The 121,970-nt window shown below is 33.1% G+C and overlaps 6 protein-coding genes, 1 long non-coding RNA gene, 1 other non-coding gene and 2 pseudogenes across 8 annotated transcripts; 7 read left to right on the forward strand and 3 right to left on the reverse strand.

The window, feature by feature from the left end:
• Window positions 1-8,875: 8,875 nt before the first annotated feature.
• On the forward strand, window positions 8,876-11,860 carry LOC112497162 (zinc finger BED domain-containing protein RICESLEEPER 2-like). The gene is made up of 3 exons (XM_052435322.1): window positions 8,876-8,973; window positions 9,459-11,544; window positions 11,650-11,860. Exons 2-3 carry the CDS (start codon window positions 9,459-9,461, stop codon window positions 11,691-11,693), a joined length of 2,130 nt encoding a protein of 709 aa, XP_052291282.1. The 5' UTR covers window positions 8,876-8,973; the 3' UTR covers window positions 11,694-11,860.
• A 5,079-nt stretch (window positions 11,861-16,939) lies between these two features.
• Window positions 16,940-22,197, forward strand: LOC102620123 (UDP-glycosyltransferase 74E2-like; annotated as a pseudogene).
• Window positions 20,213-22,197, forward strand: LOC102619847 (UDP-glycosyltransferase 74G1-like; annotated as a pseudogene).
• A 3,341-nt stretch (window positions 22,198-25,538) lies between these two features.
• LOC107176765 (ammonium transporter 2 member 5-like) lies at window positions 25,539-26,057 on the reverse strand. The gene has a single exon (XM_052434908.1). It carries the CDS (start codon window positions 26,055-26,057, stop codon window positions 25,539-25,541), a length of 519 nt encoding a protein of 172 aa, XP_052290868.1.
• A 5,156-nt stretch (window positions 26,058-31,213) lies between these two features.
• On the reverse strand, window positions 31,214-32,008 carry LOC127900288 (cytokinin riboside 5'-monophosphate phosphoribohydrolase LOG7-like). The gene is made up of 4 exons (XM_052434909.1): window positions 31,726-32,008; window positions 31,591-31,665; window positions 31,369-31,506; window positions 31,214-31,260 (listed from the first exon to the last, which is right to left on the reverse strand). Exons 1-4 carry the CDS (start codon window positions 32,006-32,008, stop codon window positions 31,214-31,216), a joined length of 543 nt encoding a protein of 180 aa, XP_052290869.1.
• A 7,322-nt stretch (window positions 32,009-39,330) lies between these two features.
• LOC107175826 (uncharacterized) lies at window positions 39,331-41,461 on the forward strand. Its single transcript, XM_015527604.1, has 2 exons — window positions 39,331-39,732; window positions 40,970-41,461. Exons 1-2 carry the CDS (start codon window positions 39,331-39,333, stop codon window positions 41,459-41,461), a joined length of 894 nt encoding a protein of 297 aa, XP_015383090.1.
• A 15,278-nt stretch (window positions 41,462-56,739) lies between these two features.
• Window positions 56,740-58,423, forward strand: LOC102610847 (UDP-glycosyltransferase 74G1-like). Its single transcript, XM_006469840.4, has 2 exons — window positions 56,740-57,468; window positions 57,640-58,423. Exons 1-2 carry the CDS (start codon window positions 56,794-56,796, stop codon window positions 58,369-58,371), a joined length of 1,407 nt encoding a protein of 468 aa, XP_006469903.1. The 5' UTR covers window positions 56,740-56,793; the 3' UTR covers window positions 58,372-58,423.
• Window positions 58,424-64,049: 5,626 nt separating this feature from the next.
• LOC102619270 (probable aminotransferase TAT2) lies at window positions 64,050-81,944 on the forward strand. Its single transcript, XM_052434910.1, is given in 13 exon segments — window positions 64,050-64,088; window positions 64,422-64,556; window positions 64,700-64,799; window positions 64,964-65,097; window positions 65,153-65,208; window positions 70,893-70,992; window positions 70,994-71,222; window positions 78,969-78,985; window positions 80,072-80,290; window positions 80,422-80,481; window positions 81,057-81,212; window positions 81,306-81,399; window positions 81,703-81,944. Coding segments are annotated over 13 exon segments (1,458 nt in total). The 3' UTR covers window positions 81,822-81,944.
• Window positions 72,634-73,640, reverse strand: LOC102607942 (uncharacterized). Its single transcript, XR_008051887.1, has 2 exons — window positions 73,414-73,640; window positions 72,634-72,970 (listed from the first exon to the last, which is right to left on the reverse strand). It is a non-coding gene; the product is annotated as an uncharacterized LOC102607942 (long non-coding RNA).
• A 16,224-nt stretch (window positions 81,945-98,168) lies between the features above and the next one.
• LOC112497424 (small nucleolar RNA R71) lies at window positions 98,169-98,276 on the forward strand. The gene has a single exon (XR_003064220.1). It is a non-coding gene; the product is annotated as a small nucleolar RNA R71 (small nucleolar RNA).
• The last annotated feature ends 23,694 nt before the right edge of the window (window positions 98,277-121,970 follow it).

Raw genomic sequence — 121,970 nt, forward strand, 5'->3', positions numbered from 1 at the left:
TCTTATCGTATTTATAAATGACCCTTTAAGATACATGTACCTCTATTTTCTTAAACATAAAGAAGAAGTACATGATGCCTTTAAGATTTATAAGCTATAAGTAAAGAGATAAAAAGAAAGAAAAATGAAAATTGTAAGATCTGATATAAGGTGGAGAATACTATGGAAGGGACACAGAAAAAGGACCAATGCCTAGTCCTTTTACAAAATTTCTCGAAGAAGAAGGCATTATTGCACCATATACAATGCTTGGCACATCATTTGTGAAGCCAAGAGTTAGTTACATTCTGTTTAGTTACTGATGAGGTGGCACAGTGAGTCAGCTTATGTGGGCCAACATGTGGTAAATTCGTTATGACTAAGAGTTGTATAAATCACAGAGTAGAGGCTGATCACTGGCATTCTTTTCGATTAAGTTTAGTGGCTAATACTAAGAGTTAGGATTCTTGGTTGAAAGAGATTTGTTCTCTGTCACTTGTAGTCACGTTGTAATCAGTCTTAAGCAATAAAGCTTCACACCCTTTAGGGTTCTTCAGCCGTGGATGTAGGTACCTTGGTACCGAACCACGTAAAATCTTCTTCATAGTTTTTTCTCCTGTTGATTGGTTTATTTATGTTCTTGTTTTGTTTGGCCAAATCTTGGTTATTAATCAAGCGCCATTTTCATCTTTTACTTAACAATAACAGAATATTGTTGTGGAAAAGAGAAACATAACACATATGGACATGGTAAGAAGTATTATTAGTAATTCAAGTCTTCCTTTAAAATTCTAGAGCAAAACCTTAAAAACCACTATGTATATTTTAAACAAAGTTCCATTCAAGACTGTTTCTAAAACCCTTTTTTAAACTTGGAATGGATGGAGACCTCGTTTGAGACATTTACGCATTTGGGGTTGTTCTGTTAAGGTAATGATCTATAATCATCAATTAAAGAAATTGGACCTAAGAATAGTTAGTCATTATTCTATAGGCTATCCAGCAAAATCCAAGGGTTATAGGTTTTATTGTCCTTTGCACACTATAAAGATTGTTCAAGCTAAAAATGCAAAATTTCTTAAAACTTTCAACTAAGTGGAAATGAATTTCTTAGAAATATTGAATTTCAGGAAATTAGAGAATCTATTGGTATGCTTCCTACCACTGCAAGAAAAACACACTATTGGCTACAAATTCTGCCACAACAAACCTTACTTTATTGCTTCAAGTGATGTTTCACAAGAAAAAAAATAGTTTATATCATTATAGTTAAATAGATTTTTCATTTTTAATGATTTGGAATAGACGAGAAGATTAGATTACATAGCAACAAAATATTTTTTTTCGCGTCTGCTATCTTTTGCGAGAAAAGTATTCTTGTCGCCCAACAAGATTAATGAAAGCAAAATCTGGTTTTGTTGTTATAGTTTTTCCACAATAAACGCTCGCAAAAAATGAAAATATTATAGAAAGTTGTGACTAGTGAGAAAAATGTTTTTGTGCTCCTTCAAAGTTTTTTTGCAGCAAGATTAATTCTATTGTACAAAGAAATATTAACTTTTTTTATATTGATAATAGCGAACCATTAGGAACATTAAATTTTTCAACTTGTTGTCAATATGCTTGCATTTGTATCTTATTTTCTACTATTATATATTTTCTTTCTAATGTAGACTCAATCTACCAAAATCAAAGCTAATCGTGGGAGATCAAGACCTTTTGTTAATTATCTTGAGGATGACTTAGTTGATGGTGAAATAGAGTGACATGATATCACTCATTTCAGCAAGAAAAAAGGTTGGGTGAATGAGGTGGCACACTTAAAACATTTAAGATGGTTTATTGGTAATAAAATATTTAATTTATTATTTCTTGTCACCTACATAATATCAATGAAAGTTTATCCATTGTGTTTTTTTTCCCCTTAATTGTTCCTTCATGCTTTAGTTAAGTTTATCATCTGAAATACCAAATGATAAGATTTATACGTATAACAACGAAGTTTTGTTTATTTATTTTTATTTATGTGTTAATAGAGTTCAATTGCATGACTAGTAGATTAAATTTTAGCAGTTTAGTTAATAAAATTCTTTTTTTTTCTTCCTTCATTTGTTAACAAAACTTTAGGTATCAAATGGTAGAGCTACAATAACAGCAACAAAATGATCATGAAAGAGCAGAACCACTAACCCAAAGGGAAATATATATTGAACTATTTGGAAAGAAATTAGGATTTTTTCAAGGACTTCGCAATAGACCATGCCCAACTTCAAGTCATGGTGTGGATACTTCTGAGGCTGACAATTGGCATGTTATCATATCTTTACAAAAAAGTAGATTGGATTCACCAGATATTGAGTTTTAAGAGGAAAAATGACTATTGATCAATTAGAGTTCAGATTGTCCCAATTGGAGGTTATGATGCATTAAATTTTATCCTCTGAAAGAGTACCTTTGTGCTTTACAAATTCAGTTACTCAATGATTACTCATTTCGATAATGTGTTCAGAATATCTTGAACTTGTTAATCTTTCAAATTGGTTATTACTTGATCTTTTTGGCTACTGCTGGTGCATGTCATATCACAGGTACTTGGTGTATGGACTAGGTGTTATTATAGATCTTCAAGAATTTTCACTCATTAGATTTTTGGGATAGACGACAATTCACTTTTATATTTGGCTATCACATGTGAGTCTTAAAGTTGGTGACATATATTATATATATATATATTAATTGGGCCTTTAACTTTTAAATTATTTGAATAACATTGATGATTTTTTATTAGATTTCCTAACATATATTTCTAATTTATCATTGTCATGTTGGGAAAAAAATTGGTATTTTCCTAATGAACTTGATTTGTTTTCCTTTTCATACTATGATATTATTCCCAAAATAAAAATTGCAGTATTTTAATGACTAAATTGATATGTTTTTGAAAATATTTAAATATTTATTGTAAAATCGTAAAATGTTCAACATGAAGAAATAAAGTAGTTTTCTTGCCAAAATTTATCTTGGCAAACAAACGCTTTTGCTAGTATATATTTTTATGAAATGTACTTTTATTCTTATCAACAAAATACTTTTATTTTTGTTGCCAAATAATTTTTAAACGGGTTGGACACTCCTTCACAATGAATCTATTTTGTTGCAAAAGGGAGTTTATAGCTAGAAAACCTTTGATTTATTGTTGAATATAGAGCACAATGCTAGGCTGACGACTTGGTCGACAAACTTGTTCCTGTAGTAATAAGCCATTTCTCTTGAAGTTCAATCACTTCATGAAGATTTTATCATTCAAAATTCACAAAATAAAAGTGACTCAATAAGATTAAAAGAGTCTTCAAGAATAAAGAAATCTATAACATTTAATTTTTGTGAAGCATACCCTCGAAAGTTTGAGTTTAATCATGAACTCAATCAAGATCCAAATTCGTTTTTCACAAGCCATGAATGGAGAGAATTCTAAACTATATCATGATGCAATGATAGAAGAAATGGAATATATGGCTAAAATCAAAGTCTTGGTTCTCGTTCAATTACCTTTTGGCCATTCAACTGTAGATTATAAATGGATTTACAAAACCAAAGGAAATACCTATGGTAAAATAGAATGACAAGAAGCTAGACTTGTAACTAAGAGATTTACTAAAAAATAAGGTATAGATTATCAAGAAACATTTTCTCCAGTTTCAAAAAAGGATTCATTTAGAGTTATCATGGTTTTAGCAGCTCATTTTGGGCTAGAAATACATCAAGCGGATGTGAAAACCACTTTCTTAAATGGGGATCTTAAAGAAGAAGTAAATATAAAGCAGCCTAAAAGTTTTTGTATTGGCAAAGAAAGCCATTTGGTTTGCATATTAAATAAATCTATATATGGACTAAAATAGGTTTCTAGCCAATGGTATTTAAAGTTTCACAATGTTGTTACTTTATATGGTTTCACAGAAAACATTGTTAATCAATGTATATACCTTAAGGATAGTGGGAGCAAACTATTGTCTTTAGTCTTATATGATATCTTGCTTGCTTGGAATGACTTAGGTTTGCCGCATGTGACTAAACATTTTATTGGCCAAAACTTTGTCATGAAGCATATGAGTGAGGCCTCATATGTATCCTTGGTATAGAAATCCAAAGAGATAGGATGAAAATGACATTAGGATTATCTCAAAAGGCATATGTTGAAAAAGTTAAATGAAAGATTGTGCTTCTACTATAGCACCTATTGTTAAAGGGGAAACATTCTGTTAGAAACAATGGCCACAAAATAATTTGGAGAAAAACAAATGAAGAATATTTCTTATGCTTCTGTTGTTGGTGGCCTAATGTATGCATAAGTGTGTACTAGGCTTAACCTTGCCTATGAAGTAGCCATGCTCGGTAGATATCAAAGTAATTCAGGATTGGTACACTAAAAGGATGTTGAAAAATGATGTGGTATCTACAAGGACTGAGGATTGCGAAGGCACATACTACAAGAAAAATGACCTACCATGACAGTCCTCTGTGTGACAGTTTTGGTCTGCAGAACTACTACGATAGATGGATGATAAATTTTTTTTCTGTCATTCATTTATGACATACTTGTGCTAGAAATTTCATCTATCAAGCACTTATGATAGACTGATGATAAATTATTTGGTTATCAAGAAGTAATGACAAGTTTGTGATATAATTTTGATCATCAAATAGCTTTTTTATTTTGACTTTATTTCACAAGGTTGACTGAAAATTTTAAAATGAATAAAAAAATAAATAAAGAATAAACAGTACCGTTTGGATTAAAAGTTTCTCTTTGGACAAGAAACGACACCGTTTAAATTGAAACTAAATAAAAACAAAACCCTCTTCAGTTTTCACTAATCCAATTTTCTTTCCCTAAGTGTCGGCACTCTCACTCACTCTCGTCTCTCGCTCAGTCACTCTCGTCAATCTCACACTCACAAAGCCCTTTTCACCCGAAATCCTTGCATGGGCACTGAACCACTGCGGCCATTCTCTTGTATTTCACTATCAGTTTTGGCTCTCACCGAGAACTATATGGAATACCCACCAAACGCATGTGCTACTACTATTGAATTTCAATACGCTAACTGAGAACCCACGCTCACCCACTATTGTAACCGTTCGATCAATACAGGTAAATAATATTTCTAGTGTTGTGTTCCATTTCAATTTTAATGTTCTTGTCAAACTCGAACCCTATATATGTAAATTTAAAAACCCTAGATGTGTTCTTGTCAAATTCGAACCCTACACACCTAAATCTTGTAAAACCTAGATGTTTTCTTGTCAAATTTGAACCCTGTACGTGTAAAACTTGAAAATCCTAGGTGTGCTCTTGTTAAATTTGGATCTATTTGATTGGTCTTCTATGTTTCTTTATTTATGGAATTTTAAACATTTATTTGATTTTTTTGGAATTTAATTATTATAGTTTTATTGTTAAATTAATTTGATTTAGACTGTAAAGATCCCTGCCAATTTAATCGTGATGGGTGTTGGGATATTGTCTAGGCTGCTTTATCATTGGGGTTTTCTAATAACTAATTTTTTTTTCACTTTTTGTGGATGCATGGAACTATATATATAGATAATTCTCAAATTCGTTCACTGTGATGCAAAGTCTTTTTTTTTCAATTTCATTGGTTAAATTCACTAATTCGTTGAAATTAGTGGTGATTGTGGGCCGAGTCGCATGTGGAGGAAGTGGTGTCAGGTCTGGGCGCACATTGAGTCATGCACTTGGTGGGCAATTGGTATTGTTTCTATTGTGTGTGTTGGAAATAATGTCAATATCATCCAACCAATGTGTGTTTCCAGTGGCTGTTTTTGCACCGAGCAAAGAATTTATTATTACATCAGAGTTTCTCTTTTGGGTAATGCAGGTATTGACTAGTTCATTTCCATTTTCATTTGTCTTGAGGGAACGTTATCAATTTTTCGATCTTACAAGATATTGATTGATACATATGTGTACAATACATTAAAAACCGTTAAACATTTTGCTCTTAGTTACAATTTTGAACGAATGTCACATGGAAAGAACTTCTAAGAATATCAATAGTATTGTGGTTTCTACTCAATTTCCACTCTCCGCACTCATATGAGCATGGTTTGAATCTCAGGCCTTTTGTACCATTCAAAAATTTATACCAATTAACAACATAGCTTGCTAGCACCACAAATTGTTTCAACTCCAAGGCAGAGAATTCCTAGAAGATATATACATATTGATATATACTTGCATGTAGCCGTATGCTCACTACCTTCGAATTGGGGATATAGTCATTATTTTTGTATTCCCTCCAAGTGTTTGATAAAAAGCATGAATGAATCTTGGCTCTTTAATTGTTGCAGGCCATTTCTACCTATGAGGAGCGAAGGAATATGAAGCTTATTATATTCATTCACAAAGCAAAGCTGATACAATTCATGGCAAAGCTTGATGAGGTGTTGTATTTAATCTTGCTCATGAGATCAATTACCTATCTTGTTGGACTTTATTCTTGTAATTAAGGTCCATCCAAAGTTGATGGCTTGTTTGTCAGAAAGATAATCTGAAGGCTATGATTGATTACTTGCGGGCCAATGGAAATGTCTCCATGATTGGTTTATGAGGTTGTTAAATTACTAAATAGGTATATTTACTTTTCATGAGCTTTATCTTCGTTTTTCCATTACGGAAAGGTCTCTATGATTGTAACTTTTAACACATGGAACTCTTGAACCCTTTGTTTAGTTATATACTTATATTGGGACTTGTATAAATTAATATGATGGTTTTATTATTATTATTATTATTAGTAGTAGTAGTAGTAATAGTAGCAGCAGCTACAAAAGATCAAAAGAACTTAAAGGTGTGGCTTGTGGCTTTCTTGTTGTTTGGGCTTTAACTGCTGCCTCACTTGTCATTGTTGCTAATCTGGTGTGCCACGTCCATTTCAGTGTAATTACATAAGTTAGTTTGCTTGATTAATTAATTAATTAGTTAGTGGATTGAATAGCCAGAGTACTACATTTTGCATAGGTCTGATGCTGGATGAATTTTCATGTCTTGGCTTTAGGGCTGCTGGATTTTGCTGCTGGAAGACTAGATTTTGTAATTTTGTTGCTAGAAGACTACATTTTGTGTAGGTTTGTTGCTGGATGTTGCTGAATGCAGAGTACTTTGCTTGGTTTTGGATTGACCTTTGTTGTCTATTGGCTTGACTTTGGAATATGGATTAACTAATGTAATGTACTTTGGATATTTTTATGGTTAATAAAGTTCACTAATTTAGTTCATTGGTTTTGGATTTAATTGCATTTAGTAATTTATTTTCTTTCATATAATTTTAATAATTTTAAATTTTAAATTTCATAACTTTTATTTTAAATTAATAAATAAAATAAATAATCAATTTTTTCAAAAAAATGTGATAGAAAATACTAGTCATACACACAATTGATATCCCAAAAAAAAAAATACAATCCAAAAATTTCTAAAAAAATGAAAATATAAAATAAAAAATAATTTCCCTCTTCTAAGTAGTATGACATAATTATGATAAGTAAAATCTATCACAACTTGTGACGCGATTTTATCTGTCATCTTTTCTTGACGCTGGCTATAATGACAGTAAGGATAACCGTCATCTACCCCCTAAGATGACAGTTTTTACCTATCATAATAGGTCATTTTTCTTGTAGTGACATATCAGTACTCTGATAATCTTGAGGTAATTGGGTATTCAAATTTAGATTTTGCTGGATATGCGGATGTTAGAAAATTTACTTTAGGATATATTTTCCTACTCACATTTTTATGACTAGATAATGATAAGAATAATTGTTCTATATTTCTAAAAGATTAAGTAAAGGGTAATTTAATCACTTTTTTGTGGAGGTTGGTAAATGAAATCCATTATATATACTAAAGTCTTGAGCCTTGCCAAAATAATTACTTTTGCTTGTTAATGACCCATCAACTTAAAGGCTATATAGAAAAGATTATGAATAGGCTAAAAGATTCCAAATAATTTTTATATATAACTTGAAAGTACTCTTTAAAGCTTATAACCGATAATATATTTAAATAGATATTATTATTAAGCCAACACTGTTGACTTTTGTTCAAAGTCTCCTGTTACTGATAGCTCCTTTTATCGGCTCATGCCCTATTGTATAATGTCAACCACTCGATGTTTCCAACAACAATGCTGAAACTCTACTTTATAAACTGTTGTTACAATATTGGAAGTATTCTCTAAAGCTTCTCCGAATGGAGAAAAAGAACCCACAAATATTTGATCTGAAGAGTGGTTTCAACTCAGCAAGGAAAACATTTCACAGCTTGAGACCTCCCATTGATCTTCCTTCTGAAGACGCGCCAATCTCAGCTGTTGATCACGTTTTCTCACTCAGAGCTACCTTGACAACTTTGTAGCCTTGATCAAGTCAGTCACTGGTCTATGCATTTCTTTCTCGAACTTCAATCGCCGAGCCAACTCATTAGCTTTTTATCTCCAGAACGTAACCAAACTCTCCAAAAAGGACACCGTTTTTCTGCTCTCTATAAAATCCATCGAAATATTGATTCTCTACTTCTTTCTACTCTCACTCAGTGTTATAATTTCTCCAGGGAATCTGGTAGGGGTGGGCACCAACCCGCCCAACCCGTGAACCCGACCCAACCCGTATGAATTTTTGCGGGTTGGGTTGGGTTGATAAAATTTACGGGTCGGGTTGGGTTGTTAAATTTTCAACCCGCACTGTTTGCGGGTTGGGTCGGGTTGTAAATTTTTAACCCAACCCGACCCGTCAACCCGTATATATGAATATATATTTAGCAACTTCTCTGAACCCTAAACTCAAATTTTCTTGTTTAAAGAACAACTGCAGCTGCTCATCTGCTCGCGCATAGAACACAACAACATCACAACTCAACGTTTCTTGAAAAGCTGCTCAAATTGCTCAAACTACACATCGTCACATGCTTAGGTTCTTTCTTCTTTCTATTTTACTAATTTATTATTATTTTGAAACAAGTTGGTCATTTGATTTCATGATTTGGTGCTTTATAATATTTTTTTATTGATAAAAGTTGGTCAAATTTTGGTTGTTATGATGGTGTCAAGCTTAATCAACAATCGGATTAACATAAATAAAATAATTGTTATTATTACAATCTTAGGGAAAAAGCTTTTCGACAAACATCTCCTGGGCATTGTTCTGCAGAAATATATTCAGTATTACTATTAACTAGTCATGCTCTCAAATTCACATATGTATTCTATCTCCGATGGATTTTTTTTTCATAAAATTATTTTAATCATATTTATTTATTGTAGTATCCAAACATGGTTAAATGTATTAATAAAAGAGCTTTAAGCTTGCTGTGACCACTATTTGTTATTTTTTTGATTATTTGTTAATTATTAATAGGATAATAACAATATTCTTGGCCTGGAATTTTTTCCTTGTAGATGGAAGCAAATTCATCCAGTAATCCAGGAGTTAATATCTCTACACCTTCAACAACTCAAAGTACAACTGATAGTGCTATTAATACAAATGCAGGCAATGGAAAAGGTGGAAAAGCGTCAAAAGTATGGGAACATTACACAAAATTAGAGAATGATACAAAATGTAAGTGTAACTACTGTTCTAAAGTGTATGCGTATCATTCTAGATTTATTGGGACCCGTACTTTATGGAATCACTTGGCAGCATGCACAGCCTATGCTGATAGGAAAGTTGATTTAAAACAAAAAACCTTGGTGTTTGAGGATAACACAACTGGTGGTGGCAGTAATCTTGTGGCAATATCTTGTAGCAAAGAGGACATTAGAAAAGCATGCATTGAGATGATAATTATTGATGAATTGTCCTTTAGTTTTGTTGAAAAAGAAGGGTTTCGGAAATTTATGAGCAAAGCTTGTCCAAAACTTGATCGTTTTTCTAGGAGAACTGTTGCTAGAGATGTGTATCAGTTGTACTTAAATGAGAAGAATAATTTGAAAAAAGTGTTTGCTCGTAATAAGTATAGGGTTTGTATAACAACTGATTGTTGGACTTCAATACAAAATTTGAATTACATGGTTATTACAGCCCATTTTATTGATGATGAGTGGCAACTTCATAAAAGGATATTAAACTTTTGCCAGATCGATGATCATAAAGGAGATACAATTGGAAAATTGATTGAGTCTTGCTTGCTTGAATGGGGTATTGATAGAGTGTTTACAATTACTGTTGATAATGCAAGTTCGAATGATTTGGTCATTTCTTATTTAAAAAAGAAGCTAAATAATTGGGGTGGGCTTGTGTTGAATGGTGATTACCTTCATGTTAGATGTTGTGCACATATTATAAATTTGATTGTGACTGAGGGGTTGAAAGAGATGAATAATTCTGTTTCTAGCATTCGCAATGCTGTGAAATATGTAAGATCATCACCGGCTAGATTAGTAAGGTTTAGAAAATGTGTTGAGCATGAAAAACTTGATTCTAAACGTATTGTTGTGATGGATGTTCCTACTAGGTGGAATTCCACCTATTTGATGTTAGAGAGTGCTCTTGTATATCAAAAAGCTTTTGAACGATTGGAGGATGATGATGGATTTTATAGATCCTATTTTGAAGAGAAAGAGGGTGGAAAAAAAAGGATTGGGCCACCGGAACATATAGATTGGGTGAATGCAAGTGTGTTGAATAATTTTTTGGAGAATTTCTATGAAATTACAAAAAAATTTAGTGCTTCTTTGTCTGTTACATCACATTTGTATTTTCATGAGATGCATTCTATAGAGTCAAATTTAAAAGGATTGATAGTAAGTGATGATTCTTATTTCAGTGCAATGGCCAAGAAGATGAAAGAGAAGTATGACAAATATTGGGGTTCCCTCAACACTCTAAATAAGTTGTTAATTGTTGCTGTTGTGCTTGATCCGCGTTATAAATTGAGTTTTGTGAAATTTTGTTTTGAGGAGTTGTATGATGAAAATGTTGTGTGTGAGCTCATAAAAGTGATTAAGGGCTTATTATCTTCTTTGTATGATTTTTACACAAATAATAACTCTAGATGTGATAGTGGTAGCCAAAACCAATCTGTTAATGCTGTCATTTGTCCATCCGAGTTAGAGAAAAAAAGTGATATTATTGATTATAGACTAGCCAAGGTAGCAAAACTTTCAAAATGGAAAAAGAAGCAGCTGGAAGAGGATGGTGTAGAGTTGAAAAATGAAGTGGACAAATATTTATTAGATGATTGTGAAAATTGCTTTGATGATTCATTTGATTTGTTGAACTGGTGGAAGGTAAATGGTGGGAAGTATAAAGTTTTGTCTAATATAGCCAAAGACATTCTTTCAATCCCAATATCTACAGTTGCTTCTGAGTCTGCATTCAGTACAGGAGGACGCATTCTTGATCCATTTCGAGCTTCTTTGAGTCCTAAAATGGTAGAGAGCTTAATATGTGGGCAAAATTGGCTTTGTTCTTCTCGTATTGCCGTAGAAGAGGATACATCTTCGGTTGAAGATATGGCATTTTATGAATCAATTACATCAGGTAAATATTTATATTATGATTTTTATTTTTATTCTATTTATATTTTCCTTGTATTTATTTGTTATATCATATATGCCTAATATTTTTATTTTTATTGTTATATAGATTCAAGATTGGCATCAGATTTTGATGTCATTAATTTGGATTGATCTGGATTTTGATGTCATTGGACTGATCTTCATTACACTCCTATTGGTTGGTGTAGCAATGGTTTCGGGAAAACTCTCTTCCTATGTATGGAAGACTTATAATTTCACTCTTTGGACTTTAATGTTTTGTATTAAACAAGATTTTAAATTTATGTACTTTTTTTTCATTAGTTATGTACTAATAATTTGATTGCTAAATTTTGAAATATTGGATTTGTTGTAAGAATTTTAGTATTTGTGTTTCTTTTAATTTTTTTTAATTATTTTTTTATTTTTATTTAGACAATAAAAATGGGTTTTTTCAAAAGCCCAACCCAATCAACCCAACCCGACCCAACCCGCAGAGTTGCGGGTTGGGTCGGGTTGGGTTGAAAAATGTAATGGGTTGGGTTGGGTTGAATTTTTTCAACCCGTTCTATATGCGGGTTGGGTCGGGTTGGCTATCAACCCGACCCAACCCGACCCGTGCCCACCCCTAGAATCTGGTTAGCATTGAGTCAGAGATTTCCCATCAGATTCAGTTATCTAATCCAGTTATTGTGTTCGCCACATCATCAACCATTCAAAAGCTGCCCAAAATTTAAAAAAAAAGACATCTTAATCGACTCCACCGAGTTTGACTCAATGAGCATGAGTTCGAATCTGAAACACGAGCTCTAATGTGTCAATCTGACGTGGCGGAAATCACGTAATCATCTGGATGAAGGACAACATTTGTCCATGAGGTTCGTGAAAACGCAACTTTTGCGCAATAAAATTAAAACGAATGGTGGAAGCTTTTGAAACCTCGGATCGACTTCATTCAAAAACAAAAATCAAGAGGAAAGATTGAAGTTTATTTACCTCACTTGTCGTTTCAGAAACGACTTTGTGAGGTAGAAGAAAATGACTAAAAACAGCAAGGTACAAACACTATCCAGGAAATAGATCACTGCACGAATATAGCTTATGTTTTTGCATAATTTGAGATCCTTAAAGCACCCCAATTGTGATGCCTCAAATCAGTCAACACTTGGAACATGTTCCAAGAGTTCATAGGATTTGGAATCACCACATTTTATTTTGGAATGGGAGAAATAATGAAGAAACATGAATGCTAGTTCATGATCATTCATTCCACAAAATAAAGCCACCATTATCTTTTTCAACAATGACACCAAACATTATCATAAGCTAGACCCACTCACTGAGCCATTCTTTATTGGACATGATCTTATCACTCCAATAATTTATTTAATAAAATTAATTTTGAATGAATAAATAGCCAAATTAATTAATTTTGTCTTTAATTAATTAAGCCTATTTTGATCAAATCAAATGGTTAATTGTGAGCTTCTTTTGTGACATGTTCTCATGTTTTTTCCTAATGCATATTAGGTCCAATAAAAGCCCAAAATTCTAAACCCAAAATTGGTCTAGAAGTCAATAATCATTTATGAACCGAAATATGTCCGATATGGTCATTTTACGTGCTCAATCTTATACCTAATGTTTGATTGAGGATTTATGAAATTTATTTTATTCCTTAAACCATTTATGGAACATCAAAATTTCTATCTTAAATCATATTTAAGATCTATAGACTCATTCTTAATGAATTACAATATAAATACCGATTTTCCTAAAATTAGGAAATTTAACTTTTCATTTTCTAGTAACTCCTTTTTCATTTCTATTAGGTGTGTGACCTTTTAGGGTCATTGTTATAAGGTAGTATAACTATTTTAATGATAACTCTATATTTATTAAATGATTCCAAACTCTTTAGTCATCAATTAGAAGTTTTCTAATGACTTAAGATGCATTGCTAATACGTTTTACCAATAATGCTCTTACGGTTTCTACAAGTCATGAGTGACGCCTAACAGTATTTCAAAACCACCCAAATAACAAGAATTGTTAGATCTATAGAACCTATTCCATTGTTTCTCTATGTCCTAGTCTCTTCATTATCCATGTCCAGAGAAAAGCATAGCTTATGGTTTAGTGTGTTAAGTATTTATGCTTTTTGTAAAAAATAAATCTAAATGAACTTGGCATAAAAAATATAATTTGAACTCCTTCAACTAAATTTCACCTTAGCCAAGGATTTCTCATGCCAATTCATATTATCTTAAAGGGACATCCTTTTTGTTTGTTACAAAATGATGAATTCCATATTGGCAATACATTTGTCTCCATACATAGCCAATCATAATAGCTATTGCTAAATCTCTTCCTTGATTAGGAATCAATCCTTATGCTTTCACATATCATAGGTGTCTATGTACAAGACATTTGTGATGCCTCAGGTCTAAAGACTATTACTAAACATAGATGCTTTTTACACAAGATCCTTAACAGAAGGGATAAGAGGATTAGCGGAACTAACTCATTTGTTCGACAGACGAGTAATTGATGGAATTACGAATGGGGTTGGTATTACAAGTTTTTTTGTAGGGGAAGGTATAAAATATTTAGGGGGAAGTCGCATCTCTTTTTATCTCTTATTATATTTATTTTCGTTATTATTCTTTTTAATATTTCTCTTCTTTTTTTTCTTTAAATAATTGAAATATTTCGAATTTCGAATTTTCTTGATTCCCATCCAGATGTCTATCACAATGTATAATAAGCCTTTAACACTCAAAACCATATGGTTTATTATTATTTGGTCAAGTTCAGTAAACTTGTTCTTGCAACAAGTATCTATGTGTTTGACTTGACATCTCATGTCAATTATATGAAACTCACCATCCATTTTAGTATCATATACCATAAAGAGTCATAACACATACTAGTGTTTATAGGAATTTTCGACGTCCAATCATAAATCTACCACTAGGAACTATTTTAGAAGTATAGTACAAAGGATACATAAATCTACCACTAGGAACTATTTTAGAAGTATAGTACAAATGATACATATTTCATATCCATACACATTTCATATTCTCAACAAACTCGAGAATTTGTTCCTTTACTATTTTACTTCTTGGACTATATTCATTAAATTAATTTATAAATGTTGATAATTTTGCCATTTTATAAATATCAAAATGCTAATCAAATACAATAATTCCCTAAAATCAAACACCATTCTATTGGCCTTTAGGACATATCACTAACACTAAAAATGATTGGAAGGGTCAAAAGAATAATGTTGACTAATAGGAACTCAACGGCTGCTACTGCACCCTCGTTCATTTTTTCACCAAACTGAGAATCTCCTTTCTAAAAACTCTTATATAATTATGTAGTCTCATTCACATTATAATTTAATAATTTGTTAGATTACAAATATAATGGACTATGCTGTTTTATTTAATAAAATATGAGCTATTGTTACCTATTTTCTCTAAATTATAATGTAAATAATACTTTTTTTTTTCTAAAAACTCTTATATAATTTTGTAGTCTCATTCACATTATAATTTAATAATTTGTTAGATTACAAATATAATGGACTATGCTGTTTTATTTAATAAAATATGAGCTATTGTTGCCTATTTTTCTCTAAATTCATCTCTAATAATTTTTCTTAATGCATCTATAAATTTTTGAATTGAACTCTTGAATCACAGTAAAAAATTATGAAGTATTGTTGTCGATTTGAGTGCTTCCTTGCACATAATTGGCTCCAAAATAAAGCTGTTGTATCATCCTCAAATTCATCATCATAGGATTTTCAACGATGTTAGCAATCATTTCTTCTAAATTAGAAACCTCGAAGTAGATAAGTACAATATTTTTATTTTTTTAGTCTACTTGATGTATATTTAGTGGGCTAGTTCTTATTCATATGATTAGATTGGTAAAATAAAATAAATTTTTGGTTAATTATATGTATGTTAATAGAATTGTAAATACACCATATAAATTAATAGATTTTATATGATCTCAGTACTATTAATTTATAGAGTTTATATTGTATCTTGGGACCATAGACTTGAAAATAATTTTATGGAGCGTTTGGTATGTTGGAAGGTATTGAACTATGATATATAGTATTAGAGAGGGTAGTACAATTCATAAAGTACCATGTGTTATATGAACTATACTACATAAATTGATATTTGATATTATAATTTATATTATTTTGATTTATTAATTAAAAAATAAACAACCACTGGCAGCCACCACTAGCCACCACCGACAATTTAAATATGTTATTCGTTAACGTCTTAATTGGCGCCGCTAGAATCCACACCGAGGGCTCTATGCAATGTTACAAATATGTACAGTTAAAATTTTAGATTTCAAAGATTTAACTACGTGCTAACAGCAAATGAAAGCTTTGTTACTAGAGATATTAGTAAGGTTGTGTAGACCTATTGACGAGGATTCCATTGGTACAAACTTTAACGCAAAAAATTATGAGAAAATTGTAGCGACCGGTGGTCAACGGTGGTTTGCAGTGGTTTAGGCCAACCATTATTCAAATATTTATATTTAATAAATAATTAAAATAAATTAAATAACTGAATTAAAAATTAAAAAACATAAATAAACAAATATTATTTTATTCTTAAAATAAATATATCGGTATTTGTCATTATAACATACCTATATGCAAGTCATCCTTTGTTCTTATATTAATTAATACATATTAAATATTTTTGTTAATAAAATGTCACATTTGATGACAAAGGTTGTGGCCCCATTTAAGCATGCAAGGACAAGAAACAAAACTCCATTTCCGTTGATTAAACTTGAAGAATGGAAGCAACCCATTCTCCTTGTATTTATTTTATAGCTCAAAAACGCATGCCAAACGCCTTTTTCATTTTTGTTTTTTTGTAAAACGTAAAATGATCCGTGGAAAATGGTACCACAAATAATGTCTTGTTTATGTCATCTTCCAAAAAATTAGCAACATTTTGCCTTGTTTGTCTGTGTTGTCCACCTAAAGATCGGCTGTAGCTTATGATGCCGCCTAACGAATGGCGGAATTAACATTGATAATTAAGTTTAGGCAACATCGTCAACATGATTCGTGTAAATAAAAATTTATGTCTTTGTTATCTTTGGCCCCCATGCAGAACCTGCATACGTATTCAATGACTGCAAATTAATTAATACAATGATAAGAAAACAAGCATGCTTGCATCACGACTCCTAAGCTTTGGACCTGTCTGTTTTACCCATGTAAATTTATTATTTTAAGATGTGCAATAGCCAATAGAAGTGAAATTTTACTCCAAAATTTTAATTTTTAAAAGTTTTTTTAATTATTATTATTAATATGGCTCAATTTTTTGGAATTACTCCAAAAAATCTATTGTGTGTGCGCATATATATATATATATATAATTAACCAGCAGATCACTGGAAGCGAGCTCAAGTTCATTGTTTTGGGAACGAAAAAATGGAGAATAATGAAAAGAAGGCATCTGCCTCTAGCAAATTAGCTCACTGTTTGGTCTTATCCTATCCAGCACAAGGTCATATAAACCCCCTGCTTCAATTCTACAAGCGCTTGGAACGCAAAAGAAATAAAAGTAACCCTAGTCACTACTTATTTTATCTCCAAATCCTTACACCGAGATCCATCAAGCTCCATTTCCATTCCACTAGAGACAATCTCCGATGGCTACGATGAAGGCCGTTCTGCACAGGCAGAAACGGACCAAGCTTACGTGGATCGGTTCTGGCAAATTGGCCTGCAGACTCTTACTGAGCTTGTTGAGAGGCTGAATGATGTGGATTGCATTGTGTATGATTCATTTTTGCCTTGGGCTCTTGATGTTGCCAAGAAGTTTGGCTTGATTGGAGCTGCGTTTCTCACTCAATCTTGTGCTGTTGCTGGCATATACCACCACATGAATAAAGGGTTGATTAAACTTCCCCTCACTGGTGATCAGGTTTTGGTGCCTGGATTGCGTCCACTTGATCCTCAAGATACGCCTTCTTTCATTAACGATTCGGCATCATATCCTGCTTTCTTCGATATGATTATTACTCGCCAATTTTCTAATATTGACAAAGCTGATTGGATTCTTTGCAATACCTTCTATGAGTTAGAGAAAGAGGTAATTAATAATTTTTCTTCAATTCAAATTTTTTTCTAGCACATGATTCGAATCTAGTGATGATCAGAACTGTGTTGATTTTTAAGTAACGTATTGAATATGTGAATTCGTTGCAGGTTAAGATTTAATTATGTTAAAGCTGATGCATATTCCGCATAATAATCAACAGAAGGCCACGTAGAGCTTTGCTGATTATTTTCTAAAAATCTTGAAACACATGTATATCACTAATTATATATAATTAATTTTAGATGCATCATTTAGTTTATAGTTTTGTTATTGTTATTTTTATTATTTTTAATCGACCAACAATCTATAGATTAAAAAAAAGCTAGTCTACAGCGAAATGAGTTGAGAAATTTATTAAAGAGAGCATCATAACCAAGGCTCATATTTTGATCAAATAAGGAGATAAAAATTTCGTTTTCCAAATTTATTGTCTTAATAGTAATTATTTCACTGTTTTATTATCACTTTGTGCTTAATTCTGTTTGTTACGGGAACAAACATATTACGTAAATATTTTTACTGAATAAACAATAATTATGCCTGATCACTTTGTGAAAAAAATCTATATAAAGAGATCAGATCAAATTAAATCTAAATCTTATGTACCCTCGTATAAGTGGGATTTAAACTAACAAACCTTATCCCATAGGATTTTACTAGTTGAATCAACTGTGAATGATAATTTTTCTTTTGACGTTATTTGATATCTAAGATTTTACAATTTGTAGTGGAATAATTTCTTATAGGTAACCGAATGGCTGGGGAAGCACTGGCTATTGAGGACAATTGGACCAACGCTACCGTCCATATACTTGGATAAGCAAATTGAAGATGATAAAGAATATGGATTCAGCATCTTTGAGCCAGATATTGAATCTTCCATGAAATGGTTAAATGATCGAGCAAACGGGTCTGTTGTTTACGTATCATTTGGAAGTATGGCAACACTGAAAATAGAGGAAATGGAGGAATTGCCTTGCGGTCTAAAAGCAAGTGATAAGTATTTCTTGTGGGTTGTCAGGGAATCAGAACAATCTAAGCTTCCGGAAAACTTTTCGGATGAAACATCCCAGAAAGGCTTGGTTGTGAATTGGTGTCCGCAATTAGGAGTTTTGGCACATGAAGCAACAGGATGTTTTTTGACACATTGTGGCTGGAACTCTACATTGGAGGCCCTGAGCTTGGGAGTGCCAATGGTGGCAATGCCACTATGGACTGATCAGAGCACTAATTCCAAGTACGTTATGGATGTTTGGAAGATGGGACTTAAAGTTCCAGCGGATGAGAAAGGAATTGTCAGAAGAGAAGCAATTGCACATTGCATTAGTGAAATATTGGAGGGTAAGAGAGACAAAGAGATAAAACAGAATGCTGATAAATGGAGAAATTTTGCCAAAGAAGCCGTGGCTAAAGGTGGAAGTTCAGACAAAAATATTGATGACTTTGTTGCCAATTTGATTTCCTCCAAAAGCTTGTAATATCTTTAATTTTGTTGAATTTTTGTAATATCTTTGACTTGTAACACCTTTTTACCAAAGCAAGGACAAAAAAAAAAAAAAATTATAATGCTAGCGGGTCCTACTTTCCACTTATTTCAAATATACATCGCAATTTAATTTTCTTTTATGATCGTGTCAAAAAATACGAAAATTAGGGTAAATAATTTCAGCAATTTAGGACATGTTTGGAATTGTCATAAATACGAAAATTAGGGTAAATAATTTCAGTAATTTAGGACATGTTTGGAATTGTCATGTTGTAATTAGTTTTTTTTTTTTTAAAAAAAAAGAGAGACTATAGTTATTATTGAGTGTTTGATAAATCATTAATTATGGGGTAAAAATTTATGAAATTTGTGAATAGAATTTATTAAAATTAAAATTGATTGTTTTTATCAATTTAGTTTAAATCCAACTGCTTGCGAACAATTCAAAATAGGGCCTTAATTAGAATTGGTATGTGACCATATTTCTTGTAATATATAATTTCTCAATAATATTGATTATGATATCATTGAACTTTTGTTACTTTGAGCTTCTGATGTCCGACTTATTTATTTAGAACAATAATGATAGATGCACAAAAATTAGCACAAAATGGTATACCATCACTATAAGAAAAATATCTTTTAACATCATTATTCTATAGACAAATTTTTTTCTTCTAATTTTTCCCTTTGTTGTTTATTTTCATAGATTTGATTATTTATTTATTAGTTTGTCCACTTATTAAAAATTTTGTTATCTCCAAGCCTCCAAGAGCTCTAAGAAAAATTTCGTATGAGCTATGATGTATGATTCAAATGAGAAGAAGGAGCAAAGTTGTATATACGACTGGAATGTGACATAATTTGATGGATCACCACCTTCAGTTTTTGAATTTATGAGCAAATGCGTGAATTCACCTTCGCAGACGTATGCAATGACTTCAAATAATTTATGATGCAAGATATAGATTATGTCTTGAACTTTCCTATCAATCAATATATAATTAAGCGACGGAAATAGAGAGAGAGAGCAAAAAATAAACGGCGAAGAATGAAAAGAAAGCTTCCTCCAGCAAATTGGCTCACTGTTTGGTCTTAACCTATCCAGGACAAGGCCATATAAATCCCATGCTCCAATTTTCCAAGCGCTTACAACACAAAGGAATCAAAGTCACTTTCGTTACTACTCATTTCCTTTACAAATCCTTGCATAGAAATTCATCACCCATCCCCATTGCTCTCGAGGCAATCTCCAACGGCTACGATGAAGGAGGTATTGCACAAGCAGAGAGTATTGACGCTTACTTGGGGAGATTTTGGCAACTTGGCCCCCAAACTCTTACCGAGCTAGTCGAGAAGATGAATGCCTCAAGTGTTCCTGTTGATTGCATTGTATATGATTCAATTTTGCCTTGGACTCTTGATGTTGCTAAGAAGTTTGGCTTGCTTGGAGCTACTTTTCTCACTCAATCTTGTGCTGTTTGTTGCATATATTACCATGTGAATAGGGGCTTGCTCAAACTTCCACTTACAGGCAATGATATTTTGCTGCCCGGAATGCCCCCACTTGAGCCTCAAGACATGCCTTCATTCGTTTACGATTTGGGCCATATACTGCTATCTCTGATTTGGTGCTGAAAAATCAATTTGATAATATTGACAAAGCTGATTGGGTTCTTTGCAACACATTTTATGAGTTGGAGGAAGAGGTAAAATCTATTACAAGTTTTTCAATAATTTTCCTTTTACTTTAGTGTGTGTATATATATGGAGCTTTCAATTAAGAATTTCTGACCATATAAAAGTTAATAATAAGATAAAATGAATAAAAAAATATGTAAATTTTAATATATTATAAGATAAAATGTACTGGATTTGAAATTTATATTTTTTCATCTTTATTTATTTATGTCTTTAAAATAATTAAGGATCCCTTATATATATTTATGTGTGTGTGTGTTTGTGTGTATAAAAAAGCTGGATTAAATGGTTAAATGATCGGGCAAAAAGTAGTCTAAGCACATATATCACATGATTTTACCCATGGAACCAAAAAGTAGTCAAGCAACATGCTTTCTGACATTAATAAACTTTAAATCTATTTTGTCCAGGTAGCTGAATGGCTGGGGAGGCATTGGCCATTGAGGACAATTGGACCAACCGTACCCTCCCATGTACTTGGATAAGCAACTTGAAGATGACAAAGACTATGGTTTCAGCATGTTTAAGCAAAATAATGAATCTTGCATTAAATGGTTGAACGACCAGGCAAAAGGGTCAGTTGTTTATGTATCATTTGGGAGTATGGCAACACTAAAAATAGAGGAAATGGAAGAATTGGCTTGGGGTCTGAAAGCAAGTGACAAGTATTTCTTGTAGGTTGTCAGGGAATCTGAACAATCTAAACTTCCGGAAAACTTTTCAGATGAAACATCCCAAAAAGGCTTGGTGGTGAATTGGTGTCCACAATTAGGAGTTTTGGCACATGAAGCAACAGGATGTTTTTTGACACACTGTGGCTGGAACTCTACGTTGGAGGCTCTGAGCTTGGGAGTTCCAATGGTGGCAATGCCACAATGGGCTGATCAGAGCACTAATTCCAAGTACATTATGGATGTTTGGAAAATGGGACTTAAAGCTCCAGCGGATGAGAAAGGAATTGTCAGAAGAGAAGCAATTGCACATTGCATTAGTGAAATATTGGAGGGTGAGCGAGGCAAGGAGATAAAACAGAATGCTGGTAAATGGAGAAATTTTGCCGAAGAAGCCGTGGCTAAAGGCGGAAGTTCAGACAAAAATATTGATGAATTTGTTGCCAATTTGGTTTGCTCCAAATGCTTGTAATTCTTTGTGTGGTTGTTGACATAAAATAGAGAATGGTTACGGAACTTTTAGCTTCATTGCAACAACACTTTCAGATTTAGGATAATGAATCCGAGTTTGTTAGGATTTTGTAATAAATTGGATAAATGTTAATTTAGTCCCTGGGTTCGAGCTAGTTAGCTTCAATAGTTTGTTTTCATTAAAATATATTCAATTATTTTTTATTTTTACCTGTTGCATTATATCAAGTAAATATATTGTTCGAATCTTGAAAAATTTTAAAGTTACAAAAGTAATGGCTGAGACATTTTGTGTAGTTTTTTTTTTTAATTTTAAATATAAAGCCTAGCTAGAAAATTAGCTCAAACCTGAAGATTATATACAAAGGGTTATCTATCTAATAAATTTGTAAAATTTCAATTCCAATGTGAAAATATTTTCATTGATCTAAATCTATGATAATTTTGTTTCATGGATATCTGATACTTTTGTTTTATCGAGATCTGGATATCTAATAATTATTACCGATATTCTTTTTGCTGTTGCTGTATGTTTGTGATTTACTGCATTTTCGTATGTTACAATGCTATTTTATTTTAGTCCCTGTATTTTAAGATTAGTATCCATTTAGTTCCTATATTTTTAAAAACGTCTTGAAACATCCCTGCCGTTAAAGTATTGATACCCTACCGTTACTTTTTATTTCTTTTGGCTTACTTTTACAATATTACCCTTTTATAATAATTTTTTTTTGGACATTAATAAAAAATAATTAAATTATCAATTTAACCCTAAAAAATTATATTAATTTTTAATTGTCAAAAATTGTATGCAAACTTCCAAGTGTGCAAATGGTGCTTGCAAAAAAATTAATATATATATATATATTTTATTTTTCAGGGTTACATTGGTAATTTAATTATTATTTTTTATTAATGTTCAAACAAAAAAATTATTATAAAAGGGTAATATTGTAAAAGTAAACCAAAATAAATAAAAGTAATGGTAGGGGTATCAATACTTTAACAGCAGAGATGTTTCGAGGTATTTTTAAAAATATAGGGACTAAATGGACACTAATCTTAAAATACAAAGACTAAATGAGCTTTTACCCTTTTATTTTATTTTTTTAATACCTATAAAGCTCATACTTGTGAAATATTCTATGCTTTTAAAAGAAAAATATATGCAAAAAGTCTAATTTACACTATGTTAGGCAGGGGTGTTCAGAATCCAATCTGATTCGCTCAATCCGTCTGATCCGTAGAAATCTGATCTATAAAAATTCAATCCGTGAATTAGTGGATTGGATTGGATTAAAAATTTGATAATCCACAATCAATGGATTGAATATGGATCTACTTATGTAAATCGGTAAAAATCCGTGAATCTGCAAAAAAATAAAAAGTATTTATTTAATTAAAAAATAAAACTTGTAAATATGACATTAGTATTTACTAGTAAATAAATAAGTTAAAATGTAGTTATATTAACATTATATTATATCTTATCCGATAATAATATAAAATAAAAATAACTAAATAAACAAATATAGCTTCATAAATAGTTAATTTTCATGTACTAATCTAAACGAATGAGATTTTTTTCATTTTGATGTGTTATATTTTGAAACTTTAAATTTATTTTCTAGCTTTATTTAAACAATTAATTTATTTAAATCTTATTTAATTTTAAATTTGATCGGTAGTAAAATTATTTTTATATTAAATAATTTTTTTATTTAGTTAGTTCGTGGATTAGATAGAATTAAAAATTTTCAGTCCGCAAATTAATCCGTAAAATGGTGGTTTAGATATAGATTGGGTCAAATTCGCATCCAATCTGCAGATGTATGGATTGAATTTGAATTGAATTTCACCAATCTATGGATTAAATTTGATTAAAAATTTATAATCCACAAAATCATGGATCGAATATAGATGGATGTCCAATCCGTAATATTCGATCTGCAAACACCCCTACTGTTAGGTGTTATGACTTTTAAGTCAAAGCTGTTATAAAATAAAAGGTACAATTTTGAAATAAAAATTGATAGTATTTAATAAATATAGTATTCAACAATAATTTTAACAAAAGAGAAGATATTATAAGTTTTTTTCATTAAATGACTATGAGTTTGTAATATAAAATCACTTTAATTTTCGTACCACAAATGTGAATGTTTATTAAATAATTTAGGACGGTGACTTTTTAAGCTATAGTTGCTCTTGCACTTTCTTTATTAAAAAGATATTCTTTAGTAAAAAATAACTTTAATACGGTTGTTAATCACTCAAGTATCTAACGTGAAAATACAATCGTTTGATCGATTATTTACTGTAATTAATAGAAGTCCGAAAATTCATCTTTGATGTAAAAAGTAGAGATATACTGTTATCTGTATATATTTAAATTGAATCAATAAAGATTTCACGTTAAAAGAAATAGACATTAATGGAACATGTAGTTAAAGGAGAACTGCAGGAGTTTGCATGTGCTGCCACGTGCTGCACTAAAAAAGCAATGAGACAATTTTTTTTATAAAGATTTTAGCAATTTCATTTCATCACGTAAAAAATTTATTGAATTGATGGCCTAAGCCGGTTCGCCCTGATGCAGTCAGCGTTCACATACGTATGCAATGACTCCAAACAAATAAAGTACAAAAGTTATGAAAGATTCTTAAGATACGTTTTATACACCTTACATTCACTCACATGACGTGAGATTTATTCATTATTTATGTAAATGGATGTAAGATGCATAAAATATATCTTACATAAATTTTATTATGTTATATTTTATATAACATACACAATTTACAAGAACCACATAATTATACGAGTTTTATATTTATATGGTTATTATGAATTGTGTATGTTACATGAAATGTAACATAAGGACTCGCATCTTAGGGTTTACTAAACTCTAAAAGATTTGTAATGGCAGCCACCTGACTTTCAACTTTTTGAGCTTTCGTGGCTTGTCCATGCAAATTATTTTTTAAGATATGCTGGCTCTTGGCTCCTTATTAATTTGGGAAATTTATGAAAATAATTATAAAATTTTTGTTATTTTCATAATTAACCCTCTCAACTTTTTTCTATCAACATTAATCAAATACATGCTTTTCTCCCCAAATTACCCTTCTTTACAAACCAAAAATAACTTTATTTCTCCCCTTTCGTCAAACCAAAGGCAGCTTTCCACTCATGAATCATCAACCAACGGCGACGATAAAAGACAACGATAAAAGTAAAATCCGATCATAATCTATCCGGATCCAACACTAATCGGCATCACATAGTGGTATGAGTTATTTTCTGAACTTGCTCGAGAGTTTCAGTGAACTGCGAGTCGGGGTGAATATGGCGACAGGCTGCCTGTCGCACGAAACTTGGTGCGACAGGCACCTGTCGCACCAAGGCTGCCTGTCGCACCAAGGCCATTTGGTGACCACTTGGTGCGACATGCCATTTCTTCTTCTTACTTTCACGTGCAATATATTCTCCCATTCTAAGCCATTTCAAGCTCACCCTTTGAGACAGCTGGAGGGAAGTCTTCAGCACCATAAGCTGAATTAATCCTAGACTCGTACTTCTCCCCATCCCCCCACAATGCATAAGCTTCCTCTCCATGAATGGCGTCGTCTCCAGTTTGCAACTCTTCATCTGTCAATCTAAGCGGAACTACAATCCTTATCAACACGCATATGACACTGGTGGTGAAAATGTTGAGAGCAATGACAAACGAAATTCCTAGCAACTGAACTCCCATTTGCCTGAATCTTGTAGAGGCGCGGCCGCTCTGGAAGCCATAGGCAAGGCCAATGTAGTGTTCCCAGTCATCAACCAAGTAGAATATGCGGTTAAGTTTTGGGTTCGCAAAGAATCCAGCAAGGATGCCGCCTAGGCTGCCGGCGACGGCGTGCGTGTGGAACACTGCCATGGTGTCATCAACTCGCTTTAGCATTGGGATTTTCTTGTGAAGAACCATCATTGTGTACCATGGAATGCTGCCAGACAACATTCCCATCAGTATCGTTGCCCACCCTTGCACCACTCCTGAATTTACGAGTCCCAAGTTATATTAATATTACTAATACTACACTAAGGTAGCGTTTACTTTTTGGATTGAATTGGGAATCCTGGGGAGTGGGAATCCTAGGATTAGGAGTGTGGAATGGGAGTGAGAGTAGGTTGTTTACTTATACTGGAATGGAAGCATGGAATGGAGATCAGAATCCAATTTATGTGTTTACTTTGTCTTGGATTGGGAGTAAATAGTTTCAAATTACAATTTTATCATTATTTAAAGAATTATAATTTTTAATTACAAAACTAATAAAAAATATATTTAATGAATAATATTTATTTTATTATATTTGTAAATTTATTATAATTATTAATATTCTTAATTATGAACAATAAATTATTAATTGTAATTTTAATATAAAATGAAATGTTATTTTATTTTATTTAATATAATTATATTAAATTTATTATTATATAAAATAATAATATAATATTATTTAGTACAAAATTAATATTTTCTTAGAATAAAGTATTTATTATTATTATTAAATAAATATAGTACTATTACTTTTAAAATAAATATAATAATATTATATTTATTAATTCTCTATTAATATAATAATATTATTTTAAAATAATTTTAACTTAGAATCAATGTAAATTATTATTTAGTTAAATATAATATTATTATTTAAATAAATATAATATTATTTATTTTATTTTATTAATTATATAACATAAAATAAAAAAAGGGTAGAAATGGGAGAGGTGGGAGTGGATTCCCACTCCCACTCCCCACTCCAAAAATGAGTGGGGCCCACGGAGTGAGACTCCCAATCCCTCCCCATTTTAAGTAAGTAAACGCTGGAGTGGGAGGAATCCACACTCCTCACTCCCACTCCAGCAAGTAAACACAACATAAGAGAACAAACCCCTGGTGATTGCTTGTGTTTAGGATGCTTCCTGCACTTGATCACCGTAGTATCATGCTTTGATTTTGATGATGGGCTCATGTTAAAAATTTGAAGTGGTGTTGAGAGATATAAGCAATTCTAAGAAAAAAAATTGGGGTGTAATCGTATGAGATATAAGCAGTGTGGAAACTATAATATGGACATTTAACGACTTACATCACCTTTTACAATTTGTTAAGAAGATTGAATTCAGAACGCAAAAGCAACCCTGGTAAAAGCAATAATAATGACAATGATGGGAGTTTGTTCGGTTTGGTAGAGATGTGTGAAAGAGAGTGTTGGGGGAGAGATGAGAAAGAGGGATATTTTGGTCGCAAAGGTTCTTTTATGGCTAATGTTGATAGAAATTTGTTTGGGGGGCTAAGATGGAAAAAGCTAAAATTTTTATGGCTATTGGTGTAAATTTCCCTATTAATTTTGCCGCCCATTACCTCTTTTTTTATTTTTTCTTTTTTACAGTTTTTCTGATAGGGCCCATTACCTGTTTAGACAGCAAAGAGACGAACCATCCAGCTCAGCTGATAGAAGTTTGAATCTGATTTCTACGACTTGTGTCGAAATTTTAAATTAAAAAATTAAATTAAATTAATTTTACTTATATATGGTTAATTTAAATTCATCATTTTGTTTATTTGTTTTTATTTTTTATTAACCAATAATATATGGATGTCAAAAATACAAGCCTAAGATAAAATGAGTAGAGCAATCAACTACGAGAAAGCTAGCTTTGTAACCAAGCCTCATATTTTTATCATTAAATTTTCAATTCTGTTGTCTTAATGATAATTTCTTCACTGTTTTATTATTACTTTGTGCTTAATTCTGTTTATTGCAGGAACAAACAAATTACATAAATATTTTTATTCAATAAATAACAATTATCTGTGATTTTGTTAAAAAAAAATTATGTACAAAGATGAGAACAAATTAATCTAAATCCAATGTGTACCATCGTATGACCAGAATTAAAGCTAAAAAATTTTGTACCATAAAATTTTACTTGTTGAAACAACTACGGAGGTTATATATATATATAATTTTAGCAACTTAGAGCTTGTTTGGGATGAAGATGATTGGGTATTTGATAAGTCTTTAGTTGTGGGGTAAAGTTTATGAAATTTATAAACATAGTTATTAGAATTGAATAAATTTGTGTTAAAATTAAATTATTTCTAATGCATTCATTTTAAAAATTAATTAATTAAAGTATAAAATATTTTTTTTGAAAAGATATATTAAATAATAAAAACTAAAGTCCAACTGATCCATTTTGTTAAATTCAACTGCTTAGCAGCAACCCCAAACGAGATCTTTGTATTGGTGTGACCATTTTTATTGTGGCAATATCTCGACAATATTGATTATGATATCGTTGGATTGCTGTTACTTGAGCTTCTGTTGCCTCGTTTCTGTAATTTTTTTGGAGACACCTTCTATTTCCCATTGTCGCTCATTAGGTTGGATTATTTGTTTATTAGTCGACATATACAAAATGGTTAGCTTTAATACCTCTAATAAAAAATTTGTATGATTTGATGCAAGATTCATCCAATGAGAAAGAAAAAGAAAAGTTGTATACAGCAGTAGTTGACACGACTCAAAAGTGTATTACTCTTAAGTATAAGAGTATTTTATTATAATATAACCCGGTGAGACCGGGGTTGAACCACATGGAGTTTTAAATATAGTAAAACTAAGAAAATTAATTGTGGGAAAAGAAATTATTTGAAATCAATTTAAAAATATGCTAAGGTTTAGAATCTGATTGCCACACTATATTAATGTGTCGATATTATGTCAAAATACCATACAGATCCAAAGAGATTTATAAATTAACATGATATAAAAATAATTAGAAAAGAATTAAATAAACTTAAAAACTCATTTGAGAAAATAATAATAATTAATAGTTTGAAACGTTGAGCTTCACCCTTCACATCAGCTTAATAAAATTAGCCACTCATATTGAAAGAAAACACAACACTCTTTTTATTTGATAAATTTTTTGAAATATATTACAAAGAAAATTGATACAAACAGAAACAAGAAAAGAAAAGAAACAAAGAAAGAAAAAAACTCTTCAGCTAAACTCTCTCTCGGCTTTTCAAAAATAAGCTCTCCTAGCTTCTGGCCTTCTGCTCTGGCTTGAATCCCCTTGCCTTTTATAGGCAAGGGAATCGTCTTCTTTTCTTTTATTTTATTAATATTAATATTTTATTTTATTTTTATATTATATACATATTGAATTGTGTGATGGTCAGGAGTGGCCTCCTGACCATCACCAACATGCTTTTGTTTTTTTGTTCTTTTGTTCTTTTTTAATTTTAATTTTATTTTATTTATTATTTATTATTACATTTCTTCAATTGTGTTCCAATAGTTTTTCTTTGTTCCCGCTTTCAATTCTAATTCTATCTTTATTCCTGAAAAATATTTACAAGATAAAAATTAACAAATTACGAATTAATTTAACATAAAAAATATTTGGGGAGTATTAAAATAATTTAGAAATAATGAACGCATTAATCGACACAATAAGTGAAAAACTAATAATTTTATCCTTATTAAATGTACACTTTTTAGTGTCAATCACACCCCCCAACCAGCTTATTGCTAGGCTCTAGCAACTTAAGCGATAAACATTTAGAGAAATTTCAAAACCAAATTGAAAATCTTGTTTTTTGATTTTGAAAAATTGTGTTTACTTCTTTCATCATATTAATGACAACAATCAAATAAAAGTATAAGCATTATCTTTAGCCTAAAGAAAATCACACCCGCACAAAAAATTCAGTAAAATCCTGTAAAATGATCAATTATCAGAACTGCATTAATCAAGCCACTTTTAAGAATGATACATCAAACCCCAAAATCTCACGATTAAGAGTAACTTTCTCAAAAGAAGATATACCCCAAATTAATTTGTCACTCTAAAAAATGGTAAATTTGAGAGAATAATAAAATAATATCACACGCTCTCACCAAGATGAAAAAAATAATGCCCACAGCTTAGAAATAAAATGATCTCAAGTCCAATGAATTACTAGCAAAATTTATTTTTATTTTTATTTTTATGCATCACCACAGCATATCTTTTAGTCCATATTACCAGCTTTTACTTCATACTATAGTTCCCAAAAATCGAGAAGGACTTTCATTAGGACGCAACGTAGGCTAGGGTCATGGCTAACAAAAAGGTAATAGGAAAAACAAAAATATATGTTTGAAAAATAGGGGACTTTTGGAGATTACAAGGTGCCTTTTTTTTTTCTTTTTGCTTGGATTTTTTTTTTTGCTCTTTTTTATTTTATTTATTCATATATACATATCATCCTTTTTTTTTATAGCACCATTATTAGGAATACATAATCATCCTTATTTTCAAACATAATTGGGTGATGGAAAACATAAAACATAAGGTAATACTCTTCATTCGAGTAAGAAAATATGATAGGTTACTAAAGAAATTTTTTTTTTTAAAGGCTCAAAGGGGTTAACTATGGATTCTTTATAATAAGGTTGGCTAGAAAGGCTCAAACAGATCAAAGATGGTATTCTGTCATCTTTTAGGGCTCTATATAATCTTTCATATCCACTAGTTCAATAGACTTTTAGATGCGGCTGCACAAACTTTCTTTTCTTTTTTTTAAAGAAAATAGTGAGATTTTGTACAATAAATTGTGAAGCTGTATAGGCAAACAAGGTCACTCTCCAAGGATAATAGGCTCAAAAACTTGCTTGGTCTTTTCATAACATGTACATTCCTCCAAATGGCTCAATCAATTTCACTCATCCAATTTCTCAATTTACGTTTCAACATGCAAAAGGGAAAACATAGTGTAACATAACTCAAGGCCAAAGATAATACAAATACCAAAATTTAAAAATCGTCATGTTATCCAATGTTAAAATATCACAGCAAAAAACAAAACTCTTTTTTTTTTTTGGTTAAAGAAACACTAAAAGAAATTGGGACTGATTGCAGAAACTTAAGGGAGATGATTAAGAGAAAAAAAGAAAAAAGACAAAAAATAAAACGTTAGAAGACATTTTTTTTTTTGGAAACAAAACACTAAACTTAAGAAGATGCATTTCTAGAGACACTACATTCTATATTCTGCCATCTTCGACTCAAATTTTTATCCAAAGTTAGTTTTTACAACAAAAATTAGTAAAAACATCACTATGACTGAGACATTCCACAATTATCAACTATTCCCTCCCCCCAACCTGAAAAAAAACATTGTCCTTAATGTCTATAGAAAGGAGTAGAGTTTAGAAGATATCACCTGGCCACTGTTGAAAATAGTTACAAACGGAGAGTTAAATCTAATTTACACTTTTTGCGAGAGTTACTGCCATCATCATTAGTTGCCCAATCCAACGCTAAAGTCATGGGATCTGGCTCTGGTTTGTAAGCTTGCAAAAGATCAAGTAACTCATTAGCAGTAGGAGCACTAATGAAGAGTTTTTTCGCTGAGGATGGAATGAAGTAATTTTTTATTGCATGATTAAGAAATGTTGTTAAGATATCATAAAAGTTATTAACATTTAACACACCGATGAGTTTTTTATGGATATTCAAATGGGCCCAAGAAGCAAATGTAATTAGCGTCTCCAAAGTTGCAAGGTCTCCTGGCAAGAAAATGAAAGCGTCAGCATGATTTAACATTTCAGATATTCTTTCTTGCATACCTGAGACAACTAACTCTTCTCTAGTTGATGAGTCTGGTAGACATCCTAAAGGTTTTAAGGCTTTTGGAATGATGCCTAGCACTTGGCTTCCTTGAACGAAAGCAGCTTTAGAGACAAGCTTTGATAACCCTTGGTCACCTCCTCCATATACAAGATGTAGTTTCCTCTCTGCTATAGCACAACCAAGATCTATGGTTGGCTGAACGAACTCCTTATACTTTCCATAGTGAAATCCAGAAAGCACACAAATGTTCTTTAGTTGTCTGCTTGAAGTTGCTGCCATTAGAACAATTCTAAAAAGAAACAATTTGTGAGTACTTGAAAAGAAGTTCCTATTTAAGGATCTTGGTGACGGACATAATGATATACATCTGTAAATGGGGTGGTGTGTTTGTCAAATGACGCGTGAAGCTTTTAGCTTAATAATTCAAAGGAAAACAATGAAAAGAAAAAAAATAGTGATTAGATATAAAAAGACACACAATAATAATAATGCAAAAGATAAAAGAATAATAAAATAAAATGATATTTACTGGTAGTTGTGATTGTGGCTCAAATCTTCCTCTGGTTTTATGTCCAGTAACGGTTTGAACGCCCTCTATGGGTCGAGGATAGGTTTCCCATCCAGTTTTCTTATAAACTGACAAACAGTGTCTTTTAGAGTCAGATTCCCAAGGCTAAACTGTGCACTTTCTTTTTGGAACAGCTTCCACAAATTTTGAATTTCACATTGAACATATCCGCTCAGATGCGTCTCAAGAGATCGTAAGATATCATCCAACGATTCTTTACTCATGCCATCCTTAACGAATTTGATTTTATCTTCACGATTTACAGAAACCATTCCTAAAGTTTTACAAAGTGGCTTTTTGCAAGCAAGTCTTACACAGTGAGAACATTCAGAGCCAAGTCGTTTAGCTCTTCTTTTCTTAGCAAATGTACTTTTATCAAAACCAGAAATGTAGGAAATGAATGGATCAGAAAACTCACCTGCCAATCAGACATTTGCTTCAATTAACTAGCGAATGTCAGCAGGAATCCCATTGATCATTAACAAATGCAGTCGTTCACAACGAGCTTTGTAAATCTTCTTAAGAGCATTTTGAGGAAGATAAGGAAAACGTTGATGCAATTTTCGTTGTATGTCTTCCATGCTTGACATTGAGGTTTCAGTTATTGTGGGAAACTCAGAATACCGACTTAAAAAGTCACGGAATACCGTTATCCACCATTTATACGGGAGAGTGAATCAAAACAAAACGAATCAAATTTGTAAAATCAAATCAAAAGTGAAGAAGAACAACAAAATAAAACAAAAACACACAAGGAATATAACTCACCTTCATCCTTTTATTGAGTTTACCTCCAATTCCAATTGCAGGTTATAAATACCATCCTCTGTTTCCTTGAGTTGTCTTTCTAGATCATTCGCGTGGGATACTAACTCTGGTGGTTGTAGATCCCAAATGGGATGTAATTTACAAAATCAGAGCAATTTCCTCAGGTGAAATTTTACATGAAAAAGCGTTTTAAGATGATCGAAAAGGAAATTTCTCATGGAGGTACTCATGACAAGTATAAAAATTTAGTGAGCTAAATCACAATTGTCAAACAACACACAATTAAAACAATGCAATGCACTCCATTCAAGACATAAGAAAAAGGAAAAAGAAAAAAAATCAAACAATTCAAACGATAAAGTAACAGTAAATCAAATTCACAAAACGTTAAAATGAAAATGCTTAATCAAAATTTGGTGGGTCACTCAAATTGATTTCGGTATCTGCTTCACGTGGTTGGTATTCCAAATATGGTTTCAATCTTTGCCCGTTAACTTTAAATGTGATACCATCCTTTGGATTCTCAATTTCTACGGCTCCATATGGATACACATTTTTTACAACAAATGGACCATTCCACTTTAACTTTAACTTCCTTGGAAATAAATGAATACGAGAATTATAAAGCAACACTTTTTGACCAATTTCAAATGTTTTTCGAAAAATTCTTTTGTCATGAAAAAATTTGGTTCTTGCCGTAATAATTATGGAATTCTCATATGCATAATTCCTTAATTCCTCAAGTTGATTTATTTGCAATTTACGCACATTACCAGCATCATCAAGATTTGAATTAAAAGCTTTAATGACCCAAAATTATTTATGTTCAAGTTCAACTGGTAAGTGGCAAGATTTTCCATAAACAAGTCGATAGGGTGACATTCCTAAAGATGTTTTAAAAGCAGTACGATATGCCCAAAGTGCATCAGTTAGTCGAATAGACCAATCTTTACGGTTTGGATTAACTGTCTTTTCTAAAAAAAATTTTATCTCCCTATTTGCTAATTCAACTTGACCACTTGTTTGAGGGTGATAATGGGTAGCAACTTTATGTGTAATTCCATATTTCTTCATTAAGGACTCAAATGACTTATTACAAAAATGCTTACCTTCATCACTGATAATGGCTCGAGGTATTCCAAATCTGCTCAAAATATTTTCTTTTAAAAAGTGGATCACAATCTTGTGATTATTGTGCCGACAAGGAATCGCCTCGATCCATTTTGAAATATAATTAACAGCAACCAAAATGTATACAAATCCAAATGATGATGGAAAAAGGGCCCATAAAATCAATTCCCCAACAATCAAATATTTCAATGACAAGGATGAGGTTTAAAGGCATCATGTTTTGCTTTGAATAGACCCTACCATTTGACAATTCTTACACATTTTACAAAATGTATGTGAATCTTTAAATAATGTAGGCCAATAATGATGGCCTCTTGACCATCACCAACGTGCTTTTGTTTTTTGTTCTTTATTTATTTATTATTTTATTTTATTTATTATTTATTATTACATCTCTTCAATTGTGTTCCAATAGTTCTTCTTTGTTCCCGCTTTCAATTCCAATTTCATCTTTATTCCTGAAAATATTTACAAGATAAAAATTAACAAATTACGAATTAATTTAACATAAAATATATTTGGGGTGTATTAAAATAATTTAGAAATAATGAACGCATTAATCAACACAATAAGTGAAAAACTAATAATTTTATCCTTATTAAATGTACACTTTTTAGTGTCAATCAGCAGTCTTCATGATTGGATGTGTTATCCCCGCTACATATGGCATTACGTAAGCAAATAATATAGTTCCAATAATGTTGTCTTGTTAGTTGTTACGTTACATTTTTATGAAAAGTAAGGATTAAAGTTTATTTGAAAAGATTTGCAGCCGGACTCGAAAATTATTTTAATTTTGTAGCCTGGCCTGTAAATTGAAGTTATTAGTTTTTTTTATTAATTACGGAAAAGAACTTAGGGGTAGACGACCAGCAAAAACAAATAGTAATAAGATTTCAAATCCTCGTTAGAACAACATATCTCAAAACAGTCAAAGAGAAAGTGAAATCAGGTGGGTTAGATTTGAAAGTGTTAAGGCTTGGTGTTAGAGCTCGGTCATGGGGTGACACTAGCTAGTGGAATAACGTCCAATGGGATGGTAAATTCTTATGTCCCTTCTTCATATACAGTTGTGAATTGAATTCTTGGGTTATTTTTACATACCTCCCCTGAGGTTTCACGTAATAACAGTTTAATAGAAAGTATCTTGGTATTTTTACATCCCTTCCCTGCAGTTAGTATAAAGTTAGGTATAGCATCAGTATACAAGGCTAGAATCATAAAAGCTCATTTAAAATTCAAAAAAACTTAAAAAGTTAATTTTACTAGTATGGGTAAGCGCAAAAAACTTGCTGCATCACTTCATTATCCGGTCCAAATCATTAAACAAAACAAGCCCTAAGAGCCACATCCTTTCTCATCCAGTCATTCCTTTCGATTCGGTGGTTCCACGCCTCTCCACCTCTGCACAGCTCGATGTCGTTGCAAATGGCTTCAGCTCCTGACTCTGTGTCTCTGTGTCTCTGTGTGTGTGTCAATCAAATCCTCGCCGCGTTATCACAAGCACAACTTTTAGTTTTGCCCTAAGTCTTGAAGCCGAGTAATCTTGCGAGCACGACCAGCAACCCTAGTGGTTTGGATTTGTTTTATTTGAAAAAAACTATTTTTTTAGTATGTATTTTTATTTTTAGAAAATTGTTGCTAACTTTATTGAAAATGGAATTGAGTGATGATATTATGCTGGCCTATTTTCATTTTATTAAAATTTCTCGCTTGATTTTCCATATCACTTTACTAAATCATTTTTTGTGCAATAACTATCTAATAAATTATGAGGAAGAGTAGTATCAGTTAGAGTTTTTCCAATTGAAACTCATCCTTGTTTCTATTTGTTGTATTGCTTATTTCCGCATTTAAACACAAATTTAGTTACTGTTTTGGGTGCTTGAAAATTCTTGTTTAGCTCTTTTATGTCCCATTGATTCGTGTACTTGATATTTGACTAACATTAGACATGCAAAATTTTAGCAATTCTTTAGTCAGTTTTGGTTCTTATCCTCGCTTTGACTTTAAAAGTGACAAGAAGTTTGAATCCACTAAATTTGTGTAGAATTTTTAGGTAGAAAGTATATTATGGCTGGATTATAATGGGTTTCGCTTTTTCTTATTAATCTTCTACGATAAGATTTAAATAATATTAGGTAGTCTAGCTAATCTAATGTCTCTTACAATTTAAATACAATCTTTTGGTTTTGCTTTGCATTGCTTGTATTTAAGAATAAACAAAAAAGTTGTTGGGTTGTTTAGTTTTAATCTTATATAAGATATAAGTTGTGTAATATCATGAATGCACCTATGATATCAATAAATGTAATTTTTTAAAATACTTGATTTGATTGTGTTAATTGTAAATAGATGTTTATGTAAATTTTTTTTTTGCAGCTCTGTATACATGGATATAGAGGCTGTTGTAGGAGGTGACTTGCTCACCGTTGCATTAATGATACCAGAGCAGTACAGCTTAAATAAGTTGTGGGCTAATATCAGGGATTTATTCTTTGATCAGCCTATTAAGCATGCCACTGAAGTTAGATTTCAAGTTATGTTACCTTGGGAGACATGTTATGCCACCTTGAAGACAGAATCTGATTGGCAAGATGCATTCAACAAGTTAATGGAGAAGAAATATAGTTGGGCCATCTTCATTATCAAAACCGAATTAGAGAAGTTGAAAAAAGATAGAGGCAACTCAACTTTGCCTAAAGATAGAAATGATGATGATGAAAGCCCATATGCACAGTTCAATGTTATATTGGCACCTGAACCAGATGTGGAGTGGGTTGACTTTGCTGAGGAGAAGGAGTCTACTCTCCCTGATTTAAATGATGAAAGCAACACTGTTGATTTTGCAGCTACAACCCTCATAGTGCAAGATTTATATGAAAGCATGGTAACAGTGGGGCTTGATGACAACACACATGTTGAAGAACTTAAACCTGAAAAAAAATATATATGATATGGACGTTGGCAGTGAAGGAGACCTAAATCAGTTTGAAGTTGATGAGCTTGATGATGCCTTAGATGACGATCAATCTGGAGATGATAGTGGTACTGAATCGGATCACAATAATAGTGAGGATGCTCAAGAAGCTTGCCGTAAATATGAGCAAAACTCAAGGGGTTTTGAGTTTGCAGCTGACGATGAGAAAATTATACTTAAGCCTGGTCAACTGTTTAAGAATGTGGATGAATTCAGGAAGGTTGTTAAGGTATTTGCGATAAAAAATGGCTTTAGACTTAAAAGAGTAAAGAATGAGAAGTCAATAGTTACACTTTGTTGTGCTGTTGAGGGCTGTAAATGGAGGATACATGCAAGTCCAAACTAGAATAAGAGGCATTTTTAGATCAAGAGACACTGTTCAGAACACAGCTATGCAAGAAATAGTGAAAACTATGAGGTAACCTCAACCTGGATAGGTATTACCTTTCTTCATTTATTTAGAGCTAACACCACTACAAGAAAACTGGCAATAGATGACACACGCTTGTTGACGGATTCTGCGTGGGTCATAGTTGTGATATATTTTTGGCTATCATATATTCATGACCGATTTGTGATGGACTCGTGATAGAAAAAGAGTCTGTCAAGAATATATGATGTCTTTGTGATACAAATTTAAACGTCAATAAGTCTTGATAGAAATTTAACGTTGACTTAATTTTGGCGCGTTTTTGACCGAAACTTTTGGTGTTATTTAAAATAAAATAGTACACGAAGGAAGAGATGTCGTCGTTTTAGCGAAGTTCGAACCACGACGTTTTGTACATAAATATAAAATATTATATTTTAAAACTTTTTATTATAAAATAAAATTAAAAAACATGAAACGCACCGTTTTGGTGCTGAGTTTCACTTCTTCAATCCTTAATTTTTTCTAAGTATCAACACATACAATTCACAAACATACAGAGAGTATAGGGTAAGGCTAAAATCTCGGTCGTCGTCATCTTGCCATCATCTTACCCTCTTATATTGACTTCCTTTTTGCTATCATCTTACCAAAATCTTGGCCGTCGTCATCTTGCCATCGTCTTCCTAACGTATTGGTTACCGATTGCGTTGAGAAATTGAGTGGGTGAATGTGCATTTTGTGTTATCACCATCGTCTTCTTCTCCATCGTGTTCCTCGCCATTGTTTTCTGTCCTCATCTTGCTATCTTCCTCACCGTCATTTTTTGAAAGCCCTTGGTATGATTTCTATTCTGTCTTTATTTTGCATGTTGTTTGTTTTGCACAGATCTAAGTTAAATAAATTAATTCTAAAAATAATGTAACGAGAAAACCTAATTAAAAAAATTGATTAGTTAATTTATTGAAAGAGAGCAAAGAATGTAGGTTGTTAGTGTTAGCAGTAGTAGAAGCAACAGTAGCGTAGCAGGAGTGAAGTAGATTTTAGAGATGAATGATTAGAGAAAAGGGATAATTATTTTGCAGCAGTAGTACTACTAGTAGCAGGAGCAAGAGCCAAATAATTTGCCTATTGTAGTAAATTTGCATGTCTAGGGTTAATTTTTCATTAAAGTTTGGGGTTATTAGGAAATGAGTGAAGTAGCAGTACTTTTTTTTTTGCAACAAATTTATACTTAGAACCTAATTTACCTTCTGATGCAAAATTGTATTTTATTTTATTGAAAAGGGTATCTGTGTTTTTGTTGACTCTGTGTTTTTATTGAAGGAGCTTGCTGCCACCTCTTTTGTTGCAGAGTTTGCTGTATCTCTTTTGCTGGAACAGTCTGCTATAGAGGAATTAATTTGACCTGGTAAATAAATTGCACTTCTTTATTTTAGAGTTTTGAGTTCGTTAGTTAATTTATAGATGTATGAAATATGTTTAATATTATGGTCCTTTATATGATAGCATGACCTGAAGTTGTATTAGGCTTGATTTTAATGTTGTATTTATTTACTGCTGTAATGATTTTGAATACTACAATGTGTTTAAGTACTTGTATTTTGTGTTGTGACTATTATAATGTGTGGGGTCAAAATTTGTTATTTTGTTTATGTTGCAATAAGGGTATTTAAAGTGGTGTGAATTTGTACTTTGCTTAGATGAATTGGTAATATATTCTGATATTTTATTTATTTGTAACCTGCTTGATGTGTCAGGATCGGAACTAATTGAAACTGAAAATGGATAAGTCTTGGGTTCATTGTAGTAAAATGTCAAGTGAGTATGAAGATGGGGTTGAAGAATTTATGAAGTTTGCTGTTGGTAATTCTGAAGGCAGTAGCGTCATTAAATGTTCGTGTACTAAATGTATGAATTTATCCTTCCGTACACATAAGGTTGTTCGTGAACATTTGTATTTTCATGGATTTGATGTTTTTTTCACAACCTGGAGTTGGCATGGAGAAGATGCCAATGACACACCACTTCCTAATGTAGATGTAGATGTTCCATTTGAGTTTATAGACCATGATGACGGTAACACAGTAGATATGGTTAACGATGCTTATAGGGATTATGCTGTAGATCCTAAAGTATTTAAAGAACTTCTAGAACAAGCTGAGAAGCCTTTGTACCCAGTAGGGGTGGGCATTTTCCACTTCAGTTCTAAAAAACTCAAACCAAATTGAACCGAATTTTAGAACCAAACCAAAATATTTCGATTCGGTTCGGTTCGGTTCTAAATTTCGGTTCGGTTTGGTTCGGTTCGCACATTGAAGTAACCAATTCCAGTGGCATGAGCAACAATGCAGTATGCATATGAATTATGATGCTTAAACTGTGAGAAGAGAAAATCTAAAAGAAATTGAAAAACTAGTCTACAAATTTTTAAAGCCACAACCACTAACATAGAATCTCATCGTTTTCTCATAACTTATACAATTCCACACTGCCAGCAATTCCACACTATTTTACTTGTACAATTTGACACATATACAATTATACAATTCCACACTGCCAATTAATAATCTTCTCTGTGTGAAAACTAAAAAATCTTGGCCTCACTGTCACTGGCAACATCATCAACAACAACAACAAAGTGCCAACAACCGATATACACCAACACCTCCACAAATTTAACCCCACATAAACTTCAATTCAAACACAGAGGCCACAACATGGATTAACAAAAAAAGATAACCTGCAGCAGTGAAGATTAAAGACTCGGGTTGATGGCAGGAGGTTTGGACCTGGGAGCATATGTACCTTTCAGATGCTGCAGCAACCAAGATAAGGGTTACCGACGGCGTCACTGTGCTTGAGGGGAGGGGCTGTGCTAGGCATTGACCGTGGTGTGAGGCGAGGGAGAGACGCGATGAAGAGACCGAGAGGGGCTGAGCCGAACCGCACCATGCACGCACAGAGGGGGAAGATACAGCTAAGGGGTGGTGCCGCCGTTGAGGAGCTCCGCTGTTGAGGAGCAGCGCCGTGAGGAGAGAGAGATGCGAGGGAGAGGCGCGAGGGAGAGAGGCAAGGGCAACAGTATGCAATCGTGATTTAGGGATTTGAATTTTTGTGATTGGAATTTGATTTTAAATTTATTATTTCACTTTAAAGTTTAAATATTTTGTAATTAAATTGAACCGAACCGATCGGTTTTTCGATTTAGTTCGGTTTTGAACCGAACCGAATTAAAACCAATCGGTTCAGTATTTTTTAAACCATTCGGTTTTTGCTCATAGAACCGAACCGAACCGAACCAAATTTTTCGGTTCGGTTCAGTTCGGTTTGGCAAAAACCGAACCGTTTGCCCACCCCTAGTACCCAGGATGCATAAATTTCACTAAGTTAGACACTTTGGTTAGCTTGTTCAATATAAAGGGTAAATTTGGGTGGTCCGACACAAGTTTTACTGAGTTATTAAGTCTTCTAGCCAAGTTGCTGCCTGAAAGTAATGAAATTCTCGTGTCTATGTACAAGGCCAAAAAGACAATGTCCACTTTAGGCTTAGAATATCTGAAAATACATGCTTGCCCAAATAATTGCATACTTTACAGAAAAGAGTATGAAGGGCTGTCTGACTGTCCTAATTGTGGTTTATCTAGATGGAAAAAAAAGGATGGTAGTGTTGACCAATATAGGAAAGGGGTTCCTGTGAAGGTTTTATGGTATTTTCCACCCATACCTAGATTTAAACGCATGTTTCAGTCTTCAGAAACTGCCAAGGACTTGACTTGGAATGCAAATGAGAGAGTCGATGATGGTAAGCTCCAACATCCGGCAGACTCGCCATCATGGAAATTAGTAGATAACAAATGGCCTACATTTGCATTAGATCCTAGAAATCTTCATCTTGCATTAGCAGCTGATTGAATAAATCCACATAGCTCTCTTAGTAGTACATATAGTTGTTGGCCAATTATTCTTATAACTTATAATCTTCCTCTGTGGTTGTTTATGAAACGAAAATTCATGATGTTGTCCCTACTGATTTCTGGTCCTTAACAACCGGGCAACAACATCGATGTGTACTTGGCACCTTTGATAGAAGATTTACAAACTTTGTGGGCAGTTGGGGTAGATGCTTATGATGCCTACAGGAAGGAGTTCTTTAATTTGCGGGCTATGTTATTATGGACTATAAATGACTTTCCAGCATATGGAAATCTAGCTGGTTGCACTGTTAAAGGATATAATGCTTGTCCATATTGTGGAGTAGGCACTACTAAATGTAGACTTAAACACAGTGGCAAAAATGCATACATGGTCATGAATTTCGAGACCAAGAGAAAGCCTTTGACAACACAATAAAGACAGAGTTTGCCCCGAAACCGTTGGATGGGGAGAGTGTTTTGCGACTGGTTGAGTCTATTAATTATAAATGGGGGAAGAACAACTTTAAAAAATGCAAAAGTTCTGACAATGATGACCGCATTTGGTGGGAAAAAAAATCCATATTCTATAATTTAAAGTATTGGAAGCATTTACTTGTACGTCATCAATTAGATGTTATGCACATTGAAAAGAATGTGTGTGAGAGCATATACGGAACACTACTGCATATTCCGGGAAAGACCAAAGATGGTCTTAAGTCAAGGAATGATCTTGTGAAAATGGGAATTATGGATGAATTAGCACCAACTTTAAAAAATAACAAGCGCACATTCCTTCCGGCAACTTCTTACACATTAACTAGAGATGAAAAAAAAAATGTTCTGCAAAGCTTTAAAAAGTATTAAGGTTCCAGCTGGATATTCCTTAAACATAAAAAATCTTGTGTCAATGAAGGACCTTAAACTTCAGGGCTTTAAGTCACATGACTGCCATGTTCTTATGCAACAACTTTTGCCTATTGCCATTCGGTGTGTCCTGCCAAAGCATGTTAAAGAAGCTGTGATCAGGATGTGTTTCTTCTTTAACTTACTGTGTTCCAGTGTGGTTAATGTGTCAACATTGGAAAAATTACAGGCAGAGCATATGGTGACTTTGTGCTTGTTAGAAAAATATTTTCCTCCCTCTTTCTTTGACATAATGATACACTTGACTGTGCATTTAGTCAATGAAGTTAGACTATATGGCCCAGTTTACATTCGATGGATGTATCATTTCGAGAGATACATGAAAACTCTTTAAAGTTATATCCGGAACCGCAATTGTCTTGAGGGTTGTATAGCGGAGAGTTATATTGCGGAAGAAGCATTAAAGTTTTGTGCAGAATACATGTCAAACATGAATACAGTTGGGGTTCAACTTGGACATGTGCAAAACCTATCAAAAGATATGCCATTATCTGGTGGGAAAGTGGTACAAATTCCTCCACAATCACTAGATCAAGCTCACATGTACATCTTGCATAACAGGCAAGAGGTGGTACCATACATTAGGTAATTTGGTGCATTTCTTCTAATTAATTCTATATACTTTATTTCTATAATTTACAGTCTAATGTTTTCATGTTCTGGATGTCTAGTGACCATATGCAGTGGCTTAAAAGGGTGATCACAACTGTACCTTTGTCGATTGGCTAACTGATAAGGTTCCAGCATGTATATAATTAATTTTCACAAAGAAATCTCAACTTTGTTTTTCACTTAGTAAAGATGTTTACTTTTCTTCCTTGTCTTGTTAGGTATATGACTTGATTGAAAAGGGTGATCACGTATCGGATACTTTGCGATGGTCATCGCATGGGCCTCTTCCTTTTGTAACTAAACATAATGGTTATGACATTAATGGTTTCCATTTTATTACACGAGATCGAGACTCAAGTCGAGTAACTCAAAATAGTGGAGTTAGTGTAGGTGATTCTGAAATATCTGATATGACATATTATGGAGTTATAGATGAAATTTGGGTACTTAACTATCATTTGTTGAAAGTCCCTGTGTTGAAGTGTGATTGGGTTCAAAGTAGTTGCGTCAAGAATGATGAGCTTGGATTCATCTTAGTAGACTTAAACCGATTAGGATATAAATCTGATCCATTTATATTGGCTTCTCAAGCCAAACAAGTATTTTATGTAAACGATCAGATTCAAACAAAGCGGTCTATTGTCTGTCATATGCCTAGTAGAAGTAATCCTAATCAAATAAATAAATATAAGGTCAATAATGTAACAGAATATCCTCCCTTCACTAGAGAATTTCCAACTAATGATTTGTTACGTTCCGCAAATGGCGACCGAGCAATCTATGCACGAAATAGCAAAGAGGGAATTTGGGTTACCAATTGATTAATATTTTTCCAGTAAGTGTTTATTCAACTATTCAGTCTATGTTACAAACTAATATGATAATGAATTATTGTAGCTACTTTATTCTTGCAGCTGATTGAATGTTATATAGTTTTATATTATCAGTTAACTAATACAATTTAATTTACTTATTTCAGGTGCAGTAACATGGCTAAGGGAAAACATGTAATGGTTGATGTTGCTTCTGATCAGGAAGCTTACTTGGAAGACAAATATGACGACTTATTTGCCGAGGTAGATAATTTAGCAGATGCAGAAAATGAGGCTCATTTCGATGGTGTTGAGATGGATGGTGTTGAGTTTGATGGAGGTGATAATGATGGTGCTGATTTGGATATAGGTGATTTTTATGGTGCTGAGATGGATGGGGTTAATTTCGTTCCTCCTGATGTTGATGTTCCTGAAAGCAGTAACTCTAGGAGAGGTGTAAATATGGGAGCTAGGCAAAATAAAAGACTTCAAACAAAGAAGGGAAAGATTGTGGTACAATACAATGAAATATGCGTTCCAGCAGGCGATGAAGCCACTGAGTTGGCTTCGTTTATTGGGGTATTAGCTCGTACATCAGTTTCAATTCTCTATTCTGACTGGCGTAAGATTCCGCTGGAGACAAAAGAGCGTTTGTGGAAATCTGTTCTGGTGATTCTTAAAAATCCACTGCATTCTACTTAATCCTTTTGCTGTCATTTTTCAATTATGTACTTTAATGTAACAGAATTTTTATTAACTGTCACTTAAACAATCTTCCTCTTATCTAGGGTCGTTTCATTGTTCATCCTAGAAGTAAGAAGCAGGTGATATAATCAATTGGAACATCATTTCGGAACTTCAAGTATATGTTAGCAAAAGACTATATCTAGAATTGCAGAAATGATAAAAAGAAATTGTATGCACCCCCAATTGAGTACCCTCAAATAAAACGTCCTATTTGGATAAAGTTTGTCGACCAACGTTTGTCGGAATCTTTTGAAGTGAGTGTTTTCAAGTTAGGACGAGTAATATGTTAGTACTTACATTATATTTACCTTGTGTTATAACTAATCTAATTACGTAGAAAATCAGTCGTGTCAATAAGAATAGGAGAGCTTTGAGCAAGTGCAATCACCACCTTAGTCGAAAAAGATACGTTGGATTAATGAAAGAAATTGTAAGTGTGTTAAATATTTAAATTGTTAATGAAATAATTTATATATCAGTTAAGCACGTCAATTTTTTGCTTTGTTAAATATTTATTAAAGGTTTAGTTAACTATTAAATTTTGTAACAGTTAACTAATCTAATTTCTTTATCGAAGTAGTGTGTAAAATCAGAGCTTTCTGAAGAGTTAATTAACAGGAGTGAACTATGGAAGAGAGCTCGGATGCTAAAGAATGGAGGATACAACTTTGAAACCGAACAAATCATTAAGAAAATGGTAATCAAGTTTAAATAGAACAAACAAAGTTTTTGAAGTCTGATATATGCTCATTTAATAATATTAGTTTCTTTATGGTGGGCTATTAGGAAATGCTAGAGAAGGAGGACAAAAAATACTCATACAATTCAGATGCAAGAAATGATTTACTCGCACAAGCATTGGGAAAGCTTCCTCGAACTGGTCATATGCAAGGCTTGGGCAAATTTATTTATGCTTCTATGTACTTTCACTACATGCGTGGACCCATCCGCAATGAGAGAGAGAGCGAGCTAGATGCTTGGAAAAAATCAGTAGATGAACAGTTGCGAGAAATTTGCAAAGCATTGAAGAGGACACCTCGCCATTCAGATGTTGGAAGTTCCATTTTCCCACATAATATTGTCGATGATGACAGTGAGGGAGATATACATAAGGTACTTTCGTTATCTGCGTTACCCAAATTTTTCCTGGTTTAAGTATTTTCCCTTATATATCTTCCACTCATTAGAGTTTAAATTATTTAGTATTTGTTAATAATGCTGAAAGGAGCTGGATAATTTAGGGAAGTCAGCTGTGAAGAAGAGGAAATGGATGTTTGGTCAAAGGGACGAACATCCTAAAGCATCAACACTAAGAAAGAAGAAAGAAGTTCAGAAGAAAGAAGAGCCACCAAAAAACACAATTGCTGCCATATCGATGAAGTCAGCCAAAAATGATGACAGTGAAAATGACAATGAAGGTGATACACATAAGGTTAGTTCAATCATAATAAATGCCACTGCTGCCATTACGGTGAAGTCAACAAAAAATAAAGGCAGTGAAGGAGAAGTGCATAAGGTTAGTTAATAAATTAAACTGTATTTAAGTTGTTTTTGTCTTTGTATGTGTGATTTCTTTTTTTGTTGGCTAATTGTTTACTAACAATTTGATATCATTAACATCCACAGGAGCCAGATGATTTGGGCAAGCCACCAAAAAATACTACTACTGCCATTTTGAGGAAAAGTCCAAGAGTCAATCCTCCAATCCCAAAGGATTATGCAAATGATGAGAGGAAAATAATTGGAAGCAGTAAAAAGCAATTGGATTTTGACTGTGTTGATGGTACAGCTGATGGTATACAAGAGAGGCATCCTGATAGCCTAACAAAAAAGCCACTTTTCAAAAAGGATAGAGCCAAAAAAGTTGTAGTGCAGCCTATGAGGAACACAAGGAGTGCAATATTCAAGCACCAAAACAGTCATCCTATGCTGCAACTATTTGGTAAATTGTGTGAGAAATACCTGCCTGATGAAAATGATGGTGTTATAACATATATGATTGATGATAATGTATTCCAAAGACATGCATGTGCTTATATTGGGAAGAAAGATTGCAATGAACTATTGTCAATGCAAGCACTAGGAGTAAATGCTATTCAAGTATATATGGCGTAAGTGGTTTAATGAATTTTCTTTAAACTAGTTTTATTTAAAATTAGTATACTTTTTTTTATTGATGCACTGATTTTCTATTCAGGATGTTGGATTCCACTATTCTGCCAACCAGAAAAGGAATAAAACCATTTGGATTCATGTGTCCAAGTTTAGTTTGCCCAACAAATCCAAAGGCTGCAGAAAAATTTTGAGCATATCCACGACCACTTGAAAAAAGCCAAAAATGGACAACTCATTCTCATGCCATATAATCCTTCGTAAGTTTTAATTTTCATTTAAACTTTTACAGTTGTTTCTGAATTTATATTACTTTTACAATTGTTTTTAATTCACGGTTTTGTTTTCTGCTTTTTTTCCAACTGCCTTCTCCTATTGGAGCTACTATTGGGTTTTGGTTGTGTTTGACGTGGTGAAAAAGGAAGTGTTTTATGTAGATCCTGTGCAGTCCAGTCCTGATACTGATTTAGAACAGCTCCTTAAAATGTATGTATGCCAATCCATTTCATGCAATTGATATTTTAAGTTTTTTCAATATAATTAAGAGATAACACTTTGTTTTTTTTTTTTTTATAGCACCATGACACTCTTCACAGCAGAGGAAAGTAGGAAAAAATGGAATTATAATTCTAAGATGAGAATTGTGAAGGTAAAAAAAAAAGTAACCCTATAGAAACTATATGTGCCTATCGATTACATAACTAAAATGAATGAGATTTTGTAAGTTTTTTTTTTGTTTGTGCCATGAACAGGCTCCGAGACAAAATATCGCAAAATTGGAGTGTGGCTATTATGTGTAAAGATACATGAAGGAAATAATAGTAGATGTTAGTTTGTTAATGAACAATGTAAATTGATTATGACATTTCACTAACTTTCTTTTATTCCATATATGTGACATTATTTTTTAAGTTTGACCTCTTAATAATCTTGTGATTAACAGTTTAATGGAAAGAAAGTATACACTCAAGACGAATTAGATGAGGTTCGTTTGGAGTGGGCTAACCATTTTTCCGACATCCTTGTTGCATCAGCAAAATGGTTAGTATTAGTATGAAACTATAAATATTAGTTGTAAAAATTTATTGAAATTAAAGCTACAGTGTCAAATTATAATGGTTACTATTAACAATTATAGTGTACGTGTTTTGCATTCAATAACATTGGGTATTTTGATTGATTCCGAATAGATTGGTATTGGTTTGCTGGGTTTCAATTGGAGGGTTGCTGGGTATGTGGCTGGAATACCAGTGGTGTGGACAGATGTTGGGTTGGAAGATGTTGGGTTGCTGCTGAATGTGTGTTGGGAGTGTTGTTGGGTAAGTGGCTAGAATAGCAGTGGAGTGTAGTTAGAAGATGTATTGCTGCTGGAGGTTTTTGTTGGTGTGGAAAGATGTATTGGCTTGCTGCCGTTATGCCAGTGGTGTGGAATGATGCATGTATTGGCTTGGTGGTTGGAATTTGGAAATCTATTCTTGTAGTTTAACTGGATGAATTTTTTTTTAATTTCGGATGTTGCTTATATATGTATTGGTAGTGATGACAATATTAGATACTAGATGTATTTATTTTGAAATTAACTTGTTGGAATGAGTGGATGTTAATTAATATTAATTGTTAATTAATATTAATTATTTTTTTTTATTTTTTTATGATACTCATTTTTATTAATTAACTACATTTGTAAACATGAATACAAAAATTAATTGTAATCTTTTTTTTTTAAATTAACTTTATGACGGGAAATTCCCATCATATGGTCTGTCATAAACAATTTCCCACCAAAACTGAATAAAAAATTTACCAATTACAATAAAATTTCTCGCCAAAATTCAAACATTTGGTGCGAAATTTTAAATTAATTCAAATTTTAAGTTAATTATTTTTTCACATTAAAATATTATGTGACAGATATATGACTATAAAATACCATCGTTAATATATGATGGCAAATAATCTGTCATACATTAATAACAATGACATAGATGACAGATGAAGTGTCTGTCATGCACCACCTTTTATGACGGTTATTTCCCGTCATCTATTGCATGTTTTCTTGAAGTGCACTGAGCTATCAATTGATGTGCTTAGATCGGAGTTGTTTATAAAATATGGGATAACATGTTGTAATCAGCGACTGTATAGAGAGAAGAGAAAGGCTTTAGAGCTTTTGGGCCAAGATCATAAAGCAAGCTATACGAAATTGTTCAAGTATATGCATGCAATTATTGTTTCAAATCCTGGTTCTACAATAACCTTAGATAAAGATTGGATGGGGGGTGGGGTTAGTCCTCATTTTAAGAGATTTTTTTGTGTTTTTTTATGCTAATAAAAGGGGTTTTTTGGGGGTTGTTAGCAGTTCGTAGGACTAGATGGTTATTTTTTAAAAGGGTTGTATAAGGGAGTACTATTATCTGCAATTAGCATTGATGCCAATTATGGCATTTATCCTTTGGCTGATTGTGTAGTAAAAAATGGGAATACCGAGTCGTGGGTGTGTTTTATAGAGAGATTGTATGAGCAAATAGGCTGCAATGATGGAGAGGGCTTATGTTTTATGAGCAATAGACAAAAAGGAAAATTGAATGCATTAGAGAGAGTGTTCCCGCAAGCTTTGAAGATATATTGTTGTAGGCACATCTATGTTAATTTTAAACAAAAGTTTCCAGGTGTTTTGCTTAGGAAAGAGTTTTGGCAAGCCTGTAGAAGTGCAAATGCTACTCAGTTCAAGTACCATATGTCTAAACTATATAAAATCAGCCCTGCTGCCCATGATTGGTTTATGGGAATACCAGTGGTTTGTTGGACTAAACACTGTTTTCCCACACACACCAAGTGCAGTCACGTCACCAACAACATGACTGAGTCATTCAATAATTGGATCACAAATTTCAGAGTAATGCCAATCTTGAGAATGCTTGAAGTGATAAGAAGGAAAATGATGACATTAATCTATAAGAGACAACAACAAGTTCTGCTTTGGAAGGATGAACTGCCTCCGATTGTAAGGAGAAGGATTATGGCAGTTAGGGAGAAGTCTAGGTCATTGCAAATGATCTTTGGACACAACCAAACTTTTAAGGTGTTGGAAGATGTTTCTAAGAGAACTACAGTTGATTTGTTGGGCAAACATTGTGATTGTAGGGAGTGGGATGTGTCAGGATTGCCTTGAAAGCATGCAATATGTTGCATTGATGCCATGAGGTTCAATGTGGATGATTATGTTCACCCTTTACTTAAGAAGACCTCATTCAAGAACACATACTCCCACAAACTTTATCCAGTACCTGATGAAAGTAACTGGCCATTACTTTTACATGACAATCTTCTACCACCAGTGATCATTAGAACTGCTGGCAGACATCAAACCAAGAGAATGAAGGAAGCTGGTGAAGCGAAGACCTTTAAAAGGAGTTCAAGTGTGAAATGCTCTAGATGCGATCAATGGGGCCACAACAAGAGGGGTTGCAAAAAGCCTATGAGATCTTTGAATATCAACAAATCTGAAATGAAGAGAAGATCGTCCAAGGTCAGCATTTATGTTGTTTCATATATTTATTTTATCATTATCAAGTTATTATGTATATAATACAAACTAATTAGTTGTGTGTGTGTGTGTGTGTGTGTGTGTGTGTGTGTGTGTGTGTAGAAAAGCAAGGAATGCTCTGGCTCAGTACATTGTGATGATGGATCTGCTTCAAGGGCTGCATTTACTAGGAATATAATCTTAACTCAGTCCAGTGTTGTTGGACCTGGTATTTTCTTTAACCTCTTTTTATTTTTTAAAATAATTTATCAAATAGTCGTAAATAAGAAGAAAATGAAGGTCTTATTGGGTTCTTTACTTGATGAAGGACAAGTTATTCTAGAGTAAGCATTATCAAGTTAATGCATTCAGCAACATGTCAAGATTATATATATATATTTGCATGAGGACAACAGAACCAAAGCTAATCCCGTACAACACATTCTTTTGAGGGATTAGATTATACTATATCTCTTTCACTATAAGCTTTCCTATCAAGATGTTGTATCATCTTTTGTTACTCAACCTCGTACATAGGATTGAGTTTTTGTATATTTTTGTAGAATTGTGATACCGACAAACTCACAATATTTTGACAAGGGCAAGCATGCCTTATAACTTATCTGATTATGGCACACTAAGCAAACAGTTGCCTTTTTTTTTGTAAATATGGGTTGTTGTTGGTTGTAGAAGCTGATGAAATGCAGCCATTTGTAATTGTCACAAACTATTATTGCTGAAATGCATATAATTAATTATTATAATTCAAACTCTCGTGAGTTAATTTGTTAGAGTACTAGTTCCATATGTGGTTTATACTTGATGATGTTGGTTTGAAGTTGATTTCACCTTACACTTAAATTTAATCTTGCTACTTTAGTTTTCAATGAGACATATGGTATATAAATAAGCTTGCTGGTTTGGTACTGAGTTTTGAACTATTATTTATGGTTGACCTTGTTAGGTTAGTGTTAATTTCATGTATACTTCTTAAATCTGAGCTTGCTGGTTTGGTATTCATTTTATGTATACTACTTAAGGCTTTAGCCTGTTGTTTTATCTATTTCATGAACAATGATATGCTGTCGAGTGACCCCTCTTTAAAGTTGAGTTTATTGGCTTAATGTTCAATTGATATGTACATGATATTTGTAGGCTATTTGTTCATTTATTTAATGATCTTTTTGTTTGTTTTTTGTTGTTTTATATGCATTAGAAATTAACTACTTAATTTTTTATTACTCCATTACTAAATCGGTGTACAAGCAACTAGATTCTACAACTTTAGGCTTTATACATCTTAAGCATCATAATATTTATTGACAGTAAGACTACATGACAATACATCATTGTTTTTAATACATCTTTATAGGGCCTAGGTTTCAATAACTTATTCACAATGCTCATCACCTCTTTTACATTAGTATCAATCGTATTTATGACATGAGAATCCACCATGGCAGCTGCATTCCCTTCAAAAACAGCACCATTGTTGAAGTCGATTATGTCTGGTACCCACCACTTGAAGTACAACATTTTGGTTTGTTCATGCATGTGTAATAAAGCTTGTGAGGAATATCATCAGATTCTGATATCTTCACTTCAGCTCTGGTTTGGCATCTACATATACGATTTGAGAATCTGATTAGCCTGCCATTAACCCAATTTCTCCAAGCTGGTTCATATTCTACTTGCATGTTTGATCTTCATGATGTGTTTGAGCTTTAGGAGTCCATGTGTTTATTGGTACGTTTTCTGTTTTTGGCTTGTATACTGGCTGAATATAATGATTCACAAGAATGTATGGCATGAGCTTCCTGAGCTCATGTAATGCCTTTTTTTTTTTTTGAAGTATTTATAGGCAAAGTTGCTGCCACTATTACCGTTGATTCCAACGGTAATATTAGTAGGGAGAAGAAATTTTTCTTGAACCCAAATCTCCAACTTCTGAGCAATGTGAAATTTTTGTTTGATGTGGGTGTTTTAGACTTTTGAATTTGCTTACACTGCCAAATTTGCCGGGAAATTGTACTTGTCAGCCTTGAAAGGGTATTTTCGTCATCTTATTGGTCCACAAACGGTCAACTAACGAAAATACTAACTGCAGGGGAGGGATGTAAAAATACCGAGATATTTTCAATTGAACTGTTATTACGTGAAACCTCAGGGGAGGTATGTAAAAATAACCCTTGAATTATTTATAAATTAGATTCATCCCAAGACCTAATTCTATCTTCAAGATACAAGATTAACAAATTAAGAAATTCAAATCGTACAATATCGATCAAGAACAGAATAAAAACAGAGACCAACACACATGAATTAAGTGGTTCCACACCTGATTATGATGCTTGCATCCACTGAGGAAATAAGTTTCAAGCTTTCACTGTACAAAATTCAAGAGTTAAAAAGAACTTGAGAAGTATACAAAGAATACAAGCAACAAATTTTCTCTCTCTAGCTCTCTATTTTCTCGATTAGGACCAAGAAGATTGCCCGAGAACCAGTCGTATAATGTTTATAGTTTCTGGGTTTGCTAGCCACCAACTGGTTCTCGCTAAAAAGTAACAACTAGGGGTGGGCAAATCGGATTTCGGTTCGGGTTGTTCGGGTTTCGGTTCGGGTTTCAACCCATTCGGGTTGGAGAATTGAACCCAATCGGGTTCAAAACGCCAACCCGAACCAAACCGAACCGAATTTAATTCGGTTCGGTTCGGTTTAGGTTGACAATTCGGATCGGATTGGGTTGATAATTCGGGTTATAATTTCGGTTCGGGTTAATTCGGGTTAGTTCGGGTTAGAATAATTCGGGTTAGTTCGGGTTAGTTCGGATTGAAACAATTTAATCTAAAAATTCTAAGTTTCTAACCACTTAAAATCTAAAAATTTAAATTCCAAACATTCTTAACAACAAATATCTAGTACAATCAAACTACAAAAATTACAAATCTAATTAATAACAATCTCCATTTATTCAATTATCAATCAACAACAACAAACCCACTTCAAATAATTGAATAATTATCAATCAATTAATTAAAAATTTACAATTTAATTAATATCAATAGGCTGTTAAAAACTTAAAATTTGAATCGGGTTGTTGCCATCAGCTGCGTGCAAGTCAGCAAGTTATAGCGTCGCCGTCGGCAAGGTAAGACAAACCTTGATCTCGGAGGTCGGAGTAGCTACAACGTCGGCAGATCGAGGCTTGCTGGGCTGAGTGGGACGCGAGCTGAACGGCGAACGCACAGCGCAGTTGCGGGCAAGGCGTGCTGGCTGACGTGAGTGGGCTGCGGTGAACGGAGATGCTGGCTGCTGCTGTGAGTGTTCTTGTCGTGGGAGGGAGTGAGACGGTGAATGGGGCTGTTGGCCGCTGCTGCTGGCTGCTGCTGCTGCTGCTGGTGGCTGCTGGTGGCTGCTGCTGCTGCTGCTGGTGGCTGCTGCTGCTGGCTGAGCTACTGCTGCTGGCGGCTGCGAGCTGCTGCTGCTGGCTGCTGCGAGCTGCTGTTGTTGGTGTCTGTTGGAGCTGAACGGGGCTGCTGTGGCTGCTGCTAAGGGGCTGCTGTGACTACTGCAGAAGTCGTCGGCCACAGTTCACAGAAAATGAGAAGAGGAAGCAAGGAGGGGAGGCCGAGAGGGAGAGCTTTTTGTTTAGGGTTAGGGATTTTTTAGTTTAATTAATGTTTATAACTATATATATTTTTAATTTAAAAGTTAAATGTTAAAAAAAATAACTTCAACCCGAACAGGTTGAAAATTCGGTTCGGGTTCAACCCGAACCAAAATGTAACCCGAACGGATTGAAACTTTGAACCCGTTCGGATTTCACGGGTTAATCCGAACCGAACACCCACCCCTAGTAACAACCATAGCTACCAAACACACGTGACCCACATGTGCAAGCTTAAGTGATTTCAAGACGGCAGCAAGCCAGCAACATTGCATCGTTTTAAAGTGTTTTAATTCTGTTTAATCACACGTGTCACACGTATGTAACTTAATGGCCTTGAAAGACATTATCGCCATTGTCGGTTTGGGTTTATCGACAACTTATATGAACATTATTCCTCAAAACGACTTGTCGGTTGAATGAGTTTGAGTTCGTGCACAACATATATACTGTTTGATATAAATCAACCCCAAAATTTTGAAATCTTTTTACTTTTATACACTTTGTCAAAGATCAAAGGTGATGCGTTAGTTTTTTATGAACTAAACCCTAAAACTTTGGAATAAAATAAAATTGGGTCGATTAAGTTAGATCAGCTCAATAGTAAAACACTGATGATGACAATACGATTATAGAGATAAATATTAAATTTGTACTTACTTGTATAATCTGACGGGCATCATTAGCACTCTACCATGGAGCTTATCCAACTTAGCGACTGCCAATAAAATTATGTTCAGGGTTATTTTCTCATGTTTTTAAAATTATAAAAGTTGACAAAAAAGTACTCATTTTATATTTTTTTGAATTATTTATTAAGACAAATATTAATAGTTCGCACATCAACTAGTTAGTCAATTAACAAACTCAACGAAAAAGTAATAAACATTTATTTTTTCATTGACGTATAATTATGTCACGATTCAATAATTTTGTTCGAGTTAGATTGCTTTTTATTTGACTTTTTCAATTAAAAGCACGTGTTTTCTTCACTTGCATTATTTCTTTTGGAATCTTTCATGTTAGAGAAGAGTTAAACAAATGCATGCATGCTTGATGGCCACTCAATTCGTATTCGTTTGAACCTTTCGAAAAAAGAAAAAAATTTACTTGTTTGGCAAGGTTGTGATCACCAACTTTGACGTGTAGAAATTTTGAACTTTCCTATCAGTAAAGCAACATGAATATATAAACAGGCAAGCTAGTTCAAGTGATTTGAAAAGAGAAAAGTTACAAAAATAAAAATAAAAATGCAGAACATGAAAAAGAAAGTTACCTGAAGAAACCTACAATTTGGGGTCAATCTTGCTTTCTCTGACGTGGTGATGAAATATCAACTTGAGAACATTCACAAAGTTGATTGAGTTATTTCCAACACATTTTGATGAGCTGGAGAAAGAGGTAATTATATTATAAGTGTTTCAAAAATCTTAAATGTGCGTCTATATATAAATAGATTCGAACTCTAAACATATTATATTAAAAGATTTTATTAATCGAACAAACTAGTCGTAATATGTTTTGTTAAATTCACAAATTGTGGTTGGACATATATAAATAAATTATAATGGAGGCTTTCTTAATTGATTGATATTGTTGTTGTATGAGTCTTTCGTTGAGGGGGCCAATGATGACGTATTTTGCCGACATTGCCTGATTGTTAATTCGATGACGTCAGAACTGGATATTTACGTACTGAGGCCTACCTTGCAGACTTTTATGAATTAATTGATTAAACACGTTTTTTTCGTTTTCTCTAACGCAATTTAATTCTCAATTCCTTATTTCAACTGGCAGATATTAGGCATACGTGCTCAGTGACGAAGCCACTTGAGGACTTGCAACTTTGCATATCAATAATTTTGGGAAAATTTCAAATAGATCATTTTATATAGATTTATTTGTAGTGGTATTATTAATATTTTTAATAATATTTCAATTTTTCTTTATACTTTTTATTTTATTCATGCCAATCTCAATTCATTTCTCTGTATCCAAACCTCTCTTACTCTTTACCCTCTGACTTTGATTTTTTTTTTTAAATAAAAAAGCATAGTATTAACTCCTTAACTTTTTTATCCTAGAATTATAAGAATTTGAATTGAGGTATAATTATTTCAAGTTCAATTTCAATTTAATGGTATGAATTCAACATGATTCATTGGAGTACTTTATGAGTATTTTTTTCATAATTTTCTTAATCAAATATTGTCTTGCAAATTGTGAGCCAACTCAATATCTATTTTTGAATTTTTTGAAATATAATCATAGATAAATTCTTTTTCCCTCTTATTTTATCTCCATTGAATCAATGGTTGTTAAATAAGAGAACTGAAAAAAAAATCACTATCATTAATTTAACGCTCAACAATGCTTAACCAAAACTCTACTCGACATTAAATTTTAATTACAAAAAAATAATACATATTAGAATTCTTATAAAAAATAATTTTAATATGGCCCACACTAAAAGTAATCGGTAATGAAGAGAAAATTATTTTAGCCCACCGGCCCACACTGAAAAAATCTAGCTTCGCCCCTAAGTGTGCTGCTCATTACTTGTACATAAGACAATTCTAGACAACAAGTAGACAACACAATCCAGCTAACCTGACAGAAGTTTTGCGTTTGATTTTTACTTACTTCAAATGATAAAGCATGTGTCTTCGTCACATTCATTTAGGCAGAGTACGAGGACAAATTAATTTTAATGTTGAAGTTTTGGAGAAATTGTTCCTCACGTTACTCTTTCATGTTACAAAAGATTTCAATTGTAATTGATTAATTGATACAAAATTACTTGTTTTAATCGGCACTAGCCATAAACTCCGTCGTGTATATAAACACTGCACTTCCTATAAATCAATCAATTGTATAAACAACTAGAAGAGAGCTATACCTCAAGTAATTGTGTGAGGAGAAGAAAAATGGAGAATATTGAAAAGAAAGCTGCCTCCTGCAAACGGGTTCACTGTTTGGTCTTATCTTATCCAGCACAAGGCCATATAAACCCTCTGCTGCAGTTCGCCAAGCGCTTAGAACACAAAGGCCTCAAAGTCACTCTAGTTACCACTCATTTCATATCCAAATCCTTACATAGAGATTCATCGTCCCCGTCCACATCCATTGCTCTCGAGGCAATCTCTGATGGCTACGACGAAGGAGGGTCTGCACAAGCAGAGGGCGTTGAAGCTTACTTGGAGAGGTTTTGGCAAATTGGCCCTCGAAGCCTTTGTGAACTTGTTGAGAATATGAATGGCTCAGGTGTCCCTGTCGACTGCATTGTGTACGATTCATTTTTGCCTTGGGCTCTCGATGTCGCTAAGAAGTTTGGGCTGGTTGGAGCCGCATTCCTCACTCAATCTTGTGTTGTTGATTGCATATATTACCATGTGAACAAGGGCTTGCTCAAGCTTCCACTTCTAGACAGTCAATTATTGTTGCCTGGAATGCCTCCACTTGAGCCTCAAGACATGCCTTCATTCGTTTACGATTTGGGGTCATATCCTGCTGTTTCTGATATGGTGGTAAAATATCAATTTGATAATATTGACAAAGCTGATTGGGTTCTTTGCAACACATTTTATGAGCTGGAGAAAGAGGTAATTATAAGTTTTTCAAAAATTTCACTTTGTCCTAGTTTACACGTATGAGCCTGGATTCAAATTCCAAGCTTTTAATTATGTCACAAGATTTTAATTACCAATTGATCTAACGAAAAGTCTCGTAAAATGCTTGTTGACATTAATTGACTTTTAATCTATTTTGTGCAGGTAGCTCAATGGCTGGGTAAACATTGGTCATTGAAGACAATTGGACCAACAAAACCATCTATGTACCTCGGTAAGCAAATTGAAGAGGACAAAGACTATGGTTTCAGCATCTTTAAGCCAAATAATGAATCTTGCATCAAATGGTTAAACGATCGGGCAAACGGGTGTGTTGTTTATGTATCATTTGGGAGTATGGCAACACTAAAAATAGAGGAAATGGAAGAATTGGCTTGGGGTCTGAAAGCAAGTGACAAGTATTTCTTGTGGGTTGTAAGGGAATCCGAACAATCTAAGCTTCCGGAAAACTTTTCAGAAGAAACATCCCAGAAAGGCTTGGTAGTGAATTGGTGCCCGCAATTAGAAGTTTTGGCACATGAAGCAACAGGATGTTTTTTGACACATTGTGGCTGGAACTCTACAATGGAGGCCCGGAGCTTGGGAGTGCCAATGGTGGCAATGCCACAATGGACTGATCAGAGCACTAATTCCAAGTGCGTGATGGATGTCTGGAAAACGGGACTTAAAGTTCCAGCGGATGACAAAGGAATTGTCAGAAGAGAAGCAATTGCACATTGCATTCGTGAAATATTAGAGGGTGAGAGATGCAAAGAGATAAGACAGAATGCTGGTAAATGGAGCAATTTTGCCAAAGAAGCCGTGACTAAAGGTGGAAGTTCGGACAAAAATATTGATGACTTTGTTGCCAACTCGATTTCCTCCAAAAGCTTTTAATATCTTTAATTTTGTTGGATTTTTGTAATATCTTTAATATGTAATACTTTTTCTGATACAATCATGTCAGTAATTTTTGAATAATAATGATAATAATAATAATATAAAATATTTAATTCCAGGTATTGATGACATAAGTAATGATGACATAAGCAATGGTATAAGTGATGATGTAAGAGAAGTTTGTACATATAATTAAGAATTATAGAATTTAGTAAGATATTTATAAAGAATAATCTCAATCATTGATCAAGAGTTATAGTGGCAAAATTCTAGCCATCAATTAGCCTTAAAAAATCCTATAAATACCTCATAGCCCCTTTGATTTTCAATGTAACCTAGAAATTTCACCCTCTTCTATTTTAAGACATAACATCAAGAGTAGAGAAACCTTCAATTTAAAAAGGTTTAGAGAGGTCAAGGTCAAGAGGTAAGTAACACTCCAACTGCAATGTAAGGACAAAATTCTTTTCATACTTAACTTCAATTTTAACTAATCCTTTATCTTGTATCTCTATTTTCTAATTCATAAGGAAGAAGCATTTGATGCTTTTAAGATTTGTAAAACAAAAGTAAAGAGATAAATAGACAAAAAAAAATTGTAAGATTTGATATAGGGTGGACAATATTGTGGAAGGTACACATAAAAGGGACAAATGCCTAGTCCTTTTACAAAATTTCTCAAAGAAGAAGGCATTATTGCATAATGTACAATGCCTGGCACACCATAAAAGAATGGTGTTAAGAAAAGGGGAAATAGAACAAATATAGACATGGTAAGAAGTATGATCAGTAATTCAAGTCTTCGCTTAAAATTCTAAAGTGAAACCACTGTATATGTTTTAAACAAATTTTCATCCAAGACTTCTTCTAAAACATTTTTTGAAATTTGGAATGGATGGAGACCTAGTGTGAGACATTTACACATTTAGATTTGTCTTGTTAAGGTAATTAATCAAAGAATAGTTAGGCGTTATTTTATAAGCTATCTAGAAAACTCCAAGGGCTTGTATTGTCCTTTCCACATTACAAGGATTGTTAAAGATAGAAATGCAAAACTTCTTGAAGACTTTGAACTATGTGGAAATGAATTTCCTAGAAATATTGAATTTCAGAAAATAAAAGAATCTGTTGGTATACTTCCTACCACTATAGGAAAAACACACTATTGCCTACGAATTTTATTACAACAAAACTTACTTTATTGCTAAAATTGATGTTTCGTAACAAAAAAATTAGTTTTTATCATTATAGTTGAATATATTTTGCTCTTTTTTATGATGTGAAATAGGAGAGAAGATTAGATTATATAGCAACAAAATGTTTGTTGCCATATGCTACATTTCGTGAGAAAGGTGATCTTGTTGCCTAGCAAGTTTAATGAAAGTAAAATACACTTTCATTACTATAGTTTTCCCACAATAAATGCCTGCAAAAAATAAAAAATTACAAAAGTTCTGACTAGCGAATACATTAGATGTCAGTTTAGATAGAGTATCTTTTGATAATGTGTATCATAATGTATATACTAAAATATCTAACTTTAAAATCTAAAAAAAAGCGAAGGGTAATGCAAGGTTGCTTTTTGATATGTTAATCTTTAATAGGATGGGTAAAAAAACCCGATTGGCCCATCTAGGCTTAAGGGCTTTTGGCCGAACCCTCCACGTGAGAATACTTGAATCAAAGAATCAAATATTAAAAAAAATCAAAATTTTAAATTTTTATTTGTTTTATTTATTATTTTATTAAAAAATATTTATTTTTAATTTAAATATTTATTTTCTTTAATTCATTATTGATTGTAACAACCTATTGATTATTTGTTCATTTCAAGTTTACAATAATTAAAAAATTTAAAAATAAATGTTCGAACTCAGCCCAAGTCAGCAGTCGGTCCGACCCAAATTCTACCCTTAAACTTAAGCCCGTACGAACCATTTTGCCATCCGTCTTTAAACATCAATTAATAATTATAAATATAACAAATGGAAACTTCATAAAATCTAAGAAAATAAAATAAAATAAACTTAGCTATTTGTGTCTGCTAAACCTAATTTTCCCCTAAAGTCCTCAAAACCCTAACATCTGCAGCATGGCAAATCCAAACCAAATCGATATACCCCTAGCCACTGCACGCCTAGCCACTCATCCTAATTAATTTCCAGCTAAACCAAACCACTGAACTGCACGCCTTACGCGTCACGCGTAGCCTCTTGCCGCCGACAACAACCAGCCGCTCACCGCCAATAACAATTAATCGTTGAAAGAGAGGGGATGGCGATTTCAGGTACTTATCCAACAAGATGGCGAGATCATTATCCAACTTAATCTTCAAGAGAATCGCTAGTTTTCCATCTGCGCGCTCCTCTAGAAGTGGAAGAATCTTGACGCCTTAGCTCTTTCAGGATTAGGGTTTTACTAAAAATGTATAAATAAAATGTTACGGATAGGACTTAGTTTACCTAATGAAAGAAATTGTGTTTCCTAGTTGAAACTTCCATTTGATTATTTTGATGATGTCTTGTCGGAGCTTTTGATACTTTTGTATTGTTTGATGTGTTGGATCATAAACTTGATCCAAGATGAATAAATCAAGCCCAACTCATGGAAGGTTCCATGAGTAGGTATGGTTGGTGAGGTTTGAATTATTTGTGTTAGGTGTGTTAGGTGTGGTTGGTGAAGTTGGTGAGTGGTAGGTTTTAATGGATGGTGAGGATTTGTTTATTAGTTGAATAAATGAATGGTTATGATTAGTTTGTTTCATGTATAAATACCCCCTCTCCCCTTTGGTTTAAACATCAAGTGAAGCAGCAAAATCTCTAAGGTGTAGAGAGTGAAAAATAAGAGTTGTAATTGGTGAGGAGTGTTGTTGAAGAAATAAAATAGTGTGTTTTTTGTGTGTTTTAATTGTTAATCCTCCAACATGATGGTGTTGGAGCTGAAATGTAAATGTGGGATTGAGTGATATCTGAACGAAACAACGTCCCTCAAAAGGATTTTTCTCCTTTATGTTTCTGGACTGCATATGTGTTTTATTTTTTGAAATCAGAAATTATATGGATGTGGCTGAACTGTGAGTTTGGGACTGCCAAAAGTGCTTTCAAATAATTTTAGCTGATATTGCTTCTATTTTGGAGTAATTCAATAGAGTAGAGTTTGCTTAAATGAGAAAACATGGATTTCTGTTGGAAAGAATTTGATTGGTGCTATTTTTTTTTTTTTTTGATACAATGGAGCCTAGTAAAGATTAGGACAAAACAGAGCGGGGAAATAGTATTCCCATACATATCATTACATAACCAATATCCAATACTCTCTTGGTGGGTTATCAAAATCATGAAAACCGAGAGGTAAAGATGCTGCCAACTTGGCCATGAAATCAACAGCAAAATTAGCTTCCCGATATATATGCTTTATTGTAATTTGCCAATCTCTATTCATCAACTCCTTGATGGCATTGATAAGTGAAAGATGTGCATTAGGCTCTATTCTTGTGGAAGAGATAAGTTGAAAGATACATTGGTTGTCCACCTCTACCACCAAGTAACGGATACCCCGATCCCACGGAAGATGAAGACCTTGAAACAAACCCCATAATTCAGCAGAAGTCACCGAACAAAGACCAATGTTCATGCCAAATCCAAACTGCCACTTGCCAGAGCAGTCCCTCACCAATCCTCCAGCACTTGCCAAACCATTTTTTAATCGAGAACCATCTGTATTCAATTTGAAAAAGGATTTCGAGGGAGCTTGCCAGCCAATTTCTTTGATGATTTTACTGGTACGAACAACATTGAGACATGCTCTTGCAATATGGATATCATGAACCCACGATCTAATTTCCATGACCATCTAAGTGCAGCAAAGGGCATTGTGTGTGAAGATAAATTGGTTGCGCCAGAACCAAATTTTCCAAACAGCAATGCCAAATAAGCAGGCCCATTCATCCACAACTTTATTGATACCAGCCTTGCCCAAGTTGAAGCATAACCAGTCACGGAGACCAAGAGAGAAAAAGGATTGCTTGAGCATATCTGGAACCAAATGATTCCAAATTCTTTATGCCACAACACAATCACGAAGAGCATGGATTACATCTTCTTTTTCTTGTCCAAAATATTCACAATCCATAGAAATTTGGATGTGCCTCTTAAATAGCTCCTCTTTTGTTTTAATTCTTCTATGCATTACCAACCACAAGAAAATGCGAATCCTCTGGGTTCCTTTCCAATGCCAAATCAATTTCCATATATGGGGCATCATTATTGGAGATTGGATTAATAAGGGAGATATAAGTTGACTTAGATGTGAACTTGCCTGATTTTGAGTGAGCCCAAAAAGGTTGATCCTCGTTGTTGTCATCCGAAGGTGGTTTGATTGCTGCAATCTGGAGAAGAATCTGATTGGGAAAAAAATGACCAAACATGCTCCAATTCCAATTTCCCTCAATATCCACAAAATCCGCCACACATTTATTCTTCAATTCATCCGGTAATTGAGTTATAGTATGATTAGCAATGAGAAGCTCTTCCGAAACCCAACTTTGATGCCAAAAATTTACCTCATTCCTTTTTCCAATCGACCATCTCGTGCCCTGCAACACATACTCCCATATTCTGCTTATGCCTTTCCAGAGATAAGAGCTGCGTTTATTCTCAAGCTTGGAGGGAATAAAATCTGAATCAAGCCCATATTTTGATCTCAAAACCCAAATCCAGTGACTGTGACTAGAGGTTAGCACATTCCATCCAATTTTCATGAGGAGAGCATTGTTCATGTTTATAAGATTTTTAAAACCTAGACCACCTTAAGCTTTTGGAGAACAGATCATTTTCCAATTAATCAAACTGAGTTTACGGCTTCCATTCTTGATCCCCTAAATAAATCTTCGAGAAATCCGATCAATTTTATCCAAAATTCCATGAGGGATCCTTGTTGTTTGCATGGCAAAAATGGGGATCGCCTGAATTACGGATTGAGCTAGAGTAATTCTCCCAGCAAGGGAGAGAAGCATTGCATTCCATCCAGACAGTTTTTTATCAACATTATCCACAATTTCTTGATAAGTGGCTTTTGTCACTCTGTTGTGAAGTAAAGGCATTCCAAGATATTTGCCAAGATTATCTGTGGCGGCAAATCCCAATGAATCACTGATTTTCCTTGCCTTGTCTGCAATAACATTCTTTGAGAAATAAACCCGAGTCTTCTGTTTGCTAATCAACTCTCCCGAACAACTACAAAAAATATTCAGCACATTATTGATCACATGGGCTTGGTTGCAAGAAGCCTCGGCGACAAGAAGTAGGTTCTCCGCAAAAAAGAGGTGAGTAAGAGGAACACCATTTCTCGAGAGACGTATAGGACACCAACTTCCATTTCTTACTGTCAAATTAATTGCATGACTGAGTCGCTCGATACATAGAACAAAAATATAAGGAGAAAGAGGGTCACCCTGTCGGATTCCCCTAGACGGAGTGAATTCTTCAGTGATCTCCCCTTCCCATAAAATTTGCATTCTAGCTGTAGTAATGCACTCCATTGTAATCCGAATAAACTCTTTAGGCAGTCCAACATCCTTAAAAGTATCATGAATGAAATCCCACCTAAGCCGATCATAAGCTTTCTCAAGGTCCACTTTGATAGCCATCTGCCCGATTTTTCCTCTTTTGTTTCTCATGGTGTGGATAATTTCTTGCGCCATCACAATATTCTCTGTAATTTGATGAGTACTTTATGAGAAAATGATTTCTACAAAAAGATTCTCAATGTGCACGAAATCAGATTTCTTTTTAAAATTTTCTCTTGTTCCTAGACCGAATTAATTACATTATTTTTTTGTGAGGGTTAGTGTGTTCAGTAACTTTTTATTCACTTTAGGCTGAGCTACAAGTTGCATGAGTGTCAAATGAGCTAAGCGATAGACATCTTTACGAAGTCGTAGTATTATCATATCTGTCACTGCCAAAATATGAAATATTTTCCTTAATGAGTTTGTTATTATCAGAACAGGAACAATAGCTCATGGTTTCGCATTTTATTGTTAGTAGGTATCTGGATCATTGCACCACAATGGGATAAAATACTCTACTGATGTGCTAAACGATCCTTGCACACGTGAAGAGTTTAGAGCTACTAGCAAGGTCGATGCTTCTGGCCTTTCTTTAGAGGAAGTTGTTGAGCAGGTAAAGATGTCTTGTCAATCATCGACACTATTTTATGATGGAAATTTTGAATTTCATGTTTTGCTTTGTTTTCATTATTTTTTTTTTCTTTTCAATTTTTTTGAGTTCTATGTTCATTAATTGGTGATTAAATTCTGCTGTAGGTTGTCAAAGAAAACCATGTGATGCTTTACATGAAAGGGCTTCCTGAATTTCCTCAATGTGGTTTCAGTTCACTGGCAGTGCTTGTACCGGGGGCATATAGTAAGTTTTCTTATTTCTGTTCTATGGACTCCGAATTTTAGGATGTAAGATGACCCCTTCTTACTTGATTTTATTGTGAATTTGTGATGAATAAGCCAAGTTTAAATCCATACTTGTTATTATCTATCTATATGCAAAGTGTTATATTGTATTTATGTCAATAGAACAGAGAAAACTATCACAGGTCTCCATGATTTGGAGTCAGAAGCAGCCACTGCAGCCCGAAATTAAAAAAGAAGCAAGAAACGAGCGGCATCTGATCCTGATCTTCAAACTACAAGAGATCTTATCGATACTGGTGAGCGTTTTACGTTCAAAGCCAATGTAATTACTTAGTTGTATAATTTCTCCAGATAGATCTGCATCAGTCTTGGTATTTGAAGGAGAATTCAAACCAATCAGAAATGCTGTTTGTGTGAAGCATAACAAGACAAAGGCTAAAGCCAGTGTTTGCTTGATTTACAACTACTTTTTTGCATTATTTGTTTGATGATATAGTTTGAAAATAGGCTAAATACTTAAATTTCACAAAAATCACTTTATACTGTGTATTTCTTGATCAAGATATAAGAACCGTAAAGGGACATTATTAACACTAACATTAGTAATGTTCCTTTCGCAAATTGAGATGTCTGCTCACCGGATAAGAAGACAAACATAGTCCTGCATGTTCTTGCTATTCACAGCCATACTTTTGCCACCCGGGCAAGGCTCTACAACGTTTTGGGATCCTAACGCCTCCACTTCTCTAATAAATGTCAGTCCCAAGCCATCTGAATCAATGAACTCAGCGTGCATCTCCAAATCTGCTTGCAGCTACTAGACAAGCTTGGATCCTGATCCCGTATATCTTCCGGTGAAATATACTTTCTAGCCAATTTCAAGTAAAACATATGATCAGAGACCACACCCACTTGCACTCTATGCATCAAAGCTAAAGCGATAACCCGACCAGAGAAGCAGAAATAGTCAAGGTGCAAGGATGTACCTTAGATGCAGAACATGAAAGAAAACCCCGTGAGTGGCAAATCTAGTGTTTTTTTTTTTTGGGGGGGGGGGGGGGGGGGGGTGGGGGGGGGGAGGTCCTTCAGTCACATGGTGTAAGCCAAACACAAATAATGCAAACAGTCTCTATATAGAAATTAGACAAAAACAGGTTAATTATGAAATTCGTAATTGTACTAGCTGTCTATGAAAGGACTAGTGTATTCAGAGTCAATGTTGGTCCTCGAATATAACAAATAATAGCACATGAAAAAAAAAAGAATTTACACCTTTTATTTCACTCTTATTTATTAGTAGCACATTAATTTTTTTAAGCAAAATCAAAGTTACTAAAATGAAATGCAAGGTAAGCCATTCATGGTTAAAAAGAAAATATTAAAATTAAAATGACTAAAATATGCTAAAGAGAAGCAAATAAACTCTACTTCAAAGTTTCCATTTTTTATTCTTGAATTATCCATTCCAATATCATTTATTAATGTTACACTCTTCTTTTGAAACAGACTTTCCCCCGATCATCAAAGGAAAAATATACGATAGCTTTCTTTGCTGAGTAAACTTCTTAATCGGAGGCACAATGCGTCCCATATAGCATGAGCATACTTCTTGACCAATCACAAGATTAAAGCTCGAACTATTCCAAGATATACTATGATAAGCCTCAAACTCTTTAATTAGTTCACCAAGAGATCACAATGCAAAGGTTCCTACGCATAATTCTCTGCCCATAGCAGAAAGCATTACGCTTGCAATTTTGATTCGAAGGCTCTTGTATAGCAATTTTAAAAAACAAATACTAAATATATCTTTGCCATTAGACAGTGACAAATCTATCCTCAAATATATGCAATTTGATACGCCGCGGAGGTCATCAAGGATTCCGAAGCCTAGCAACAAGTATGCTGGGTACGTTTGAATTATGCATGGATGCTTGGAAGTCGAACGGTCACATGGCTCGAGACTTATGCATACGTTGCATGCAACATGCAGCACGTTGGAAGAATGGTCGTTGGAGCAGTCTACAGGGATCATGGGGGGATTCGGTCAACATGGGATCACTTGCTGATTGAATGGAGATTTATCATTTGGTTTAATTTATTTTCGGTTGTTTAGTTAAGCTAAAAGAATAAGTCAAGTTGAGTCAAGTTGTTAGCTTAGGACCTGCCTACAATCTCGAGTGATAGTTAGATTGTTTGGCTAAGTTGTTTTAAGTATAAATAAGCTCCAACGGACTTGAATAAAGGCATTGACTATTATCCAAAAATCAAATATCTTGTGGTCTTATTTCTCACCCTAAGTAGAAATATATTCAATCACTTACGCTTTGACTGGGACCGCTATCACAATTTCATCAAGAGCCATTCTCTCTTGATGGTATTTACGTAGCTTCACGGTCCACAGGCTATAGCGAAGATATAGGTAGCTGGCCTCCATGATCGAGCACAAAATCCATGGTCTTTTTCTCACAAAATCTATCAAAAACAGCACAGTTTCTGATCGAGTTTTCAGCACTTAAAATGCATTCCACTATCAAACACACACATACGCACGCACACAATTTTACACAAATCCCTGGAAAAGGAACGAGTACACATATGTGTAACATGGAACGAATTGGAGGGGACATGGAAAGTTAAAGCTTACTGATATATTGCTTCTTTCTTTTCTTCTTCTATCTCAGTTTCATTTCTTGAATACAAATTCTCCAATGCCGCACACGTAGGTCCCCACCCTTTTGGGCGCAAGGGTCGACAAGCGGGACGAACAGCAGGCCAGATAATTCTCCAAGCCATAGTATTTAAAAACTCGATAGACGTTCTCTTTTTCTGCGTCATCAGCTATATACCCCGACCCCGACCCGACGATGAATTGTTGTCTGGTTCGCAAGATTGAGGATAGTGTTTAGCTGCTTTTTGTGTTCAAACCCATCCAATGCCCATGAGAATTTTACAAAATAGACTATTCATTGTTTGAAGAAAAATCCACGACAAAAGTATTAAGGGATTGCAATATATTGAGAAAGCAACCTGATGCCTTTTTTTTTTTTCCCAATAAATTTAGCATCACTGGACAAGGAAATATGTGTAAGCCAAGAGATTTGACATTTCCATTGCTTGTTAATAGCTCGTTATGTACTTGGGATTCGACATGTGTGTTTTTTATTTGGGAAATTATCTCTCCACCACTTTTATTTTGTTATTTATATAATATATATCTAACTATTACAAAATTTTGACATTTTTTTGTATCACGTTTATTTCTAAACTTGTATCAATCAACTATTTTGACACAAAAAAAAAAAAAAAATTTACTCCTAAATGAATTAAAAGATTATTTTACAAAATTTTGAAAAATAAAAAATTATAATTACTAGAATATCCCTAAATTCAATAAAAAAGTAAATCTCAAAATCTAAGATGATAATTTTTAAAGGAAATTATAATTATAACAAAATAACTTCTTATAATTATAATTTCATTTAATTTTTGTAATTATACTAAGTATAGGAAAGTTTACAAAAATTAACCTGAAGAAAAAAGTTCCCCATAAATATTATAAACTTCCCTATAATTAATATTAAGAAACTTCCTTATACAGATAAAATGAAATTATAATTACAAAAAATTAAAATGATAATCTTTAAATGAAATTATAATTATAAAAAATTAACATATTAGATTTGACATTTATTTATTTTATTAAATTTAGGGGTATTCTAGTAATTATAATTTTTTATTTTTAAAAATTTTATACAATGAAATAGTCTTTTAATTTATTTAGGGATAAAATAGTTATTTTTTATTGTCAAAGTGGTTTATTGATACAAACTTGAAAACAAATGTTGTGCAGAAAATATGTCAAAATTTTGAAGTGATTAAATGTACATATGATGAAGCAGAAGTGGTGAAGTGATAATTTCCTTTATTTATTTCCGATCTAGATGGGTAAATTACTTAAAATATCTATTGCAAATGAAGAGAAAACAAAACTTTGACAATTTGTACAATTAAGTCCCTTAAGAGTTACGATCCAAATTTGTTTACAAAAATCGTTTTCGCTTGGTTAGATCTTAAAGGTATAAGGGCGTTGTTTTCTTGCACCTAAAGAGCTTAGAAGCCAAAAAAAAATCCAATCTCTTAAATTAACTGTATTACTGTACAATTTGTATAACTAAGTCCAGAATTTATTAAATTTACTTTAAAAAATTTAAAAGAATTTTAATTTTTAAAATACACACGAAAGAACTTGAATCATCAAATTTCAAGAGTCCACCATTTTAGACTGGCTTGCTATATACCCTTCAATTATTTACTCAGAACTTTATCTATGTTATCACCAATGGGCAGATGGCGCGCCATTCAAAGGACGTATTTCAGTAAAATTGAAATATAAGTGATTTAATTGATAAATTGAAAAGTTTTTGTGATTAAGCCACACCGCAGCACAGCGGCAGGAACTTGGGGGGTTAATTTAATTAGTTGGCTTCTAGACCACAACAGTAAAGCCAGAGCAGATAAGATTGCATATTTCACAGAAATTGATGACTTTGGAATCTTGTTTTCCACCTTATCCTTCTAGAAGTTGGATTTGTTCATTATTTATATAAAAATTAAAACTAAATCCCTCTAAATTCTAATTACTACTACAGTTGGTTGCAACAGTTGTGCAGGAGATATTTATCATCGGATTCTTATTACTACAGGTAACTGTCCCATCTTTCGCTTTTTAATTGCTTTCATGCGTTCTTATGTTTTTCATGTTCATATTATCTTATTTGTCTAGACCGCAGGTCTTTTTCATGTTCTTCCTATACATTCCTCTGCAGTCTACTGTATTTTGTCTTAGATCTTAAGTCCAATGTGTCGGAAATATTATGGTTTTGTATTTGATTGTTTGTTTCTCCTCGTCTACCAGTTGTTACTCGTCTCTTTATATTCAATATTGTGGCCGAGGCTAAGCATAAACAAAAAATCAGCTGACAAGAAATTTAGTTTACTTTTACATTCGGTTGTTTAAATTTGATGCGAAATATATGTATGAATATAAATGTTATTACAGAGTTGTTGATGATGGATGAGACTGTGGATGGAATCTCGGATCTTCCTCCTTTTCTCATTCATCATGTTATGTCCTTCATCCCTGCCAAAGAAGCTGCTTGAACTAGTATCTTGTCAAAGAGATGGAAGCAGTTTTACTCCTCATTCCCTATCTTGGATTTTGATCAACATAACCCTCGTAGGCTAGAAGATACATCTCGGTATACTTTGCGCTTTTTGAGGAAAAACGAAAAATTTCATAGAAGTCTTAAGAGAATTATCAAACTTGTGGATCGCTCCCCGTCTGGCTTCTCTAACCTTAACTTATCTATACAAAAACCGAGAATCTTCGTAAGTTTTTTGGATCTTGAACATTCGCCTCCACTATTTGATAAATGGATAAGACTGGCCTTAGAGAATGGGATCAAAGATTAGAATTTTCTCTTTGAATTGGTTTTGCTTTTGGTTCATTTGTATCAACTTAATAGAATAATAGTGCACCATAAACTGTACTCTTTTATGTCTTTCTTTCTTATATTTATTTGGTCTTTTTTGTTTTTACGACTGATTTGCTATGGTGTAGTTGGTACTTGATAGCTTAGTAAATATGATTTCTAAATAATGACTATGACAAATATAATACTAAATTTTTTATCAAATAAATGTGGGAGTAAGTCACCTTAACTTTCAAACTACAATTTCAATTGTTTACTAAACACACTAGAGTTATAGTTTAAAAAAGCCACAATTATTAGATAATAATATTAAATAGAGATTGAGTCAGTTTCTGGAAAAGTGAAGTGATTTAAAGTTTGTAAAACGTCGAGCATTTTGTAGTTATCTTTGAATGCTGAACAATGAGATGGGGAACCAGAATGTCAACTTTGTAACATTGAAGATGTAAAAAGATTCATATTAGAAGGAAAGATTTATATCAAAGGGGTTTTTGAATTATCTCATAGATAACTGCAATCTTGGTGGTTAATCTCACTATTATCGGAACAGAAAGTGGACTAAAATGTACAACCTGTTCACTTTTGTGGAATTTCAGGGCTATCGCAGATTATCTTAATCGTGACCTCTCATACAAGTTATCACCCGATGCTGTTTATCTTACAGTTGGCTGCACATAGGCAATTGAAGTCATATTAACAGTTCCAAGCTCGGCCTGGTGCCAACATTTTGCTTCCAAGACCTGGCTTCCCATACTATGAGGCTCGTGCAACACATAGCCATCTTGAGGTTTGCCATTTTGATCTTCTTCCAGAAAAAGGTTGGGAATGGGAGGTTGATCTCGATGCAGTGGAAGCTCTTGCGGATGAGAATACTGTGGCCTTGGTTATCATAAATCCTGGAAATCCTTGTGGAAATGTGTATACTTATTGTAAACAGAGGAAAAGAATAAAATCTTTTCTTATTTTTCAAGTACCTAAAACAACCAATACAATATGGTTAATTTATAGTATTACACATTCCTAATTTAACTTCTTAATTTTTGGAAATATACAAATTAGTAATAGTTAACTAATCCTAGAAATCAGGAATGTTAACTAATCTAATCTTTCTATATTTTCTACACCCCCTCAAGTTGGTGCATAGATATTAATCATGCCCAACTTGTTAATGAAAGATTCAAACTTTGGCCTAAAGTGTCCCTTGGTAAGAACATTTGCTGTTTGTTGCTCTGAAGGGATGAACAACATACAAATAACTCCATTCTCCAACTTTTCTTTAATAAAATGCCTATCAATCTCAATGTACTTCGTACGATCATGCAAAACTAGATTATTTGCAATGCTTATTGCTGATTTATTATCACAGAACAGTCTCATAGGTGCTTCAATATCTAATTTCAGTTGTCTAAGGACTTTTTTAATCTATAACACCTCGCAAACTCCATTTGTCATGGCCCTAAACTCAGCTTCAATACTACTCTTAACAACCACGTTTTGTTTTTTGCTTCACCAAGTAATTAAATTTCCCCATAAGAATGTATAGTAACCCTATGTTGATCTTCTATATAAAACTGAACCTGCCCAGTCTGCATCTATGAAATCTTCTACACTCCTTTGATCACTCTTCTTAAATAATAACCCTCTTCTAGGTGTACTCTTTAAATACTTGAGAATCTTGTGAACTGCCTCCAAATTTTCCACATAAGGTGAGTGCATATATTGACTTACAACACTAACTGCAAAGGCAATATCAAGTCTTGTGTGAGATAAATAAATGAGTTTCTCTACAAGACATTCTCCATCGGAAACCTCTCCTAACTTCTAATTAGGATCCATGGGCGTATCACTTGGTCTGCAACCACTCATTCCTGTCTCCTCTAGCAAGTTCAGAACATACTTTCTTTTTGACACAGAAATTCCCATTCTAGATCTTGCAACTCCCATACCCAAGAAATAGCATACGGGACCCAAATCCTTAATTTCAAATTCCGATGCAGGTGTTTCTTCAGCCTACACTACTAGAAAAATGGTCTTTACTGACATTAGAACAGTGTCACTAATTACTTTCAGTGACACTTGTTAATTGTGTCAGTAATCTGGCAGTCAGAAAAATAGTGATACTTGTAAGTGGTGTCAATAATTATTGTTACTATAGTATTACCAAAATCATGACACCATAGTATCAGAATATTATAATACTATATCAGTGTTTGTGATTACTGTTACTATGGTATCAATATTTGATTTACTATTTAAAAAAATATATAAAATGACATGTTACCCATTGATTTGTTGATAAAATTAAAAGGTAGTACGAAATAACAAAAACAAACTCAATTTATATTGAAAATCTTTAATTATATATTCAAATATTATTAGTACATATAACACATTCTAAAGACTTCAATAAACAAGACATTTTGTTCATAATAGAACAATCTATACATGAAAATTTCTATCATCCAATTAAATTCTTTTTATTTGTAGCTGAATTTAAGGGCTAAATTTAACAAATCTGGAAGCTAAATTGAGAAGTATTATTGCCTTTCACTCTCCTAAACATATGTAGTGCGATTGTACATTATCACACCAACGACATCTTCATTCAGCGGACTAGATAGATTAAGATACATGGAAAGTTGAGGAAGAAACTCTTTAAGCACATTATCGATGTCTGCAAAGGAATGCAAGGAAAATTAAAGAAAATGGTTCCCAATTTCCAACCGCAACAATAATTAACAAGCATTAAAAAACAACAATTAACCAAAAAAGAAAAATTTTTTTTCCAAAGGATAAATATTCAATCTAACATTTAGTTTCAACACAAGCATGTTGCTCTATCTACATATACCAATTGACTTTATTGGCTAATTAAAAGCTATCACAAATGCTCTGTTATAAACTAATCAACAATCACTTCCTTAATCTAATCTATTCAATCTTAAAGCTTTGTTAACAAGAAGGCAAAAATATAGCAGACCTTATTGCACATTCAATTTGTATAATAGACAACATTGCACTTCTCTAAGACATTGACTATAATGATGATAAATGAAATAATAAGAGCACATGAGTGACAGTTGACATATAAAAAAAATAACAAAAGGTACTACATACCTTTTATAAAGGAAGCCAAGTTCAGAAAGTCAACAAATGAACTGATCAAAATCAAAGCCCGTCCTTTGAAATACAAATAGCATAAAAGTGCCCTCCTATCAAGTTCTCATGTCATGAAATAAATAATGATTAGGAGATTCTCAAACATTTATCTAAAAATAGAGTAAAACATAAACAAATCAATCACAATCAACAGTTGCATTTAGTAATAAAATTGACTATATAAAAGAAAATACGTTTTTTCTTCAAAATTAGTCTTTGTTTCTTATTGCTTCTTGCCATAGATAATCTTTCTCAAGAAGAAATTTCCAACCATTTTGCCAAAAGAGCCTGATTTGTTTTATCCAAATTACTAATTCCTAACCCTTACCACTCGCCCCCCCTTTTCTTTTGCCAAAGTAACAGTGGCCACTTATCTAGGTAAGAACCATTAACATCATCGAACCATTCCCACAAATAGTCTCTCTTCAATCTTTCTAGTCTTTTAGCTACCCACAAAGAATTTTGAATAACAGAAACAGATCTTCAAGCATATAAACATGCAGAAATAATAGTTAACAAGCAACACACATATGCAATTGATAACTCAAAGGAAATAATTTCTAAATAACTATTTGTGAAAAATGTAAACTTATGTTGCTCTAAAAGATTACATGTTTTGTACCATTTCTTGAACTGTTGAAGGTACACGATGCAATTGCCCTGTATTGTAATAAGAAAGGAAGCAAGTAAAGGACAAGGATGAGTTATATGGCTGATAACTTTACACACACATTGCTACTAAATCTTAAGAGTCACAAATCTCCAAGCATGGAACTACATTGTGATAATACTATAGAGAGAGGCCTAATTCATACCTAAATACTCAATAAATAAATAAAGAAATGAATTCCATCCCCTGCAGATGCTAGGGAAATATGTATAAGTCTACCAATGACAATTGTTGCCAGTTGAAAGCTAACGAGATCCAACCAATCAAAGCATAGGTTCTCCATTAGAGATAAAATTTATGTTAGCTAGTCACGCCCATGGGTAGCACAGTGGGACATGTAGTTCAATGTTGCCTTCTTACCCAACTGATAGACACAAAACATAAGAAAAATAACCACACACAATAGCCAAACAACACAACAATGGTTCTCAGTTTCCATAGAAATCCATTAGATAAAAATTAAAATGAACAACTTTCCCAAACAATACTAAAAGTTATAGGTGAATGAAGTAAAATGGAAAAAAATGACTACATCTAGAACAACAACACCAGGTAGTATGACTGCAGCTAGTGGTGCCATATCAAAGCCACTGCTCCGCTTGCTGCAGATAAAATAGAAAAGGTAAAAAAAATAATGAACAAAGACATAAACGCCATACTTATCCTAATTTTATCTGTTTACAGAATGAAGATAACATATCTCAAAAGTTGAATATGTAAAGCCTTTCCCCATATAATAATTAACAAGGAACTTTCACAGTTTCACCACCTCAATGACCACATTTAAATTAATTTGTTCTATACCTTTTGGAAAGAGCACGGGAAGGAGAGAGTGATTTTGGTCGATTCATCAATCTATCACTTGAATGGGAACACGATCTATGTCTACGCCTTCTTTCTTTGTCTCTATTATACTCACGAGACCTACAAAAAAAAATTGATTAATTTCAATTATTGAGCATCAAAGATGCATTTCACACTTGTAAATAAAGTTTAGGGTTTTTGTTTTCTAATTTATTTGGTCCTTTCATCAATCATTTAATCAATTTTCTATAGATCTGATCTAAAAATATAAAAATCAAGAAATTAATCACTTTTTTTTTTATAAAAAAATTAAATTACAACCTAATACCCTCATTTTCTAAAATTCACGAAATAAAGAGATAACACATGTCAAAAATTTTCAAATCTAATATGAAAATAGCCATCTATCGCACATACCTCGCTTCTTATCTTTTATCTTTATTATGAATGAAAAGAACAGCAGCTGATGGTCACCTGGACGATGATGACGAGCAACGATAAGAGCCGAAGCGAAATGACTGCGACAAATAAGAGGCGATACTGCCATGACAAATGAGAGACAATGATCATGAAGACTAGATGACAATCGCAAGGGGAGGCAAAGCGACGACCACGAAGACTAGATGACGGCAGTTTGGGCAAGGCAGTGAGATAGGAGATCGTGTTTTGAGAGTTAGAAAATTAGGGTTATTTCATTTCTACTTACAAGTTCTTTTTCTAATTGGTTTTTTGTGTTTATATAAATGTTTTTTTGGCTAATACCTTAAAAAACAGTTACAATGGTTTTTTTCTTAAATTTAAAAGCTTGACTGTTGGAAGTCTTGGGTTCGAGTTGTATGTGGAACAAGATTAGAATTATTATATTTTTTCAACTGAGACTTTGGTGTCAGAGATCTCTAATGTCTAACTTACAGACACCATCGTATCAGTAATTTGTGATACTTAAATGTTAAACACGGAAAATGGTCCATATGTATGTAAATACTGATACTTTTTAAAAAAGTGTCACGAGTTAAGTATTAGTAAAGACCATTTTTCTAGTAGTGCTACTCATCTCATCACCATCGCTCTTAGTAAGTATTATGTCGTCTACGTATACAATCAGGACAACCATCTTTCCACCATATGTGTGTTTCACAAACATTGTATGATCAGATTGTCCTTGACTATATCCTTCTTTTCTAACAAACCTGGTAAATCTATCGAACCAAGCACGAGGAGACTGCTTCAGTCCATAAAGGGATTTCTTCAATTTACACACCTTTCCTCCAAACTTGTCTTCAAAACTAGGGGGCGCACCCATATATACTTCTTCTTCCAAATCTCCATTGAGAAATCCATTTTTGAGATCCAATTGAAACAACGACCACTCCAAATTAATAGTTACAGAGACTAGTATTCGAATGGTATTTAGTTTGGCTATGGGAGCAAATGTCTCTTGATAATCAACTCCATAGGTATGTGTGAATCCTTTTGCTACTAACCTTGCTTTATAGCGTTCTAATGATCCATCTGAGTTGTATTTCACAGTGAAAATCCACTTGCAACCAACAATCAATTTTCCTTCAAGCAAATAAACCATCTCCCACGTTCCATTTTTTTCTAGATCCTCTATTTCTTCATGAACAGCGTCCTTCCATTTAGGAACCTTTAGCGCTTCTTATATAGACTTAGGTATATCCACACTTGACAATTGTGAGACAAAAGTATGATAAGATGATGACAGGTTCTTATAAGACAAGAAATTCGAAAGGGATGTTGAGTAAATGATCTAATTCCTTTCCTAAGAGCAATGGGAAGATCTAGAGGGTCAAAATGTACTTGTGGGATAAATAAAGACTCAGACTCTATAACTTTAGAGATCGTACCTGGATTTTTAGAATCAGTGTTTTTCGGATTTGGGATTGGATCAGATTCATGGTGTTGAGGAAGTATCGCTGCGTCTTTCTTACTTTGAATCTGTTTCTCCCTAGTGTAAGTTTTCCTGAACAATCTCTCATTATTGAAGCGTGTCACGTCTATTATCCTAGTGCCAGTTTTATGTTCAGGCACTAAGGGAGTCCTCCTATCCTCTTTATTCAAGGTATTAGGATTAAAAATTTCAGTTTCAATATTTGTCTTCCCATTATTACTCATGTCAAGCTCAAACACCGAGTCTTCATTTCCTTTCCCCCCTTGAAGAGGAGGATTAAAAAAACTTTGAGACTCAAAGAATGTAACATCCATCGTGACAAAATATTTTTGTTTGTTAGGATCAAAACATTTATACCTTTTTTGAGTAGGAGAATAGCCTAGAAAAACACATTTTATAGCTCTTGGATCTAGATTATCCCTATTATAATTGTGCATATGTACAAAGACAACACATCCAAAGATCTTTAAAGGTAAATCTAAAGTCAAACGTGTCATTGGAAAGATTTTTTAAAAACTATCAATGGTGTCTTAAAGTTCAAAACTCTTTATGGCATCCTATTAATAAGATATGTAGCAGTAAGAATTGCTTCCCCCCCCCCCCCATAAGTACTTTAGTGGTGAACATTAAAGACCTAGCTACTTTTAGGAGGTGCTTATTTTTTCGTTCTGCTATCCCGTTTTGTTGAGGAGTGTCATTACAAGAGTTGGGAAGAACAATTCCTTTTTCTAAGAAAAATGACCCCAATATTTAATTAAAGTATTCCTTCTCATTGTCACTTCGAAACAATTGAATGTTTATTTGAAATTGTGTTTCAACCATATTATAAAAGTTTTAAAAAATATGTTCTGTTGCAGATTTTTCTTTGAGTTAATAGACCCAACTTAGGCGAGTATGATCATCAATAAATGTTATAAGCCATCTTTTTCCAAAATTAGTTAATTTCCTAGAGGGACCCCACACATCACTATGAGTAAGGGTAAAAGGCTTGGATGCTTTATATGGTTGAATAGGAAAAGATGCACGATGGTGTTTAGCTAACTGACAAATATCGCATTGAAAAGACAATAGAAGTTTATTACGAAATAAGTTTGGAAACAAATGTTTTAAATATAAAAAGCTAGGATAGCCTAACTTACGATGCCACGGCATTATTTTATAATCAGTAGAACTAAAGCATGCTCCGAGATTTGAAATTTTCTGTTTCTGACACATAAAGTTCCCATCATCAAAGTAATAGAGACCGCTATACTCTCTAGCATTGCCAATCATCCTCCCTGTTTCTAGTTCCTGAAATTCACAACAATTTGGAAGAAATTTAGCACAACACTTTAAATCATGAGTTATTTTACTTACAGAAAAAAGATTACAAGAGAGATTTGGAACATGAAGGACATCGTGAAGAACGAGAGTATTAGAGATAACAATTGACCCTTTCCCAGCAATTGCCGAGAGGGAGCCATCAGCAATCTTAATTTTTTGATTGCCTGCACAAGGACTATAGAAAGAAAATAATTTAGAGCATCCAGTCATATGATCGGTGGCACTTGAATCTATTATCCATGGACAAAGAGGAATAGTGGACACATTAAAGATAATAGATTGAAGATAATTACCTTTCTGGGCCAAGGAACAAGAAGAAGATACTGGATTAGTCGCTTGTGTGGACTGAAAAAGTTTATACATTTGTTCTAATTGTTCCTTACTGAATGAAGGTGTCGTAGCTGTAGTTGCAGTGTTTCCATTCTCCTCAATGGCTGAGTGGAAGGCCTTTGAGTCACTGTTTGACTAACTAAAATTTCATGGCTTCCAATTAGGAGGTTTTTCGTGTAAATCCCAACAAGTCTCCCTAATGTGACGTGGTTTATGGCAGCGATCACACCACACTTTTTCTCCTTTCTTGTTATGCCATGCTTGGGATGGGAAATTATTGTGATTAGTCCCTGTCATTAGAGCTGAAACTTCTGGAGTGGATATAGTTTTTTCTCTTAACATCACTTTGCGTCGACCTTCCTCTCGTTGTACTTTTGAAAATACTTCCCGAATTGATGGCAAATGAATTCTGCCAAGAATCCGACCTCGCACTTCATCAAGGTTCTTATTCAAACCTACCAAAAATTCATAAACACGATCATCTTCAATTCGTTTTAAATAACGAACACTATCTGTCATACAGGCCCAATCGAGCTCCTTCCTTAAGGCCTTCATCTTGTTGTAATACTCAGAAACCGCACGATCACCTTGCCTAGTCTGCCATAGTCTTGTTTTCAATTCGAAAATCTGTGATGAATTTTTTAGATCATAATACGTTTCTCAGACCGCATCCCATACATCCTCTGCGGTAGAAAGAAACAAATACATCCTCCCAATTGAAATCTCCATGGAATTGATCAACCAGGACATAACTAGGGAATTTTCTGACTTCCAAGTCTTCCATGTTGGATCAGGTTTTTCGGGCTCCTTCGTCTCACCGGTGATGTAGCCAAGTCTACCCTTGCCATCGACCACCAACTAAATGGATTGCGCCCATTCTAGATAGTTCTTGCCGTTCAATTTGTGACCGGTTAATTGCATGGGAAACTCTCACTTCCGTTCAAGTTTCCAGATCTCGACGGTAGAAACTCCCCTACACCAATTCTAGTAGATGTAGCAGTGAAATTGGTATCACAAGTTACTGTAACCCCATGCATGGTGTTTTGCGCCATTACAACAAGACAATGAACAAATCCGTATGGGAGTCAAGCCAGGCTTAATTCTGCCATAGCTTTGATACCATGTAAACAGAGGAGAAGAACAAAGTCTTTTCTTATTTTTTTAAGTACCTCTAATAGCCAGTACAATGGGATAATTTATAGGACTACGCATTCCTAATTTAACTTCCTAATTTTTGAAAATATACAAATTAGTAATAACTGTACAAATCAAATAGATTAGACAACTAATCCTAAAAATCAGAAATGTCAACTAATCTACTCTTTCCATATTTTCTGCACTTATCAACATTTACACAAGGTGAGCAAACTGATATTTGGACTCTTAGGTTAGAAAAAGGAAAAAAATGGGACGAAATTAAAAGGGAAACGAAAATGTTAATGGCTATTGAGTCTTATTTTATTTAATGACTGACACTGCAATACTTAGCCTTATTATTTAAAATTTTCAAACCCATAAATTAATGGCTCTAAAGCTTCTGTAAGAATATTGGTGTTTGTTAATCCATTGAATATTAGATTGCAGAGACAGCAAAAAAACTTGGGATCATGGTGATTGCAAATGAAGTTTATGGCCATCTTGCATTTGGGAATACTCCTTTTGTATCAATGGGAGTGTTTGGGTCAATTGTGCCTCTCCTTACACTTGGATCCATATCAAAGAGAGGAATAGTTCCTGGCTTGCGGCTGGGTTGGCTTGTGACAAGTGATCCCAATGGCATCCTTCAAGACTCAGGGGTAGCTTTCTTTCACTCTATCTCTCTCAATACGAGGATGGATGATTATCTTCTTTTAAGTGAAAGCGTCTATACTACTGTTGTAAGCCTACAACAATGATCATGATCTTTTTTGGTTTTGTACTTTCTCAGATTGTTGATTCCATTAAGATCTTTCTCAATATCTCCTCTGATCCTGCAACATTCATTCAGGTTTGTGTTTATGATGCTTTTATCAAAGAACATGGTTATATTGAAATAGAGTTACAAAGATTCATCCTGAACTTCTATAAAAGTTTGCCATAAATAATTAAGATAGTGAGTAACAATTATCTTTCACACGCTTAAGTCTCAACTTTATATTTTTGTTAAATTAATTCTCATATTTTATGACATGCATTAAGTTAAGAGTTTCTTGAAAATGTCATGCAGCGGTACTAATGAATTCCATCACAGTAAATCATAAGTTCATAAATTAGATAGTGACAACTAATTTCTTAGTGTGTGTGACGGGTAAAAATAATTAAGCACTCTAGACTTTTATTTTTACGTTTTTTGTAAATAATGCATCAATGGATACCCCTCTCCGCTCATGTGAGCAGGGTTTGAAGTTTGAACCCCAGACTTCTTGTACCACCCAAGGGAATTTTCTAGTTGAACCAACTGGCACCGATAAGCACTCAGATTTCACATCTTGTTTTTCTTGATTTTCTCACATTTTGTTCTTCTCACATCTTGTTTTTCTTGATTTTCCTTCTGAAAATATAACAATGTGCTTTATGCATCAGGGAGCAGTTCCTCAAATCCTTGAGAAAACTGAAGAGGAATTCTTTTCTAAGATCATTGACATTCTAAGAGAGACTGCAGATAAATGCTGTGATCGACTTAAGGAGATCCCTTGCATAACTTGCCCTAAGAAACCAGAAGGGTCCATGTTTGTAATGGTAAGACTTAAGAGCATCATATATATATGATTGTACTATTGTGGTTCCGAAGATAAATGTTTATGTCCTGAATAGTATTTACTGCTTTTGTAGGTGAAACTGAACTATTCACTGTTGGAAGGCATTAACAGCGACATGGAATTTGCTCTCAAGCTGGCTAAAGAGGAATCAGTCATTGTTTTACCAGGCAAGATACATAAAATCTATATTTACCAATCAGCATAATACTTTTCTTTATCTATGCACCTTCGAAATTTTTTGCCTCCGAAGCTTGTTGCTTCATGAAAATAGATATTATGAGGAAATTGGTGTTTATTTATCCCCCACTAGTTTCAGACATTTTCAGTATTTGGTTTAATAACAAATAAAACATGAGATTTGTGGCCTGGAAAGAAAGTCACAAAATAACAGAAACTCTAAACTTAATTGTGCTTACAGCAAGTGCTAAAGAGATTTTTGCTAACTAACCCTTTGATTCTGGAAATAACAGGGATTACTGTGGGTTTGAAAGACTGGCTACGCATAACTTTTGCCGTTGAGCCTTCAGCTCTTGAAAATGGCCTTGGGAGGATGAAAGCCTTTTATGACAGGCATGCCGAGAAGCAGTAAGATTATTAATTTATATGAAGCTATCAAGTCTTAGTATGGGGATCAACCATGGCTCGTTGATCTCGTGTTCCTTTTCAGTCTCTGTTTCTCTGACATTGTCCGAGTTACTGCTGACATGTGAAATAAAATCCCATCTTCTTCTGTGGAAAATAAATCAAAGACCTAAGAAGGGATGTGATCCGCAACTTCTCGTTGCATCATCACCACGAGGTGTTATAAATTATTGTGTTTGACTCTGTTCAATTAAAGACTTTATCATCTTACTGGCATTATTACATATGAATGCAAGGGTATATTTCTTAGCTCCATTTACGAAGATTTTTTACTCAGCAACTTTTATATATGCACACTCAATGAAGAAAAAAGGTGCCACAGTAAGGGGGGGAAAAGGTTAGATTGACTTCAAATGCTTGCACACTTCAGTAAAAGCCCTTGTGAATACAAGGCTATCAACAGCGAAAAGAAGATGGGAAATAGTGACGTCTCTAGAAGATCTCAACCAATGAATCTGGCATTGCCTTTCTCCCTGCAACAAAAGAGTTGGAAACACCTCTGTACATATAATGAACAGGTATAGGGGTAGGGGAATCCCTGTCGAAGGCCTTTTCCAGCCTGAGTTAATAACAGAGAAGGTGGGGATTAGTAACACAGTTCATGATCAAAGCCACCCATTTATCCGAAAAGCCCAACCTCTCCATAGCTTGCTTCAAGAAAGACAACTCTATCATAAGCCTTGCTTATGTCAAGCTTTATAACTACGAAAGCCATTCTTCTTTCCCTTTGCTAATTCTAATTTCGTGCAAACATTCATATCTAATAATATTGTTGTTAGTGATTAGCCGATTTGATATGAATAGACTTTGAGTTGGGGAAATAATTTGATGGAGAATTTGTTTTAATCTATTAGATATGGTTTATAGGTAACATTACAAAGGCTAATATGTTAGAATTTATTAGTCTTTATACGCTTAGCAGTCTTGGGAATTAGAGCAATATATGCATGATTTAGAGGAGCTGTAATATCCGGGATTTTTTTTGGAAAAAGAAGAATTATTAGAGGAGAAGAATTTTTACGTCGTCCGACTAGAATGACAATTCTTAATTTAACTTAAAAATGTGTGAAAACTTCAATTTATCCTTATTTTTATTTAAAAGATGAGAGAAAATGAGAGGCATGTTAATTATATTTCATTTTTGTCTTCTTAATAATAAACGAGTATAATTAAATTGATATTTTCACACTTTTAGGAGATAAATTAAAGATTATCATCTCCATAAAACAATGTTTATCATCAATCCAAGTATGCATTTCAAAATTAATATATGTTAATACTAAGGTCCTTCTATAGTGTTGGGCTAAAACTTCAATATCAATAATGGGTTAAAAGTTAATTGTTGGATGAGATCCAATAGTTCTCTGTAGTTAATTAAAACTAAGTAAAATCAATATCAATAACGGGATAAAAGTAAACATTGGATGAGAACCAATGGTTCATTATAGTTAATTAAAATTAAATAAAATATCAAAATTTATTCGATAAAAAGAATTTTGCCAATTAAAATAGATTAGATTGAGATGTTTTACTAATTAAAGAAGGTTATATTAATCTAATAAATCACAACTCTTTTAATTTTTTCTATTAAAATATAAACAAAATAAGTTATACTAATATACTGCAATATTATATTTGTATTAGAGATTACATGCATAAACCTATTCTCATATGTCAATTCTTCATAATTTTATTTCAAATGCATTAACTTAGTGTTCTATTTTTAAATTATAATATCTAAAAATAAAATCTATTAAGTATTCATATAATTGACATTAAAAAGAAAACGTACAAGAAAAAAATGAAAAAACAATTTAAGTTAAATAATATTATATTTCAATTTATATAAATTATCTTCACAAAATTAGTATATCCTCAAAAAAAAAATACAAAAAATTAAAGAAATAATTTTCTTTCAAAAGACAAAAACGATAAGGCAGTTACCAATTATTCATATAACTAGTAAATTTCAATTAATTAAAGGGAAAAGGACACTTGCACTCTAAAAGTATGGAGACATGGTCACAAAAACTCTCAAATTTTCAAAAAACAACACCAAAACCCATTTTTAATTATAGTACCCTTTGAATACAGTGATTAAAAAAATACTTTAAAGTTTTTAATTAATAAAAATTTAATATAAATAATATAATCTATCTAATGGACTAATAAATTAAATTATTTTTAACATTTAAAATAATATTAAAATTTTCAGTTATTATATTTATTTTAATATCATATTCGTATTTATTATAAAGATTTTAAATAAATCTTTGAGTTAAATAGATTTACAATTAACAAAATATCTCTCTACTGATGATATTAAAAATATTTTTTACATAATATTCAAAGTAATTTTAATTTTTATTTATTTATTTTAATATTATGTTTCTATTTATTATTAAATATTACTTTGATATAATAAATTCGTCTAATAGATTGTAAAATATAAAAAATTAAATATTAAAATTATTTGTAAAATGAATATATTATTGCATTTATTTTAATGTCATATTTCTATTTATTATAAAATTTTGAGGTCAATTTTTTGAGTTTATAGAGTCCAAGCACATTATGGTCAAAAAGGGAGTTTTGGGTGTCCCTTATTGAAAACTTGGGGGTTTTTGTTACTATTTCCCCAAACTTTGGAGAGTAGGTGTTCTTTTTTCTTAATTGAAATTAAGGTGGAGGTCATCACCCTTAAATCCAATGAATAATTAAAAAACTCATTATCAATATTGTGAAAATTCATGCAATATATATATATAGGGATATTATCATTTTCCCACCAAAGGTATTCTGACACATCATGTCAGTACCATGGTTTGGTAAAACTATCATTTTACCACCAAACGTTTAAATTGTTAGCATTTTCCCACCATTCCGTTAAAACTCAGTTAATATTTAACGGAAAATTCTTAAAAGGTCAATTTTACCTCTGGAGCATAAAAGACGATTTTGCCCTTTCAGAATGAACAGCAGCAAGTGATGATTAAATTACAAAAATAACCCCAAAAGTAGCCGTTACATTCAAATAATCGCTACTTTTATGCTTATAAGAGCTGCTACTGGTTGCCATTTCAACCAGCAACCAGCAACCCCAAATCAAAGGCCAGCAACCCCATTTGAGCACCAACAACCCAGCTGAAAAAGAAAGAAAATGGCAACCCAGCAACTCAATTTTTAACGCACAACTACAAGCCACAGTAAACATTTTAATACCACTGCACCAACAAGCCCAAGCCATTTTTAAACACCAGCAAGCTCATTTTATTACTAGCAATCAGGCCATTTCAACCCCAACTAGCAACCCCATTTGAGCCCCAGCAACCCAGAAAATGACATGCCCAGCTTAAAGACAGCAAAACCAAACATACTTTATCATTCAAAGACAGCAACAATAAGCCACTGTAAACACTACATTTCATCCAAGCTCAAAAAATCCAGCTCTTCTTAATCTCCACTCAAAACTAAACATAGTTTCAGCCTTCTTACACATAAATTCAAACAAAACAATGGCCTCCAGTGGTAACTTAAGTGTTAATACCAGGGTTCGAGCTAAGAAATATGCTGAAGTTACCTGCTACCCTAAATACTGCAATTGTGGAGTGCAGGCATGTGCGATGGTATCTACAACCTCGGAAAACCCTAATAAGCTCTTTTGGACATGCAAGTTTAAAAAGTGTGATTTTTGGCAATGGGCAGCAAAAGAAGATATGGAAATGTGTAACATTACATCCGGTCATGGCATGAACCTAAATGAAGATGTGATGAAGATAAGTGAACGACTACGATGCATTGAAGTGAAATTGAAATTGATCATAGTTTTTATTTGTGGCATTGTGATAGGCTTATTTATGAGGAAGTAATGTAATAAATATGAAAAAATATTGTAGCAATCAATCATTGCAACTGGAAAGTAATCAAAACAGTTTGTGGATTCCAAAAACATAACAGCAACTTAATGCACTAATATAAAGTTTGTGCATCCAAAATACATAACAGCAACTTAATGCACTAATATAAAGTTTGTGCATCTAAAATACATAACAGCAACTTAATGCACTAATATAAAGTTTTGTGCATCTAAAATACATAACAGCACCTTAATGGTAATATTTCATACAACATCTAATATCTGTGAAGCTTGTGAGCCTTGAGTTGGATTCGGGGAAACATTATTAGCTTCATATTGGCCTGGACAAAAAAATTATTACCTCATTATCTAAGACCAGCAATAGCTACTTGTAGACATCAAACATTATTTTGAAACAATAACATACCTCTGTTACGTCCTCTTACTCCATCACCTCTTGCTCTTGCTCTATTACCCCCTTGGCCCCTTCGGCCTCTATTCCCTCCTCTTCCTCTATTACCAGTACCTCCTCTTCCTCTATGAGCAATAAAGCTCTCTTGTAAACCACCTACAGCCTATTTAAATTGAAATATATAAATAATCAAATCATCAATATTTATAACAAACTAAAAATTACTCAATGAATAACAATAAACGAATTACCACTTTCTTTGTCCTCTTTGAAGTACGTGCTGCATTAGAACTTTCTCCCGGCCCACTAACTCCCTATTTAAAATTACATAGATAACAATAAAAAATTAATTTCAATACACATAAAAACAATTAAAACATTAGGTTCAGTGGCTGTTACCTGCGGGGCTCTTAATTCTCTTGCTATTGATGGCCTTAATGGACATTTCCTGACATTGTGGTTCATCCCACCACAAAAGGAGCAGCAGATATAAAATGATCTGTTTTTTTTTATTGGCTCAGTGGCTGCCCTTTTCCTTGACTTTTTTGGTCTTCCAGTCTTCTTGGTAATCTCATGTGGAAAGAGCTTGGGCCTATCACAAGGGTCCCATGTAACTTTATCAGGGATTTGGCTTGAACATCATTGCATATGTGTTCAAGTACGCCTCTTTGCTGATGTATTTTGGTAGATACTCTGTTACCGTGTGTCTAGCATGACTAATTGCAGCCATAGCATGAGTATAGGGGATTCCAGCTAGGTCCCAATAACCACAATCACAGGACCTGCTCATGAGATCGACTATGAACCTCCTTGCTGGATAATAACCCTTGTCTTTAACTTAACAAAAATTACATAATGATTAAATAATAATTATAAGGTTGAGGAAAAAAAATTGATTAACCTAACAAACATTCGGGTTCAGGAAAAAAATAATTATAAGGAACATAAGTTAGAATTATACTTGAAAGTGAAGATCCCCAGAAGCCATTATATTCATTTTGCTTCCACATTCATATGTAGCATCCAATTCTTTTTTCACTCTAGGTGGAATGTTGGTCCAAGATTGTGCTTCTTTTTTCCTTTCTGTGAAGAGTGTCATGAACATGCATCTAATTTCTTTAAGCATGGTCAAGCAAGGCTTCTCTCTATGGGGTAATATCCAATTATTAAAATACCTTGAAGTGTTGTTAGTTGTACGGTCTACCTTACAATTCTTGTCATACTCATGTCTTGACCAAGTAAACCCAGCAAGCTCAGTCTCCAGCCACTGCCATGCCTCTAACTTCTCTTTTTTGAGCTTTTCCATTGCAATAGCGTAATCAAACTTGTTAGTGCTACTGATAGCCCTCCAAAACAGATTTCTCAAACTAACACCAGGATGTTCTTTGCAGAAGTTAGCATATATGTGCCTAGCACATGGTTTGTGATATGCAGTAGGCCATGTTATCTCAATGGCCCCTAACAAACCCTTTTGCCTATCTGAGCAAAATGTAATTTGCTCTAAGCCATTATCAAAATACGAATGCAGAATTTCTAAAAACCACGACCAGGTTTCAGTATTCTCTATCTCACACACTGCTAATGCTAATGGGACCATTCCATTATTAGCATCCATACCCACAGCGGCTAATAGAACTCCACCATATTTTGATTTTTAGCCCGATATATGGCCTACAGCCATTATTAAGGGCATTTTTTTGAGCTGGAAATGCTATAAAGAATCTCTGAAAGAGCACTCTCTCAAGCCTAGTTACAACATCACAAAGAACTTTACAAATTGCACCAGGATCATACTTGTGAATCACTGCAGCATATTGAAACAAATCTTCGTATCCCATCGCATGATCTCCATTAATGTCTTTTCTTGCCCTCTCTCTAGCCCTATATAGTTTTAAATCCCCTATCCGCACACCATAAGTCTCCAGCATAAACTTACAAAGAACAGAAATCTTCACATGAGGATCTACAGCAACTTTACTCTTAATTTTCTTTGCTATCCATTTACTGTTCACAGCCACTGACTTTCTAGTCTGTCTACATTCATGCTTCTTTTGCAACTCTTTGATTGCAAATCCACCCTTGCCCCTTATTTTACCTCCCATCACATACCATGGACACTCACTAATCTTGCATTTTTTGTAAAATCTCCTAGGTTCATTGTACACCTTTGTAATTTCAAAGCCTTTATCCACCATCACTTTACCTAACACATATCTAAAATGCTCAACATCATTAAATACATCTCTTAACATCAGCCTATGTTTACCATTACGCCCTGGCTTATATACATGCACTTCAATATAATCCTTCAACTGAGTGGTACCCAAATCATAATATGAATTTGATGTGTCTGCTAACAACTAAGGATCTACTTCAGCTGTTTCATCGTCAGAACTAGAACCCTTAGCATCATCCATAATATCTGCACCATTATCTTCACTTTGGTCATCGTCATCAGCATCATCATCATCAGTGTCATCTATACGACTCCCATAAGTTGAATATACTACATCATCATCATCATTCTCATGTCCATCATTCTCGTTCAGCTCTGTTGGTGGCCCCTGTATGCCTCTAGTCCTAGGTGGTGGTTCATTTCCACCATCATTCACCCATGTAATTTGCTCTGCAGATAACTGCACTCCACAATTATGTAGCATCGCTTGTAATACCCCCACAAAGTGGTAAATCAAGACGTAGGGTTGGCAAAATTGTGGCTTCAAACACTGCCACTTCCATTGAATCATGTGCAGCGAACTGAGCCTGCAAGACTGCCTCATAATCTACAATAATCGAAAGCTTGTTCCTTGGGTTGGTAACCGATAACTGCACACTTTCAGGAGTCGTCAACCCATTCTCCCTGGTAATCTTCAATGCTTCATTCTTCATCTACTGCAGGGTATATTCTTCAGGTTCAATCAACCCTATACGATGTCTTTCACCTTTGTAAAGTAAATGTAGTTGTAATGGTAACATCATCTACAAGATTAAAAACGAGGAAACATTTTGAATAATTGAAATTACAGGATAACTCAAAGCAATTTAATTAGGTAAAAAGTAATGAAAAATAACTAAAATTATGGCCAATAACCAAAATTTCAGCAAAACGGCAAATGCATGTAAGCTTGATGGTTACAAATAAAAAATTAATTAACAGTAAGCAAAAATTAATTAACAGTAGGCAACTAATAATCCTAATCTATTAAATTCAAGTGCTAATCACAACTCAAACCAATTTAATTCGGTAAAAAGTAACGAACAATAACCAAAATTATGCCTAATAACCAAAATTACAGCAAAACGGCAAATGCATGTAAGCTTGATGATTACAAATAAAATGGTAAAACTTCATTAACAATAACCAAGTAGTAATCCTACTTACAATGGACAGAGTAGAAGACAGTAGAGATGGAAGAACACTGCTACGAGAGTGAGAGAGATATGCGTCAGTTACAATGAGCGAGAGAGGGCAGAGATGGAAGAAGAATCGAGAGAGAGGGGGGTTGATTTCGATTTCTAGGGCTCCATGTCCAAATTGCCCGCTTTCTTTACAATTGCAAAACGCAACGTTTTCACCTCACGTGATATGTCCAAAATACCCTTATGACCTCAGCATAATTTTTATTCAGTTAACGGAATGGTGGAAAAATGTTAACAGTTTAAACATTTAGTGGTAAAATCATAGTTTTACCAAACCATGGTACTAACATGATGTGTCAGAATACCTTTGGTGGGAAAATGATAATATCCTATATATATATATATATATATATATATATATATATATATATATATATATATATATATGTTGTTCTAGTCCGAGAATCTCAAATTGGAACAGTATCCCGGAACTATTTATTGGCTGCACATGGTGGAGCCCACCATGTGCAACCAACCAGAAAAAAGAAAAAGAATTTTGGGGGCCATTAGATTTTAATCCAACAACCCTAAATGATTCTCGAGCACTGTTCCAATCCGAGAATCCCAGATATATATATATATATATACACATATTTTTTGGTTCAGGATCTTAAAGTGTGGAAAAAGTCGTGGAAAGCTTTAAAACAATGGGGTTTAAAAGTTTAAAACTTAAAGTGCTCAAATTGCACGATTTATGCATTTTCTCAGACTTTTCTGTATTTTAAAATTTCTGATTGAAACACACACACACATGTTATTAAATCATATGGTTTAATAGAGTTAATGCATATGCACTATTAAACCATATGATTTAATGGTATGTTCGCATGAAAAAAAAATAATTTTGACGCCCTGCATCTGAGAATTTCTATATATGTGTGTGTTTGTGCCTTGCACTCTATCTCTCTCTCACTCTTATATCGGGGGTCCTATTAAATATATAGGGTGGGATTATTACTTATTAGCACAATAAAATTAGAAGCAATTTAGTTATGGTTTTAATAATCCCCCCCTAGAGAACCATCAATCATGATAATTAATAAACATGTTAAATAAAAGAAGAGTACAAAGTTACCAATATTTTAAAAACTAAATCAGACTTGTTGCGGGGCAATTAGCATGGAGGTTAACTTCATCTGAATGAGATTTAACAGATTGAAGAAAGTCAGTAATATTTGAGGCACTTTTGGTTTAATTTTTTAGAATATTTTTTACTTGCTTAATCCTTCCACGAGAGGGTGTGGCATAGGTATTGGCAAGTATGGACCATGCTTCCTGTGAAGTCTTGGCTCTGGCAGCAAAAGGAATAATTGTGGGAGAGAGAAAGCCAACAAGGGCATTTAGGATGAGCTGATCTTGACGAATCCAAATATTGTAGGCTGGAGTTAGGTGTTGTTGCATTTTGCTGGAAATTGTGAAGTATTTCAAAATACAAAAATTAATAATGCACATATAGCTTTCACGGGCTTGGGCCATTTCCTAGCCACTGGATGAAAGCTTATATATTCATTACTTTGGATTGAAAAATTAGTTTTAAACTGTTTTGAATTGTTCAAACTAAGCATATCTACATGTCAGAGGGCGTGGCTTTGTTTTAACACCTTAGTTGCTTGATATCCGGTTTTTAAATCAGTTCATGCACTGGTTCATGCCAAAAATCAAGGAGATGACTGTTGTAATTCAAGGCTATTAAAAGCCAGCTGCTGTGACTGATTTGAGTGTGCAAGGAAAAAAATAATTCTTATCATCCTCTTCATCTTCATTAAAGCTACACACTTTACCTAGAAAATCAAATTAAATCAGCTGTTAGAATTAATTGTAATTTGGAGTGCGCCATTACCACTGGAATGCCATTGAATCCTGAAAGATCAGACTGTCTTCAACTCTTTTACACACCCAGAAAATTATCCGAGAAGGGGCATAATTTGTTCTTTAAGGACAATGCTTTATTGGCACGCCTTGGCTTTCTAATTTCATCACTTTCTGTGTTTGTGTCTATTAACTATTGTTTTGTAGCGTCTACATTTATTAATTGGATTGTTCAAAGAGTTGTTGAACTAAGGAAAAGTGAAGCTACTGAGGAAAAGTAAAGCTACTAGACAATTGAATTAAATCCATTAGAGTTTTAATTGCACTTGCTGAAATTTATAATTTATATATTCATCAAATGGATGTTAAAACTGCCTTTTTAAAGGGAGTTCTCGATGAAGAAATCTACACGAGTCAACCTGAGGGTTGTATAGTATCAGCCGCTGAGCATAAGGTATGTAAGTTAGTTAAGTCATTATATGGCTTAAAATAGGCACCAAAACAATGACATGAGAAATTTGATCAAGTATTAGTATCAAATGGATATGTGATTAATGATTCATATAAATGTATCTATTTTAAATCCATTGACACTACTACTTATGTGGTCATTTGTCTCTATATTGACGACATGCTCATCCTAAGTCTCAATTTAGGAACGATAAATGAGACTAAAAGGATGCTTGCTTCTAACTTCGATATGAAGGATATGGGAGAAGCAGATGTTATATTAAGCATAAAAATCACTAAGACTAGTTGTTGAGTGTTAGAAAGTGTATATTTATAAATGAAAAAATCGTCATTTTACATTTCAAGTCTTACTAACACTCTTTCTTTTATGTATTTAAGTCTCGTATGATTTAATTATGTGTGTTTTATTTTAATTAAGTATTTTATGTATTTTAGGGGCATCATGGTCATTTGACAATAAACGAGAGATCAGACAACAAAACGGACATCACTTTTAAACTTAGGACAGTCGAAAACCTTAGGAGGAGCATAAAAGGAAAAATGACATTGTTCATATGTACGGTACTGTCCATGTTCTATGTTTGGGATGTGTATCCTTCCATGATTGAAACTCCCAGGGCCAGGACTACTTTACAAATAGGACGTGCTTGCATCCTAAAGCTTTTTAGCCTATATTGGTACTAGCGTGGTCACTTTCTGCGTGCACTGCTTCTTCATCAGCAGGTAGGTAATTCGATACTCCGGCCTCACCCGACCTTGGCTGGCCTATGACCACTGATTGGGTGCAAGCGGCGCTCCTTCCTTTGTTCATCCTTGTTGTTTCGGTCGGTGAGCCTATGTCCTTTATTAAGGGAAGTTTACTGTTCATGACACTGTTCACATATACGGAACGATAACGTGGTATTGACCGATGATGTGACATTGACTGATGAGGTGTCACGATCCTATTGGACTAAAATTCTTATGTACTGTTGATCGGTGACGTGGCAGCATGTCAGTGGACCAAAAATTGTGTGTACATATTCACGGGATTATTTACAACCAAACTGCGTCGCTATTTAAGCCGCTTGACTGTTTAAACCGCGTGGTCAAACCGTATTACTATTCAAACCGCGTAATCAAACCGTGTATTGTTGACTGATGACATGGCGCAATCCTGAGCGTTCAAATGTTTTTAATTCGATGACCATGATTTACTCAGTACATCTATAAAAAGGGGGCTCTCCCCCTTAATTTGGCATCCCTGAATTTATGTTTTAGTTCAATTTTCTATAATTCCTTCTCCATCTTGTATTTTCTATGTATTTTAATAAATTTTCATTTTGCCCCTAATTCAATTATGAGTAGCTAATTTTCTTTCAAGCTTGGGTTGAAGGTGAAGTCTCAACATGTTTCATGGGCTTTATTTGGTACATTTACTTTCTCTTCACCTCTAATTATTGTGAATGTTATGACTTTTCGTCGACAAATAGTAATAATCTTGTCTAGATACGGCCATGGTTTCACCGACTCCCTAGTACAAGGTTATTATTATTTGGCACGATAAGCCCTTAACACCATATTGATTAGAGTGTGGTTCATGAAATGTGGAAATCCCCCTCATAATTTAATTAGCATTAATAAGAAATGTTTCGCCCATGGTGCATGTTGATGCAGATCCAGATATCCAAGTACGTCATTTTAATAGATTTTCACTTCGATTTATTCCCGTCATTTTAATTTGAATTTTAGGATAATCTAAATCACTTCCACCATAAATCCAACCACCCTCATAGAAAATTAATTCTCCATATAATTAAAATCCACCTTCTCGTGAGATCGACACTCGTCACCATTAATCTATTCTACAATAGATTCGTGCACTTACGAGTTCACTAGTGATGGTCTTAAGTTATCACAGGAACACTATGTTGAGAAAATGTTGAAAAGGTTTGGGTATTATAATGGAAAATCAGTCTCTACACCCTACGATGCAAATACCCACCTTAAGAAAAATCTAGATCATAGTATTAATCAATTAAGATAGCCCAAATCATTGGTAGCCTAATGAACTTAATGAATAGTACAAGACCTAACATTACTTATGCTGTAGGCAGATTGAGTAGATATACTCAAAATTCGAGTAAGGATCATTGGGCTGCCATAGATAGACTTGCAAGGCATTTGAGAGACAACATTGATTATGGACTTAATTATGACAATGCTCCATCAGTGTTAGAAGGGTATAGCGATGCAAATTGGATTTTAGGGTCCGATGAAATCAAATCCACTAGTGGTTATATATTTACTTTAGGTGGAGGCGTTGTGTCTTGGAAATCCTCCAAGCAAACATGTATAGCTCGTTCTACCATGAAGTCTGAGCTAATTGCCTTAAAAAAGGCATGTATTGAGCCTGAGTGGTTAAGAAACCTTTTGGCAGATCTTCTCATTTTTGCTCACCCTCTTACTTCAGTGTCTATACACTGTGATTGTCATGCGCCTATTGTTAAGGCAAAAAGTAAGGTTTATAATGGGAAAAGCAAACACATACGTCTAAAACACAATATTGTAAAACAACTGTTAGAATCTAAGGTAGTGAGTGTTGTGCAAATTTTATTGAACTCGCAAGTGCACGAATCTATTATAGAATAAATCAATAGTGATGAGTGTCGATCCCACGAGGAGGTGGATTTTAATTATGTGTAGAATTAATTTTCTAAGTGGGTGATTGGATTTGTGGTGTAAGTGATTTAGATTATCTTAAAATTAAAATTAAAATTGCAGGAATAAATTGAAGTGAAATCTATTAATATGAAATGCTTAGATATCTGGATCTGCATCAACATGCACCATGGGCTTAATATTCTTTATTAGTGCCAATTAATCATGAGGGGAGTTTCCACTCCTTATGAACCACACTCTAATCAATATGGTGCTAAGGGCTTATCGTGCCAAATAGTGACCACAACATGTTCCGTGTCTTTCTTATCTTTGAATTCCAAGTTAAATTATGCAAAAGTAACAACCAACGAATTAGTCTAGCTTTTGCATCTTTCTTTGTGAGAAGATATTTAAGAACAATATGATCTGTAGATACAATTATTTTACAACCAATGAGATAAGATCGAAATTTCTCTAATGTAAACACTACTGCTAGCATTTCTTTTTCAGTGGTTGAATAGTTCAACTATACATCATTCAATGTCATACTAGCATAGTAAATAAAATAGGGAATTCGATCAACTCTTTGTCTTAATATTGCTCCTACTACATAATCAGATGCATCACATATGAGCTCAAATGGTAAGTTCCAGTTTGAGGGCTAAATGATGGGTGATGATGTCAACAACTGTTTTAGTTTTTTAAATGCCACAAGACATGAATCATTAAAGACAAAAGGTACATCCTTAGCAAGTAGATTGCATAAGAGTCTAAAAACTTTGCTAAAATCTTTAATGAAACGTCTATGAAAATCAGCATGCCCAAGGAAAAATCTTACTTCTCTGACTGTTTTAGGTGAAGGAAGATTGGAAATGAGATCCACCTAGGCCTTATTAACCTCAGTACCTTTGCTCGAAATGATGTGATCAAGAACAATACCTTATTTTACCATAAAATGACACTTCTCTCAATTTAAGATCAAGTTCTTCTCTATACATCTTTACAGAACTAGTATTAGATGATGTAAACATTGATCGAATGAATCACTAAAAATAGAAAAGTCATCCATAAAGACTTCAAGGAATCATTTAACCATATTAGAAAAAATGTTTAACATGCATCGTTGAAATGTAGCAGGTGCATTACATAATCCAAATAGCATTCTCCTATATGCAAAAGTGCCAAAAGGACAAGTGAAAGTGGTATTCTCTTGATCTTTTAGTGCTATGGGAATCTGATTATATCCTGAGTAACCATCTAGAAAGTAAAAAAAATTATGACCTGCTAATCTATCAAGTATTTGATCGATAAATGGTAAAGGAAAATAGTCTTTACATGTGACAAAATTCAACTTTCTATAATCAATGCATACACTCCACCCTGTAGTCACTCTAATGGGTATCAATTCATTATCAGCATTGGTAACTACTGTGACTCCTGACGTTTTGGGGACAACTTGCATAGGACTGAATGATGCCTGCGTCTAATAGTTTTAGGACTTCAATTCTAACAACTTGTTTCTTGTTAGGTTTTAACCGATGTTGCATTTTCCTAGTAGGTTTAGAATTTTCATCAAGGTGAATGTAATGCAGCAGTCTATTGGGTTTATATATTTTATGTCGCCTATGTTCCATCCTAATGCTGCTTTGTGCTCTTTTAAAACTTCCAACAACTTACTTTTTTGTTCATCATTTAGGGATGATGAGATGATTACTGGCAGAGTGCTTTCTTCATCCAAGAATGCATATTCTAAAGTGTTAGGTAATGCTTTGAGCTCAAATTTTAGTGGTGATTATGATGATGGGCTGAGTTTCTTCTCTGATAGTGCTAGTTGTTCAACTCTTGACTTCTATTTATTAGTGTCCATGGATGGTGTTGAATCAAGTAAGGCGTTGACTTCATCGACTGATCTATCAATATCAAAATTCAAATCAAAATGAGTTAAACATGTTTATAAAGGGTCATCACTAAGGTTTGAAAGAAAAGTATTATTAATTATTTCTTCTACTAAATCCACATCAACAATTCCATCATCTGTATTGTGAGATTGTTTGGTAATGTTGAAGATATTTAGCTCCATAGTTATGTTGCCAAAGGACAACTGCATATTTCCAGTCCTACATTGAATGTGAGCATCGATAGTTGCTAAGAAAAGTCGACTTAGGATAATGGGGATGTGCTTCCTTGAATCCTAGTCTAGTTGAGTGTCAATTACAATGAAATCAACAGGAAAATAAAACTTATCTATCTGAATAAGCACGTCCTCCACAATATCATGAGGTATTTTCGTGGACCGATTTGCAAGTTGTAACACTACTGGAGTTGTTTGTAATTCTCTTAGTCTAAATTTTACAAATACTGAGTAGAGTAACAAATTTACACTAGCTCCTAAATCCAACAAAGCATTATCAATTATGTGGTTCCCTATACTACATAAGATAATGGGGGAGCCTAGGTCTTTGTATTTTAGAGGAATTTTGTGTTGGAGTATAGAACTAACGTTTTCTGTTGAAAAGACCTTCTTTTGAACGTGAATGTTTTTTTTTTTAGTACAAAGGTCTTTAAGAAACTTAGCATAAAATAACACTTGTTTTATAGCATCAAGTAAAGAAATGTTAACACTTACTTATTTGAAGATCTAAAAAATCTCACCTGTGGATTTTTCATTCTTTCCGTTAGCTAACCTTTGAGGAAATGGAGCTTTAGGAACATCTTCTCGTGGGTTGATTTCTTCTTTCTCCTCCGATAGTGAGTCCTTAGCATTCATATGTACAATTTGAGTTGTTTTTGTCACTGGCATCTCCACTTTGTTGTCGACTTCTTTTCCTTTTTGCAAGGTCATGATGGCTTTGACCTCTCCATGCTATTGTGGTGAACTGGTACTTGGTTCATGCACTCTTTCAGGATTAGGCACTAGCTGACTTGGGAATTTACCTTTCTCAACAGTCATTGCCAAAGTTTGAACTGAAGAGGCAAGTTGTCCCACCATCTTCTCGAGGTTTGAAACTGATTGGGCTTGTGAGCTAAAGCCTGCACTCATCTCATTTCGTAGTTCATCAATAGTGCGGTTCTGGTACTTGATTGTGGAGTGAGTAAGATTCTTGAAATTTTGGAATGCATCCTTCCATGGTTTGGGTTGAGAGTAATTCGGGTTCTGATTGTATGGTCTAAATGGTGGCTGAGAGGCTTGAGGAACTTGAGGAATTAGTTGCATTGGTGGAGCTGGAGCTGCTGGTCTATTCTATTGGAATCCTTTAGACCATAAAAAATTGGGATGGTCTCTCCATCCATGATTATATGTGTTGGAGTAAAGGTTGTAGTTTGATGGCTTTCTCATTACACCTATGACAATAGCTTGATCTGAGTATGAGTCATGGTCATGTGGTTTTGTTGATTTAACAGTCATTACCGATGCTATTTGTCAAGAAAGACCTTCAACTAGCTTTTTGACTTCTTTAATTTTCGAACTTGACTCGCCAATGTAAACCTCATTCACTCCCTGAATTCTTTTAGTATTCTTGAGTAATCGACTCCGTTGTTGATAATTATCTGCTTGTCGTAGGAACAAATCCCAAATCTCTAATGTACTTTTTGACATTAGCTCTCCTCCACTTGTTGCCATTAGCCATTCTTACACATGCGGTAATAATCCCTCCAAAAAATATTGGCATTGGTGCCATTTCTCATACCTATGATGTGGACACTTTAAGAGTAGCCCATTGAATCGCTCCCATGCTTAGAAAAACTGTTCGTCTTCTCTCTGGGTAAAATCTGAGATTTCCTTGCGAATAGCATTGATTTTATGCACTGCGAAGTATTTATTCAAAAATTTTGTTACCATTTATTCCCATAATGTAATGTTATTCGCAGGTAATGTATTGAATCATGAATGAATTCTATCCTTTAAAGAAAATGGGAATAATATAAGTTTAACATCATCATCTAAAAAATTCTCATATTTAAAAGTTTGACAAACAGCATGAAAATCATTCAGATGATTATATGAGTCTTCATTTTCTAGGCTATAGAATGTTGGGAGACAATTTAGCATACTAGGTTTTAACTCAAAACTCTTAGCAACTATATTTGGGTATATTTTACATGATGTGCTCAAATTAGAAAAAGGACTAAAATAATCCTTAAATGGCCTCTCTTGTGGTTGTTGTTGTTGTTGTTGTTATTGCAAATCCATTTCAATTTTATTTTTTTATTGCAACTTGTTTGTGTGTGCGAAGTATTTTTTCGAGTTCAAAGTCTATGAGGTCAAGATTAGGTAATTGTGACCTTCGACCATGAATGTAAAGAACACAAAAAATGAGAACAAAATAAATAAAAATAAAGAAGAAGGAGAAATTATGATACTAACCTGATCATGCTGTTATAACCTTACTTTGAAAACACACTTAAAAAAATACGTGAAATAAATTAACTAAAATTAAAATAAATTCATAAGATAAACGAAAAATTACGAAGAAAAATAACTTTAAAATTAAATTACAGAAATCTAAAGAGAAGAAAAATAAAAGAAATTCTTACCTCAAAATGCAGATTCATTTTTTTTCTTTTTCTAAATAAGAAAAAAATTACAAGAAAACAACTAAAATAAATTATTTACCAAAATTAATTCTATGAATTAAAATAACTTACCTCCCAGCAACAGGGCCAAAAACTTGTTGTGTTAATTTTATTGAACTCGCAAGTACACGAATCTATTGTAGAATAGATCAATGGTGACGAGTGTCGATCATACGAGAAGGTGAATTTTAATTATGTGTAGAATTAATTTTTTAAGTGAGTGATTGGATTTGTTGTGGAAGTGATTTAGATTATCCTAAAATTTAAATTAAAATGATGTGAATAAATTGAAGTGAAATATATTAAAATGAAGCATTTAGGTATCTGGATCTGCACCAACATGCACCATGGGCTTAATATTCCTTATTAGTGCCAATTAAATCATGAGGGGGGTTTTCACTCCTCATGAACCACACTCTAATCAATATGGTGCTAAGGGCTTGTCGTGTCAAATAGTAATAATCTTGCACTAGGGAGCCGGTTATACCAATGCAGTATCTAGACAAGATTATTATTATCCATCGACAAAACGTCAAAACATCCACAAAAATCAGAAGGGAAGAGAAAGTAAATTTACCAAATAAAGCCCATGGAATGTGTTAGATTTCACCTTCAACCCAAACTTGAAAGAAAAATTAGCTACTCATAATTGAACTAGGGGTAAAATGAAAATTTATTAAAATATGTAAAAAATACAAGATGGAGAAGGAATTATAAAAAATGGTGTTAAAAAATGAATTCATGGGTATTGAATTAAGGGGGAGCCCTTTTTTTACAAATACAATGAGTAAATCATGGCCATCAGATTAAAACAATTTAGACGCTCAGGATTGTGCCACGTGGCAAGTTATGATTGGATAGAACACATCATTAGGGATGTCATTCAGTATAATGCATGTATCGTACGCACGTTTTTTGGTCCACTGACATACTGCCATATCACCGGTGAACTCTACATAATCATTTTAGTCCAATAGGATGGCAACACATCATCAGTCAATGCAAACTCATCAGTCAATGCCACATTATTCGTCCAATCGAATGCTCCACATCATCGGTCGGTGCCACGTCATCGGTCAATGCCACATCATCATACTGTATATGTGAATAATGTCATTTATCCTTTTACGTTCTGCTTAAAGTTTTTGACTATCCTAAGTTCAAAATTGATGTTCGTTTTGCTATCTGATCTCTTGTTCATTGTGAAATGACCATGATGCCCCCTAACTTAAATAAAATATATAGTTATAATAAAACACACATAATTAAATTAAAAGAGATTTAAATACATAAAAGTATGGATGTTAGTGAGACTTGGAGTGTAAAATGACGATTTTCTCCTTTATAAATATATATTTTTTAACACTCAAAAGTGAGCCTAAATTTTGTGAGGTCAGCATCGGATTTGGCCTACCCTCTGACAAAACCACTAAACAGAAGTTTAGTGGTAAATACGTCGAAGAGGATGAGACTCTTGTCTAGAATAGAAGGCAAGAGTGATGGTCACCCTACTTATGTGATTGGAGATCCCATAAAGTACGTTCATAAGGGTAATAACAAATCACTTGTTGTCTGATGGCACTATCAATTTAATTATTTGAGTCATCCCTATGGCGAGATAATTTCTAATTAGAGTGATTTAGGTTGAGTTATTATGCTCTTAATGAACTCTATAGCCTACTTTCTGTATGGTGGTATGTCTAAACTACATGACACACTTGATGGAGGTTTACCTATATGAGTGTGGAATTGGGTCGATTCCTATGAGAGCTAGACAGGTATCTCTAGAGCACTCATGAAAACCAGGATGGCACAAGGCCATTAAAGTGCCAAACTACTAAACAACAATGCCTAGAGAGAATTTAGTGCAACCTTCTAATCCTCGAACTCACAAAATAGGAATTTTAGTTCATAGAGATTATATGTTTCACAAAATTCCTATGAGATACGATTAGTTGTTCAATGATTGGTTCATAGCCCGAAAGGCACCAACTCATGAGCATTAAATTCTAATTTTCTGCTAAAGTGTTTACAAGCGCCATATGTGTATTTTGAAACATGTGGGGGATTGTTGGAAATTGTGAGATATTTCAAAATACAAAAATTAATAATGCACATATAGCCTTCACGGGCTTGGCCCATTTCCTAGCCACTTGATCAAAGCTTATATATTCATTACTTTGGATTGAAAAATCAGTTTTAAACTGATTTGAATTGTTCAAGCTGAGCATATTTACATGTCATAGGTTGTGGCTTTGTTTTATCACCTTAGTTGCTTGATATCTGGTTTTTAAATCAGTTCATGCACTGATTCATGGCAAAATTCAAGGAGATGGTTGTTGTCATTTAAGACTATAAAAATGCCAGCTGTTGTGACTGATTTGAGTGTGCAAGGAAAAAAAATTCTTATCATCCTCTCCATCTTCATTAAAGCTACACACTTTACCTGGAAGATCAAATTAAATCAATTGTTAGAATCAACTGTAGTTTGGAGTGCGCCATTACAGTTGGAACGCCATTGAATCCTAGAAGATCATATTGTCTTAGACTCCTTCACGCAGCCGAAAACTTATTCGAGAAGGGGCAGAATCTGTTCTTTAAGGACAGTGCTTCATTGTCACGCCTTGGCTTTCTAATTTCATCACTTTCTGTGTTTGTGTCTATTAACTATTGTTTTGCAGCTTCTACATTTATTAATTGGATTGTTCAAAGAGTTGTTGAACTGAGGAAAACTGAAGCTATTGGACAGTTGAATTAAATTGGCTTGTTGTAGATTATTGTCAAACTTGGTGGCTTGAATTTTTTAGTTAAATTTGGCTTTTATTTATTAGTGGTGGGCCTTCCTTACAAGGGGACTTTCCTTAATCTTCTTTGTAGTTTTGTGGCTATAGAAAAATTTCTTGGTGGTTGGAGAATTTAGCTTCTGGACTTTTTACTTGGTGAAATTTTACAAATATTAGAATTCATTGATTTTCATAACAATTGCATTATTTACTATTAGAGTTTCAGGTGGACAAGATTTGGAGCCATCTACATAACCTAAAAGATCGTATCCAATGAAATAGAGTTTGAAACTGAAGTTTTCAAGAAACATAATTGTTAGTGGTGAGTTTAAGTGGAGCTTGAGTGGATATTTTTATGGTAATCAATTGAAATTCATTAGTGTGAAGAGTGGTTGAATTTACCGAAGTGGCAGTGGTGATTGCTTGATTCGAAGTGTTGGTGGGATTGTTTTGATTGGTTATTTGGTTTGTTAGAAACAAAGAAGAAGAAGCTCTGATACCATACAAGAGAGTATTTGGTGGAGAATTCACGTCATTCCATTAACTGAAGATACAATACAAGTACTAGAAGAAACTGAAGAAACTAAAACCCCTTAAAATACTGAAAAACATAACATAAGAATATAATTCAAATACAAACTAATTACATTAAGAAAGAGTCAAACTAGGAGATAAAGAAATATTAAAATAATAAAGTCAATATGTTAAATATTAACTATAATTATATATGTTAAAGAGGAGTACAAAGTTAAAATATTTAAAATAGTAAATCAGACTCGTTATGGGCCTAATATACACACACGCACTCAAACTAGTGTTTGTGCCTCTAGGCATGCACTTGGCATGTATATACTTATGTGTTGTGTCTCGACGTACACTAGCCATGTGTGTGTGTATACATATATATAGACATACATACATACATGCATACATATGTAATTATCAAGTGATATTTCATCGATTTCACTTTAATAAAACCCTCTAACAGAAAGAAACCACTTAGGCACTCATAGTGACAGTGATAGAGTGAAAGCAAGGCAGGGGAAATGGAGGAAAATGAATCAAATGAATGGGGTTGAACTTGTAGAGAGAAGCAAGTGTAGGACTAATGCAGCATCAATGATTTTGATCAAAGCGACTACAAGAAATTTGACTTTTTAAGACAATATTTTTTACAACGCTTTGAAATTGGTCATGAAATGACATTTATTGTGATGAATTTATGAAATCATATCTAATAATTTTGTCTTGACTTGTGTTATATCTTGTGACCAATAATTTTATTTTGGAACATAATATTTGGCATCTAATTCAATGTTTTTGTGACAAATATTATTTTAGTCGTTGAAAAACATATTATTTTAGCGCAAAAATTTCCCTCCAAATTTGAAATATTTTGGGACAATGTTTCATCATTTATGACAAAAGAAATGGTTGCAAAATGTAAGTATAGGCGACGACACTATTTCATAACTAAAAACTAATTGTAAATTTAACCAAACTATCCGTGACACATATATTAGTCCCTAAAGTTATTCTTATTTCTTATAGTTTTAAGACCCCATTTTTTGGTCCTGGATGAGTAATTATAGTGACAAAACTAAAAGTAGTAACTAAAAGTTGTCTTAAAAAACACTATACTTTTGTGACCAAGTTATTTTTTTTCATGGGACACACTATTTGGTATATGATTCAATGTTCTTGTGATGAATATATTGTAGTCGAAAAAAAAAATTTAGGCACAAAAATCTCCTTGAAAAAATGAACATTTTAGAACAATATTTTATCATTCATGATAGAATAAATGGTCACGAAATATAACTAAAAAAACAAATGTAAATTTAGGCAAACCATCAATGACTATTGAAATTAGTCTCTAAAGCTATTATGATTTCTTATAATTTAAGACCTTATTTTTTGGTCATAGATGAGTCACTATGGTGATAAAACTAAAAATAGTAACTAAAAGTTTGTCTTGAATAACGTTGTATTTTTATGACCAAGTAATTTATTTTGTGACGCCTTGCTTAGTCTCTAATTCAAGTCTTTTAATGCACATTATTTTAGTCGCAAAAGGACAAGTTCTTTTTTTTTTCCTTTTTTGCACAAAAGTTGCATTGGAAAAATAAAAATTAATTATTATTTTACAAATTGTGAGGTTTATTTTTTTTAGTTAAATTTGATTAGTTAAAAGACTTAATTTTAGCGGCATGAGATAGATGTCCCACCACATCAATTTATTAATTTGTTTTGTAACACACATCTATTATGACAGCCTTTCATAAATTGTCACATGTACTAGTTTATGTCACCTAGGAAAATCTTGCTTTAATCACATCTTTAAACCCTACTTTATAAGGTTTTCGTCACAAATTACTTCCACACCCAACCACTTCTTCACTATCTCTGTGTTTCATGATTTTCAAAGAAACAAAGTGACAATTTTTTTCCTAAGGTTTCTATTAGGTTATTTTATTTTTAGTTTATTTTATTTGTACTACAACTGTGCGCCTTTCTTTTTTTTTTTCTCCCTTGAAATAGCAAGTACACTTACTGACATATATATTTTTTATTGCAATTTTTGTTTAGGGATTTTCTTCCAATAGCTTTTCCTCCTTTTTCTCATCCATCAAGTTTTCCTGGGATTCTCCCTTCTCCACTCAGCAAGGTTTCTTTATTTTTTTTGTTTTATATTATTTTAATATAATATTTTGCATTCATTATTATAGTGATCTAATATTTTAATGATTAATTGTTTCATGAGCCATTATGATTGAAAGAGCAAGTACACTTATTGACTTATATCATATTGCAATTTTTGTGTGGGGATTTTCATCTAGCAACTTTTGCTCCTTTTTCTCATCCATCAAGTTTTCCTAAGGATTTTCCATCCTCCATTTACCAAGGTTTGGTTATTTTTTTGTTTTATATTATATTCTGCTTTCATTATTATGTTGATTTAGTATTTTAATAATTAATAGTTTCATGGGCCATGTACGATTGACTTTTTAATATTTATACTTTAATAACTAATAGCTTATATGTACTGTTGATTTTTTTTAATACTGTAAAACGATCACTAAATATATTTAGTATAACCTAGACTTTGTATAAGTATAACAAACTATAGAAAAACAATAAAATATAAGGAATCAACTCCCTGAAATAATGGTTCATCAGCATTAAATGATTAATCATAGAAATTATTGATATTATTATTGTTTGTTTATGTTAGTATATATTTGTATTTAAAAAAAATTATGGATGATTTAATTATGTTTTGTTAAATTGTAGGATACTGGATCATGGCTCTTGGAGGTTCTCGCCGATCATGTTCAGTTGCAGCAGCACAAACACATTATGAATTAGCTGCACCAACTAATTCATTGTCTAATTCAAGCTCTAACGTTATTCCTGATATTTTATCTAGCCATATTTTAATTTTTTTTTATTTGTATCATGTCATTTAAAATTATTGATATTATTATTCTTTTTTTGTAGCTGCTAATGATAAGAGAAACAAGAGATCCAAGTCAAGAGACTTATGCTGCGTTTACTTTTTGGATTGGAGTGGGAATCCTAAGGAGTGGGAATCCTTGGATTAGGAGTGTGGAGTGGGAGTGGGAGTAGGGTGTTTACTTAGACTAAATGAAAGTATGGATTGTCAATCAGAATCCCAATTATTTGTTTACTTTGTCTTAGATTAGGAGTAAATTGTTTTAAATTACAATTTTATCCTTATGTACAGAATTATAATTTGTAATTAAAAAATTAATAAAAAATATATTTGGAAAATAAAATAAATATTTTATTATATTTATAAATTAATAATAATTACTAATATTCTTAATTATGTAAATCATAATTTTTTACTAATTTTAATTTAAATTATGTGAATAAAAATTATTAATAATAGCAACACAAATGAAATATTATTATTGATAATATAGTAAAAAATTAATATTTTTTTAGAATAAAATATTTATTATTATTAATTAAATAATTAATTAATATTTATTAAAATTAATGTTTAATATTATTAATTTAAATATAATATTTATTTATTTTATTTTATTAAATTTAATAAAATAAATATGATATAATTATTATTTTTAATAAATATGATATTATTTATTTATTTTATTAAATATTATTTATTTATTTTATTAAATTTTATTTATTTATTTTAATATTAATTATAAGGATAAAATGGGAAGAGGGGGAGTGGATTCCCACTCCCACCTCCCCCCATGGGAGTGGGAATCCCACTCCCCACTCCAAAATTGAGTGGGACCCACGGATTCCCACTCCCACTCCCCCATTTTTTAAAGTAAGTAAACACTGGAGTGGAAGGAATCCACACTCCACACTCCCACTCCAGCAAGTAAACACTACCTTAAAACTTGACAAGCTCATTCACCAATCCTAGGCACCATCGCCAATTGAATTTTTTGAAATTGCCTATTGGTGCTACTGCGGCGGCTTTAGCTTATGATATTGTCATTCTAAGGAAAATTTCTCCATTAGGGATAAAGAAAGGGAAAGATGTGCCAGAATCTCAAAGGATAACATTTTTTGAATCAAAATTTTTTGGTCACTATATATCGATTTATATGACTACAATATGTTGTTATAGATGCTTTCTTTTAATGACGATTGAATGTAGTCATTTCAACTTTTTAGGTACGATATAAATAGTCATAAAAGAATAAAATGCATTGTAATAAAAAATAATGTCAGACTATATTAAATATATTTTGTAAAGAAAGAATACGTTACAACATGTTAATTTTTCTGACTAAAAACTATAGTTGTGAATGCTTACATTTTATGACAAGAGATAATGGTCACTTAAAATGTTTTGATACAATTTAACTAGTCATATAATCGTAAAATAAATTGTCAATAAAATAAAGTTGAGACTAAATTAATTACCAATTGTATTTGCAAAAATTGTCACAATTGAAAACTACTTAGGACGATTATGAAATGTCACGATATGTAAACTTCAACAACAAAAAAATAGTGTTGCTAATTGTTTCTTTGAACCTCTAAAATGACGGTTTTAGTAATTGTTGCGGCTAAGTTTACATATTCTTGAGACAAATATTATAGTCACTGTAAACCACATATTATGACCAATATGAAGTGTCATTGATTGCATTTTTTAATCTCTAATTTGACCATTTTAGACACAATTCGTTAAAATTTTAACTTAATTTTAAGACAATTATGTTTAAGAACCATGTTCTTAAAGTGATGAAAATAATTTTGTTCACTAGAACCTTTTAAGACAGTCTTTCTACGACTAACGTATGACAATTTATTTTTTCTCATAAAAAATATAAAGTGACTAATTTATTATTTTTAGTGATGAATATTCTTTGTAATAAAATATAATTTTTCTTGTAGTGGTCGACGTGTTAATGAAAAACTCAACAACAACGACAAAGATGATAATATTAATATTAACTTGTCTATCATCCCACTTCACCATTTTGACCCCCTCATCCTTTCCTTGCTTTTAGACTACTCTTTTAGCCGAAGAAGCGAAGAACCCATTGTTGATGCATTCGATCAGCTAAGTACAACTGTTTAGATTTTTTGTTTCCTTGTATATATATTTTCATTGGCAAACTTGGTGAGGAAGCTGTTACTATAGATGATTTTTTTAATTCTATATTTATATCTTTTATTTTGTGCTACAACATTTCAATACTTGAAAAATGTAGCATAGTTTCAAGCGCTTTACAATTTATATTTAGGAAAATTTTCATTAAACCCATATAAGATATGGCTAAAATATGGGCAGTGTTTTGCCAATCATTTATCAGTGAACTACTCTTCTGTTGAGGAGTTTTTCAAAAAATCTCGGGGGTTTCCAATGTGATTTCAGTAAATTTGATATTTAGGAAAGAGAGGCCTCTGAAAATTTACAATACAACCCAAATATGTCTTAATGAATTTACACGTGTTTGCCTATCATTATGTTCAATTCTAGTTTATTAGTTTATATGCATACCACTGTAGGTGCTTGGGTACTCGCTGAGGCCATTTAGCTTTTGGGAATAAACAATATATGTACAAATGGGAGAGTTTGGATCGATTGTGCTAATAATTACACACACGAGGATCTATATCAAAGAGATGGATTCTTCCAGGTTGGAGACTCCATTGGATTACGGCAAATGACCCTAATGGGATACTTAAAAACTGGGGTTCGTATTCTATTTTTCATTCTCTATTAGATAAATGTCTATGATATAGTTTGCACTCACTACAACAAAGCTGAGATATAGTAGCACGTGAGAAGTGTTACTAAAAGTAAACTGTAGCAGTTTACAAAGTGCTATGTTAGTCCATGTTACCAAAAGTGTTCCTTTTTAGTAGTAATTATAGAATGCTATAAATTTTAATTTTGTAGCATATAATAAAAGCTACATATTTAGTTTTAGTTGTAGTAGATAATTGTTGTCAGTACACATTATGTAGCACTTAAGAAATGTTATCAAATTGTCTTTTGTAGTATAATAACAATTATGCAAATATGTTATTTGTATTATTTTTGTCATGAACACATTTTAATCCAGTAGCACTTAAAAAATGCAATCACATTATCTCTAGTGGCAAACAAAAATGCTACAGGTTTCATGATATTAGCAATTTTAAGATGCCACAAATTACATGAGTCGTAGCATTTGTGAAATGCTACCAAAGTTTTTTATATAGCCTAACAAAAATGCTACAATACTGAATGGTTTGTAGCATTCTTGGATATTACAAAGTAGTGACTTGAAGCATTTAATTGTTATAGTTTAGTTGTTATCTCAATTGTTAAATAGAATCGAACAAACTCTATCAATTTGTACATATTAATTTTTATAATAATACAAAATCTTTCTCAACCTATACTCCATATGAACAAAATATATCATACATATAAAATATTGTATCAAAACAATAATGTATGAAGATGAACATCATAATTTAAAGATAGGCATCAAGTACAAATATATAGTATGTTTAACTTTAAACATAATGTGCCATGTATCAAAAAGGCAATAATTAAACAAAAAGAATACTATTTCATCTTCAATTTGCATTGGAAACTCCTTTACAAGTAGTACTTATCAACATGACCTGCATTATAAATTAAAAACAAAAACATAAGTGCAAAAAATCACCTGAAAAGAGAAAATCTAGTGATAAACTTTTGTAAGTATTTCATAAGAAAATTTTAATTTACTATCATGATTATTTTTACTAAAGAGATTTCAACATAAAATTTAAATAACTATAAATATTGGTGGCAAAAAAATTTATTTTAACTCACAGTTTTACACCAATTCTAGTTTTGAGCAATGAACTCAAGTATACAACTAATCTTATCCTTAGTAAAGATTTTGACAGAGTCTCCCCTAAAACATGGATATTTCCTCAAACAAATTACAACTTGTATAACATATATATCATCAACTCAACACTTCCAAAATTATACTTTCCAACCAACAACTACTACTACCATAAGTCATTAAAAACAATATATGGTGCCTTAAGCTCCATGTTGGCACATACACTAAAAAAAAAATAAAGAAATGCTCAAGAAAATATATAAAAGTTAATGGACATGAAATTACCTAAATATTTGAATGACACAAATTTCAATTTGTAAAGTCTATAACAACCCCATCTGCAGGCCATGCAACTGTACTACCGACAGTACTTCTTTAATATATGTCATATAAGGTGTAGTCTTCGATAAATACTTCTCATGTTCTTTTGCGACATCTACCCAAATTCTTATGGCCTTTGGTTCAATAGGAATATGATGAACAAGTGCTTTTGGATCACCTGAAGACCAAACCCTTCAGCTACTACAACCTCAGAGCCCTCCCAATTAAGCAACTTGCATTTAGTGATATTAGTCTTCATATTCACATTCTAGCACAATGAAATAATAATATTGCTGACTTTCAAATTCTTACCACAGGAATAGGTGCATTCAATTTATCATCACATTCTTGACTCTTTGATTTTGACTTTATATAATAACAATTTCATAATTTAGTTAAAAAAATGCCATTTATATATATATATATTCATAACAATGGTTTTGAATTCAGGACTTCTTTTATTCTTACAAATGACATACACCATATTGTCATTTTAAGAACCCCCTTTATCAATCTCATTACTCCCTCTACTGTCAATTATGATAGTATATCTTTTAAAGCAAAGAACAAAAAACTCATTTTTTTCCTTCATTGAAAAACCTAAAATAAGAAATTTGAATATTGTTAAAGCTTGTTCTGTTTACCAGAACTAGTAGGAAATATATATATGTATGTATGTATGTATGTTTTTATGTATGTATGTATAAGTATGTGTTATGTAATGAAATTTTATACATACCTCTTTTTTCGTAACTCTTCAAAGAACGTCCTATATTGTGCTAATTCTTTCTTCATTTCATCTTGATCTTTTAGTACTTGAGCTATAACCATATCCTTCTATGATATAAGGGTTAATTGTGCAAAAGTAACTCTTTTTCTAAGTGCTTTCACATAAATTTTTCAGGACGTATTACTTTTGACATAACATCATCTTTCAAATCACTTGAAGTAAGGTTTGAAGGATCTTTTTCAATTTCATTCATTTAATGCTACAAAATTTCAAGTGCATTCAATGTTATGTACAAGTAATTGCTGAAAAAAAATATTCTGACTAAATAATTGATTGCTAGTGTTAAAATGAGCTTATTGGTGTTTAAAAGTGGCTTGGGCTTGCTGGTGCAATGATATTGAAATGTTTACAATGGCTTGTAGTTGTGCGTTAAAATTTGAGTTGCTGGGTTGCCATTTTCTTTCTTTTTTGCTAGGGTTGTTGGTACTCAAATGGAGTTGCTAATCTTTGAATTGAGGTTGCTGGTGTAGTGGTGTTGAAATGGCTTAAAGAGGCAATAACAACCAACTTTTATAAGTACAAAAGTAGTCATTATTTGAATGTAACAGCTACTTTGTCGAGGTAATTTTTTAATTAAATCGTCTTTTGTTGTTTCTTTCTTTTTTAAATGGTAAAAACTTCTTTTACGCTTCGGGGGTAAAATCAACTTTTTATGCATTTTCCGTTAAATATTAACTGAGTTTTAACGGAATTATGGGAAAAATGCTAACATTTTAAATGCTTGGTAGTAAAATGTTATTTTTCCTAAATCGTAGTACTAACATGATGTGTGAGAATAACTTTGGTGGGAAAATGATAATATCAAAAAAAAAGGGAGTGATTTCTGATTGTGATGATAGAGTAATGATATAGCCACAAACTCTTATACAAACTTATATTGTACAAATGATGTGGCGTTAATTCATTAGTTAAATTAAATATCTCTTGACCCACATGATTTATTTTTATTATTTTATATTTTCATTCAACCAATAAATTAATGCCACATCAGTTTGTACAAGATAATACAAGAGTTTGTGATTGTATCATCACTCGTCATGATATTGTCTGATTGCTGGATGCAAAATCATCTTAAGCTACAACCACATGGCAAACAATGATGGCATGAATCTTTTAACCCCTTAAATCCTCAGTTCCCAAAGCAACGTTTGTACTTTACGAACAGCCCGACTATGTCAATGTCATTAACGTAACCTTGGATTATAAATGAAATATTAATGACATTTCTTAATTATATACATGTATGGGATATATTTGATATTTCATATTAAATGCAGTGAGTATGGCTAGCGATCGACTGTCATTTGTATAGCTTTTATCGAGAAGAAATATAATAGTTAATCAGTCTGACTGTTGCTGTGTGGTGGGGTATTTGAGTTCTATATCATGTGCCATATGTTGGGGATGGCAAGAGAGCCATGGACGAGTATGTTGGAAAAATATGCTCTTTAAAAGCATAGATGTTTATTTAATTGTAATAAACATTTTTCTGATTAATAAAATTAATGAGGTATTTTATTCAAATATCTTAATTGCATTAATATTTTTATTAAAGTCCATTTAATCATATTATATATATTTATGTGATCACCATGTGGATTCATAGAAGACATAAATATAAGTTATCTAATGATTAAATAAATTTAGTTCGCAGTTAATAAATAAAGTTGGGCACTTTATTTAGGTATAGACTGTAATAAATTCATTGAATGATTTGTCTTAATCATGTATGAATTTATTGATGTAGTGCGACTACATTGAACATGATCACATATGAGATTTAATTAACTTTGTAATAACTGTCAGACTTATTAAATCTCATAGGCATTGATTTTACTGTAATCTTAATCTTGAGTTAATTATGATTTCATGATTGTAATTGTTATTCCATTTGAGTTACCAATAGGCATGACACATACTTGTAGTCTAGATTACCCGGTATCTTGGTGGGAGCATTTATGAGTATTGGAGTTATAGATTAACAATATAGAATTTGTACAACACATCTCTTGATGGGTTTTCAGCACTTGATCATAGAATTCTCTGGCCAGAGTGTGTCAACATATTTAGTATGTTGAAAATGATCATTAGAGAAAACCAATAAGTATCAAGGAATAAGATGTTATTAAATTGATTAGACAGTTGAGATATCAATTTAATTAACGATGTGGTACAAAGGATTGTGCAGTAAAGAAATTAATGTGGCTTGGGACGAATTGTTATTCGAGCATACAATTATGGAAGTCAGTTCCAATCTTTTAGTGGAGTAGATTTGGAATTAAATAATTGGGCTAGTTTAATTACAGGCCTAATTATTGTAGCCACTATTGTATGTTCCCAAATGATCCCCGGGTTAGCTCATTTAATTGACTGCACCACTACTGGACTAATAAGTAAGATAACTAGCTATTTGGGTCAAAAGCCTAAATATGTCATTTAGTGGGAGGCTCCATTTAATTAGCTTTTGTGTAAGGGGTCTTATGTTATTTTACAAGGTGGGTCCCCTATAGAAAAAACAAGTAATGTGAGTTTTATTTTTGATTATTTGGAGCCTAGGGTTTTCACTAAAGGGAGATATGAAAGGCTTATTTTTTCTAAAGAAAAAGGAGAGCAGCCACTTTATACAGATCAGAGAAAAAGATTTTATTCTCTATTATTAAGAGAAAAATTTTCTCGTGCTAGTTGCTTTGGTAGTGATAAAGGCACCCACACGTCAAGTGCAGATCAAATCTGAGTCATAACCTGGAAGATCATTGGTGATAGTTCGTGATCTAACAAGCGTGGTGGTGACGGAACGTGATCTAATAGGCGTGGTGGTGACGGATCGTGATTTGGGAGCCTAAACCACTTCAGCGGAAAAATCTAAATCGGATTTTCAAGGTACAATTTCTAGATTACAAATTCCTATATATTATATGAGAGCGGTCCTTAAAAGGTTTTAAAAAAATTTAAAAACCTGATTTTTCCCCAACAATTGGTATCAGAGCCATCTCATATTAATATAAAAGAATTTCGTATGAAATTAATCTTGAAATTTATGTATTGGAGTGGCACAATTTATTCAGATATATATTATTTGTTTAATATATGAATAAAGCATGTTATGGTTTGTCTTAATTCATGGTTAGATTTTCCGTTGTATTTTCCGTTTGGATCTGTAACAAGAGGGGTTGCTTTTTATCACCATGTTTCCCTCTTGATTTATTTTACTGTTATAGAATTTTTGTAAGCCAAAAATTGGCCTAGGAAATTTGCAAATTAATTACTGGAAAATTACGGAAACTAGATGACAAATCAGAGAACGAAGGTTGAAAATTTCAGCGGCAACCAACAGCAAGCAGCGTGCGGCCAGCAGCGCGTGCTGCAAGCCAGCAGCCACGCAGCAGTAGTGCGCCACCAGCAGTGCCACCAGCAAGTGCGCGGGGGCTGGAAGCTTGCAGACATTTGCGGCTGGCGGAGGGCGTCGTTTGGTGGCTTTTCGGCGTGGCGGTGATGGTCAAATCGGCGTCGGAGATACGTGAACAGTGGCTGCCCTTTGTGGTGATGGCGGCTGGGGAGAGAAAAATATGGATTTAGGGTTTTAATGATTTTTATCATTACAATCCCTATAGTTCCATAGTTTTTCTCTTTGGGCTGATAAGTTTAAATTTTTTACATTTAAGTTCAATAGTAGTTTTGGGCTTAATGAATCCTAGTTTTAGGTCCAATTTCAATTGGGCTTAATGGATTAAAATGCATAGATAAAATTGAACACATTAAATCTATTTTTGGTCCAAAAGTTTTATTTTAATAAAAAAAATTTAATTATTTATTTATTTCTTTTAAAAATTAAAATTGGACCAATTATAAATTTAAAAACCCAATTTCTGCTTGTCCATTAACAAAGACAAGCTTATGGAAGATGGACATTGACAAGAAGATCAATGAAGATTAGGCTTAGGGTTAATGTATTTTTCATTATTAGGAAAGCCATGAATTAAGATTATTTAATTGTTTTTCTATATGTTATGTTTTGGATGATAACATGCCATGATAACATGTCATATAGAATAGATAGTGCCACTCTATGCATAATGATACATGTCATTCATTATTAATGAATTTCATTATATTGTTTGTAATTTGCATATGCTTAATAATATTGGATATCATCTAGATAATATTATAGGAAGCATGCAATTAATAATATGTATGTTTTAAAAAGGAAAAATCAATTTTAAAATATTGAGTGGGAGAGGGAAAATTGAAGATAATTTTTCCCATGGGCTCTATTGTTAGTTCAATAATAAAATTATATATATACCTCGACTTCATGATACGGCGATGCTCCCTACGGAGGGTATATATATTAGATATTTTATTTGATGAACTTCTTCAAAGATAAAATTGAAATATTTTTCAATCGATTGTTCGCCCCAACGGTGACTATTGATATGAAAAATACGTAGATTGAAACAATGGTTATACACTCAACTAAAATTTGTTATTAACCTTCCCAACGAAGCTCTGTTAACAAATTTAGGCCCAAAAGGATAACAATAATTATTTATCATGTCTCTACATGAAAGTTAACTAATCTAATGGATAATTGGGTCTAGTAAGTATAGACATGACTTCCCCAACGGATAGCTTGTCAAAGCGGTACTAGATTATCGTTACAATAAATTAAAATGCATTTATGATTTTTTGCATTTTTGTCATTTATTATGAATATTGTTTCAAAGTATTTATGCATGTTTATTTTGTTTGTTTTTTTAGAAAATGTCTTTCATCGACCCATTATTAATTATCCTTGTTAAAAATGAACTCACTGGCGAAAATTATTTAGATTGGAAATGCAATCTATTTAATATTCTCACTGCTAAGGGCTGCAAATATGTGTTGACCCAGCCTTGCCCTTCTGAACCATTGTTATACGATTATAGAAATCAGAGGTAGCCTTATGAGAAATGGTGCGAAGCTAACAAAATGGCTTAGTGTAAGTGGGTACGTCAAGTACGCTCACACGTGAAACAAATCTCCACCACAAATTGAAAATACAGTGAAATAAATATAAATACAATGAACACACCATTATGTGATTCAACCTTGGCCTACGTCCACGGGAGCAAGTAATCACCAATCCAATATATAAATGAGAGGTTACAGAAGATTTTACATTATATAAGATTAATAAAGTAAGCTGATAGCTACAAAGAGATGTTTGGCCTTAATAAAGGCATAGATGATTGTTTTAGGTAGATTTTCAGGTGCAAAAGAAAAGAGCAAAACTTGGCTAAAACAATAAATTTATTTTTAAGATACATGGTACTTCACTTAATCACAGTGTGTACATTGTTTTGCTCTTTAAAAGACATAAAGAAGAGTATGAGGGTGATAATAATTGTGAGAGGTCTAAATCTGGAGTGAGAGAGCTTGAAAGGACACCTTAGACTTGCAAAACAATGAAAAGAGTTTAAAAATGGAGCCGAGGTGGCCGGATACCACACTCTAATGCTCAAGTCAGGTACTTGAACTATTTATGGTGTGAGAACTTGCAAGCTCTCTAAAATTGTGGCTAGAGGTTGAAGGGGACCTCAGCCTATTTGTGGAGTGTATCTGTGTTTGTTGAATATTTGGGAAGAGTAGAACTTTAGTGTTTTTATATATAGAGTACCTTGTCTGTCATGTCACGTGGCACATTTATAGCGGTGATTTTACTGTAGTTTTCAAAATTCTTTTATCTTTTCACCTTTATCATGATTATGGTTCATTAAAAACATGTTTGGGTAGCAAGAAGGACGTTATTCAGTGTGGTTTGTTTTCTTGTACATGTAGTGTACGTTGCTGAGTGGTCGAGGACACCTTTGCGAAAGTTGTCTTGGCAATTATTAGGCGTGGCAGTTAGAGACCATTGTCCTTGAGCTGTCCTCTCTTTTCTAACAAGATATCCCCTATTTGATCTTACCAAATCAAATATTCTTTTTAAGCGAGGGAGACATTTCTCATATTTATATTTTAGAGACTTTTCTTTACCACTTTACTTTTGGTATGGCGTACCTAGTGTATCACCTCAATTATCAGATGTACATAGGTTGGGTACCTTCTGGTGATACTTTTAATCATATAATTTTTCATCGACACATGACACTTCATTATTGACCTTCAATACGTACCCTAAATAGAAAGCATGCAATAAACAACTCTCGAGATCTTTACTCTTCTCACACCATGCACCCTGTTTTCCTCTCCCACATTCTCTTCCACAATGTACCCTGCTTCGCCTTCATGCTTCATCATTGCTCGATTTTGCTTATAATACTTCTTTTTGTTACAATAATAAATCTTTTAGTGAAAACCATCACCTACATCCAGGAACATTCATGTTGTATTACCGAGAATCAATGAATGAATATGCAAAAGTGTATTTAAATCTATATTGCTTAATTGCGCTCTAAAGTCTTGCAGTTGGCCTTCTAGATCAACACGTTATCCCAGGGAATTCTTTAAGTTTTAGTGTGTTTTCTCTCTAATGATGGAATGTCAGGATGAATAAAATGACACATCTGTCTTGGGGGCATAACCTTTTACATAGACAACGTTTTATGTTGTCTTTTGGTATTCTTATTTCAGTCATCATAGAGATAAAAATTACCCTTAAGTATATACAAACAAAAGGCTTACAACCTATTATATACATTAAAGCCCATATTACGGTAAACCTTAGTAGATCACATTCAATTAGGCTTAACCTTATTTGATAGTCTATAATACACAATTATTCACTTATAAGCCCAACGTTGGATTAAGGATCTAACAATCTTCCTCTTGGGCTATATATGCAACTTATAATTATGTTTTGTAAAAAAAATAATAATAATAACTATATGAGCGCAACCTTACTATCATTATTGAAATATACACAAAAATAATAATAATAACTATATGAGCACAACCTTACTATCATTATTGAAATATATCTACAACTAATTCAGGCTATTAATTACACCAATATAAGATTAAAGCAGCCTTTGTTACAATTGTTGTAACTCATCCCATCAATAGTCATTATGCCAATACAACTAAATGACATGGATTATAATGTGGATGTGTTGAATAGAAATTTTATGCAATGTAATCTTAACATGCCTATTTCCAATTAGTCTACTTCAAAACTTAGTGAGATCAAACCATACTAAAATTAGAGTATCAATAAACTAAAACTTATTTCTACAGAAAATAACTGAAAATGTCTATAACATAAGAGCATCTAAAATCACGAACTCCTAGTAAAATTGGATATCCTTTAACGACATGACACCTATACGAGTAACGTGCTTATGAAACATTTTGGATGGCAATCTCTTACTAAGTAAATCTACAATCATCCAGTTTGTGCCGACGTGCTCCATAGGCAATTATCTATTTTGAACTGCTTCTTTAACAACTAGGAACTTGATGTCTATATACTTTGATTTCATCGAGCTCTTATTATTGAAATATAGCACTGCTAACTTATTGTCACAAAATAACTTAAGTGGCCAATCAATACCATATGCTATGTACAGCATTGTGACAAAATTCCACAGTCATATTCCATGATTGAATGCCTTATAACATACTATGAACTCTATTGCCATTGTAGAAGAGGCTATAAGATACAGTTTAGGACACTTCCAAGAACAACACCCTTAGCTAGCAGATAGATGTAACCTGAAGAGAATTTCATATTATCTTGGCATCCAACAAAATTAGAGCTAATATGCCCAACGATTTCCAATTGATTTGACCTCAAATACGTGAGCATGTATTCTTTTATTCTCTTTAAGTACCGTAAAACTCATTTGGCTTTTTTTTTTTAAGGTTTACTCCTGGATTGCTTAAAAATCTACCCAATATCCTAGTGACATATGCAATATCCGATCACATACAAACCTGAGCATACATTAGAGTTCCTATTGTTGACGTATAGGGAATTTTCTCCATTTTTTCCCCTAAAAATCATTCTTAGGACACTAATTGAGGCTAAACTTGTCTCCCTTAGTAAAAAGGGTACCACTTGGTTTGTAATCTTGTATGTCATATCTCTTGAGAACCGTTTCAATATAGCTCTATTATAATAATCTAAAAATACCCCTAAAGTAATCCTGGTGTATCTATATGCCTAATACAAAAAAGGCGTTATCAAGATCTTTCGTCTTAAAATTTTTAACAAGAAATCTATTAGTATTGTACAGTAGGCCTATATCATTGTTGGCAAGCAAAATGTTATCTTAAAACTAAATCAGGACTTATGGTATATGCAATCATTGGCCAAATTCATCTTAAAACTAAATCATATGATCACTTATTAGAACATGAAATATTATTGTTTAGATGCTTGCTTGAGCCCATAGATGGATTTTTTAAGTTTGCAAAACATATTCTTTGGATCTCTTGACACAAAGTTTTTATGGTTGCACCATATAGATCGTCTCATCAATGTTACCATTGAGAAATGTTGTCTTCACATCCATTTAATGTAACTCAAGATTAAAAGGCGCTGCAATACCATTATGATCCTAAAAGAGTCTTTCGAAGAAACCAAAGAGAAAGTTTCTTTATAGTCGATGCCTTTTTTTTCTGTATAAAGTCTTTTGTGATAAGACGCATCTTGTATCTTTCTACATTACCTTTCAAATCTCTCTTAGTTTAAATATCTATTTGCAACCAGCAGGTTTCATACCTTTTTGGAATACGACAAGATTCAATATGTCGTTGTCTTTTATGGATTTCATCTCTTTATTGATGGTATCAATCCACTTCTGAGAGATAGAACCTTTTATAGCTTGACGAAAATTGATTGGATCATCTTTCATTACTCCAATGTCTACCTTATGTTCTTAGAGAAATATAATGTAGTTATCTAACACTGCACTTTTCCTTTCTCTAGTGGATCTATTTAATTGTATAAGTTCTTGAAGTGGTAGAATTTGTTCTTCTATAACAATTTCATGTATGGAGGTTCTCCAATATTATCTTGATCTGTTATATCTTAAATAAGGTCAGAAATGAGAACCTGATCAATACCAATAACACATGTAAGAATATCAACATATTCATTTTCAAAGACAAAGTCCTTACCTGTATCTCCCCCCCAGCAAACTTGACATCCTCAAAAAATCGAGCATTGCTTGGCTCGAAAAATTGATTTATTTGTTGAATTATAAAACTTGTACTATATGGGTCATTCAAAGTATCCAATAAAATAGCAATTCACTTTCATTGAGTCTAGTTTCTTCTCGTTAGGCCTATAAGGCCTTGTCTCGGCTGGACATTCCCAAAGATACAAGTGCTTTAAAATAATATTCTTTCATGTTCAAAGTTCGTAAGGAGTTTTGGCAGTTGCTTTAGTTGAAACCTTATTAAGAATATATGTTGCAGTCTTAAGCGCTTCTCCTCAGAATGATTCTAGTAAATTAAAATGACAAATCATACTTCTTACCATGTTCTTAACCATCTTATTTTGTCTTTTAACAACACAATTCATATTTGGCGAACCCAGCATAGTGTATTATAGGAAACTTAGCAGACAATCTTGGATACTGCTTATCTGAACCATTATATCTACTATAATATTCACCACAATGATCAAATCTGACGCTTTTGATTCTTTTTCCATGTTGGTTCTCAACTTTATCCTTAAAATTTTTGAACATATGTAAGGATTGTGACTTTTAATTGAGGAGATGTATAACCATATCTAGAATAAATCATCTATGAATATCATAAAATATTGTTGACCACTTCAAGCAGCCATAAGAAGCAACCAACAAAATCTAAGCGGTCGAGAATTTTAGCTAACACAAGTCTTTCTATTCTCCATCTAGAGATATGACCCAATCTCTTGTTCTATAACGCAGCTGAATTCTCATTGGTTATCTTCTGTTTAAACCTCATGTACTGAATTTTAGGGATTTATTAAATGAAGCAATTGTATCAAGCATATAAAAATTATCATCACTTGTCAAAGAATTAGAATCAAGCAGTTTTAAATCACGAAACAAGTTGAAATTTTCATTGCCAAATGTTTAAGTAAAACTAGACTTGTCCAAAGAAAAAATGGAAATCAAATTCCATCTAAAAGACAGAACAATAAATATTTCATCAAGATTTAAAAAAAATTGATCTTTAATAATATTCTAAATTTCCAACTACTTCAATTCAACCTTCTTGCCAGTGTCTACATAGATGTATCTTTCACTACCACTGGGCTTTCAACAATTCAAGCAACCTTGAATAGACACACTTATGCGAGTGGTTACATCAGAATCTATCCACCACGTATGTCTTGGTATTGAAGTTAAGTTAACCTCAAAACAAAGCAAACCATATCCGTTAGCTATGTAAAAGAAATAACTAGTACTTTTCGAATCATCCCATTTCTTTTGTTGTTTCTTTTGAGGTGTTGTATCTGCAGCTTTCCTATCCTTATGCCTTTTCTTGCCCTTGTTCTTGCTCTTATACCTTATTAAAATTAAATTTGTTAAGAGCGTATCTATTTCTGCATTTTCATTCTTGAAAAACCTCTGTTCAATTTCTACAAGGAACTCCATAGCAATTGTTACCTTTTCTAGCATTGAGCCCCTGAATGCTTCCAGAATGGCCTTCTTTATGATCATCACACACATGCGATTTGATTTCTTCCACCTTTCCAAATCATTTTTGTCATTCGAAGTAATGTCATCTATAAGAGGTGAGGGAGAATTAACCCTTAATGCAAGGTCAAGATCCATGACTGCAAAAGCTATTAAGAGGTTCTTTTGCGATGAATTGAAGTTAGAGCCATTTAGTATAAGAATAGAATTGATGTTGGCGGTAATATCAACTGAAGTCATAACTAAACAAAGAACACAAACAAACAATACAAGCTCATATAAATCTTTAAAATAAATTCAAATAAATGTTAACTCCATCTCAAGATACCAGACACTCTATTAATATTTTATCTTTGGACAAAATATTAACTTGTAAGTGATATCTTGGTGTAGTAATCAAACATTAATAATCAGAACACTCTAGTAATAAATCTTCCTTTGAACTAATTTATTGTTCACATGTAAAATGAAATAATCATCACGAGTTTATTACCATAGGTGCACATGCACTTTTGTAAATGAGGACTTTCCTTTGGGTCGATCGATATTCATAGAAATTACATACACATAATTGTTCATATTCTAAAATAAATTAATTTTCACAATAAGTCACTTTGTCGACATGTTGCTTCAATTAATTTATCTTAAAATATATATAAATATACCAATATTTGAATTTAAAATTGCATTAAAAATTACCCTTAAAAAATTCGGAGTCAAAATTTGGTCAACGATCAATAATTGATCGTAAACTATTAACTGAGTTGGGACTAGACTTGTTCGGGTTGACCTGAATCAGATCCTAAACCAGCTTCAAATTCAGAAACCCTAACAATTTTTCCTCTTTTTCTTCATGGCTGCCGTTGTACCCAATTTATAAGTCGTGGCTTCCTGTTGGGGTTTCCATTTCTCTTTTTGTTTCTTTACTTTATCTACTGTGGCCTTAATGGTGTGGTCCAATGGGCACGCCTTACCCGAATGCCAATGGTGGCTACTGCTGTCGCCAACCTTAATCATCATTTTTTTCAAAAAATAAATCTAAATTTCTAAA

This window comes from Citrus sinensis, chromosome 2, assembly GCF_022201045.2.
Source record: "Citrus sinensis cultivar Valencia sweet orange chromosome 2, DVS_A1.0, whole genome shotgun sequence".
NCBI classification, from domain to species: Eukaryota; Viridiplantae; Streptophyta; class Magnoliopsida; order Sapindales; family Rutaceae; genus Citrus; species Citrus sinensis.

Coding starts and splice junctions, on each gene's coding strand:
- LOC112497162 (XM_052435322.1), top strand. CDS start 9,459: ATGGAAGCAAATTCATCCAGTAATCCAGGAGTTAATATCTCTACACCT. Junction 11,545..11,649: donor TTATGAATCAATTACATCAG/GTAAATATTTAT, acceptor ATTGTTATATAG/ATTCAAGATTGGCATCAGAT.
- LOC107176765 (XM_052434908.1), bottom strand. CDS start 26,057: ATGGGAATGTTGTCTGGCAGCATTCCATGGTACACAATGATGGTTCTT.
- LOC127900288 (XM_052434909.1), bottom strand. CDS start 32,008: ATGGCAGCAACTTCAAGCAGACAACTAAAGAACATTTGTGTGCTTTCT. Junction 31,507..31,590: donor TATCCATAAAAAACTCATCG/GTGTGTTAAATG, acceptor TTCCATCCTCAG/CGAAAAAACTCTTCATTAGT. Junction 31,261..31,368: donor CAGTAACTCTCGCAAAAAGT/GTAAATTAGATT, acceptor GTTTTTTTTCAG/GTTGGGGGGAGGGAATAGTT.
- LOC107175826 (XM_015527604.1), top strand. CDS start 39,331: ATGGATAAGTCTTGGGTTCATTGTAGTAAAATGTCAAGTGAGTATGAA. Junction 39,733..40,969: donor AGCCTTTGTACCCAGTAGGG/GTGGGCATTTTC, acceptor TTCAATATAAAG/GGTAAATTTGGGTGGTCCGA.
- LOC102610847 (XM_006469840.4), top strand. CDS start 56,794: ATGGAGAATATTGAAAAGAAAGCTGCCTCCTGCAAACGGGTTCACTGT. Junction 57,469..57,639: donor TTTATGAGCTGGAGAAAGAG/GTAATTATAAGT, acceptor TATTTTGTGCAG/GTAGCTCAATGGCTGGGTAA.